General features: G+C 41.5%; 7 protein-coding genes across 8 annotated transcripts; 3 read left to right on the top strand and 4 right to left on the bottom strand.

Annotated features, from left to right (window-relative positions):
• Positions 1-5289: 5289 nt before the first annotated feature.
• On the top strand, positions 5290-10931 carry dmbx1a (diencephalon/mesencephalon homeobox 1a). Its single transcript, XM_061085061.1, has 5 exons — positions 5290-5359; positions 8725-8894; positions 9153-9331; positions 9967-10357; positions 10492-10931. The coding sequence occupies exons 2-5, from the start codon at positions 8741-8743 to the stop codon at positions 10929-10931; spliced, it is 1164 nt and encodes a 387-aa protein (XP_060941044.1). The 5' UTR covers positions 5290-5359; positions 8725-8740.
• A 6696-nt stretch (positions 10932-17627) lies between these two features.
• nsun4 (NOP2/Sun RNA methyltransferase 4) lies at positions 17628-22114 on the bottom strand. Its single transcript, XM_061084627.1, has 8 exons — positions 22022-22114; positions 21544-21763; positions 20944-21115; positions 20502-20656; positions 20238-20395; positions 20010-20134; positions 19767-19899; positions 17628-19308 (listed from the first exon to the last, which is right to left on the bottom strand). Exons 1-8 carry the CDS (start codon positions 22112-22114, stop codon positions 19165-19167), a joined length of 1200 nt encoding a protein of 399 aa, XP_060940610.1. The 3' UTR covers positions 17628-19164.
• Positions 22115-22312: 198 nt separating this feature from the next.
• LOC133018045 (cytochrome b-c1 complex subunit 6, mitochondrial-like) lies at positions 22313-23976 on the top strand. Its single transcript, XM_061084328.1, has 4 exons — positions 22313-22439; positions 22871-22927; positions 23306-23467; positions 23601-23976. Exons 1-4 carry the CDS (start codon positions 22392-22394, stop codon positions 23631-23633), a joined length of 300 nt encoding a protein of 99 aa, XP_060940311.1. The 5' UTR covers positions 22313-22391; the 3' UTR covers positions 23634-23976.
• Positions 23977-27926: 3950 nt separating this feature from the next.
• Positions 27927-41194, bottom strand: pif1 (PIF1 5'-to-3' DNA helicase homolog (S. cerevisiae)). The gene is made up of 12 exons (XM_061085157.1): positions 40649-41194; positions 40114-40237; positions 39768-39893; positions 33665-33818; positions 33057-33171; positions 32453-32559; positions 32082-32221; positions 31364-31470; positions 31137-31224; positions 30099-30244; positions 28343-28534; positions 27927-28154 (listed from the first exon to the last, which is right to left on the bottom strand). Exons 1-12 carry the CDS (start codon positions 41192-41194, stop codon positions 28107-28109), a joined length of 1893 nt encoding a protein of 630 aa, XP_060941140.1. The 3' UTR covers positions 27927-28106.
• An 18618-nt stretch (positions 41195-59812) lies between these two features.
• ptger4c (prostaglandin E receptor 4 (subtype EP4) c) lies at positions 59813-61398 on the top strand. The gene is made up of 2 exons (XM_061084761.1): positions 59813-60679; positions 60802-61398. Exons 1-2 carry the CDS (start codon positions 59825-59827, stop codon positions 61396-61398), a joined length of 1452 nt encoding a protein of 483 aa, XP_060940744.1. The 5' UTR covers positions 59813-59824.
• A 2468-nt stretch (positions 61399-63866) lies between these two features.
• On the bottom strand, positions 63867-77844 carry LOC133017523 (glial cell line-derived neurotrophic factor-like). The gene is made up of 4 exons (XM_061083630.1): positions 77681-77844; positions 76274-76448; positions 64908-65121; positions 63867-64369 (listed from the first exon to the last, which is right to left on the bottom strand). The coding sequence occupies exons 1-4, from the start codon at positions 77842-77844 to the stop codon at positions 63867-63869; spliced, it is 1056 nt and encodes a 351-aa protein (XP_060939613.1).
• An 8538-nt stretch (positions 77845-86382) lies between these two features.
• Positions 86383-136660, bottom strand: st3gal3b (ST3 beta-galactoside alpha-2,3-sialyltransferase 3b). Of its 2 annotated transcripts, XM_061085063.1 has the most exons (14): positions 136620-136660; positions 136271-136334; positions 124070-124217; positions 118379-118441; positions 117845-117886; positions 116578-116620; positions 114319-114411; positions 110871-110965; positions 105375-105438; positions 105156-105251; positions 104794-104980; positions 92964-93110; positions 91400-91546; positions 86383-89269 (listed from the first exon to the last, which is right to left on the bottom strand). In XM_061085063.1, exons 3-14 carry the CDS (start codon positions 124176-124178, stop codon positions 89180-89182), a joined length of 1176 nt encoding a protein of 391 aa, XP_060941046.1. In that variant the 5' UTR covers positions 124179-124217; positions 136271-136334; positions 136620-136660; the 3' UTR covers positions 86383-89179. The 2 variants fall into 2 exon arrangements, with proteins under 2 accessions (XP_060941046.1, XP_060941047.1); XM_061085064.1 differs by lacking the exons at positions 136271-136334; positions 136620-136660 and adding an exon at positions 127587-127864.
• Positions 136661-140844: the final 4184 nt, after the last annotated feature.

The raw sequence follows: 140844 nt of genomic DNA, 5'->3' as shown, positions 1-140844 counted from the left end.
ACTGCTGATCAGCCTTATAATGGTTTCAAGTATTACCAGTGATACCACCAGAGGGAAAAACTCCTTCAATCCAATCTAAGGCTTTCTGTGCTGACTCCGCACTGCGCTGTTTGGTTTGGGTGGCTGCTCGGTGGATTCCTCCCTGCTCGTCTCCTGGTCTGGAGTTGGATTGCATTGGATTGTCTTAATTGTCTCTAATGACTAAATTGTCCCAACTACTTGCTTCATTACCTGTTTGTTAACTCTATTAGGGAGGAGGAGATGGTAATTGAGGGTGTTAATGGAGGCCTCATGATGAGTGCCACTCTGAAAGCGGTTGAGAGTAAAAGCAAAACTGTGATGCTTCTCGGGGCGAGGAAATGACACATTATACGGAAAATAAGTGGGATTTACAACAAAGCATCAATCAAAGGGAATAATATCATGTTCAACACACAGTACAGTTGGAATTTCTTCAGATAGTCAATATTTACCACTAATGCAGCAGGTATCACTATAGTCTCAGCACCTATCCCTCAGAGCTCTGACTTAAACCCTGTGAGCTCTGTCTGCTAAACCCAGCTCAAGATTAGGCTCTGATTGTCCAAAGTGCAGCAGATAAAGTGGGATTTTCTGTAGTAAAGACAGATGTTTCCGAGGAAGTGAAGGGATTCTGGCTCCGCAGAGGAGCTTTAACTTTGTCATCGCCGTTCAAGATTTGGCCCGCGTGCACTCGTTTCTTACACTGGAATCTGGGCGAAGCCAGGACAAATCCAGAGTCAATATTAGCAGAGGGTCTTAGTGGAGAGACCACACCCGAGTCAAACAACATTTGGCATATAAATACCCTCCGACTGTCTTTATTCAGCAGATGCTATCACAGGTGGAGAGCTGGGGCATTGTTTGGACTCTCATCTGGGAGAAAAGACAAATTAACAGAGTGAAACAAGACAATATGCTAATTAAAAACAAGTAGATTATTCAAATAATAAATGTGTAAAGGCTCAACAGAGACACTAAGTGTATATGGTGTTTGTATGGGAGGGGCTTGTTTTTGTCCTCTGTAACAATAATAAGGTGCTTTAATTCTGCTGTAAAATATTCTAAATAATTTGACCAAATTAGCTGTATATATGGGCAGATTCTGTTTTGTTTAAGCTGAGACACAACAACGCAATTTTTTTTATATATGAAGTTTTGGTAATTTGCATATTTCATCCTCTTACAACATGAAAAATGCGAATAAATTTGATCAAAATAGGAAAAAGTCACATCATACAACAAGTTTTGCTCCAAATACCCAAACATCAGAATGTGCTGTTCAGAGATGGTTAAACAAAGCTGAGCCCATTGTTCCCCTGAGTCATCCTGGTCAACAACAACAGTTATAAATGTTTATCATCCATCATCTGGTCAAGTCATTTGAGTGCATTTCTGCATCAGTTTGCATTTGAACATATTTGTGCATGTGAGACAAAGTTTAATATATTTCATGAAGCTGCTGTCTTCATTTGTTCCTGTCGGTTTGTCTATTTAGCTACACCACTCCTTATTTCTACAATACATTAATACTAGCATGCACAAATATGAGTAAATAAATATGACTTTGGACTTCATAAGAATGAAACTTGGGATGCGTTCCACTTTATGCATCAGTTCCTGTTTAACACACATGACGTTGCAGGTGAAATCGTGGGTCACTCAGCTCTTCCAGGAAACTTTGACCCCGCCTGTATGATCTCTTCAATCCCAGAGTGTGTGAGATTTTTTCCCCTGTTGTTCGCTCTCTCTTCTTTTCTTGCTCATTCTCCTCTTCTCTCCCATTCTCTGCCACTCTCTCCAGTTTTTCCTCCTCTCTTTTTTTTCTCCAACACATAGGTGGATTAAGGCAAAGGGGCTTTTGTTTAGATAAAGCGAAGGATTAAGGAGAGATTTGCCCCCATAAAGTTGTGGGCTTGATGGGCCTTTTATCCCTGCATGTCCCTAAAGCTGTGTTGCCTCTGGATTAGGACTATACAATGGGGCCCCTTGTGCAGAGGGATCCGGGCCAGAGAGAGACAGGAGAGAGAGAGAGAGAGTAAGAGAGAGAGAGAGAGAGAGAGAGAGAGAGAGAGAGAGAGAGAGAGAGAGAGAGAGAGAGAGAGAGAGAGAGAGAGAAGGCATGCAAGGAAAAGAAATGAGACAGAGGGATTGAGACGAGGGAGAAAAAACGCAAGAAGAAAGAGAGAAGGGGATGGATGGAGAGAAATGAGGGGGAATTATACAGCTTTTAGAGGAAACTGACAGGTTGAAAACTTTTAGAGGAGGGATTTGCAGAGGAGATCCTGAGATCTTGTCACCAATAAAGGGGATTTCAGAAGGATTCAGAGGCGTGGTGCTGACAATAAACCAGCACAAAAAAAAATGGTGGCTGTCTCTTTAAATTCATTTATCTAATGTGCTGGAAAATAAATAAATAAATAGGGGGAGCGAGTCTTACTGTGGAAGTGCTGCTAATAACGTGTCTAAGAGGTGGCTCCTGGCAAATTGCTTTGTTATTCTTGTCAAAAAGGTCTCCCGCAAGAAGTCGATTTTAAACTACACATCAAAATGATTAATTGCCGTGGGATGAACAGATGCTGAAATACCCTTGAATGGTGCCGGGGAGGCTGGAGTGCAGACCTAATGTATTCATGAAGTTGCAGAAACATCATTAAGAGTATTAATTAGCTATTAGAGAGCAGAACTTCACTGGATGTAAGGATGCTTTTTGTTGTTCATATGAAAAAAAGACAAGAGGATGAATCTGGTAAATAATAAATAAATAAAATCCTCATTTTCTGCTACAAGAGAAGCTCGGGGTGTGATTAACCAACGGGAAATCAATACAAGGGGAATGAATCAGGCGAATAGAAATACATGATATCCACATTTCCTGCTAAAAGAGAAACTCAAACCTTGAGGAAATCAATACAAGTCCAATTTGACTATGTCAGATATGACTTCACTCACTGTTGGGGGTTAACATCTACCAGAGGAAATCACTGACAGCCCCCATGCCTCTTCCAAATTAATTTATATGTATTTATATTTGGGGTATTTCCTCATTGGAGGTCATTGCTCACCTTGTATTCAGCAGAGCATGGCAGGGCACAGGGGTGAAGGGAGCTGTTTTTCTTTTTTTGGGAGTTTAAGCCCCTCAGATGCGCTGGACAGCTCTAGTCGCTCTAAGGAGCTTTAGGTGGAGAGGCGCTGAGAAGAAACTCTTTCTCGCTTTAATTGCTTTAGAGACGGTCCTCACAAAGAGACAGTGGCCAGATTTACCTCCCGTTTAAGTTCTTATTTCCATTGGTTCACAAGTTAATCCTCTTTCTTTCTCAGACCTCGCGGAGAAACCGAGTGATAGGAGCCTACCAAGGCGACAGAAACCAGGGAGGCACACGAGGTTTCTTTTTCTTTCTGTTTTTTTAATAGACCATGCAGGCGAGAGGGAAGACTCGCAGGAGGAAAAGTTTTGGGAAACAGAGTCATCAATGAAACAGATAATAATAATAATAATAATAATAATAATAATAATAATAATAATAATAATAATAATAATAATAATAATAATAATAATAATACATTTATTATTTATTGCCACATTAAAATTTAAATAATTAAATGTATCAATAAGTGCAGTTAATTGTATTATGTTAAAAAAATAGACTATGTTTGTCCTTAATAAATCGTTTAAGCAAATACAAATGACCAAATATTTATTTCAGATCACGTTACCAGGAGACTGTATATATTAGGTTATTTGATACAATTTGTGATATATATATATAATTGAGTTACCTGCTTTCATCTATTTATCTGAGTGGAATTCTGTGTAGCTATTTCATCAATGTCATAATTTAATAATTTTCCTAATTTACATGTACATCTAAATAAATAGGTAAATGACTTATAACCCACCTCCTTCCTCTTCACTACCTCTCTCACGCACACACATTGACCGATGTAAGCTTGATGATAAATGTCCACATACCGCTGATTGTCGATAAAAAAAAAGTGCAGTTATGTTTGAATGCAGCCTGAACATGAATATTCTCCACTGCATGAAATCTTTTGTCTCCTGTTTCAACTTGTCAGAGTGAGAAACACACAGTCAGAGATAAAACTGCGTTAAAGGCCGAGCACTTTCAGAAAAGAAAAAAATCTCCCAACAAAATATGCGAGCTTTACATTAAAAGGCTACTTTGCGCTGCCCTTAATTCCCTACCTAAACGGTTTTGCTCCGGGAGAAGAAATCTTCTCTATAAACCCTTCAAGAAGAGAAGGGCATTATTGCCCTAATCCTCTTACCCGCAGTCATTTTAAGACAGGGGTTTTTGGAGGCTGAGATGGCGTCTTCTCTCCCCTATCCCATCCCAAATCCTTCCTGGCCGGGGAGAGTGTAAAGGCAGCGCCCTGGCATCTATTAGCCATCTCTCTCCAGAGTCCCCTTCTGCTCCAGTGCAGAACAAGCCGAAAAGCAAACAAACTAAAGGGTGCTGGCTTTTCTTCACCGGACCAGAGGAGAGGCACTGGTTTCATGCAGCAAGCGCGTATGAGAAATGTGAGGAGAAAATTGAACAAAATAGCTTTTACGCACAAGCTTTTCGCTTATTTCCCAGAATTGTAAATGATCTGAGTGTGTTGATAAACTCAACTGTTAAATAAATTAAAATAAAAAGTCATCGTATAGCCATCATTTGGTTTTAATTCTCACTTACATATTGCCTACATTCATTCAAAGTTGTTGGGCAAAGCTGCAAACCCGAGGTCCTATCCTATATGTGCCAAATCACATTTTTAAAAGAATAATAATAAAAGCCCCCTTATGAAGGAATTAATTCCTGCACTTTTGTTTTTGAAAACAAAGCTTAATTCCTCTCCCTTTAGTTTTGTTTATGAAGTTGAGTGGAATAAAAACACCGTGTAGTCAGACACGGGGGGGGATTGGGCGAACAGAATGTGCTTAAATCGATCATATTTGGAAAGAAGTCCAGACGTCACAGGGACCGAAGCCTGCAGCTGGAACATCAACTATCTTATTTACGTGAGTGACGGCGCCGGGCAGCCAATAGGAAGCCGCCGTGGCCCCCGCGAGGCTCCCCCTTAAAGCGCACCAGCAGATGGCGGATTCACACTGCAGCACGAGCAGAGAGAGAGAGAGGATCTGAAGCGAGAGCAACAAGACCAGAGGAGTTTTCCACCGAGCTGAATATTAACTAAACACGAGGAAGAGTGGACAACTAACCAAATCAACAACAACAACCGAAGTGGCTGAGAAGAACCTGAAGAAGTCGAGGAGCTTGGATTCTCTGCGCTTCTGAGAAGGACGCGACAGAAAAGACGAGTGCTTCCACAGGAGGTGAGACAACAAACTTCTTCAACATCAGTTTATTATACTGAATTCGTGATTTGCAATGATTTTTTTTGTATCTGTGTGTTTTTTTTAAATACCCTTCACTGTTCGTGTAGCCTAGACTATTTTTGAAAACTGCAGGTAAAATATGTGCACGTGTTATTACTTGTATTATAAGCTGTAACTAAATTGCATGTGTTTAAAACACGTTATTTGCTGGAGTTAAAAAACAACAACCGGATATGTGATTTTTATAAAATGTTGACAATATTTTGTAAATTAATTTTCTGCACCAATAAGTGAAATTAATTATGGCTACATTATAAATAAGGGGCAAATTTGAACAGAAGGTTTAATAGATAACCTCATGCACTTTATGCAGGAGGTCAACAATCACACATAATAAAATAACTGGTACTCACTCCCGTCATGATCGTGATCTCTTCTCAATTTCAACACTTTGGAGTTTGACTCTGAACCACATTTACAAAAACAGAAGATAATTTCATTTTTTATTAAAATACAATATGTTGTAAACCTGATAAAGTAATTAACTATTCTGGCAGGGACTGTGTCATCCTCAAACAGATTTGATGAAAGCTTCAAGTAACATATCAGGCGCTTAAATCCCTTTAAACCTCCGCCTGACTCCTGCGTATTAAATATCCTTGAAAATAATATAAATCAAACATGCTCCTGGAACTGTGACAGTTGACACTGGTGACACAGCAAAGGGCAGATTGACAGGTCGGTGTCTGCCCCCCGAGGGGCTGTTAGCAAATAACATTTCTCCCCATTTAGTCGGATCACAGAGTTGCACTGTACATGCCAATTTACATAATGACCGTTTGATAATCGAAGCATTGAGCAGGAGCTGCCAGGAGGGCCCTGCGGTGCCCGGAGCACATGGAGGCTTATGAATGACAATAACACGGAGCACCGACGGGCCCAGGAGCCATTGTGCAGGATTGGTTATGGAGAGGAGGAGGATGTGTGCAGGACATGAGCAGAGATGGGGAAGATCCTGAGAGCGCAGGGTTGGAGAATAAAGTTCTTGTACAAAAATACAAGAGGGCAAAAACATGCATCTCTTTGCTGTGTTTTGCACGATAGAAAATGTGAGGTTAAAATTATCGGCAGATGTTTTAGTCCCTCAAACCTTCATCAGTGATCCTAACTCAACTCTGCAGCTTTAAAAACAATGTAAACACGTACTGTTCATATTTACTTCCTTATCAATGTTGTTTAACGGGTTAATCACATTTAATGTGCAGAAACAATAAAAAAAAACAACAGTTCCCTTACTAAAACACGCGAGCGCGCACACGTGCCAGAGCCTCCAGCGCACGCACACGCGCACACAAGGTACCTCCGCAGCGGGCACGCGCACTGTACGTCCGTCCGTGTCAGCGGTGATGATGAATGGAGGGCCTCGCAGTCGAAACCTATTTGCACTTCCATTAGACGGGGAGCCAAATGGGGATCAACATGCATATTTTTACCCGCGGAGGAGCCATACATCTCCGCCAAAACGTTGCCCCGGGGCGATGGGATAAGAGGCCGCCAGAGAGAGGGGGGGGGGGCAGCGGGGGGACGGGGCGGCCGGGTGGGGTGGGGGGGGGGGTGGGGCTCCATTCAACTCAAATACTTGGGGGAGTAAAGTAAATGTTTAGCGAAGCACCTTCTGTCCCGGCGAATTAAACTATTCCCCACTGCCCTCTGATCACATTCATCAGCCGCCGCAGCCACTTAATAGGCTGGGAATGGGCACTGCGGGCACACACGGACGGGCGCGCACACACACACACACACACACACACACACACACACACACACAGGCTCACGGTTCATGCACCGCACTAAAACTGCCTTTTACAAGAAAGACCACCCAGTACTTCTTCTCTCTTAGCCTGTTTAAATTGGTTTAAATGGCCTGCAATAATAATAATAATGATAATAATAATAATAATAATAATTATAATAATAATATGCAGGAACAAATGCTTTTAGTTGACCTCTCAGTTTAATAATCAAGTCTTGATGATCAAAATATGCCAACCTATGATAAGCTGTATATTATATTGTTATATTATTGTATAATAAATAATTGTCCCTGGTAAAATGAACATTAAACAAATGCCAAATTAGCCTTTAACCAATATCTGTACTCAATATCTATATTTATAACATTTCAACCATTTCAAATATATAACTGTGTGACCTTTTTGAATCTAGACTCAATTACTTTTATAAAAACGGACCAAATTAGAAAATAAATAAATGATGGTTAAACAAAAGAGGTAAAATTACAACCTTAAACTTGTGATGCAAATATTTTTTACAAGTTTGTCTGTTTAGGTCCATAACTTGCAGATCCCTGGCTGAGGAGCAGCATGTCACACACAATATTTATATCTCCTCCTCCCTGTGGTCTCTCTGTAATAGTTATAATAAGTGTTTGGGCCGCAGAGATGTCCTGCCCCCCCCCCCCTCCTCTCTGCTAATACATATCTAATCGTGTCCTCCAGCGGTTCATCTATGAAAGTCTCGGCCGTGAAGGAGAACTAGGCTACAAAATGAGAGTTTTGGATATTGCTGCCTTTTAAAAAGACTCGGACATGGATATGTTCCCTCAAAGAAATGAATCTGTGTCGGTGGAAGAATATTACATGTTCAGGTCTCTGTTGGGGTTTATAAAAAGGCCAAAATAAATGTTAAGTCTAAATATCTAAATAGAGTCAATAGAGTTATAATTGAACAGCAGCACATTAAAAAATAATCTATCTGGTTACAGGTTTTGCCACCGAGACCCGGAACAAATCTCCTTGTATCATTTCCCAACACACATTTCATCAAAGCGTTGATCTGTCAAAGCATCGTTTTCTGCGGGGATTTGGCTTCATGCGGGATCACCGCGACACGTGAATAAATTCATGAATAACGCATCCGTCTCGGTTCATTATGGGAGCCACTGATAATTACCCCAATTTAAAGTATTTTGTATAATTAATGGCATGAACACAGTGATAATTGGATGTTAATGGATAACACTTTTGTCTGAGTGTGCACATTAAATCTGTTGGCCCTTGAGCGCATGAACCTGCTGTCATAAAAAGAAAGGAAAGCTGGTGTGTGATTCATATCACTTCATCATAGACTTTACATAAGTGTGTTGTTTTATTTTTGTGTTTTTTATGTCTTAACACAACTGGAGGGAAAGGGAGTGGGTTGGGGATCACCACTGGTCACAGCGTGTCCATGAGCGTCCATCCCTTAAAAGTCAAGATGTCTCTTAAAAAATATGAATCACTGTTTCTTCAGCTCTGAAATCAACATCCCCTTCTCCCCCTCCTCCCCCTTGTCCTCCGCAGGTAGCGACCTCTCACCATGCAGCACTACGGGGTGAACGGCTACTCTCTGCACGCCATGAACTCCCTCAGCGCCATGTACAACCTGCACCAGCAGGCCGCGCAACAGGCGCAGCACGCTCCCGACTACCGGCCGTCCGTGCACGCGCTTACACTGGCCGAGAGACTCGCTGGTAATTGACTGCACACACACGATCACACACGCACGCACACACACGCACACACACGCACACTAGCCACCAAGCCACTGACGCAATTGTGATGATGCATCTGTGTTGTAACCAAACTAAATCAAGTGCTTGTTTAATATTTGGAAACAGTGCAGCAAACATTTATGATGGAAATAAAGTATCAAAGTTTTCACCTCCCCATGTGCCCAGTAAAATAAAACCTGCCGTGTGTTTTCTCTTCCAACGGCTGCGCATTTCAAGACATCATCCTGGAGGCTCGCTACGGCTCCCAGCACCGCAAGCAGCGCCGCAGCCGCACGGCCTTCACCGCGCAGCAGCTGGAGGCACTGGAGAAGACTTTCCAGAAGACCCACTACCCGGATGTGGTGATGCGGGAGCGGCTGGCCATGTGCACCAACCTGCCCGAGGCCCGAGTGCAGGTAGGCCTGTTCTGAAGGAAATGTATCACTGAGTTTAGAGGAGCTTGGCTGTGCGTAAATTTGGCTTTACGCACAGATTTTACACGTGTATACATAGCAGTGTCTTTTATTTATAAAATAGTATAAAATTATTATTGTGGATTTAAATAAGTAACATAATTAATCAAAATAGTAGAAAAGGAAAAGGTAAACTTTCTTTTGCATCAATATAAACCACAGTCATACACAATTAAATTAAAACTAACCTAATAAAATATAAATATTGTATGTTTTTATGTACTTATTCCTTGCTTACATTCAATCAACTTTTTCAATTGTGCCTGCACAAAAGAAAAGGCAAGTTATTTATCTGAATAAACACTTAATTCTAAAATATAGTGTCAATTTAATTTCTGTTCTAATTCTCAAATCTCGATTATGATAATTTGCTTCTAAAGTTCTGTCATAATCAAAACTCCATGTTATCCTGGCATTTACTGACTTTGTGTGCTTTTCTCATGTCACTTAACCATTTGAGAGCCACTGAACTCATATTTATTATCTGTTCAAGTCTCCTCTACAGTTTTTTAAAATTCACTATTGCTGTTTCTTCTTGTTCTGCCTCAAACTCACCCCTTTCTTTTCTCCTTCACAAGGTTTGGTTCAAGAACCGCAGAGCCAAGTTCCGCAAGAAGCAGCGCAGCCTCCAGAAGGAGCAGCTCCAAAAGCAGAAAGAGGCTTCAGGGGAAGGAGGGAGTGAAAAGGAGGACGCACCTCCCTCCACCACCACCCTTCCCGACACCCAGCTGCCTCCTCCATCCTCCTCTTCATCTTCTCTGGAGACAGACGGTCCCGTGGTCCGTCCTGTGCTGCTGGACATGGAGCTGAACGTCACGTCTGCAGAACACTCAGGCAGCGAGTCTGCAACAGAGGATAATGCCACAGATAGAGAGGACGAGAGTAAATCTCAAAGGGAGGAGATCAAACGTGAGAGAGCAGTGACACCTGGAGATGTGTCCCCCTGCAAAAGGCTCAGCCCTAAACAAGGTAAACAACTTTACTTGTTGAGATAATTTTTTTCTTTATCCTTCATAAACTTGTGAATCAGATGACATCCCACATCTGCAACAATCCACACATCCAATGACTAACTTTATCCCCTCTTCTAACCCTCTGTCCAGATTCCCCCCTGGTCTCTCCATCCGTGACCCCCTCCTCTTCCAGCATGGGCCTGGCCAGCAGCAGTCCTCTCCCTCAGAGCCACGCTTACTCTTCCTCCCCTCTCAGCCTGTTTCGTCTACAGGAGCAGTTCCGCCAGCACATGGCCGCCACCAACAACATGGTGCACTACCCTGCTTTCGACCTCGCCGCCCCATCCTCGCTGCCCTACCTGGGAATGAATGTTAACATGCCCCCTGCACCGCTGGGCTCCCTGCCCTGTCAGTCCTACTACCAGTCCCTATCCCATCATGCCCAGCAGGTGTGGAACAGCCCGCTGCTTCAGGCGTCAGCAGCCAGCGGACTCACCAGCCACAACAGCAAGACCACAAGCATTGAAAACCTGCGTATGAGGGCCAAACAGCACGCCGCCTCGCTGGGACTGGACACAATGTCTAACTGAGAATCAGACTGTACGGAGGACAATGTAAACGCGACCTCAGCATCGGCCCACACATCATCACATCCCACTGCGTGTCTCTGTGACTGTGATCGGCCTTGAGGAGCCGCACTGACCCCTACTAAAGCAGATGGACACAGGACATGCAGAGATGTTCCACAATTAAACCAACATGCACTGGACCTACAGAACTGAAACATCTTTCAAAGACAAACCAGACTTTCATGACCTTATCGACTCCTCTCAGCTTCTACTGCAGCTCAAGATCCCAAAGTATCCCACATCCTTTGGAAAAGAAAAACCCAGAAGATACTGAACATTGCATGAATTAGATGCAGCGGATCAAGTGAATGTCCCAAATTCACAGGACAAACCATATTCCTGACTCATGACGACGCTTCCAACAGACGTGCTAAGTTGGACCTTCACAACGCCTGAAATAATATAAAAAAGATAATGTGAACAGCTGACGAAGGATGCACTCAACTTAAAAGACAATGCAAACAATGTTTACAAGAATAATGTGAATGAATGAGGCACTTTTGGAGGAATAATGTTTGTTGGCCAGGAGGAAAAGAAAAAAAGGTATCACTCACGCAGCAAAGAGACCATTTCTGTCAAAAGACCATTGACTTTTCAATTAAGAAACGTGGTTATGTACATAGCATGTACTACATAACAGCACCTACATAAAAATAAACCAGAGCCATGTTGTCCTCAACAGCATAATTAAACGTGACTAATTTACCAGTTTAATGGCCAGTAATATGCCACTTTGCACAGAGGCTGGCTTGATGATGAGAAAATGAAAATGATCAAAGCTTTTAATTACATATTGCCCTGGGCTGAGGGAGCTGGGGCGAATGCAATTATGAACATGCATAGCATTTAAAGCGGCCTTTATAAATTCAAAAGGTCCCCACGTTAAACAGTTAAAGTAGCAACGTGATTGACATCAATTGGAAATCAATTTCCATTGAATTCACAATGATATGCTCAACATATTTGGACGATTAGATAAATGCTGACCGGACTCGTATTTTCTCAGCCGCTATTCTAGCCTTAATATTCTCTTGAGGAAACATGCAGCTTGACTGTTAGCACTTGATGAGGAGAATCCCACGCGTCTCTGATGTTTTCTGTTCATGCGTTCTGGCAAGTTAAGTCTTCATATGAAAAAAAAGCACATTATTTTAATATGTAAAGTACAAAAAAGTTTATCTATTAATGTTTACTGGTAGGGTATAATTGTAAAGTTCCTATTATGTTGTATAGTGGATAATGGACTCAGATAAAACTCATTTAGCTGTCAGATTGTACGATTGTATTTGCTGAGCCCACCGGCAGCAGCGGCCCCTGTTCATGCCTCCTCTCTTGGTTGTCTGTGTACAGATCCTGGGTTGAATTAATATTTTATAGGTGTTCAGTTGTTTTTTTTTCCTCTGGAATTGACTTAAAAGAAGCAGTGGAACAAATCTGGGTCGTTGGAAAACCGCCACCCTCTGCAGTTTGCAATCAATCCAGAGAGAAAAAAGCCTGAAGTCAAAGAAGGTGAAGAGATTTCAGTGAATAATTGACCCGAGTCCTCTGTGTACTGCTGTCTTGACTCTATTTGAGTTCCGTTGTTGCCCTTATTCTAATGCTGTCCCCCCCCACCCCCCCTCGACTGTCTCTGTCAAACTACTCGGTCCAGTGGTAGATAGATTTATGATGGAGGAGAAAGTGATCGGACCATCAGCAGTGTTGTTTCCTTTTTCTCCTCCCTAACGATGTAGACTTGACCTAGTGTTGTTGTAAAATTATCATTAAATAAAAACATTGCTTGGAGATGTTTATATGGAAGAGTTCTCTGTCTGTGCTGGATATTTGGTGGATCGGCAACAAACTGACATGGGTGACGATATGGGCTAAAATAATATCACGATAAAAACTCTCATATCGGTCGATATTGATTATTATTATTATAATAATTATTATTCCTTATAGGCTTTACGACAGATTTTTGAGCCTGAGAGAAGGCTGGGGTTTGAAAGTCTTCTTTATGGGCAGAGAATGACCAACACTTACAAAACAGCAAAACCTTTTACAAATGAAGCATATAAGCATTATATCAGATTGTTCTTTTGTTATATTGTTAATTAATATAATTATGTTTTATTGCCCAGCCCTAGATGCATAGTTAAAATCAATTTAACAGCATGAATGCAACATTTCATGGTATATTTTAGAGTATTAAGCAAAGAAAAGCTATTGATCGAATGTATATGAAGAACTTAGTTTAAACAAATTTTTTACATAAACAAAGTAGATGTAAAACGAAAGTGAAATATAATACAAAGCTATATATTTACAGTGATATCAGTCCAGCTTTTCTTCTGCCTCAAAAAGGAAATAACAGAAGAAAGGGTGACGGGGACGAGGAAATCAAGAACAACTAAAAGGTGGGGAAAAGGTAAAATTAAAAGAAAAATTACAGGAAAAAAATAAACGTGAGTTATTAGGAGCCTAAGAGGGACAGAAAAAGACCAACGTAATCTGAAAAATAAAAAGCTGCGTGGAGACATAAGCCATCCCCAATGAATAAGCAGGCCATTATCCTGAAGAATGACGGCCCGGGGCGGTGATTATGCTGCTATTATATCTTTAACAGCATGGTTTGTCAAAACGCACAGACCCCCACCCAACTGTGCTCCTACACACACACATGCACACACAGACACTGACACAGACACACACACACGCACACTCACACACACACACACACAAACACTTGGACATCTCTTCCATATCCTCCAAAACATGCCCTTGCTCTTCCCGCAGTAAAACTTTACATTCTGTCTGTGTGACTTTGCTCTGCTGCTAATTGAAATGGCCTCTTACATATATTTGCCCCTCGGTGTGTGTAAATAACAAATGCAGCCGGTGCCGGCCGCTGCACTGAGGCACAATCCGACCGTTATGAATGAGCGCTTTCCAAAAATCGGATAGAAGGGGATAATGATCTCACCAGATTAGCAGCGTTAATGTGGATGTAACACCTCACCCTAACCTTGTTGTGTTTTATTACACCACATACATGTGTGTGTGTGTGTGTGTCCTCGGCCAAGGGCATCCCGATTGTATGACTGATAAGATTGTGGTGTTGATATGCAGTCGGAGTGAATGTCCTTGTTATCCAGGGGAGGAATCTGTCCAGCTACACAGCAGGATTTCCTCCCATGGGGCCGAGGAGCAGAGAACATAACACAATATTCTTGTTCTAAATGTTCTCTCTTTTCTCACCACCCATCCCCCAAAACACACACACGCACACACACACCCTGGGGGTTGAACACGGATTGCTATATTGTACTGCTGCAGGGTCAAGTGTGTTGAGCCGTCGGTGCTGGATCAGGTGCTTCCATCTCTAACACTCAGGGCTGTATATTCACCACTGATGCCATAACCACCTATTTATGGACCGCCACTCATCTCCATCTACTTTCCTTTAAGCAAGTGATGACATGTGTGCCTGTGTGTGTGTGTTTGTGTGTACTTATATCTTTGTGAGGACCACTTTAAAGATAGACCCTACAGAGTTTTGACCGACTTTTTTAAATGGGCTGTATGAGGGTTAAGATTTGTTTTTAGGGTTAGAATTAGGTTTAGGGTTAGGCATTTCGTTTGGATAGTTAAGGTTAGGGTAAGGGGCTAGGGAAAGTATTATGTCAATAAGTTTCCTCACTAAGATAGAAGTACAAACATGAGTGTGTGTGAGAGAGCATGTGAATTCTGTGAAAACCGCTGCCTAAGAAAAAGCAAACAACTCCCAGCTATGCAGCCGATACTTTAAAACTCTAGTAGCCCTAACTTCTTAAAAAAACGCATTTTATAAAAGTAACTTGTAAACATGTAAATATTGCAATTTTATGTTGTAAATAAGACTGTAATAGAAATGACAAGTTTTACACGTTCTCAGACAAAACACACACGCACAAACACACGCACACACACACATACACACTTACACACACAGAGCCCCCAGGAGCAAGCCACACCACACAAAAATCACAGTGTACCATTCAATCAGAGCTTTTTCCTCCCTCCTCTCCATGGTTCTCTTAAAGGTTTTAACCATTGCGAGAATGAAAAGTGCCAGCGTTAGAAACCTTGGCCCATTGAGGAGGTGACAGGGTCTGCCAGAATATGATCCTAATCCTGTTTCCAGCATTCTTTTAGCCTACTGGCATTGCCATTTCACTGCATATTCTCGGAGCTGTCAGGCCCAGGGAAATCCCTCTAATAGTGCATTGCCCAGATACACATCAAAGCCCTCCTGGAAACCACCAGCAGGAACTTAAGGCAGAGGGAAGCAAGTATAATCAGGCTCACAGCTGCACATGCACATGCAACAAAGCTGAAACTTGGCTGGACACCATCATTCACGCTGAAATTTAACTCGTACATTATGCTTGAAGATGTCCAAACTTCTCTAAAAAATTGGCATGGCAACAATCCTTGTTCTTTTCCTGGAGGCGTTTTTTAAACTGACTTTTATATATGATATGTTAACTACTTCACAGAGGATGATAGAGAGATGAGATAACTGCAGGAAAAACAAAGAGAGGAGTGATATCAAGAGGCAAACAACAGGTGTCTAAACTGCATATCCTGGGCCACCCTCCTTTAGTTCCACTTCATCTTCCATTTTCTTCTTGTCCTTTTTTTCTTAAACACTCTGACTGCCATCTCGCCCCTCCCCGGGTAATCTTCTTAGAGAGAAGAAAACCCCCATTCTCTGTCTTCTTAATCTGTCTGCAGCCTAAACCTACGGTTGCATTTCCAATGCGGGCCCCACTAAACTGAACGGCAGCGCTCTCAGCCAGTTCACGGAGTAACATGTCTGCTGTAGCAAGCTTTTTGGAATAAATTTTAAAGGGAAGTCTTCAGTTACAAGGGGAAATGCCTCAAGCAATTTGTAGCTACAAAAAAAAGGAGTAGATTTCTCACATTGCACCCAGGGCAGCAGCAGCCAGATGAAAACCACAAAACAGGACAGGACTGTGCTTGGAACTGCATTTAAAACTGTGGGGAAATATTAAGCAGAAGGGATAATCAATCAAACATCGGACAAATCAAAAATCTTCATTATGCAAATGACAGTAGTGTAAAGTAACTAACTACAGATATTCAGGTACATAAGAACAATTTTGAGATACTCCCCCCCTCACACTTTTATGCAACTTAATGCTTTGCCACTACATTTCAGATGTACAGTTTATACTTATCTTGTCTTCATTCATCTGAATGTTGTTACCCTTTCCTTTGTGATTAAGATTTTTCATTTAAACCATTGTTGAGTTTGAAAAATACAATATACTGTTAATGATTCAAACCAATCAGCTTATTAAACATGTTTCAAAAATCGGTGAGATGATGGAATTGATTTCCCCTTTTAAATAACCGATGATTAAATATATGTAATAATCTCATCACCCTTCAGATTTATCTTGTAACCATATTAAGGTGACCAGCCCCTAAGTCAGAAACCATGTGACTACATTTGTATATGAAGAAATCAACATTACCATACATCTTGAACACAAACATTTTATTTGTATTTTTAAAAAAACATGTCAGAAGCCTCCTTTCTGCAAAATGAGTGCTTTTAATTTTGATACTTTAAACATAACTTAATAGTAAAGATTGCAAGACATTTATTTGTAATTTTGAATTGCTTATTTTTACTTAGATTTTTACATAAGATATATTCGTACATCTTTACTGGTTTATACAAAAATCATACAGATCCAGTACACCCAAAGTGAGAACTTGCTGGTTGAGTTGTAACTTAGCACCAAAATGACTTAAAGAGATAAGAGATATTTACTTAGATATATAGTCTGCCCAAACACAGCATGAACAAAGTATCATGAAAAACACAAATGATATCATGACAGATTGTAAACTGGTTTCTAGAGAAGAGTATGAGGTCGAGAGCATGAAACTCTACATGTGAGATTTAAATCTGTGTTAAAACTGAAAAAAAATATTATGGAAAAAAAACCCGGAGAGAATAAAGGGGAAGAGAGGACTTTAACTTACTCATGTCTCCTGCTCTTTATTACTCTGAACTTCTTCAGTCTGTAATGCATCTTTTAGTGAAAATAATACCTGTAAACTTAAATATACATTAGTTTTTGAAAATAGGAACCTCTGTAATCAGGAAAAAAAATCAAACCCCATTTATCATTTTCTGTCTGACCTGTGGCTGAGATGAGCGAGCGCACATCCTGCTGTGCTGAGTCTACACAGAGCTTTTTCTAACAAAGACCCCCCACTAGTGAAATCCTCTCTCCCACCACAGACTGGGACATGATCCTGGGTTTGATGAAAACAGAAGCATCTGGTTTTTATACACAGTATAACTAAGACACCATTTACCTCCAGGTGTGTCCCAATAAAACATAAATTCACCTGAACCACTGAAGACACAAAACTGAAATGTCGACGATCGCAGGTTTTAACCTGCGATCGTCGACATTGAAACATGTAATATAACCCACTAAAGACATTTCCTTAAAAATGTTCCATTCGCTTTCTTCTGTCATTTAATAACCTGCCGTCCCTGTTTCAATATACAGAGCTCATTACTAAAAAGAACAAGATCATTCATTCAGCATCGGAGCTTGTGTTGTATGAGGTGAAAATATATGACTGTGACCGTGCGTTGCATCTTTATTGACAGAAAAAAGGGCAACATTTGTATTTGAAAGCACAACAGTGGCATGGTTGTGCAGTTAAATCCATAATATTCATCTTTCTAATACACAGCATACATCTTCCTAACATAGGCTTACACACGGGGACGCAAATGCACAGCGCTTCATTGGCTAATTCAATAATAAAGCAGGCAGCCAGTCGAGTCTATAGACAGGCAGAAAAGAGAGTAAGTCATCTCAATAGTCTGCCGTCTCCTGAGTGTTAAAACATGTAAATTTATGTAAGAGCCCATAGGAAACACATATTTACAATACGTTTAGGTAATCACAAGATGTGCGAAGAGGCATTCAAGACCCTGGAGACGAAAGCAGTCAATACAAAAATAGTTTTTATGTGTCATTAATTCCCTCTGCATTCCCCGATACATCCCCCTGTTACCACAGTAATACAGTAATCACTCACAATCGCACAGAAAATTATCTGCACTCATCTGTGGAATAAAAAAGCGGAGGGGCAAAACAGGGCGAGACGTCCTATTTTAGCTCTTTGCTGCCTCTTTAATGTTCATCTGGGAGCCGCATGGCTGGCGTCCATCCCTGCACGGGGATGGGAGTCGGCTCCTGCACTTGGAGCAGCTTAATGACGGTGGGATGTGGTTGGTGGACTCATTAGACACACGCACAAACACACACCTTTTTCACGCAACATTGCCTGGGCAGGACAACATAAAGGGTCCTCTGCGGTGCGATGGAGAAAGAGGCACCTCAACGCTCACATTAGGTTGATAAGAGGAAACGTTTCACCTCTGGGTGATGTCGATGCAAAACGGAGTCAATCCAGCAGTAATAATGAAACTTGCACAGATTCAGATGTGAGAAGCCAAATGGTCAAATACGTCATTACCTGTTCATTACGCCCTCCTTCCACACAGCCCAATATTACATTATCAGGCAAAGCCATCAAACCTGATGAATTACCATGGAATGTCATTTTCACTGGAGACTTAAAGAGAGAAGGTAATTCTGACAGAAATGTGAGTTTCACTAATGTGATTCCACAAACTGATACATACACACATGCTGTATGAAGTGGAGTTTCTGGAACCTCTATAGATACGTGTGCTTAGTGCCCTCTAGTGGACAAACAGTGTAGAGGATGCCTTTACTCTTTAGTTACCGTTGCCACCTATGGGGTAAAAATGAAACTGCAAGTAAAATACACCCCACAGAGCTGGTTCCATTCCTCATCATTTTTCTATTGTGTTGAAAATGTTTTTCTATTCAAGGACTCCTAAAGTGAAAGTTGGCATTCCTCTTGGTTTATGAGTCGCCAAAGTGTCCAAAACAAATAGCTCAGAGCTGTCCAGTGTGTCCACAGTCATGTCCATGAACTGGAGACTTTGTTCACTCCGATGTTAGAATAAGTCAGCAGCCAAATGTGCTTCAGTTTGCACGTGTTGAACAGAATAATGGGGCGTCTGTGTCGCTCAGTACTCGAGAAGTCCACAGGCTTTGGGTCAAATCGGTTGCTCAGTTTACGTCAGCCTCCTCAGCTTGCACATGTAGATAGGCCCAAAGTTAGCAGCTAAATGTGGGATGACCATCTCACCCAAGTGGAGGTCAGGGGCGAAGTGAAAGGTTTTCCTAAACATGTACGTGAGGGGTCGCAGATTGACGACCTGGAGGTGGACATGATTGGGAAATGGGGGGAGAGAGGAAAGAAAAAGGTCAAAACAGTCTGTGGGATTTGGAGTTCTATTTTCATTATCAGGAAATGCCTATAGTCACAGCCAGAACAAAGCACATACAAGAGAGAAAGTGCAAAAGGTGAGAGAGAATGCTGAAGACATGGAGCAAAGGAGCGGGTCGGAATCGAACCTGCGGACGCTGCAGAGGAATCAAGCCTTAGTACATATACAATGGGCAGCCCAGATTATAAATATACAATATTAATAACCTTTCATGAGACAGTTGCTGCTGCGGACTGTTTCTAATATGTACAGAGAATATAAAAAAAACTACACATATATACGTGCAAGTGTTTATGAGGAGCCACTTTCCAATTAACAAACTACTCAATGTGGGAGATGCATCTCTTGTTTACAGTTTTTCGATACTGACAGTTTGACTGACTGACCTCAACGCTGATGCCGTGATTCTCTCGCGCCAAGTGAACGGCTTGTTCCACCACACTCAGGTTCTGGATTGGAGAGAGCGTACAGGTGGAGTACATGATCTCCCCACCTGGACATGCGGCTTGGATTCCCGCCCTTCAGGAGAGATGGCAGCATGATTATTAATTTTCTATAAAATAGTCGTTTTCATGTTTCAGCTTCAAGGTAACTGTAATCTCATAATCTGTAGTAACACAGATACTTACAGCAGTAGCTCCAGCTGTAGCTGTGGCAGCCTCCGTCTCTCTCCAATCCTGATCTTATTGAATATATTATTGTCGTCTTCAATTAGTGAATGTCTGTCTGTGGTGCAGGGAACGTCCACAAGGACCTGGACACAGAGGAAAGGATGATGTGGACAAAGTCAGATTATTCAGGTATTGCCTATCTGAAATTTTTCTGAAAAAGGATAAACATGATAATGTGAGTCTTACTCGGTCAAAAGTGTTCCTCTCGATTTCCCCCCACTTGGTTCCATCAAAGGTGGTGATGCGTAGATTATTTTCTATAAAGTGCTTAGGAAGGTAGCTGTGTAGGACCTTTCTCAGTCGTAACGTCCGAGACGGAGTGGAGTCATTCACACACAAAAACCCTTTTCAATAAACACAAACAGGGAAAGGTTAGCAGCAATTCACTGACAGAGCCACAGAACTACGACTGACAGAAACAGAACAGGTAGGAGAGATCGCTCCACTTACTGATAGCCTGTGTTTGAAGTAAAGTGAGGGCCTTGCCTCCTGGAGCAGCACAGAGGTCAAGCACACTGTGACCTTCTTGAACATCCAGTGCAAGACAAGGCAGCACTGACGCTGCGTCCATCAGGTAGTAACCCAGCAACCTCTCCTTGTCTGGCCTTAAGAGAACAAGAAAGAACTGAGAGTCAATCGTAGAAGATTACATGGTTCTCAAATTTTCAATCAGAGAAACCCAGGGCCAATATCAATAATGTTTTCTGATTACTGACAGCGACAGTCGCCTCAAACAACTGAAGCAGCCAGGCCAATTTCTTTGTTTCTGTTCAACAAAACATTTTGTTTTTTAAAGTCTTATATTTTTCCTATCAATCTATTCTGAATTCCCTCTAATGACAAAGCAAGAACTTCAATCAAAATGTTTGGCCAATAAGTTGAATAAGCTCACCTGGCAGGTTTGAATCTGGTGATATCTCCTCTTGGAAACACTGCACACTTGATGTTAGGACTAAGCTTCAGGGGAGACAGCCGTTGATCGTCCACATCAGATTTCTTCACAGGAACATTATTTGATTCCTCCTCCACACAAGTCTCAGATTTCTCCTCCGAGCCTGGCTGAGCTGCAAAAGATCAAGAATATAGAAGTTAAATTTATATAATATAATAATATGACTTAAGTTTCATAGCAGTTCACATTGAGATAATAAGGTTTGGATCATAAATCTGGATACAATTATAGTGTAAAATAACACAAAAGAGATTTAACAATTTGAGACTCCAGGATTTATCCCAGAGCAAGAAATAAAAAGACACATGCATTAAAGAGAACGAGTATTTAATGTGTACTAATGTATGATTAAAGAACACAACAGTAAAATTCATGTAGTGAATTATTACATAAAATTACTTTTGAAGAATTCAACTTAAAGGAATGCTTGATCTGAAAGATTTCTAAGCTCTCAGTAACAAAAACTGAAATCACAACACTTCTTAAAATTCTCTTAAACTAATGCCAGGTTTACTGTGAACTCTGGCAGCACACGCCTACCCTCTGTATCTATGTCATTGATGAAGTCTCTACATCCCCTGGCTTGAAGGTCTGCAAGGACGTCCTCATGGGAGAAATTGTTGAGCAGGGCTCCGTACTTCCTCTGCGACAGCAAGGCCACTCGGACCGAGGGCCACAGCTCCCCCAGACGGGCACTGTAGTTGGCATCAAAGTACTGCAGGGCCAGGGAGGAGGCTGGGCACTTGGCACGTGTAGTAGCCTGTGAACAATTTATTAAACATTGACTTTAAATGTTTTTTAGCTGCAGGAGTCACTGTCATCTGTTTTAACATAGATAATAACTATTTACATTTCAGGGGCAGACATTTTAGTCGAGCTCTCGCTGACCATGGGCACACATCACTGTCAAAAGGACCTTAGGTAGAGATTTACTTCATGTAGCTAAGTGGCTAATAAGAACTAACAGATAAAGAAATATGGTGTTATCGCTGTTTCATCCACTGTGTTAACAACGTACCCATTTCTCTTTCACTCGGTGTCTTCTGGGCGTTAAACTCCTCAAATCCTTCACTTTCCTCAGCAGCAGTCTGGTGTCCATGAGCAGCGCCATTACGCTGTGCGACGGTTAACTGGGTCCGACTCCGCTTCGACAGCCCAAAACAAAAGTTCCCCCACGCGTGAACTATCACGAGGGGGTGGGCCTTAGACGAAAAGCAGGTTCATGATTGGACTACAGCCACGTCAGTAACCTTTTTCCACCAATGGGAGGGTACTTCCGGTGTCCCTGCTCGCCGTTTCCTCTGTGTGACCGACGCTCCGACCTCACGTCCTCACCCAGCAGCAGCAGCTCAGCTCCCGTCCTCTGCGGGGATTCCACAGCAGCAATCATGGTGTTCGAGAGGAAGATGATCACGTACGACGACCCCGACGAAGAGGTAATGAAAACACCGCTTCATGTCCCTTAAATCACCATTTTACTCTGTGTATTAAGCGAAGTTACACAACCGCAGTAGCGTCAGCCCGACTCCGGGTCAGTTCTGTCGGTTCAGTGTCATCTCTGTGGGAGAAGCTCAGTAAAATGTGAAGAGGCACATGTTGACGATCGAGGAAAGAATCAAATCAGCTTCTAGTTTCAGTCACCAGATGTAGTGGGCTCGTTTTTATGATGACTGCTCGAGAGCGCCCCCCTCTGTTACACATATATCACGTCAGCGATGGTTCCTGTTACTATGTTGGTTTTGAATATCTAGTCAACAACAGTTCAACCCATGAGTTGTATTATGAATGTAATTTTAGCTGCATCATTTATTTTTCCATTTCACATCCAACCAACTAAACATCTTTTTATTCTGTTGCCACTGAACAGGAGGAAGATGCACCTGAAGAGGAGGAGGAAGAAGAGGAGGAAGAGGAAGACATGGTGGTAAGTTTGTTTTCCGTGTAATTCATTAACCTTCATTGGGAGTTAAAATGAACTCCTCTATCTTCATACACACAAAGCTCCCTAAGCAGAAACTATGAAAGTATGAACTTCAGTAGACACATACACAGTTGCAGTGCCTTATGTATAACATTTTTTTATTTTTAACACATGGTGGTTTGGCACTAGTTCACTCAGGTTAAATGAATATCTGCATACTATCATGGGACTAAATAGAATTTGTACTTGATCCATTGTACTTGTTAAATTCCTGAATCACCTTCGCAATCAGCAGCTCAAACTAAGAGCTGGGTTGAAGTCGTGGCCTAATTTCCCCCGATATAAATAATATCCAGCACATTTCTCTCTTGTCCGTCTCAGGACCCTTTAGAAACGATACGAGCCAAGTGCGAGCAGACGGAGCACTGTGTGCACCTCAAGGAGCGGCTGGAGGTCTGCGAAGCGCGGGTCGGCTCCAAGTCCAACACGACGGAGGAATGCACAGAAGAGCTCTTTGACTTCCTGCATGCACGGGACCATTGTGTAAGTGAGGGTGGACACGAAGAGACACTCTTTATTTAGATTATAAAAAGACCGGAGTGCAGATTACTTGTTTTGTGAAGAGCACAATCAATGCCGCACTGATAATGTGAACTGTTCTGCTTTCTCACTACAGGTATCACACAAGCTGTTCCACGTTGTGAAATGACCGGCCTGCCCACTTCCCACCATCTGCAGGAAACTATTTATCTGGTCAAATTGTAAAATAATCCAGACAGCTCTAAATACTATTGTTCTCCTGTTTATTAATGTAAAGTTTGCTTGGGTCCCTGCAATAAAATCATGTCACATTTTCTATACATCTTGCAGATTTCCAGACAGTGTCAGAAACTGTTAGAAATCCATGAATTGCTGCTTGTATGGATGATGGACTCATTCGTGTTGCTTCATATGCAAAAGTAAATTTGCTGCTCCGGCAATGGAGTTTACCTCATGTTTGGTCATAATTCAAAATTCTGACTAGTAAATAAAAAGGTGTTTGTTGGTTTCAAGTTTGTCCGAGGTGCTCTTCTTCATAATTTTCCCATACACCTGTGGTGAAGAGGTGATTGACTGTAATTTCAGTTTACAGAGCTACTAAAGAAATTAAGGCTTCATTTCACAAAATCGCTAGGGTGATAGATCAAATTATCAGAATAATCACAGCGATACATGTTATGGTTTTAAAACAATACTCCAATCTCATGAATTTGGGGTCAAGTTTATTGAACAAACTTAACTATAGTACTTCTAAATGAGAATTACCTTGAAATGATGTGAGGATTGAAAAACTATTCACATTTTCCCCCCAGCACTGTTGAGAGACTTGTTTCAAATTTATGGCTCACTTCAGATAAAGCTTTTCACATGACCAAAATAACCTCTACATAATATAAAAGCCACAAAACTGTGTATAAGCACCTTAACCACATCAGCTGCGGCACCAAAAAGGCCCTCTCACTCTCGTGCTCCTGGGGCTTATACTGAATTTCTAACAGAATTCCCTGAGTTTTTATCAAACCTAGTCCTAAAGACTGATAAAATTATTATTGTTGGTGACTAATATTCATGTTGACAATAATAAAGATAGCCTGAGCGCAGCATTTATTTCAATACTAGACTCAATTGGTTTTAGTCAGTGTGTACATCAACCTACTCATTGTTGTAACCACACACTTGACCTTGTATTATCATAGGGTGTCAAAATTGAACATTTAACAGTACTTCCGCGCAATCCAGTACTATCAGACCACAATTTAATAACCTTTGATTTTTCATTATCTGAATATATGCCCCTAATAAAAAACTAATTTTCTAGATGTCTACCTGATAGTCCTATAGCTAAATTTAAGGAAATAATTCCGATTACATTTAAACCCGTATTATCCGTCGACATAAACAACAAATTCTTTAAAAACCCGAGCTCTATTGAGATTGACCACCTCGTAGATAGCTCTGCAGACTCGTTACGATTAACATTAGACTCAATAGCGCCTCTAAAAAAGAAATGTGTAAAACATAGTCAACGAGCTCCGTGGTATAATTCCAGGACACATGAGTTGAAACAAATATCAAGAAAATTAGAAAGGAAGTGGCGCTCCAGCAACAGTGTTGAAAATCTCCTAGACTCGAAGAGTAGTGTTAAAGAATATAAAAAGGCTCTCCACAAAGCAAGAGCTGCCTATTATTCAAAACTAATAGAAGAGAATTATAAACAACCCAAGGTTTCTCTTCAGCCCTGTAGCCAGGCTGACAGAGAGTCACACCTCCACAGAACCCAGTATTCCTCGATCCCTAAATAGCAATATCTTTATGATCTTTTTTAATGATAAAATTCTAACTATTAGAAATAAAATCAACCATCTCCTGCCCTCAATTGGCACTAATACCCTCCCAACAACAGAGATCTCAGAAACGGCTGAGAATCCTTCCCATTACTTAGACAGCTTCTCTCTGATCACCCGTGATCAGTTTACCAAAATAATCTCAGGTTCTAAACCAACAACCTGTATCTTAGATCCGATTCCAACTAAATTACTTAAAGAAATTCTGCCCCTAATAGATAATTCGGTACTTAACACAATAAATCTGTCATTATCATCAGGTTATGTACCACAGTCTTTTAAAATAGCTGTAATCAAACCCCTACTCAAAAAACCCACCCTAGACCCAGAGGTTTTAGCAAATTACAGGCCAATATCCAATCTCCCCTTCCTCTCTAAAATCTTAGAAAAAGTTGTAGCCAATCAGCTGTGTGAGTTTCTCCAGGAAAATAATATATATATGAAGACTTTCAGTCTGGGTTTAGAACCAATCACAGCACAGAGACAGCCCTGGCAAAAGTCACTAATGACCTTCTAATAGCTTCAGATCAGGGACTTGTGTCAGTCCTTGTTCTGTTAGATCTCAGTGCAGCATTCTACACAATTGACCATCAAATTTTATTACAAAGACTAAAACAGTTAATTAACATTAAAGGAACGGCCCTAAACTGGTTTAAATCATATTTTTCTGATCGCTCCCAATTCGTACAAATTAATGATGAGTCATCTGTGCGCACCAAAGTTAACCATGGTGTTCCACAGGGGTCTGTGCTCGGCCCAATTTTATTCTCATTATATATGCTTCCACTAGGAAACATTATCAGGACACACTCGGTAAATTTTCACTGTTATGCGGATGACACAGCAGTTATATTTGTCAATAAAACCTGATCAAAGTAATCAATTAACTAAACTTCGAGCAAGTCTCAAGGACATAAAAACCTGGATGACCCGCAATTTTCTCTTATTAAACTCAGATAAAACTGAGGTTATAATACTCGGCCCTAAACACCTTAGAGAAACATTATCTAATGATATAGCTGCGCTAGATGACATTGCCCTTGCTTCCAATGAAACAGTCAGGAACTTGGGAGTGATCTTCGATCCTGATTTGTCCTTTAATAGTCACTTAAAACAAATTTCTAGGACCGCCTTTTTCCACTTCTGTAATATCTCAAAAATCCGACATGTCCTTTCGCAAAAAGATGCAGAAAAACTAGTCCATGCCTTTGTTACATCGAGACTGGACTCCTGTAATTCACTATTATCAGTCTCCAGCAGTAAGTCGTTAATGACTCTGCAGCTGGTCCAAAATGCCGCAGCACGTGTCCTGACAAGAACTAAGAAAAGAGAACACATTTCCCCAGTATTAGCATCGCTACACTGGCTTCCTGTTAAATCAAGAATAGAATTTAAAATTCTCCTCCTCACCTTCAAGGCCCTTAATGATATGGCACCTTTTTACCTTAAAGAGATGATAATACCATATCAACCTACTAGAGCACTCCGATCCAAGAATTCAGGTTTACTTGTCGTCCCTAAAGTCTCTAAAAGTAGAGTAGGAGCCAGAGCTTTTAGCCATCAAGCCCCACTGCTGTGGAATAATCTCTCACTTTCAGTTAGGGAAGCAGACACGCTCTGTTCGTTTAAAAGTAGACTCAAAACCTTCCTTTTTGATAAAGCTTATAGTTAGAGCTAATTAGTGGAATTTATGACACAAGACACACGGAGCTTCTCTTTCCTGCTTCTCCTTCCTTTTCTCCATCCCTAACACATCAAAGTAATTCTTATCTCATCAGTACATGTTACTAACTTGACCCCTTTCCCGGAGTTTCTGTGCCTTAGCGCCCGCTGATGCAGGGCCACAGCTGTGGCCGCACCATGGATATGATTGTGGATCCCGCGTCAGAGGTCGCAATGGTGGATCCAGTTCGGTGGATTCCGTATCGTGCCTGCTGATCGTAGTGGTAATGGAGGATCCTTTGTCGCGCTGGCATCGGCTGATGGTGGACCACGACCGAGGCGGCAGCTGATAATGGATTCTAACTGGCGGCAGTGGACAATAACTGTGGACAATAGTGGATCCCATCCTGATGCTGGATTGTGATCTTGCTGCTGACCAGAGACTATGATTGCAGCAGGACTGCTTCACATATAGCATTGAAAAAATGTTTACCCTCATCGATGCTGCTAAAAACTTTAATCCTGATGATGTTTTCTTAACACTTGACATCTATTGCACTTCTGTCCGTCCTGGGAGAGGGATCCCTCACATGTGGCTCTCTCTGAAGTTTCTACATATTTTTACCTGTTAAAAAGGTTTTTAGTAGTTTTTCCTTACTCTTGTTGAGGGTTAAGGACAGAGGATGTCACACCATGTTAAAGCCCTATGAGACAAATTGTGATTTGTGAATATGGGCTATACAAATAAACTTGATTGATTGATGTGTGTTCCCTTTACTTGATGACCATTTACGGAAGGAATACATTTTACTTTCCAACTCCTGCAAAGCCAAGAATAAAATTAATATTTTGTTCTTGTCAATTAACCCAACCCAGAGGCAATGATAAAATAAATGCAGTTCTGTTGATAAAAGTTTTATTTGTTTCCGAAAATCATAAATTAAAAATCAAGGCAATATAAAAATAAGTTCTTTAAAAACAAAAAAGTATCAGTACTGAACACATGGTGGCAGTGTGACTTCAAGTTAAAACAAGCATTGAGGTACATGGTGAATGAAAAGCATGATATCACCAGTAGATGGACAAAGCTCATGCACACAGTGCACAATATTAGAGACGATGAGGAGTTCTCCTTTTTACCAAGAGTTTTCTTTGTTGTTGTCAACAAAATCATCCATGGAGGCCTGTAGACAAAGAAGACAGTAATTTTATAAGATATAGAACAAGTTATAGTCCTCCCATGTAATGTTCTACTACAATTTCAAAATAAGGTTATTTCCCAAATGCTTTGTGTTAAATTTGACACTTTAAAGTTATTGTCTTTTTAAAAATATAGTAGAGTTTAGGTAAAAATGTGAGCAACTGTACCAACCTGCATGAGCAGCCTCTCCTTCCTTAGTTTCTTGTAGAAGACGAGAACATCTGGATCCGCACGCACCACACGGGGGTCAAAGTCCATGACCCTCAGGCCCTCCAGGCTCCGAGCGCGGGACAATGCCACGTACGCCTGGCCGCTCTCAAACACGCGTGCCAGAGAGATCTCCACACAGTCCAGTGTCATTCCCTGAAAAGACAGGAGACTTGTTCACAAACCAGAACAATAAACGAACACGGAAAATTATTTAAAAACAAAGAATTTGATGGATAATTCAGCATTTAACCAGGAACCCTTGACTCGAAGATTTATTCATATCTCATTCGTATATAAAAATACGTAGCATATATATGAATTTTTAGTTAAAAACATGTCACCTTCATCTACATCAACCAAAGACAGAGCTTTTTGCAGGCCCATTTATTTTTACCAAGAGATAAGAAGTAATCATTGCTCAGTGTCTGACATTTGAGAATTTACCAACAGCCCAGTGTCCAAAAATGTTGCCACGTGGACCACATCTCTCCCCCTGGTATTTTCCTGTATTCTTCATGTGCACTCATTAACTCTGAAAGGACCCAAATGTGGGATTTCTGTGTAGTGTCCCTGTGCATCTGCTCCTCTGCTGCAGACAAAACACTTGAGACACATTTGCTGCGATCAATGACCTCAGTTACCCACAGGGACCCCTATACTCTCCTCTCTAATCAATTTCCGAGTGTGAGGCCAGGATATCGGAGTCTGCTGTGATATCAGAGTGGGAGGTACTGGTGTGACTGGCGATGACGCAGTTGCAGCTCATGTAAGGGGAACAGTAGTGCTGGGTTAGTGATCAGGGACTCTGTCCTTCAACACAAAGCATTGTTACTCCTAAACTGCTTTCAGAAATGCACCGAAGTCGGGACATTTTCCTGACATTTTCTGGTGGGTTTGTACGTGAGATCTTAAACGCCCAAGTCAGTTGCTTTGGACATTTTCCAGAGCTTTGCTTGCCAGCCCCTGGTGATATGTACACGATGGGTGAGACACAGACGGAGAAGTTGACTTAAAGACTGATTCAGAGCTTTCGGTGATAAAGGGCTCTCGATGTGCATTCTCTACCCAGACGCCACCACTTGTCCGAATGTTTTGGACATTTTCCTGTTGTGAACACTTCGGACACAGAGTTCATGTCCAAAAACAGCTCTAGACTCATCTAGCCGGAGTTTCTGTAATCATGTTACAGACTGATGAAAGATATTACAACTCACCTTTTGGGAAACATGAACGTCTGTTCCAAAGTGTCTAAAGACGCAGTGACCTAATGCTTGTGGGTTTCCGGTTCCTACTACTCTGCTGCCATTAGAAATGAGTTATTGAAAACAGACTATAACGACATTTGTCAGGAGAAGATCAGATTATCTTTATCTGATCACAGTCTACATTTTTGACCTCTCATTTCCCGTTCACTGTTGATCTGAACCGTGCATGACAATCAAAATCTGAACATGACTGATCGTGCTCAGACACAGCAATCAAACCGTCTGCCATTAAGCCGCCTGGTCGTGATTACAAACACTGTACAAAAGAATCATAAATTTGTTTCAGGCCAATTCATTTAAAAAAGAAATCCATCAAGTGAGTCATTCTTTCAATATAATCACACCACCCAACCTGGGTCCTCCATGGCAAGCTCCTCCCCAAAAGCACAGTCAGGTTGTCATAGTGATGAGCAGTTTCTTCTCTGTAGGAGCGGTACTAAACCGGTACTCACCTGGCTCTTGTGGATGGAGATGGCCCAGGCAAGTTTGAGTGGCAGCTGCTGTCGACTCAGGTGGATCCCACCGCCGGACTTAAACACCCAGCGCTCTCGTTTAAGCACCTCTGTAACGCCGCACAGGAAACGCACACGTGGGAGTCCTGTTGAAAAAGGAGTGAGTCAGTCGACGACACTAAAAGCAGTACAAATTATTTTCTATTCTGTTCATCCCGAACGGACAATCCACATAAGACATTGAACTATGAAGCAATTAACAATCTTCCAGTGACGTTTTTTGTGTGAATGGAAGGAGACAGGGACGAGGCAGCTCTAAATTGTTGGTGTCAAAATTAGCATTTAGACAGATGGTTATATTTTGTGGTGGGGGCTTAAGCACGACCGTGGAGTGGACACGATCATGATTAACAGATAAGACTGTTCACACAACAACTCTGGTAGGAGGGAAAATGGCTGTTGGGGTGGAGTCTATCTCTAATCCCCCACACAAAATGACAACAAAAATAAAATGGTGGCACAGAAAAACAAAATCAGAAGAGACAAAAAAATAATATGGAGCTGCCCTGGGGACACTGGTAGAAAAAGTATAATTGCATGGCCAACAGTTAATAATGGAACCATATTTATATATAAAACGTTCCACAAATGTCACCAGGTGGCTCCATGGTCAAGAAAAATACACATTGACATTTCAAGGGGAAATATTCTTGCAGTTGGATCAGTTTGAGGACTGTGTCCACTCCTGTGTTTGCACATTACATATGAAGCTTGAGCCAGGAGACAGTTAGCTTAGCATAAAGACTGAAAACACAGGGGAAACGGCTAGCCTGGTTCTGTCACACGTTTTTTAAAGCCAGTTACTGATTGAGCATATGGATTAAACAAATTATATAATTTTTAAAGTCAGAATCTAGAAGGTAGCAATATGAACCTCAGAATGTTAAATCATTCCTTTAAGTAATCCTCTGTGAGTCTCTCGCCATTCTAGACATGATTTCTTGCAGAGTTAAATACGTTTATCAGGTAATTACTGACCATGTTTTCCAGACTCAAAAGCCAGAACCACCCCTCTGGCTCCGTTCACCAGACCTCGAGAGACATCCAAGTTCTTTGTCAGCATGACCTAAAAAGAAATTTTTTTTTAAAGCATCTCGTTGCTCAAACAGAACAAAATGTATGATACATCAAACAAGTGCAGGATTGTATATGGCAAGTTGGCAACTAGTGGGTACAGAGATTTTTTTTATGGATTGTGGTCAAACCTGAGCTCCCACTTTGATTTGGATGAGTCTGTTTACTGGGCTGTGGACGTCTATAGTCTTCACCAGGTTTGGATCACTGTCGAGTGCCTCAAAAACATGCACTGAACCTGAGAGATGGATAGAAATTCATTAAACAGGCAGGTGGTGACAATTTAGTGAATATAGACCGTTTCATATACATAACATCATGGGATACAGACAAATATTCATATAAAGAACCTACCCACATTTTCTTTGGTTTGGATTAATTGACCAAAAAACTGTCAAAAAATGAGAATTGCTGACACCCTGGGCCACACATATTGCCCAGAGTTCCCTGATACAATTCTAAAGTTATTATAAACATTATTTAAAGTCAGAGTAAAATAGAAAGACTCTCAGAGGAGCACTTATCTCCACACTGGCCCAGCAGTCTCCTCATAAAATTTAGACTAATTACATCTGGATTTTTATTTGAATCTTCAAACAAATTACACTCACTCATAAACACACAGAAATAAAAAAAATACCTCCATTGCGGAGGTAACCAGAACAGGAAACTGGAGTCAGAGAATAAATTGCATCCAGCAGAGACTGAAGAACAGGAAACAGTTACCACACATGGTTCAAGCCCTGGAATCACGTTTAGACCATTTGCACCTGGTACCAAGCCATGTGAAGTAACAGCTATTTCCAGATGAAAAACAAATTTAAAATGATTGGATGGAACAATTCAGACCTGGCAGCTGCTGGAGTTTGTTCTCATTCGTGAGCTCCACGTCATCCTTGTGTGTGCACAGCCTGGTGGCTAGAATACCGTCCCTCTCGATGTTATGATAGGCGCTTTTTAACAGCTTTGCAGTGACTTCCTCCGTCACCCTGTACGGTGTAAGATTAAGACACAACGCAAAAGTTATCTTGGGCTAAACAAAAACGAAAAAAACGAATGTTCCATTAAAAGCTTTAAATGCATCGACCATTTATATATAAAATGTACAACACATCATTCTGCACATTTGACATTAATCTATTAAAAATAATTGGTGTCTGCTGGCCACATTAGCTGGAAAATGGACAGTGATTATTGTATCATTATTTGTATTATGTCACCTGCCCACTCTCACTGCCTGCAGCAGGGAGATGAAGGTCTGGTCCGTTTGCCTCCGCACTTCTGTAAGCTCCATGTTGACCTGGATGACCTTACGCCAGCTCCTGGCCTGAGAGTTCACAGGTGAGAAGCTCTTTTTCAAAAACAGCCATGAACGCTCTTTAAGGCAATAACCAGTCTGTAGAATAGGTCCTAACTCAAGGCAACTGCCAAGACATCATTGAAAGTCTGAATGATTCACTGACTTCAAGTGATGTTTTCACTAGTATGTTTCTTCTAAATTGAAGGAATTGTTGGTTTCTTTACCCTAGAATGGACCATTTACATTTAAACACCTTATATGCATGTCTGGAACAGGTCCTTTTACGTTTCTATGACAACCCAAGGCTACCAAAAGTTATCTTTCATGTAAGGTGAGAGGCATTCAGCTGCAATATGCAACTTCACCACTAGATGTCACTAAACTCTACTCAATTAACCTTTAAGAAATAAACTAGATCTATTTCAGGGCACTTCATCACACATCATCGTATTTATCCTTGATGCATAATGCACGTAACAATATGACAAAAACATAGAAAGCGCCAAGTTCCATGACGGTCTGACCTGAAAGCAGAAGCTGGCTTTCTCCTTTCCTTTAGAAACAGGAGGAAGCTGAAGGAAGTCACCGCATATGATCAGCTGGATTCCTCCGAACGGCTCAGTCGACCTCTTCACTGACCTAAAGGAGAACAGTGAAGAGTTGTAAATCACGAAAGATGAATACAAGGATTTATAACCCGAATATGTAAAATGTAATATCACACAAAACATAAACGTTGAGTATCGTGTCAACAGTTATTAGTTATCAAGTTCTGTGGAGGGTCAATTGAGATTGACACCGTTTCCTGTACATGATGAAATAATATCAGGAAAGCTTTACATAAACTGGAATTTAAATGTCATTATGAATGATCAAGATCTTTTTAGATTTTGTATGATTTAAAGCTATTAGTTCTCTTCTTGTGTAAGTATGATAATTAAATTAAACAGCTAGAGCCACCTCTGCAGCAAATCTCTGTCCTTTAGCCACAATACAAGAAAAAGACAGATGAAAAGCTCAAACACAAAAGCAGGAGTTTGTATTAAAGTGTCTAATATAGTAACATTGAAATGTGTTAATTTACACTGCAGCCAGATGTAGTATCAACGTTCAGCCTTGAATCTCGTCTCACCTGGCAACTGACTCGAGCTTGTCGAAGAACTGAGCCTGCACCATGGAGACCTCGTCGATGATGAGGTGTCGACAGGTGGTCCAGTGCGGCAGGACCCCGGGCCGCTGAGCCAGCTCGATACACTGCTCCAGAGGGGCCGAGCCCGAGCCGATACCTGGACGGATGGCCAGAGGGGACACAAACTACACTGTAAAAAAAGAAAAGTTGACTCAACTTAAAAAAGTAAAGCAACCAGCTGCAACGCTTTTTTGAGTTGACCTAACTTAAGGGCTTGTGAGTTGTGTCAACTTAAATAATTAAGTTCACTCAAAATGTTATATAGAGTAGCTCTGAATGGTGATGTTCTGTTAGACTAACTTAACATCTCCATTCAGAGCTACTCAAATCTACAAGTTAGGAATACTAGATTATATGCATGCTAATGATTTGAAAACATACATCAACAGAACTGGATAGTTTCAGTCGAGAGAACTTAAACTTAAAATGCTTAGTTAACTCAACTTTGCTGCCCATCAGTTGAGCTAACTCAAGTTTACTCTATTCATACTGTTGTGGAAATTCAATAATAACAGCAAAATTCTATAAAGAATCTGTTTATTAAGAACACAGGGGTTAACATTATATACATCCAATAACTACAAAAAAGGCAACATTGAAATTGCAGCAGCAGGGATGCTTAAGTGAACTTGGTAACATTATACAATTATTTTCAAAGATAGAATATGTAAACACATAACAAAGTGCAGAACCAGCTCTCAATACTTTAGCTATAATATAGAAAACAGTATGATTGACACTATGAATCACAAAACATGTGTTAGTCAGATACTTGAGGAAACCACTGGCCAAACCCAGCAGTGAAGAAAGTGCATCCATAAAAAACATGTAACAAGACACAAACGTGTTCAGTTGCAGAGATAACCAAATCCAGCACTTAGTAAACACTAACTTCCAATGGGAACATGGGATTCGTAGCAACACTACACAAACTTGTGTAGCTACTACTGAACTTGAAAACATATTTTGAGGAATAAAGTGACATGTCTATAGAAAGTGCATCCATAAAAACGTGTAACAAGACACAAACGTGTTTAGTTTCAGAGACAAACAAATCCAGCAGTTAGTAAACACTAACTTCAAATGGGAACATGGGATTTGTGTAGCTACTACTGAACTTAAAAACATTTTGAGGAATAAAGTGACATGTCAATGTGTGCAAATATGTGCATTGAACACATGTCTATGTGTCATGGTATCGGGCTACTTTAACAAGTTGTTTTTCAGAGCCTGAACACGGGCAGAACACTCTGTGCCAAGGTTCATAAAAATCTTTTGAAGGGCCTCAAAAGTGTACCTCAACCCTTTGGGGTAGTCCAGGTTGAGGTTGTAGATGCATCCAAAGAGAAGGACAATGGCTGTACTGATGTCAGAGATGTCCTCCACAACAACCTTTTCCTCGATGACAAGGGCAATGTTGATTGTTCTGGGCATTGAGTGAGCTCTCCCAACATCATCTTCAACAATGGTGACTATGCCAAGTTGAACACCTGCAACGGACGTTTCCTCCGAGTCTGTATCATAGAGAAAACAAACAGACATTACTTAAATTTTTAATGTTTTCATCACCACATTTATAAATAAATGATATACCCCTGCCCATGAGTAAAGTGACATGCACCTTTATGAGTTAAACTTTGAGTGCAAGTGACCACTTGCAAGTGAAGGGCGGCTGTGGCTGAGGGGTAGAGTGGTCGGCCTCCAACCTGAAGGTCGGCGGTTCGATCCCCAGTCTGAACCATCTGCATGCCGAAGTGTCCTTAGGCAAGATGCTGAACCCTCAATAGCCCCCCATAGAATAACAAAGTGCTGCAAGTAGATGCACTGTATGAATGTGTGTGTGAATGGGTGAATGTGAAACTGTACTGTAAAGCGCTTTGAGTGGTCTTCATCAGACTAGAAAAGCGCTATATAAATACAAATCCATTTACCATTTACCACTGTTCAAAATATGAAGAAATTTCCTAACGACAAATTTAAGATACATTAAAAAATACAATTTGTAAGGCCACCAGATAAATTTTGACCACCCAGATGTCATCAATTAATCCATGTGAAGGGATAATTTGTGCATTTCTGGCATTTTTTTTCTAAAGGTGCTCTTAAAATTCAGCTGGTGTGCAGTTTAAAAGGTGTGGGATAATCCTTTGATTCCATTAGTGTTAACAATCCAAAAAGGATGGACAATATCTCACCCTGACAGTGCATATAAAATCGGCCACAATCCAAACACTAAAACTTGCAGCAAAATTTACTGATTTAAGGGTTTTTTTAGGTCAACCCTCATAGATTACCTCTTGATAATGTGTTTTTACTTTTATTGTTAAAGATTTCAGCCTTAATTAGGGATAACTACTTATATTACATTAAAGGGAATATAAATAAGTGGTTTTATTGCATATTCCTATCAAATGAATGCGTTTGCTCCCTAATCAGAGATGTACTGGCCCCTTGTATATTTATATTGGCCCAGCTATTAAAAAAATGGAAGAAAAAAACTTCAATGGTATAAACCGAAGTATTCTTACCAGACATGTCTTCAGGACGTTGCCTGGATTCTCCCTCAAATAGAGAGGTAGACCTCGGAGAGCTGTGGCCTTCCTTTGTGCAAGAACATTGGTTGTCTGAAAGACACAAATAAAGTTAAAAAAAATATACCATGGCCTGAAAATAAAATCACACCACACCTATTCACAATTTATGTTAATGTCTGTTTGCAATGTGAAAATGCACTCTCAGAAAACCTTAATTTATCTCCTACTTGCATTACCTGTTCATCAAGGTTGTCAAGGAGGGCCTTTAAGTCCTTTCCTAGTGTCCCGCTACGTGTTCTGTAAAGCTTTATCAGGTTTGAGGCGTGTGCATCCAAAGATGTGAAGAATGTCTTCTTTAGATCCACTTGAGTGATTCAAAAAAACTCAGCATATATCTAAGAGAGGAGAAATAACAGTATTAGTGTTAATACAGACTCCAATTACAGAAGGTGCCCACATTGTACAGTTATAAACTAAAAAGGTTTGCTACATCCGGAAGCTGAGCAGAATGGTGGAATTGGTAGAGCATTTAGGACATTACACATTATATAAAAAAAAAATCTTACCAACAGTAAACAGTAAACAATAAACAGTCACATGCTGCCTCAAATGAGTCCTTAGATGGGCTATGTATTTCTTTGGGGCACAGATGTCTTTAAAGTCACACAATTGACAAAAAAAGGTGACTTCTACTTCAGTTTTTCTGGACTTTGTGTGTACTCTTGAAAGGTGGCATTTTAACCCACCGCTTGTTTTGAAAGTGCAGCAGCAGTCAGTGTACAGGCACGGCAGTGGCCAGAAGCGTCCCCGGTAGTGGCAAAGTCGGTAATGCTTGAGGAGAATATCCTGATTAGGGTGCGAGAACTTGCACTCCTTACACTGGATCCAAATCCTGTGAAACAAGGAAAACACATTTAGTTTGAGTTTAACACCACCCAAATGAACAAACTCAATTTGGCTGAGGCAGAGGTAGGCAACCTTTACATCAAAAGAACCATTTTGCCCACTCTTCGCCCAAATAAAATTTGTCTGGAGCTGAGAAACATACTTGATAAGAAAGCTTATAAAGTTGCATTTATGAAATTATAGAACAATAAAGAACTGTTGACTTTTATAGCTATTTTTACCTGTTACAAAGGAAAACACCAAACTCTTATGAAGAGAAGAAAAATACAGAGGCAAGTGTAGGTGTACTTTGAAATAAATTAAACACAGAACTATGTAGGGCTATTTGAGTTACATTTCCCCATATTTGTGGGAAATGTATGAAATAAGAAGTAGTTATTTTGAAATAAATAACACGTGAACGAGCTCTGTATGAAAGCTTAATTGTTAAATTCACCGTTATGCTAAGATTCAAACAGAAAAGACACCAACAGACGACACATACCCCAGTATACACAAGGGGAAGATCATCAAAATGTACCATTATTTTATTGATAACTCAACTTAACACGTTGGTAGTTTATAAACGTAGCACGGTGGTTTGGGTGGGGTTGGTCTACAGATAACTTAAAGTAAGCAAACACGTGGCTTTCACATGTAGCTGAAAGTTAGCAAACACGTGGCTTTCACGGGTAGCTAACAGGTAGATTTTATGGATAGCTTACACATGTAGTTTTGTAAACGTTGTGAATCATTGCATTCGAAAGACAACGGGTCGCAGAATAACCAGTAAAATAGCGGCGGGAGTCTTACCTAGTTAGTGCTGGAAGAAAGTGAGGAGGACACGCAGCCGTAGGACATGCGGTCGGAGGACATCAGTCGATAAAACTTGCCGTCGGGCGATATCAGGCGGCGGAACTTGCGATAGAAGGACGTGCATCTGATCAACTACACCCCAACATGTCCGGACAAGCCCACTCTACCTGAGAGCGCTGGGCTGGCGTCTCAAAACACGAGTGCGCATTGACGCTGACTACGTCATGACGTCGCTTTCCGGACGCGGAAGCCACGCTGAAGCTCCGTGCAGCGCTTGCTCCAACATTAACCAACATTGTCCCATCATTAATCTTTTTTTTTACTGCACTTCTCCACTTCAATTATTAATTTAATGTCATCCATGTTGAAGAAGTTCTCCACTGTTTGCTCCGTTAAATGTCGGCTGTCGAGGGTAAATTACGTATTCTCCACTCAAGCATGTGTGGAGAATACGTAGCCCCACTCTCACTTTTTATCTTTATCACTGCTTGTGTGGCTGCAGTGGATGGGCAGAGGGGGACATTTAATAATGTGGTTGGTAAAAGTGGTAAAATTAAAACTCTAAGACGACAGAAGGTGAATACAAAGTAAGGGGTAAAAAGAAATCTGAACATGCTATATATATATATATTTTATATGTGTGTGTAAATGTGTATAATAATAATACAAGACATAAATATATATGTTCACATATGTATATATGTTTGTTTGTGTGTGTGTGTTTATATATACATATCTAAGTAGATATATTCCATATATAAATGCATTCATATCATTCAATCTGAACTTATATTTGCATCCCGGAGCTGGCTAAGCAATATTTGAAGTTTCCTCAACTTAAAATGTTCAGTTGACTGCACTACTTATTTGTAAACTTGAAACTTTGGGTTTGCTCAACATTTAAAAAAAAAATTTGCTCACTCAACTTTTAAAAATAAGTTGGACCAATGATTTTGAAGTTGGGCTTTTTACAGTGTAATAACACCATTGAGATACATAATTCACACCCTCTACTCTGTATATTTAGATTGAATCCAAAACATCTGTTAACGTGGACAGACAGTCAACAGCAGCCCAGCAATAATATTAAAGAGTCTTAATCTAAAGTACACCCACACACATTGTTACATGAAGCTCATGAGTCAAATTAAAAAAATCACATTGAATGGGCGTGGAATGGATTAGTTAAATGTAGGTATTTATATTTATTCTGATTGGTTCAACGTGTTATTCCTGTATGATGCGACAGAGGTATGTCTCTCACATTAACCACAAAGCTTATTGTTTAAGGGAACTATGGATTTTCTCATTAGAATTTCATTCACTGGGATTTGCTATGACTGTTTGTTTAATTTTATCTCGATTTTGGAAATCGAAAAACTATGAAAATGAAAAACAGCCAGCTGATCGGCCCAAATGAAAGCACAAAATAAATAGCTGTGTGAAGGTTTTAGCTCATCAACATAAAGTTACTTACGGTTTTGTATCATTGAAAAGTAAATATATTTGGGTTTTGGACAAATAAAACAAAACCCGAAGGTTAAAAGATTGACCCTGAAAATAAGAATTGAATTATAGATAAAGAAATTGTAAGCTGCTGCAGCTCTATTGATGAAGATGCTGACTAATAGTTTTCTTTTTTAGAACAGCAAAAAAAAAGAGAAAAGGACACAGAGGATTGCTCATCCTAATTGAGTTTTTGTGACATGCCCTTGTAGAAACCAGCAAATATAACAATTATCTGGACAAGCGTTATTACATCTAAACAGATACACCTCTATTTAATTTCTATTGAGTCTACAATAACAAACCTGCAAAGTTGTGCAGCGTTGTTCCTCCAATGTGTGCTGCAGCCACTCCTGTACTGGCTGTGGCGAAGGTGCTCTTTGGAGGAAGAGATCCCATGATCCTCTTTAACAAGAACGACTTCCCTGTGCCTGAAAAACACATAAAGTCAAACTAGCTCAGAACTTACGATTACTCAAAAGGACATATACACTTACACCTGGTGGTAAAACACCATAAATGTGTCTTGGAAGCAGATTTACACCAGGTTTGGTGAGATGTTGACATACATTAAAGAAAACATTGTGACCACATGACACCAGGGAACGATTTTGTTGACATACAATTCATGCGATGAAAATGTCACATTACCAGCACTTCCAGTAAAGAAGACGTTCTTTCCACTGAGCACTGCACTGAGAACAGCTGCCTGCTCTTTATTCAGTTTACGTGATGGCAGAGACAGGATGGGCTTCTTACTTGGATTAGTCTTCACCTGAAAGAGTCCACTTTAAGTTAGTGACGCATCATCTTCAAGGACAAGTCATGAAAAGTGCTGCATTCAAAGTTGACATTGAAGGCTTGTGTATTAATACAACGTTGAATTCACTTTAAATGTTTATGTCAAGCACAAAACAAAACATTGATTCAAAAAATCTGAAACCTCAGAGAGCCTGATGTGAAGTATTGCTCTGCTAATATGTTGCGTGTAGCAGATCATGTCAACAAAATAAAAGCATCGACAACACTGATGAGAGTGTCTACATTAATGGAGATGTGTATTAATACAAAAAGAGTTATTGCTAATAAAACCTATATATGTAAAGGGTTCAATAACACATTAAAACCAGTTAAATTATCCAGATTTTAAAAGGGATCAGATCCAGTGAGCGTGTGTACAACTCACAGGACTGAAGTTGCTGTCAGGCCTTGACCTCTTGACCTGGCGTCCAGCTGCAGTCCCCTTGTTGGTGCGCTCCGTGAGGCCTGTGGGAGCCTCTTTGCTCCTCATCTCGTTGACCTTCTGGATGTCCTTCTGCTGCAGGGGGCTGATGGACTCGAAGCTGCGGGGCCGACCCGCCTGCAGCTTCTCCCTCTGGCTCAGAGGCCTGCTGCTCTGCCAGGCCTGGTGCTTGATGCTCAGGGTCTTGAGGAAGAGGCAGAGCCGGTCGGGGGGGCAGTTGGAGATGAGCAGCTGGATGTTCTCCTGCAGCAGCTTCACGGTGCACTTGCCCTCTCTGGCGAACTTGGTGAAGAGCTTGAAGTCCTTCAGGTGGAAGCTCTGCGGGACTTTGCCGTCGTGCAGCCGCAGGAGGATCTCCTGGAACTCGTTGCGGCCCAGGGTGACGGAGGCCTTGCGGAGAAGCTGCCTGCGGGAGACCTGCCCGGAGGAGGTGAGCTGCTCCACGGTCACACAGCACTGCAGCTGGGCTCCGTCCTCTCCGGCCGACATGGCTGCGGCTCGCTGACGATCCGACTGGGAACGATCACAAACACACGTTATTCTGATGGTGCGAGAGAAATGTTTGTATGAGACAGGAATCAGTGTTTTGTTTCCTCAGACTGAACTGAATAAACGTAACGCTACAACAGCTGCGCCCCATTCAAACAACACCAACATCACACATGTGGTCAGAAACAACATTTCAATTTTAATCCGTGAATCTGAAAACTTCTCCAGTTCAACTCCCACCACTTACCTTTGTGTTTTTAAAGTAAACTCAGCCCGGATCTTTGTATCGCTCCTTCCTCTTGTCTTCGCTCAGCTGCTCTGGAAGAGAAGCCACCGATTTTCAAATTGTCGGTTCATGAGATCAGCCAATGGCAGCGCGATGCTCCCGGCCAATCAGAGGGAGGATATTTAACAAAGCGCCCAATGAGCGACAAGCAGGGACGCCCCCGCATCCTCCTGACCAATAGAATAGATAATGACTGGGGGCGTCATATCTGTGATAGGAAACACATGGCTATCCTGAAATGGAAACGGCAACAGTGCTACTCCCATAGATTTATATATAAAGGCCTTTATATATAAATCTATGGCTACTCCAGCCTTAGATAACGGCTGAATTTATTATGATGTGAATTATGATTAAAAGTCTCAAGTAAATTGTCCGTAAGAAGAAAATAAGTGAGCAAAGCAAATATCATGATCAACCGCAAATTATTATACATTTAAAATATTATCATTACCTTATTATTCATTCGTTTAAGTGGAACCTCTTGTCAAGAAAATTGTGTCTTAACGTACTGATCACAAGTAAAGATGCCCTTAACGGTTTAGGTCTTCAAGTGTAATTTCCTCATTAGTCTCCACATCCTGAGTCTGTCACAGGGGTTGACTAGAAGATAGTGCAACAGCAAGAGAGAGAAATAGAAAATGTTTTCATCTTTACTGCTGCTCTTTCTGAAATATCATTCCCACCTTCACACATTTTATTACTTTGCACTATACAAAATAAAGTGCAAAATATAAATATTATTCACATTTAAATATAGCAATACTTTATATTTCAAATAGTAAATTTGAAATTCATTTTTATATGAGACATATGTATTTTAAATGTAACCACACACATACACACACACACACACACCCACATACACATATGTATATATATATATTTCCGCAGGTTTTTAATTATAAAGATTCTAGAATAAAAAACATATAGTAAGGATATAAGCACAATGTATTGTGTTATATTCATTGTGATGTGTGGATACATTTTTTAAAAATATTTTAAACTTATCCGTCAGTTTTTCTTCCAAAGTCCATGACTGGTTATGTTTTCACCATTCAGGAGGCAGACACGTTTTCTCATTAAGAGCTCGATTCAAATGCCATTTAAAAGCGGTCACCTACTTTGTTTCTGTATCTGAAAGCATTAGAAATTCTAATTTCTCAGCGTAGTGTTTGTCATTTATTTCTTATTTCTCATCTTAAACAGTGAATGGTCCTTTCAATCTTTGCAGGACACACTTGTATAAGTGCCAGCACTTCACTGCTCGTCCAAAAACAGGACAAGATGATGACCTGCAGTGCTCGCCATCACCATGATACGGTTAAATCACAATGTGTTGACAAGACCCCTGATGACCCCAGGTCAACGGGGATGACGCAGCCCAGCGCATCCTAGAGAGGTTCAGGTTCTCCTGATCTGTTTGGATGCTGCAGTCAGGTCCTCCAACCAGCAGCCGCATCCAGCTTCACCTCAGAGACAGCCACCGACAATATGGACAAGGACCATCACAATGGGATGCTCAATATTCTATAGCTTCTGTTCTTTTGCATATTTTTCTTTTTATAATAATAATGAATAGCATTGGCCTTAAGCCTCCTTATCAGAAACGTGTGGAGAAAATGTACTTCCAGCTTCACATAACAATGTAAAATAATCGGCTCTAACTTTAATATGTTTCTGAGAGTTTCAATACTGGTGATAGTCCGTGGAGGGGATAGATAATTTCCATTGAAATGACCTCACTGCAGGCAAAATGTTAATCAGTGCTCTTTGAAGGCCGACCTTCAACCTCCATAATAAAAATTCCATTTGATTAAAAAGTGTTTTAAGAATGAGGGGACATTCTTAAAACACTAAAAAGTTTTCCATTTTGTGGATTAATCATGAATGAATCGTTCCTGTTATGAAAAACAACACTCTCTGCGTCAAGTGGATTAAGTCGGTAGGTTACCGGAACCTTGGCTTGTTGTGGATTCAAGCCTGCAGGGTTTAAGGTGACTGTGCTCGCATGAGCTGCAGCCGTGGTACATTTATAGTAAACACCGGGCTCTGACGTGACTGCACATATTCCGGCCAATGCGTTACAAGGATGAGCACAGCAACATCACTCTGTCCAAACCGGTCCAAACCACAGCAACTTTTAATTATTTGTGTTCCAGCTATACAGAAGAGCAACAGTGATTTCCCGACATTATGTGAAAATGGAAAGATACTTCTAATGCGGAAATATTTAAAAGCCCTAAGTGATGAGTGCACAGCCTTCTTTGAGAGGGATTTTGAGCACACAGAGCAAATTATCATCAGCAGTAAGATGCATTAGAGCACATTTTCATTAGCATATGATGGCTCTCATCTTGTAGCCTATTGAAATGGCAGAGAAGGACGCTCTTTGCCACTTACATTCTGACCACAGTCTCATCATTAATAGACAAATGGTGAATACTGGAGGCTCTCAACTCCCACAATCCTCCAGTGACATTATTGGACATGTGATTGTATCAAATTATAAAGGGGATAACTTAACAAATGTGAGTTCTTACACTGCGGCAATAAAAGAGCTGGTTCTGTCATTGTGCTGGTCCATCTATAATAAGCTAATTAAGGTCTGGACACAAGAACACAGAGCAAAGGTGCTTATTTGTTTTTATATGAGGTTTTGGGTTAGCCAATTATCCCTAAATATCCTTGGGGATATTTGCATAATTTATTTCTCAGTAATCTCTGCTCTGCCCCCAGCCTTTATGATGTCTGTCTGTACAGTAAGAGATCTGCCGACGGAGGCAGAGACCTCATCGTATCCTGCCAAAGTAAAGGGCACCACCATTACCATCCCCAGCTCAACAGCCAATTATGTTTAGCTTTTGAATATGAAGTCAAAGGTGGAATAAAGAGCAGCTACAGCTTTGCAAGGCTTCTATTTTAACACCTTTGCCATATGTAGTTTGCATGTGGTTGATTCCTTCAAACCCTTCATGCTGTAATAGGGGGTTGAGAGAAGAAGGGATTTGTTGAGTAAACTGAACCTTTTTGTTGCTTTGCTCTGTTTTGTGTGCGTACGGAAAGGAAGGAGAGAATAATACAAATATTTTAATATAAAGACATCCTTTATGAAAGAGTTAGCTTTACACATCATTCCATTTACCTTTTATCTGCTAGTACTGATTTCAATAAATTATGACCACTTTCACTTCTGTAATAGGGGACATTATGGAATAACCTGGCATATTTTGATAGTAATACTTTTTCACAGGAGTACTTTTACATGGTGGTTTATTTACTTAAACTTAATGGATTTCCATCTGAACTTGTGCCTGAGCATGAGATATATCCAAACGATATTTATGTTATGGGAGTGGAGGTTAAGTGAGAAAACTAAGTTTCTTGTACAAAACTAAAGCCAAATGATACATGTGTTTTACAGCTTGACTTTGCATGTCAATGTTGTGATTAAAACGTAAACACACTTAAAATTTGCATAGCATTATACAAACAGACAAACATTAGCATTTGCATTTTTAAATAAGCAGACAAAGTGATCCAAATCAAAATGAAAATCTGAATCAGGTTTTGCACATTAAATATACCTCACCCTGGATGCCCGCATTACATTTGCATGTAAGATGTTGATGTTTCTACACATAGAGCAGAATCTTTTTCTGCATGCTTTCAAATCCGGCCCACTGCTTTGAGACAAGTAGTACCCTTAAGACTCAGAGCAATATGGCCTATGACTCAACCTGGTGTTTCTAAGAACGCAAACGTAGTCTGTGACAGTGAGTCCAGTACAGCAATAACCCAATCCTTTACTAAGATATCGGGCTGGCTCTGGAAATTGGTCCCTTTGATGAAAAGGAAAATGTCTTGAAAGAGACGGAGGACATACAATAGGATGAATGAGAGGATCCTTCATCATTAAGTACAACAAATACAGGACAGGCAGCAGACTCCAAGTGAAATATATTTATCTGACATTTGCTACATCAACCAAAATGAAGTCCAAACCAGACTGAAACCAACATCAAGCAAGTGAGTTTGTAATAAAGAGCAAATTTCTTCTTCATGTTTTTATTTTTCGATCGTAATGTTTGATCAACCCATTTTTTCTTTTGAAAAAAAAGCTGTAGTGGTGATTAAATTGAAGCTTATCTGAACATGTAGAGACGCTCATCACAGACAATATGAAGATATGATCAATAAGTTAAATACATTAAAATGCACAAAGTTAAAGACATACAATATGTATACATTGGAATGCAATCCCTTTTGAAAGGGGGATAAAAGGGACTCAGTAGAAAACAGTAATAATTGTCAGTGAAGAATTGAATTTTGAATATATATTCCTCAATGGTTTGTTAAAATTCATCGACCCCTGATTTCATCAAGATTGTGTTCGACTCTTCTGTTTTCTTCATTTAATTGCAACCTTGAGTAATCCTATACAATTATCAAGATGTTCTGTCTCCAAGACCGATTTTGAGGAAGCCATGGTGCCATCGCCATGGAAACACATCTAGTGCAATAATAGCTTCCTCCTTTCATTTGGCAATTGTAGAGCTTAAACAAATCTGCAGAGACATAAGATAATATATACATATACAATATAATACTGCTGGTGACTGACAAAAAAATGTAAATGAGTTCATTATAATCTGCTTATTAAACTATGGCTCAAGCAGATAATTAAAGTCTGGGAAATGATCATTTTGAAACCGTGTCTTTATCACATCAGTTTATCTAATATATTCTGTCCTTTCCTCCTCATGCCGTCCTGATGACAGGTGAGACAGTGACTTTGCATGTTCAGCAGACAGTAATAAGTCAGAGGTGCTGGCAGAGAACTGACACTCAGTCTACAGTAATGAGGCTGCTGAGTTGTCACATTTGTGCGGCTGGAAACAACTGTGACACGTTTAAAACAATTACAGGCAAAATGCCCCCCTGCAGATGGCAGAACTCAGCCAAGGCCCAAAGGACCCCTTCGATTCAGCATCAAAGTCAACATGTTTGTTTGATATAGTCCTGAAGCTACAATTGTTTTAGAATGTAGGACAAGATGTTGAATGTCCCTTGTATGTTTGAAGGTCTTCTGCACAATTAACCGACTACCAGTAGATGTTAGCAGGTGTTAGTTGCCACCAGCAGATGTCAAGGACATAACCTCAGTTGTGAGCCTTGACTACATTAAGTGTTTCAGCCTTGTTATCAAGGATACAGGCTGAAGGTGAGAGTACTCTGAGGCTAAAGATAAATCTGATTGGCTACTGGCATGTATGACAGTTCTATGAAAGCCATGTGGCCCCACTCAGTGGATCAGACATGCACTGACTAATATTGTTGGTTGATCAGACCTGGGTGTATGTCGCTAGCCTCTTGGAGCCCAGTTGGGATCTTACCTCCATTTGCTGCAGCGTTCTGCAGTGTGATATGTTTCTTTTATGGTCTGGCACAAGGCTTGTCCGTGGATCCACAGATCTTTGAGCAAACTAATGGTGGATGTTGCATTGAAACCCCTGCAGCCATGCACCACAGGGTCAACTTTTGCTTTCTAGCCACTTTGCCCCAAATGCCATGTCTGAATAATCTCATTTTCCTCTCATTCGCTTCATCACAAGCATCCTGGTAATGTCAATTCTACAAAGTAGACAACATGCAGGGTGCTGGACCAGAGTACCAGGTCTTAGGCTGGTAGTGACTATATGTGATGGGACTGCAAGCCGCTGGACCACGTCCACCAACATATTTCATCAAGATCCAGAAATGATTCCCCGAGGAAATCTGTGAAAAAAATCTGCCCATCTCACAATATCAAAGAAGGTGAAAAAAACAACAACCTGGATCTGCCCATTAGTCTGGATCCACCCCCAAGTTAAACGGGTTATTTTTTTGCCCATGTCGCATCATTCAACTAAGTTTCGTTGAAATCTGTTTTGTAGTTATTGTGTAATCCTGTTAAAAATCCATACAACTAACAAACAGACCAACACACCGATCGACAGAGTTAAAAATATAACTTCCACGGAGGTAATTAACATTCTGTTTGAGGAAAACAAACAGTAAACACCCTCCCATAGAAGAGAGAAGACATCTTCAGCGTCACCTCTCAGTGGTTTGTGTCTCGGATGTCAACGTCTTTCATTAAGTTGAGGTTAGCGGCTCCTCTGTTGGCAGAGATGATGACAACTGATAAAGGACCCATTTTTCTATCAATTAATTACTTTGCCTGTGACTCCATGCTCCGTTTAACAGGTGTCTCAAACTGCTTTTAAATGCCCGTGAAAATGATTTGCCTCATATTCATTCCTTTTAATTAGGTAGTCGATTTATTACCTTTGTGATGTGCGTGCTGTTTTTTTGGCGCAGGAAGGAAACGAGTCCTCCTTGGATCTTTTCAGCAGGGATATAGATATTGTAGTTGGCCAAATACGTCTGTCTCTAAACGTTGTCCTCTGTTTTTTCGGTGTAAATGATGTTCAGAGAGGTTGCAAACATCATAATAATAAAGTATAGATGACAGGAAATGATGGGAAATATAAGCAAATATAGTTAACAGACGTTGAGGTGGAGGCTGTTCACATAAAGAAATGTGTTGTTAAACGACTCGTCTTAAGACCAAAGATCACAGACTCACAAGCTGAAACTGTTTAATAAGTTATTTATTGTGTGTGACTTTTGGTTTGAGGGATGGATTGTTATCACCAGTGTGTTGTCGAAGCACTGTGGAGAGTCAGAGGAGGCAGTGAGGTCACAGCTGAGCAAGTGCAGGTGATGAGACGAGGAAGAGAAAATCCAAACAGGAAATGCCTATGGAGATAGATGTGACAGAATACAGAGGAAAACTGGCCTGGACACCGGAAACTCAGGGTTAGGAATATTCTAAATGACTGAAGGGATTACAGAATAGAGTTTGGTCGTGACTCTGCCAATCTGATGGAGTCTGGAGATTTATCTCTCTCCGTCTCACAAACACACACACACACACGTTCCTTATCCCTTAAAGTTAAGGTTGGTAATCCGGGAAAAGTTTGCTGCCTGATGGAAGCAAACTTTTCTGCTGATTTCAAGATCAGCAGAAAAGTAGAGGATTTCAACAGATGAGATATTAAGTGTCTCAGAAACAACTTAAACCGTAATAAAAGCATAACCTAAAGCCCTTAAAATCTAACCACACACACACACACACACACACACACACACACACACACACACACACACACACACACACACACACACACACACACACACACACACACACACACACACACATATTTTGGCTGGTCTGTACTTTCTGACTTTTTTGCTTGAGTGTAACAGTTGTGGTTAGTTATTCAATTTTGATGGTTAGGGGACAAATTATGTCAGTGAGAGTAAAAGCGAAAACGTGTAAATTGCATTGTTTCATTATAGTGATAATTCAAAAAACACATTATTGTTTTCATTTCACACAATGAAAGACGATGATAAATTTGCTCTATTACAGAGATATGAAACCTGACACTCTTGGGGCAGGTTTCATTAAGCCTCCTGGTTTCTCTGATCTCTCTAGAAATTCTGTGGATAATGTGATATTCATCCTCTCACGGTCTCCTCTTCAGTATTCAGACATGTGGGATTGTGTGACACGGATACTTAAGGGTTCTGTGATGGGAGTAACATCTAGTGTCTCATCATTGGAGATTAAACTGTGGAAGTAGTGGTTGGAGGAGAGATGAGGGGAGACGACTGCTCATAACACAAGTGAGTGTCTCGTTAATAACAGAAGAGTGGGCAGTGGGTGGTCTGCATTGTGTGTGGCTGTGATGCTACAGGTACAAGTCCATTAAAACACTGGCACCACTATCAGATTTTAAAGCTTTTAATAACTAATTCTTAGACATGTATCGTCAGGCTTTTTTTCAAGGTAAAACTAACAACCTGAAAATTAAAAAAAAAAGGAGAATACTTCATGCCAGATGTACAAAAAACCTTTAGTCGATCAGTTATAAATAAATGTATTGTCCTACAAATGACAAACATTCATGGGAATATAAACAGCTATTTTGTTGCCTGAATATTATCACATCATTTTCAAGATCACAGTTTAGACAGACAGGGTGAACAAACTGATGTAGTCAAAAATCTTTTAAACAATGCATGTCATCTTTTCATCCTTCAGTGCGAGTCAGGAGTGGTGCAAACGCTGCAGCCGATGACCTCCGTCGCTTCTCTGTGATCCAATGTGTGTGTGTAAGTCAGGTGCCTGCAGGTCTTTGTCTGAAATGAAAACTTACAACCCACCACTGATACATATGATTACCCATCCTTGATAAAGAGGCATGAATCATTTAAAATGTCTTTACATTAGTACAAAAAGTTAAATAGATTCCAAACGTTACAGAGACGTGGGTGTGCAGTTTTTCTCTCCACACACATGCACATTCAATTTTTAATTAGACTAATTAGTATGCACCGACATGTTGAACATTGGATCTGTTTTTCAGAAAGTTGGTACAGATCTGTTGGCAGTGAGTGTTGTTGTGTTTTGTGTGTGTGTTGGTGAGAATGTGTGTGTGGTTGTATAAGTTGCAGCTCATGATGAAAATGTTCAATATCCTACAGCCATCTGACCCATGAAGTGAAAGCCCATGATGGAGGACCATTAGTACTGATGGCAGCTCTCTGGCTGAACATGGTGAGCCAGTTATCATCTCCAGAGAGAGAGAGGGGGGAGAGAGCAAGAGAGAGAGAGAGAGAGAGAGAGAGAGAGAGAGAGAGAGAGAGAGAGAGAGAGAGAGAGGGGGGGGGGGTCTTCCCTAAGTGACTAACATCGTAACCAGAAGCATTTATTGAACCTCATTTGAGGAGAATCGAGATGTGCGATAAACGTTAACATTTTATTATCCCCCTACTCTGAAAATTGTTTTTCATGCAGGTCCTGACACCTCCTGTCAAATAAGGTCATTCTGATATGTGCAATGTTGCAATTTAGGATGCAAAACCCAGTCAGACATAGAGGTGTTGTAATAGTTCAAGTTGAACATCGTCTGAAAGTGGAGTGGAGCAGGTGGAGGTCTGATCCATTTCACATTTCTCCATCCAGTTCCATCAAGTGTTTTTTACTGTTAAATAACTGATGCTGATGAAAATATAACCTCCGTGTCCGACGTAACGTTTAAACGATTAAGCTGAGGAAACTCAAAGTAGGAGACGATTACTGAAACTATAGGAAAATGAACTGTGGTGTTCGTACTGTGTGAATAGACTGATTGATCTGAAGTGAAGAACCAGGGATTTTATATAATATATAATGAAGGAATGAAGGAGAGATACAGTCTAACTGTGACCACAGCATCTATTAACAAATCTGTGAAGATCACCAAAGCTTTGACAATGAATGAAACAGACCAATGTCAAATGTTATATTATATTGTAAATATTGTACATTAATACCCCTATATCCTCCAAAGGAAAGAATGTTTACCTTGTGACCCTGAGGTTTACCTGCATGATTGTTTATTCCCTCAACCGGAGGCTTGGTCCATCATATCTTATGACCTTGGTTGCCATGGCAACTACAGATGGGCAGTGGACCAGTTGGATTGTTTCCGTTTCTTCCCATTTATCCTTGAAAAAGACAATAAACTATTGCACAGCTTTAAGGACACCCTCTCCAACATCCTGATACAAAAAAAAGCCTAAATAAAATTGTTGAACATAATTGAATTATATAATAATATTTTACCCGTAGAATGCTCCTGGTAAGCAGTTGTGTGGGGCGCCGGGCAAATGAAAGTGTATAGATATCCATAAATCTTTGGGCACCACAGGACCTGAAGCTACTCTTTAATTAAATGTTGCAGGTTTTCCACGGGACACAGCTCTCTGTGACACAGACACTCCCACCTTTATTTACAGCCAGTAGGCATTGAAACGAATGCTATTGGCCGACCCTCGACGGCGTCTCAGGTACATCCGCCGTCACTGAGTTACTACCGCTGCGAGATGACCGGCAAAGATCTGGTGACCGGAGCTTCTCCCGCTCTCGTTATGAGTAACAGGTGGCTGACTGGATGTGGTGTAAGTAAAGCCTTTCATGTCGTCCCCTGTTGTGCTGTTTCAAACGGCATGAAAGCTGCCACAGCCACTTAGACACAATGAGGCTGCACTTTTGCAGCAGGCTAAGCATTGCACAGCAGCTCGAGTGAGGCTACAGGATTGGCACATTGTGTGGTGTGTTGTTTTAGTCTGGCTTCAGTTTGTTTCCCCCCCCAACAAAAAATAAATAAACTGCACCCCCCGAAAACATTCTAGCACCAGCCGCCACTGCTCACTGATATCTCTAAAATCCCAAATACACCTCCACAGACAGTTTTTAAGTTGACGTCTGATGTATTTCCGTTCATTCTATGTGCAGCTTAATGTCAGAGCTGTCTATCAGCAATATTGGTGCCAATTTATTCAGTTTAAAACAACTCAAATACCTTTAAACACATTTTGCGAAGTGGCAGGGTCAATGAATTTACCACTTACACTGCACATAGCTCCAGGCTGAGGAGCAGAGACGAGATGGACGGAGATGTGTGGGATGCACACACATGCACTGCATATATACAAACGGACGGCTGACCTACACTGACATGTAGCAGGACATGTGTGGGATGTTAGCATTCAGAAGTACATGAGAAAACAAATGTCAAGTGATTGTGTCTTTGTGTATGTGTGTGTGTGTGCGTTTGTGTATGTGTATGTGGGAGGAACAGATATCCAGTGCTCCTGGGGTATCACACCAGTAGTGTTTAATGGACCCCAGAGCAGGCCTACGAAAACAGATGTTATTCATTTGTAACGTACCAGCTGGAAAAATAAATAACAGCCTTATAAACAAGCTGATAACACTAAACATAATTTTAAAAAAGAGAAGAGAGAAAATTAAGTCATACATTAAATGGAAGGACAAGAGACAAAAGAGAGAAGCCCAAGGAGGAAAAAGGAAAGATTGAAGGCGAGGGTAGAGGGTCTAAATGAGCTTTAGCCTCCCCAGTGTATTGAGCTTGGCAGCCTGCAGCAGGAGCTGTGTGATTGGAGGAAACAGTGGTGGAAGTAGAAAGATCATTTAGAGCTGGATGATGACATCGGAGAGACGCAATAACCCCCCGCCACTGAGCAGCGTGACGACATAAAGACAGTAGCATCACCATCACCATCGAATAACAGCGGGGACGCAGACGTCATTGCCGCATATCATTCAGTCACTCTACCCAGGAAGGAAACTCTACGTCAATATGTTACTCCCTCAGGAGTGTGTGTGTGACTGAATGATGGGAGTGTAACTACTATAAATACTGTGGGGAGGTTGAATGCTTCCACCCATTCAACTGCAATGTAGATCCCTGTCTGTCCAAGCACAATGAAATGAAGACTTTGAAAGATGTTTTCAATGGGAGAAGAGATGTAGGAATGTAGCCGTAATTTGAACTGAGGGGTGGAAACTTCAAAACATAATGCTTCTGGTCACAGCTCTCACAGTAAGACATAAAAACACCAAACACTTAAATAAAGTCTCTCCCGGTGTACCTTACTCTCTTTTGGTCTGCTGCTCTGTTCTTGTGATTCTATACTTGGGCTTCCTAACAAGCTCTTAATCCTTCAGGCGCTCACATACTTCAGAGGAGAATCAACAGTTTATATGCAGGCTGAGAGAAGTCCAAGCTTTTTGAAAACACGTGATGTTCTACTGGGAGTTTCTGCTGTGACTAACTGCAGGTCTGGTAAAACAGCGGTGATGCAAAGCGTGGGCGTCCAGGAGGAGGGTTTCAGTCTTCAGGCACATCCAACCATGTGAACCTTCCCCAATGTGAAGCCAAAGAATCTCGTTCGTCTCACAGCAGCAGTGTACATCCAATATCTCACTTCCGCCATGTAAATGGATGGTAAACCTAATTTTTTTTTGTTCAAGGGCTAATATTTTCTGGTAGGTTTGGTCATAATTCTAATCAAACTCTTGGCACAAAAGCAAATAATTGTAATTCCCAAAAACGTTTAAACCATCGCCATAACGCCTGTGTAAATACTAGACAAAAAACATGTTGCTGTATGGGTTTGGGATAAGCTTTGCAAACACGTTTCTTTAATTTGAACTGTGAAAGTCATCGCTGGGATCATTTTCATTCAGATCACTTGATATCTAATTATCATGAAGCAAAATAATTGTTTTAATTGCGTGTCAGCAGTCAGGCCGGTATAATAATGCTTGTGACCTGATTACCTGCTGATCAATACCTAACTTATATTCATTTCAAGACAGAAAAATCAATAAATGGTGTTTTGTACATAATAAGCAGTGAGAATCTTGCAAAGCTCCTGTTCCAACCACAGCTAAGGAGGAACTTATATAGCAGAATGAGACTTATGGCTCAGGCCATTAAATTTGACTCTGGATCCAGTTAAAAGGTCACATCCTGGGATTTCTTACCACTTTCTTTGACATTGCATTACCAAGCCATTTGACCTTTTTCGTAATTTCTCAAGAAAAATGTGTGGATTATAATATATAAATATATTTAAGGTGTTAAGAAATGTGACTCTGTACAATTGCTGCAGATGTAGGATTGTATGGAGACTAACTAAAAGTGTGTATATCAGCACACATCAGTATTTCTCCTGACACCACATTCCTACAAGGACACTTGATTAAAGGCTCCAAGAAAAGTCCTGTTATATGAATGGAGAGTCCCTAAAGATCACATCGCACTATGTAGGTGAGAAGACCAATTCCAGTCACACACACACACGAGAAATCCACATTTAACCCCCTTTGTATTAGTATGTGGGTGGCCTTTCAAGAGACAGAGAGAGAGAGAGAGAGAGGAAGATAGGTGTAGTGCAGCTAATAATAATGCTGTCGGGACCACAATCTTACCACAAGTTTACATTATGGGGCCTTGTCCTCCTTAAGAAAAATACAAGTCCTCATCTTAAAACAACGATTTGGATTTAGGTTTAGTTAAGAATTTAGGTTTAGGCTCAGGATTAAGTTCAGTTTACAGTTTTTCTCAGTTGTTAACACACAAAAAGCAAAAATTCGGCACAATTTGCACAACATTCACTTCATGTACCAATAGCTTGACCCAATTTGGCACTACTTCACACTCCCTTATCTCATTAGACTCTGACTTTCCTTCTTTACACTCTGATGTAAATTACACAACACCTTGTTGTCAAAACACTACACACAATGTTCAGTTGTTGCACACACTTCTCAAGTAAAATATCAAAGCATCAACCTACAACACACAAATCCTCAAATCTCTAAACATTCAGGTCTGTTGAGCAATTTGCAATCAGGACTGCAGCATAAAAGTGCCTTGAGCCTCTGTTTTGTTTGATGAACAATGGAATACAATAGAATACAGTGTGCTCACAGTATTTATATTTTGCAGGATTGAAAGAGAAAAACACCGTGGAGGAAGAACACTCATTTTCACAGCCGAACAGGAGACTGAAATTGTAGATATGGTTCATGAGAACAACGCTATCACACTCAGACAAATAAAAACTAGGATCCTGGCTGACCATGCTCCATTTAGAAACGTCCAGACCACCATCCTCTCTACATTAGACCGTATTCTTCATAGGAATGCCATGCGGATGAAACAAGTGTACAGGGTCCCATTCGAACGGAACACAGACGCATCAAGGAGTTACGGAGAGAGTTTATGCTTGTTAGTACCAAACATTCAGCACTGACACATGCATGTATTGTACCTGTAATCCAATATTGTTCCTTTTCTACAGTGTCTCACTGTAGCCCACTGTGTTGAACTTTAATTCTCATGCTGTCTGTCAGTACTGTACTGTTCTCTGTGTGTACCGAAATATACCTTTTTTTGCTGCATATTTGTGTGCTGTTTTATTTTTGACTATGAAAAAAGTAGGCCTACACTGATACAGTTTACAAAAGGAGAAATGGCTAATTCTCCAGAGTCATTGTCATTCATATGATATGTTCCAGTTCGATGATTGTGTTTTCAATTTTGCACTTCAGTGTGCTGTAAATGCTTGGAAGTGTGCAAGCAAATGCTTAGTTGTGTGTACTCAATAAATGGTATGTGTGTGTCATTTGAAAATATGGCTGTGTGTACCAAATGAAAACACGAGTTCTATTTTGTGAACAGTGAAGAGATTTGATGGCAAAGAGCCATCTTGCAAAGGGAGTGTCAGGTTTAGCATTTTGTGTGTGAGGTTTTGAGTTTTCTGTGTGCATTTTTGAGAAAGCCGTTATTGTTTTGAAAATCGTGTGTTAACAATTGTGAAAAACTGTAAGGACTAGGTAAGAATGAGTAAAGTAGTAGTTATAAAAAAGCTAGAGTAAGTCTCCAGGAGATGAATGTAAGTCAACGTAATGTCTTCTGAAGTCATTAAGACACTACTATGTGTGTGTGTGTGTGTGTGTGTGTGTGTGTGTGTGTGTGTGTGTGTGTGTGTGTGGGGGTGTGGGGAGAGAGAGAGAGAGAGAGAGAGAGAGAGAGAGAGGGAGAGAGAGAGAGAGAGAGAGAGAGAGAGAGAGAGAGAGAGAGAGAGAGAGAGAGAATGTATTGCTATGTGTGGGCATCAGAGCCACTGACGTCTGAGAGCTTATTGTGTTACAGTGCGTTGGGCAGACTGAGCTGCAAACACACACGTACCCATGAGGCATCAGTCCACGAGAGGAGGAGAGGAATCTACTTACACAGACAGAGACGGAGAACCCCAGCCTCCCACACACAGTATACAATTAGACAGAGCTTTCCCCCTAAGGTTATGATGAATTCTTTCATTTTCACCTTACTAGATTATGTTGCTGCTGCTGTGTGTGTGTGTGTTTGTGTGTGTGTGTGTGTGTGTGTGTGTGTGTGTGTGTGTGTGTGTGTGTGTGTGTGTGTGTGTGTGTGTGTGTGTGTGTGTGTGTGTGTGTGTGTGTGTGTGTGTGTGTGTGTGTGTGTGTGTGTGTGTCTGTGTCTGTGTGTGTGTGTGTGTAGTATAGTAGTGTACTGTACAGTTAAGATATTTATTGGCACACCTGTGGCCTATATGAAGACGCCACACTATATTGTAGTTTATATTCAAATTCAAATGAATGCATTGTTCATTTGTGTGAAACCATCAGTTCTACACATATCACAACACTACAACAGACAACATGGAACATACTACCACCTGATAGAAATCAACTGTGGGAAGCGTAGCTCACAACTATACAGGTAATAAAGCTACATAAGATATAATAAAAACATGTATCTCTGAGATATCCATTTTATGCTACTTCATACCTTTCATGAGATGTATTGTTTTTAACTTAATTTATAGTTAACAGGCTATTAGGTTTGTTTTGGATGTATAAGACTTGCACAGAAATAGGCCTACGTGAAAAGGTTTAACATTATGTTAGTATTTATTAATATCTAATCAACAATAATATTTATTATTACCGTAAAATGTTGATTCAACATTAATGCATTTGTAATAATGATCTAAGTAAACATGTGAATTGTCACAGGCGACTTTTTACAGTGTATTGTTACTTTGAATTGAGTAGCTAAAAGGCTCATCTTCCACCGTACACCATTAACAGCTGTAACACATGCTGTGGGTTATACTCTAAATAAATCCCCCAGGAGAATTTCAACAGGACACTTTATTGTTCATTCCGTGACTCATCTTCACAATACACCGAGAACAAATCGATGCTGTTAGGACACCTGAGGCGCAGGCAGCAGATACAGGTATGATGTTATTTATTTTTTATTTCATCTGCGCTTTCAGTTTGTGCGTAATCAGCACCACCTTAACTCAGTTGGCACAGACTCTGTCAGAGATTAAAGTGGAGCTTAAACAATCTTCAAAACAAAATCATGCCTCCATTAAATTTCTTCTAAGAATTCCTGAATTATTGATAAGAATACTCATTAAATTATAATCAGCTTCATGGACCGGAAGACACATGAATGTGATTTATTAAAGGAACTCTAGTGGAAATAAAAAAAATAAATAGAATGGCATCATGAGAACCACAGAGGTGTAGGGCTTATGAAAAATATATATATGAGGTGAGAGAAAAGTATGAATGAAGCAGTAGAGGTGCAGATGGTTATGATGAGGCTAATTTCACACTTCATGGAAGTTAGACTTCAAATCACACAAAAAGAACACTCCCAGTTTGTTTAAATATCTTTCTATTAATTTGTTTTCATACAAACTTCTTGGACATTAACTTATCAATTCCTGTTTTGCTCCACTGCTCCACTGCAACAGTCACTTATGGATGACAGTTAAATGGAGGGTTTATAGCAGCAGTGTCCACTGCCTCTGTTCCTGGTGCTGATTGTGGTGAAGGCGTTGACCTTGGTGCTGAAGTTGTGACACGATTTGTGACATCAATCCTATGGTTTTGCTTTTAATGCTGTGTCACATAAGGGTCCGGAAACTGATTTTATTTCTATCTGATCAACTTTTCCATGTTATGATTAGGGTTGGGTACCGAGAACCGGTTCCAATATGGAACCGGTTCCAATACAACCGGTACCTACCCGGACCGAAATGCAACGGAGATTCCGGTGCCTCATTTCGGTGCCTGAGCCAATCGAAGCCTGAGGTCTCCGCTCGTCCCGCCTCCTCACACTTCCGCTCCTTCCTTCACGGGAAGCGGCGGCTCCCGCCGGGCCCCCCCCCCCGCGGACCCCACGGCCGCCGGTGGACAGACTCTTGTTTCCGCGCACCTCTCCCCGGTGCTGGCTGCCCCCCCCCCGCCCCCCCCCGGGCGCATTTCCTCCGTGGCGGTGTGCCGCGACCGGCTCCGGGTCGGCTTGGAAAGGCTCGGGGCGGGAGGAACGAAGACCACGCCGAGAAATGTTTCATAACAGCGACCGCATTTTAGGGGGACGAAGGCGGGGGGCCGAAGCCTGCCTGCGAGCCCCAGCCGCGGAGGTACGGGGGTCTCTGAGTGACGGGAAAGCGACCCTCAGTCTTCATTTGGCTCAGGCACCGAAGTCAGAGTCACGAGTCAGAGTGTGTGTGTTTTGTCTTTATTTTTATTTATTTAAGTATAGTGTAAAATTTTTTTTACAGTTCGTATGTTATTCATAGTTTTAAGTTAAAAAGGGTTTTGTATTTATTTATATTTATAATCTGCTTTAAACAGTTAATATATTTGGCAATATAAAAAGCCTTTCTTAGTCAAGCATCGTTTTGTGCACTTTTTTGAAAAAAGTATCGGTTCAGGCACCGTTTAGGCACCGGTATCGTTTTAAAAGTATCGGTTAGGAACCGGTATCGGATAAAAACCAAACGATACCCATCCCTAGTTATGATCCAGTTAGGATAAGTTAACTTGTCTTAATCACCTCTGCCAGTGAAGCTATGTTTTCATCTGCACTTTTTTTTTGTTAGTTAGCTGGATTACCCAAAAGCTTCTGTACAGATTACCGTGACACTTGGAGAAAGGGTGCATTAAGCGACAGAGAAGAAGCCATTTTTCTCTGGTGTTAACATGCGTACAGATATGGATAATAATCCAGCTTTTGTGAATCAAACAAGTATATTTGGGGGCTCATCTTTATTCAGTAACTGTATGGTAACAAATATCTATTTCATTTCTATCAGAGAATGATTATTTCACTGATTTTAATCTAAGAAGTTAACAGATCATTACAGTGTAAATGGTATATGTATCTAATCTGATACTTATGGCAATATTGTGATAAAGTGGCCAAATAGCCTTGGTGGAGGAGTGTCCTTCCTTAGTTCTTATAAGACATCTCTCCTCTCAGTTGTTAATATGCACTCTTCATATAACTCTATCAATCCAGAATACACTTTGTGGTTATTCATTATGGAAATGCAATGTTGGGCAAATCCAAAGCAACTCTGGGCTCATTAGCTTTTGGGGGCTTTGTGCTTAATGATCCCAGATGGTGGAGTTGGGATCTTTGGGTTTTATTGAGCTGTTGGTATTTTACCCCCGAGGCTGCGACGTGGCGTGCATGCAGTGAGAAGTGTGGAGCATTGACACTAACATACGTGATCCTGGGAAACCTCGGTGACCGCGCTCACAGCCCGCACGTCACCACCCTGACATCAGCACGCCGCTTAAAAACCCCGCAGCACCGTGCGGTGTAAACACAAGCTGCAGACACACCTTCATGTGGGCGCATCGAGGCACAGAGACGCTTCTGGCAACAGGACAAGGACAAGCTTCACTCCGGTGTGGTGCACTTTAGGTTTGTTTTCACTGTGGTTGAGTTTGTGTCACTGGGCATTTTTCTACAACGCGTTTGCTTTCCTGGTAAAGTTCTTGCACTTTCACCCATTGCGCGTTGTTGGTTGTAATAATGATCAACGACTCTCTCGCGTTTGGAGAACTGGACGCGAACGTTTCTGAGCCGCTGCAGCCTTCTCTGTGTCTCAGCCACAACCACAGTGCGCTCCGGCTCGAGTCCAAGTCTTTGGTCACTTCAGCCACGATGTTCTCCGTGGGGGTGCTGGGGAACCTCATCGCCATAGCCGTGCTGTGCATCTCCAAAAAGGAACAGAAGGAAACCACTTTCTACACCCTGGTCTGCGGGATGGCCATCACGGACCTGCTGGGCACCTGCTTCACCAGCCCAGTGGTGATCGCCACGTACGTCGCCAACCGCTGGCCTGGAGGCGCGCTGCTCTGCCACTTCTTCTCCTTCTCCATGCTCTTCTTCGGCTCAGCCGGGATGTCCATCCTGTGCGCCATGGCCGTGGAGCGCTACCTGGCCATAAACCATGCGTACTTCTACTCCAAGCACATAGACCGGACGATGGCGCGTTTTGTGCTCCTGGTCGTTTACCTCGCTAACATCGTGTTGTGCATTATGCCCAGTTTTGGCTTCGGGCAGCATGTCAGACACTTCCCCGGGACTTGGTGCTTTCTGAACTGGAGGGCGATGGATCCACTGGCAGCCTGCTACTCCTTCCTGTACGGCGGCGTGATGCTGGTGCTGATCGCAGTGACAGTGTTTTGCAACTTGGCGGTGTGCAGGTCGCTGGTGGGGATGAACCAGAGGACGGGGATAGTCCGGACGGAGTCGTGTGATCAGGGAGGTTCACGTCGCCTCTTCCCCCGGCTGCCGTCGGTCACCTCGGCGGCGGAGATCCAGATGTTCGGGCTGCTGATCCTCATGACCATCGTTTTCTTGGTCTGCTCCATCCCTTTAGTGGTGAGAACTATAATCCAACTGTCTTTACGCACGACGTATGTGCCAAACAAGTTTAATTATTCTTTCATTTGATATTATAACATAATCTTTGACTTTCTCTTTCCTCATGTTTTACCTGACAGGTGCGAATCTTCGTCAACCAGCTGTTTGACCCTGCCTATATCTCTGCTGGGGGGAAGCCTGACTACCGAAGCGACTTGTTGGCGATCCGCTTCGCTTCATTCAACCCCATATTAGACCCCTGGGTTTACATTCTGTGCCGGAAAAACCTGCTGCTGAAGGGCTGCGAGGGGCTGAAGAGGACGGTGGCGCACGTCAGGGATGGTCGCAGAAGCAACATGGGCTGGGTCGAAGGTCAACACTCCCCTCCTACTTTAAACAGCAACGACACCAGTTACGCGTCATTACGCACGGCCAGCTACAGGAACGACTTGGAGCACCAGGCGTCCATCAAGAATCAAACCTTCACAGACTTCGCAATGAGACAAGCGTGGGAGTACGACACCGCCCGGGTCAACTTTCACCCGTTCAGCGTGGAGTCGACCACCATCCTCGGGTCTGAGGAGGAAAAAGAGGCTGATCCTGGACAGGAGGTGGCGGCCGAGTCTTCTCCAGGACGCAGCTCGACACAGCCGCTCTCTGGGCAAGTCATGAGAGTGGACATTGTCACATGCACGTTCAGCACACCGAGCTCCTGTCAGTCACAGAAGTGTCTCTGATGGACATTTGTCAACACATGTTTAGAAATATTTAAAAGTCTGGCAGCTTTCTGTCTCCACAGCAAGGTGGATATATTCATTTAACTGAGAAATATCAATGCTGTACGTGATAAACTCTAAACTACACATCTATTGTATGATTTAATGCTGCAGAAAGGTTTGTGCATTTACTTTGAATGTTTTAAAGGAACATTTAACTCAGCTGATTGTGCAGGATGACACATCTAGTTTTTATATTTCCAGAAACGTGTGTTTGTTCACATGAGGCTCAGGAAACCGCAGGATTCTGCCTCAACCTCAAATCATTATGTTCACAGTTCACTTAGAAGATATCAAAAGTTGCACAGTATCACTGGTAGTTTTAGAAAGATCCGATTTCTAACTTCTACTGAAAGTCCACAGTCACCATTAGATGAAGCCTGTGGTGACCATTTCCAACCATGGAAATGTATGCTCAGTAATATCATCATACCCTGTGGGTACAAATGTGTGACTCTACTAAGAGTTTGATAAACTGTATGAATTCACATGTGCCATTTGGAAAACACGTTTTTTCCTGATGTGTGGTCGTTACACTGAATCTCATACTTTTTTTTAAAAATGCTGCTAATTTTCTCGATGCCATTCCACAGTGTTTCATGATGCAGGGACAACTGAATGTAGACCTCCTGAAATCATTTTTAATTTTGATTTATATTGCACTGCATTGCATTTCCATATGATGTTTTGATATGTGCTCTTGTAAACAGCCAAATTAAACACATCAGTTTTTTTTAAATAACAAAAATATGTATACATACATATATATATTTATTGTTGGTTTAAGTGGTGGTGTTCAGGTGATTGCTGGATTTGTTGGTGGGTCTGTGCAGAGAATAAAGTGACACTAAAGACATTACCTGCTCTGTTGGTTGGAGATGAATGATCTGTTTTGAACCTGTTTGACAGACAGGTGGCAGGAGAGTCACACTCACTTCACTTGAAACTGGTGACCACAGGAGCAAATTTTACGTATTACGCCAAAAGGTGGCGCTATAACACAAAATGTCTCATGCGAGTTGACCGGGGAAAAGAAAAGTAGAGTTGTTACCACAAAAGTCATAGTAGAGGTCAGCTGGAGACTTGGAGAAAACACTTTGAATCTTCAATGGGTAAAGTAGCAGTGATAACAAGATGTTTATATAAAAAACTTTATTCCCTTGAGGATAATGCCATACAAAAATAAAGGAAACTTCATATAATAATAATAATAATAATAATAATAATAATAATAATAATAATAATAATAATAATAATAATAATAATAACAACAATAATAATAATAATAATAATGTGACACAACTGTAAAATGAGAAAGGTTGAGGTACTGTAGTATACATGTTTGACTTGTTTGCTGTACATACATTCGAGATGTAAAGCTGATTTTCTTTTCTATTTCTCTGTGGGAAAAACTATGTTATTATCCAGAAGTAACAACAAAACCTGAGATCTGCTCTCACGTATGTGAGATGGTCTCGAGGGGAAATATTCCTTGAGTTTACCACATCGTTTCAATGCAGGTCAATTTGTTTCTGATGTCATATTGTCATATTAGACAATATCTGCAGTTTTGCATACTTTTACCAGAAACGTAAAGTGTATCCAATCATTAGAATCTAGAATCAGCCATTCAGCCTGGTCTTGAGCGGTTTTTAACAAATGTGAAAATCAGCATCTTTAACAGATATGCACGTACTGTCTGTGAGCAGAAGTAACGGTTGACATGAAAATCTGAGGCAATAAATAGATATTTATCTACAATATAGAGTTCATAAAAACAGCTCACATATGAAGCTATAATAAATAAATAATTTATCAGAAATAAATATATTTTACTTTTATACAGTAATACATGAAGATGCATGGCATCCATTTGGCTGAGTTCACCTGAACATAGAACTGGCCCAACGTAATGTCCCCGTCTTTGTGTGGGAAGAAAAAAGATAATGAACTTCTGGCGTCACTGTGAGTTATTGTGAACATCACATCAGTCTTTTCAGTTTATATACACAGTGTCAGTCCATTAACTGCGTCATTTATCTGTGTCTCTTGAGCTTTGTCTCGCCCATGTTACATCAAAACATGTTCCCATAAAGCGTCTCCTCTCTGAGTAATGACTGGTCTGCTGCATCCTGCCAGAACCAGTAACAATTATTCTTTGATGAGACGACTGTAAATCCAGCCTGTGATTCTCTGCTGACCTCCCCCTCAATCTCTGACCTTCGCCCTCTATCATGCAGCTGCACCCACTCCTCATATCCTCATCTGGAAATGCACCACAGGAAGCCATAGAGCAGCCATCAGTATTTCCTCTGGTCTGTGAATAGGACAGTGCGCCCCTCATGCTGCTTCCTACACCCAGGTCTCGACACCTCTCCCGTCAGGATGGATGACACCGGCTCTCATCAGCCTCTCCCTCCTTCGTGTCTTCAGCCCATACACATGCAGCTGGCGGCAGATAAAGACTGGATGGTCCTCCACGTGGTCTGGGCGTCCATGAAGGAAACTGACTCGTACCGGTCGGGCCGGCAGCAGGGGTGGCTGCTGACTTTGCGCCGGGGCACCGACCCGTTTTCCAGCAGTGCCTTCAGGGCCAGGTCGTAATTTGTTCTTGAGGACTGACAGGAGCCCACACAGAACTTGAAGAGGACAATCTCATCCGAGTCAAACCCGAGGCCCAGGTCCCGAACCTTCATCTCTCTCTTTTCCACCCGGCAGTCCCTGCTGCTCTGCTTTGGCCGCCTTTTTTTACCTCTGCCCTTTTTATCTCTTTTCCCCGTCTCTTCCACTTCCTCCTTGTCTTTCCTTTTCCTCTTCTTCTTTTTCTTCTGTGATCCTGTGGGTTTAGGCTCTGTGGGGTCAGAGGAGCGTGGAGAACGCCCCGCCCAACGACTACTGGGATGGTCATCCACCTCATCTATTACAAATGGGTCTGGAACAGAGAGGAAATAGAAGCGGTTAACAGAGAGTTGGCATGAAAGCATTTATTCAAAAATAATTACAAGCAATGAGACTCAATTTCTCCTACACTTTACCTTAAAGGGTTAGTTTGCTGAAAAATTTAAATTCACTCGTAATATATAAAGACACAGTGTCAAAGACACAGTTTTGAGGAGCAGGATGGAGTTATTTATATGTATTTTTCTGTTGTTTTTTTTGTGTTTGAAGTATTGGTAACCATTTACTTCAATTGTATTGGATTTGGCTGCAACGTTGTTTAGCCCTGAAACTCCAAAAGTGTTTTGTGGATTCAAGCACTTCACCCACCCTCCATCGGCATAGTGATGAGGAGATAATGAGTGAATTTTCATCGTTCATTTTAATCCCTTAACAGCTTAAATAACTGGTCACCTTTTAACTCACATACATATTTAGATAACTGAGATATAGAGCAGATCTCCAGCCACATGCAAATACTGCAAAGTGAAGCAGACGTGCTGTAAATGTCTCCTTCAGAAGAGCTTCAGTACCATATAGAGCGTGCCAAGTAGAGTAAGGGTCACTGTCGTCTTCCTGCTCCTCGTCCTCCACCACCTCTGGTAACGTCACAGGAGGCTGTCGCTCCTCCTGCCCCCCCAACAGGCCCACAGCGTGGCCCGAGTCCGATACCACACTGGCAGCACCAGCTTTCATATGAGCTCCTTCCACTAGAGGCAGCAAAGAGAGGAGCACCCAGAGCAGCACCTACAGGACACAGATGAGAGCGTTTATTTATCTGACTTTCTTCTATGTCAATGTTGGCGTAATAAATGAATAAAATAGCGAGTGATTCTTAAAAGAAAAAAGATTATTTCATGCCACTAGGGCATGGAAAGCAGAGCAGCACCGATTGATTTCTACATTTTGGGCCAAATGTTTGTGGGCGGAGGAACATTGTCAGCTATCGTTTTGTAAAGTTGTTAAGATGGACCTGTTGCCCATGTCGAGCAGATAAAGATCACATTGTATATTTGGTATTTTTCTGAGCTTTTTTTAATCATACCTCTGTTCACCTGGTGAAAGAAGGTCCAACGTTCATTTTTGTTTTATCTCTGTTTTAGTCTCCCTGTTGAACCAGCTGCGCTAGTTAGCTGGTAACCTTGTGTGTTTGCTAACTGTTGCTGAGCTGGTAGTGTACCTGAAAACAACTGCTTACTGTGGCTGATAAATCTATGAGGCAAACAGTTAACACAATGTAGAGTTTTGTGCAACTTCATATAGCAAAATTATTTAAGACTATTCTGTCCCTGTGCATCGTTTAGCAGAGCCAGGCTAACTTTTTCCCCCCTGTTTTCAGTGTTTATGCTAAGCTAAGCTAACCAGCTGCTGTCTGTAGCTTCATATTTAGTAGAGAGATACGACGATGGTATCAAGCTTCTCAACTAACACTCAGCAACACTAGAGTTTTGTTGATAATCTGTATTTAATTACTCGATTACTAGAGGTAAAAAGCATTTAAAATAGTAGCAATCATGGTAATAAAATACAAAATTTGACAAAGAGCTTTATAGATAAAGACAATGAGATTACACTTATTAAAAGCACATAAAAAACAATATCTCCGTCTTAGGCCTATTTCATCAAAAGTGATCTCACTTACACTTCAGCAGTACTTGAGTCAAATAACTCTGCACCGACATGGTTTTATGGAAAGCTCAAGTCTGATCCTTGTGAGGATGGGTTTCATTAACAATTCAGACTCACACATAACTCACCACCTGGTTTAAAGAGGTCTGTACAGTGGAAATGAAAAATGAGCAGGCTGGCGGTTATTTGCAGAGATGGTGAAATGGATGGCAAATAGGAAGAGTGGTGAAAAAAGATGTCTAGAGAGTAGAAGAAGCAACAGAAGATAAGACGAAGAAAAATGCGGAGGAAGAGGAGAGTTTCACCGATCTCTTTTGGCATTAAGGTGTGTTTCTGACAAACCTTGGCCTTAGCTGACATTACAGAGGTAACCTCCTGTCTATCTTTCCTCCGAGCCCTGCATCTGGTCCCACCTGGAGAGAGAGAGAGAGAGAGAGAGAGAGAGAGAGACAGAGAGAGAGAGAGAGAGAGAGAGAGAGAGAGAGAGAGAGAGAACAAGCGAGAGAGAGAGAGAACAAGCGAGAGAGGAATGTAAGAACAAGAACAAGCCTTCACTGTGTCAACCTTCTTCCTCCCAGAACTTTGAAAGGACTAACATAAACTAAAAGACACAACATGCGGGCGAAATGAAGTCTATACATACACAATTGTCCAGATACTGTAAAACAAAAACAAAAAAAACAGCGCCGCGGGCCCCTGAGCACACTGACGGGTCACATAAATCACGTCTTCTATGCCCGAGGACTGTGTTTGTTGCTGCTCCAGTCAAAGACCAGTGTTTTCTGCCAGCCAGTGTGGCCAGTGGTGGCTTGTCGACTCATACGACCATGCAAACAGCCGCAGACCAGCAACAAAAGCCAGCGCCTGCGATAGCCTCGTCAAAGGCATTCTTCCAGGTTATTGCAGTGGCTCACGTACAAGCAGGCACAGCGGGAGCACTTCGCGGAGGTCCCAGACAAAAACCACAGAGATGCAGGACAGGTGATAAGAAGTGTCATGGATGCAGATGTTTATATATGGTACGTGCAGGGTGGAGGATTGTGCCGGCTGCCGAGAGCCCACAACGTGAGGTAATCCGGTTCTTTTGTGGCTTCGTTAATGTGAGAATGAGCAATGAGTAGAGCATCAAAAACATAAGAACCTCATGTCCTGTTCCTCATATGACCTGCATCAAGTCATTAGTCATCAAGTCATCCTCCGGGTACTAAGAACATTTCAATGAAATAAATCCAGTGGTTGAGATATTTCAGTGTAGACTGCAGTAGTGAAACAACCAACCAATAGAACGACAGGGACCTGCACAAAGATATGCTACTCGTGTAGCTAAAGATACAAAAACATAGGTTAGGATTTAGGACCCCTCTCCATTTATTGGTTGATTGTTTTGATTACATAAAAACTACTGGATGTATTATGACAACCCTCGGTGGAAGGATGTGCTATGAGTCAGGAAAGAACCCATCACATTTGGTGTGGATCCAAATCAGAGGGTGGATCCACTCTTTGTTTTCAACATTTCCTTTGATTTCACAGAGAATTATTCATGAATCTTGATGAAAATAATCAGACATGTTGAGAGGACTGATATAAATTAGTGTGTATATTTTGGTTCGGATCCAAATAAAACGTTGACCATACAGAACTAACCAATTTAGCTTTGTTTAACTTTTGAGGTCTGCCTTGGTAAAACAAAAAAATTCACCTGAAAAAAGACAAGAATTTCGTGAAAAATTCGCATAGATTTGTGGGCCCAATTTCTCAGGGCCCAGTAGATCATATTCAAAAACTGCTCATGAAAGTGAGAATGACTGCTAATTGTTTACCTTGGAAACAGCAGTTAAAGAAACAGGAGTTAAAGAAAAAGCAGTTGAAGAAAAAGCGCCACGGCTCATTAGCATCTGTTCTGGAGATGTTGATCATATCAGAGAATCCTCTGCAGCGGGGACAGTTGCTACGTCAACATGGATTTAAAGGTGCTCAAAAAGGTTCTACTAGCCGTTTAAGGACATCTTGTCTTTAGATTGTGTTACATTCATATATTAACATTGTACATCATTCTAAATTTTATATAAATGATTTAAAATAGAGTAGGATGGTGGTAAAACTCCAGACTTGAAAACTTTCTGATGGTTGAATAGTTCAAGTTAAAAACTGTTACTTTGGAGCAGCCTCCTGCAAAGTCTCACATCAGCCAAATTAGTCAGAAAATTCCACTTTCCTCTTGTGTTTCTTTTGGAACTTTAACTGTCAGGTTTGTGTTCTGTCTTTTTCTGCCCTTTTTTAATTCCCCTCTTTACTTTTCTCTCTCTTGTAAAATACTTTTCACCCAGCTTAGTCAAAGGTTAGTCGGGGGGAACAACCGTCTGATACCTCCAGCACCTTTGAAACCACATCTGCCATCTCTAAGAAGCTTTGTACAACCTCTGCAGTGAACTACAGCGATGCTGAGCGCACATAGCAGCGTCTTTGAGCATGTGCCGTTCCTAGATCTCACTGATATGTAGTGTACTATGTTTATTTAACAGTCAAAGCAGCTCTGTCTGCGCTGCGAGATGGAAGATTGACAAAAAGTTCAGGATCACAGGTCGTGATAAGACCTGTTGATTCATTTATGCAATACTGCATGTTCCAGCTGTGGTGATCCAGACACAGAGGGGTGGGAGAGGGAACAAGAGGACAGGGAGAGACAGACTGAGCGTAATTCAGACAGACAGACGGAGTGCAAGCCAGCCCTGCAACCTAAAATCAAACTGTGTTGACTTCTCGCTCCCTCTGACTCGGAGCTGATTTAAGACCTGGTGTGAGGTGGGACGCAGGGCTACAGATCCTCGCCCGCTCTCAGGAGAGGTGCCATTCTGAGTCACTAATACCACAGCTGGGAGTGTTTAGCCCCACTTAGATTAGCCAGCCGGGAGTCTACATATAGGCCCGTCTGCTGGTTCATTTCACCTCAGTACTCTGGAGCCGTTTACATCCCGATGCCTGCAGCCTTTTCAGGGGATGAGGTGCTTTGGGGAGCTGAGGTGTGGAGAGAGGATTACAAGAAGGAGGGGGACACTGGTCCTGAGGAGCACCAGACCGACCCAAGCTCACTGGTGGTGTGTGTGCGTACAGTTTCAGATCCAATGCCGCATATGTGCGCATTTCCAATGCGTGTGTTTAGAAAGGCGAGGCATGAGATCCTTCCTTGTTTGGCTGATTAAAGCCTTTGATTTGTCCATCAGTCTGCACGTCTGCAGCAGAGAGAAGCAGAGGTCTGTCACCTTCCATTTGCATTGTTGGTCCTCTGCGCTCCAGTGGCTCACATTTAGCTAAGTGAGTAAACCCTCCTGAAGCAGGTTCAGCCCATAGAGCCCAGAGTCAGCCACTATTTCCTTCGGCTTATTCTGCTGCTATAAGCTGTTGCTAATATGTCTTTTATGAGGTAAAGAAACAGAGGCTGCCACTACAGAAGTCAGGTCACTGAATGTTACATGCATTGAGCATGCTTGTGCCTTAAAGCAGGGACAATATGAGAGTTTTTATTCATTATTGTCGGTACTTTACAATGAAAATATGACATATCACTGCATTATAAGACCACCATGAAGCCAGAACAGAGTAAATACATATTTGTTCAAATTGCCTGTTATCAAAAAGACATTCTGAAGTGACATCTCAGCCATTGAGTTTTTAAAGCACATGCATCTGATCATAAAATAAAAAGTTCTGTTGTTAATTAATCTTGACTCTAGTGGAATTTACATGACTTCATGTGGTTAAGCTACATTTGTTTTTCATTAAAAGATTAGATGTTAAACCGCCTCAGCTGCTTTGAACAGACGAGAGCAAGAACATTGTAGATAACTATACATCCGTCCATCCATCCATCCATCCATCCATCCATCCATCCATCCATCCATCCATCCATCCATCCATCCATCCATCCAACCATCCATCCATCCATACATCCATACGAGCCTTCAAATTTTACTCTCAAGCTCTTAACGTCAGCATCATTACACCACCTTGGCTTCGTAAGGCCACATAAATAATACAATAATTCTCTGTGTATTACTTTAAAAGACGTTATTATTGTTATTTTCTTAAAGCAGACACAAAAAACAACCAGGGCAACATGAATGTGTTTCTGATTAGTGATCTACGTGCCTACTGTATACTATTACACCCTCAGACCTGAGCTGTGCCCGCAGAGCCTCCATAAACCTCTCAACATGTTAAAAAAAAAAAAATCTCCTGTTGTTTCACCTCCCTCTAAAAGCCAAACCTCTCTGATAATGACCACCTATTAGAGACGCACTCTGCTCTCTGCTGTAAGCGCGTGCGCGAAATGTTCTGACCTGGAGCTTTAACCTGTCACTAAGGCGGTGCCTGATTGCAGCGGCGAGGAGGAAACCAGGAGTACAGTAAATCACGGCTGGCTCAATAAAAGACACCTGTGGTGTAAGGGGAGATGCAGGGGAGAGAGGCAGAACACCAGGAGAGCCGTCTGATCACTACCAGACACTCAGAGATCGGTGGAGGTCCCACAAAAAGCCGAGGCATGATGAGGATATCTGCTGTACATGCATGTGCCCCAGAGCTCTGCATATATTCATCCAGAGCGGTGTGAAAACGGGTTTTGTAACTTTGCTTTAATCTTGCTTGTGGTGTTGACAGAGTTTAATATCTTTTCATGATGTCAATGAAGGGGCTTTAGGGTGTAACACCGAGTGCTCACATTCTGACTGGATGACTGTTTTTAATCTTAAACAGGAGTCTAAGAAAAAGGATAAAAATGTGATCTAGAGCTATAAACTGAAAAAGGGAAATAGTTGGAGCAACTTCAGAAAAATACTTCAATTGGCTACACACAGACCAAATATATTTTTTCAAATTAAAGTAACAATTGTGAATTTCATCTCATGTCAATTTCATGTTTAATAAACATTAAAGTCTTCTTCTCTAAACCAGCTATTCTCCCCTTTTCCTCTCAACCAATTTCACTCTTCAGCAGTTAACGTCTTAACTAGGCGGGGCAGCCGCAAAGTCAAAGGATGAAAAAGCCGGAGGAGGAGCGGTGGAGGGAATGAGATGTGAAAGAATCACATGATAAGAGTTACGGAGAATTAAAAACCTGAGAGTGGGTTATTGTCCGGGGACAAATGAGAAAAAGATAATTGAGCAACCGAATGGAGGGGAAAAGGTCTGTGACAGGGGAGAGACAAGTTGGACACAGGGAAGAGAGGGAGAGTGCAGACAGAGAGCGAGAGAAAGAGAGAGAGAGAAAGAGAGAGAGAGAGAGAGAGAGAGAGCGAGAAAGAGAGAGAGAGAGAGAGAGAGAGAGAGAGAGAGAGAGAGAGAGAGAGAGAGAGAGAGAGAGAGAGAGAGAGAGAGAGAGAGAGAGCAGACTGAAGCCCGGTCAGCCTGTAATCCCATAATCCCTGGCAGGCAGGCAGGATGTAATTGCTCGTTAGTGCCAGTTTCCACTCTGAGTCCTGTCACTGCTGGAAAACCACAGAGCGCCGCCGAAAATGAGAAACAGATAGCAGGTCCCATGCCTCAGTTCAGATAGGTAGGTAGCCCCCCCCCCCCAACCCCTCAATTTAAACCCCCAGAAAGCACACACATATGTGCACACACACTGGAGCACACAGCCATTCTCTCTGCTGCTCTGAACTCTCATTTACCACTTTCTGCCACAAAGACACAGAGGTATTCACACATATGTTAGCATACGCACACACACACACACACGTGCACACACTGGGGAAGTCAGAAGTGAAGACACCACGGAGCCTGGAGGAGGATGGTCAGGAGATGAGTGAATCTGTATGACCTCAGCCAACAGGAGGTTTAATCAAGCGACGGACAACAACATGTGAGCCTGTAGGTGTCTGAGATTCTTTCTGGCCAGTATCAGCCTGCAAAGCATGAGAGAGAAAAAAAAAACGTGGTGCTCAGAGAACTGATCAGTCAGGAGCAGAATGACTGAGTGTGAATAACATGAGCTGCAGGGCCGGGCACCACCCGGACGACGGAGACAGGTGATACTCACTGACTGTTTAATGCTGAGACAAATAGTTGATTGATCGACCACCGAAAACCAGTCCACAAATTAGATAATCAGATATTTAAGATCAATATATTGCTTCTAAGAAAGAGAGAATATCCACGTCATAGTAGATCATAAACATCCATAGAAAAATCATGTACAAAATACATAATCCTGCATAGTAATAATGTGACATCAATAGAAAGATAGCTATAACCATCATAAATATATGGCTAGTTATATGGTAAAATTGTTCTTGAGTTGTTTATCAAGTGTTTGTTATTCAACGACAAGTTCAAAAAACCACAACCTTCACTCAGGAGCAGAAATCCGTCCTTAAACTATAAATAAATAATAATCCTGTTAATTATCGAAATTGACTGGTATGGTATTTTAATCTATCTATCATTTTTAGCCATATTAAGTTCTGTATTGCTGATATGTTGAAACTAACTGGCCCTGGAGTTGAGGAATGAGAGGTAGTTTTTCACTTCTTCACCGTTAGTTTGAGGAATTAATCAATAATTGAACAATATAACTTCTTCATATCGAAGCCAGGGGTTTTGAATAATTATAATAATAGATTCAACTGATACTAATATTTAAAGCTGCTCAAAGTATATATTTTTCTATAAACAACTGCTTAAATTATATTTCAAGGCTTAAGAATTATCAACTGTTTCTGCAGTTCCTCTCAGGTCCTCAGAGCATTGGAGCATTCTCTGCTCATGTTTTCGGTTTCAATGCTACTTAAATGTTTTAGTTTAGTCCCATCATTCCCATTGGACTTCAGTCGACACCTATTTTTATTATTAAACACACTGCACACAACTTGCTCAGTAAAGTTAAGTGTCTATTGAATATATTGGATTACTAAGCAGCTAAGGAGACAAATACTTCCCTCCAAAAAAAGGTGAAGACCAAAAACAGAACAAAAAGGGGAGGAAATATTAAACTTGTGTTCATCAGGTGCAAAGAAACACAACTCTAGGTTGGTTTTGTGTTCAGGCGACTGTCTGCTAACATGTTATCATAAAATCCACTTAATAAGATGATGATAGGCCAATGATTCTGAAAAAAAAGTAATAGATGCAGCTTTGAGATTCATGTTGAAGATAATGCTGAATATTTTGAATATCATCAGCATGTGCAGGGTTAACTCTTACAGACAACAGTACCTCTTTAAAGCCTTTCCTGTATGGTCAGACATTACAACCTGGTCCATATTAAAAGAACCCATTAGAGGAAAAACTTATTGGTTTGTTGATGACAAACCTGAGTGATTAGTGATTTACCTCACTGGCCCTGCAGCCTTCCCTCCACACCAAAGAGAAGAACTGCACAGGAACGTGTCTAATGGTGCTTTAGTGGGATAAACGAAACACATTCAGCAGGGAGCTTTTTGTTTGAAGAGCAACAGTTCTGGATTAACAACGTCACACGTGCGGGTTCAAATTGCCAGAGGTGCTGCAGAGGGTTAGCGCGGGTCATCAAAGTGCCGGGATCAGCGGGTCACAACAAGCACGGCAAAACGCACATTTCCATGGGATGTAAAAGTGTCATCCATGACCAGCACATTAACCCCGAGCTGCAGCCCTGATGGCTTTACTACGACAGACAGAGAAGAAGAAGGAGCTGCTGGGATCATCTTAACCACCGGAGCCAACGGACTCCACAAAAGGAAACATACTCTCACTGTGAAGAGTTTCTAACCTGATCATGTGTACAGGAATAACTGGAGCCATCTCTGTCCTGAAACTGCTGATTTATCTGCTCAGATGTTCAGACTCTCCCTTGAGGCATCCAGGCTGCAGGTTTCACATATGCCAATCAAATTTTTCCTTTTGTGGTTACATGTGTTTGTTCTACTTGCCAGACTGCGTCTTTGGTAAAATTGGTATTTAATAGCTGCCAATGTTCTGACAGGATCTCTGGCTTCCTTCTATACTCACGTCACTGTTTTCATCTGTCTGTCAATAACATTAACAACCTGAAATAATTCCTCAGTACGTGATAATTAGATTTGCAAGTTTCCTGACGCCAGTTGGGAGATAAATACAATAATGGAATAAAATAATCCACTAAGAGTAAGTGGATAATTTGCTCACAGCTCTATATATTTAAAAAGTGAACTATTAAATGGATAACTGGATGTATTACAGTATAAACCACAATTACTCCGCTCTCAGAGGTAAATGCAGATATCTGAAAACCCAGGGACATTACTGAAAAACAAACGATCACATAGGTTTTACCAACTCAACAATTAACCCAGATTATTTAATCCATCTCCGTAGGTGAAGGCAAAACTGTAAAACTTCTAAACATCTGATTGATGAATAGTTTAGTTTAAATTTAGCATTAAGATTTGGGAATTGGTTAAAAGTAATTAATAATAAACTAATTAATAATTTTATGTTAGTTTAAACGACTTGCTGGAACATTTTAGCATATTTGATTGAACTGTTTTGTTTTTGAGACTCAAAATCTTACTGTTTTATTTAAATGTCAACGTACATAAGGATTTATGACCAATACTGCAGCCAGCCACCAGGTGGTGACTGAGACACTTTGGCTTCACTTTTGGGGAGCTGTCATGTCGTCCATCATTCTATACAGTCTATGTAAAAATCACAATTGAAAGAAGGCAAATGTGTAGGCCAGAGCTTTTTTTTTATATGTTTGTAATGGTCATTGTTTACTGTTTGTTCTGCTGCCCCCAGGTGGCCAAACAAATCAAGTAGTGCAGCTTTAAAAAAGATGGGTGTTGGGTGACTGCTTGTGTTTGCTGAACTTCTTCTAAGTAATGTTGACATGTTCCCAGGTCTAAGCAATTAAACTGATGAATACAGGGTTATTATTAGAAACTGGAATGGTGGCCAATAAGAAGTTGTAATCAAGCATAATTACCCGTTAACACATCATCATCATCAGCAGTTTCAGTTACTGTAAAGTTGGGAGAGAGAAGAGCTTTTACTAAAGTAAAGAAATACAAAACCTGCTGCAAGATTTTCCACATCAGCTGTAACTTCCATGTTGTACAAAGGCTTCTACAAGATTAAGTGTGCAGGGTCACTGGAAAGTTTAGTTGTTAGCACTAATTTCCCACAATGCAACAGACTTATATGCATCTTCTAACCCCATCGGTAATTTGGTTGGGACACCATCATCTCCGGGCCTATTTTTCCCATGAGCTCTGAGATAGAGACAGCCTCCATGATGTGACACATCTGTGTCCTCACCTTCTCGCTCTCTTTCTCTTTGTTTCTCAGTCAGGCAACTTCCCAGTGTCCCTGACCCTAGTAACCCAAATTCCTGCCTGATTAAGTTGGTTTTAAAAGGAAGCCACACAGAGAGCGGTTGGGTGAGCCTCACCTTAAATGGGAACACATTTTAGCAGCAGTGTCGGAACGATGATCAGGGGGCTAGCTTTCACTTTCCGTTGTTTGTGAGGACGACGGTAAAAAAAGGGTCCGTGAGAAGGACAAAGGAGAAAAGAATGGAGAAGGATAAAGAGGAACAGAGGAACTGAAAACACACACACACATTCAGTTATCTGCAAACAAGACCCATCACCTTTCATAGAAAGCCACACACACACTTTTAAAAATCCCCTTTATCGCTCCCTCAGCCCCCACCTCCACCCTCACGACCTTTTCTTGCTCCCATCTCATGTTGTTATTTCTCCAAATTAAGCCCACGCTGAGCCTGAGAGTAACATTGTGAAAACTGGCCATCAGTTACACACACACAAACACACACACACACACACACAAACACAACCTTGTACTTGTATCTTAGTGAGGACACTCATTGGCATAATGCATTCTCTTGCCCGTTACCCTAACCTTAACCATCACAACTAATTGCCTAACCCTAACATCAATTCTACATCCTCAAACTAGCTTTTCAGTCGGGCCAAAAAGTCCTCTCTCTGTAGGGTCAAGTCTCAAAATGGTTGTCACAAAGATATCTGTACAAGTACTCACATACGCAAATACACACACAGTCACACTGACTTACATTGATTTACTGGAGCATTACCCTTACCTTAACCATGGTTACTACTTGCGTTAACCTATCCACAACCTAAGCCAGTCTTAACCTAAACCGAACCTCGACCTAACTTTACGAACTTTGTTACGGGGACTTGCTTTTTTGTCCCAGTAACGAAGACAAGTTCCCATAATGCCACTTTGTAAACAGATTTAGGTTCCCACAACATAATAGTTATACCTGGACCGCCTCAACACACACACTGGTCATTAATAGTGTGTCCCGGGTCTGGGTGAACCAGCGCTCTCCAAAGTGTTTCCGTGTCGCCCGCTCCCGCGCCCCAGACAGGCTGGGTTTAATGACCTGGCCTGATAGTTCAAAGCGGCGCTCAGACGCTATGATTAATGAATGTGACCTGCTAATTTCAGAAGAATACAGCTTATTGTATCAAAAAACTCTCCCACAAACACTAGTTAACATTCTTCTGTATTTTTGAAAAAGAGAAAGTTGTTTCAAGGAGGGAGATTTGGCGATAAGGACAGGAGTTAGCTTCACGTTTCATCAGTGGCTCCGAACGTATTAACTGCTGCTTTGTTCTGAATAATCTCAGCTGTTTGAACTGGAAGAAGCCAAAGTGCTCGACAACAACAACAAAACATTTCAACATCAGACAGAAATCATTCCCCCAGCGCACTCACATTTCCACGAGAGAACGTGTGATGAAAGAACCCATCCAACAAATTGAAACTTCTTTCTGTCAGATCATGCCTCCTTCAATTTGCCCCGGAGGAATCACTGTGGGTCGCTGCGTACTTTAAGCACTTCCAGATTGAAGTTGCCCTGTGGCACTCCAGGTTGCATAATCAATCTCTCTCTCTCTCTTTCGCTCTCTCTCTGCACTCTCTCCATTAGCGGCGGGACAAAACAAGCAGAGTAACGTTACACACTGAGGCGGGGACACGTCTGAAGACAGCGCTCACTGCACACAGCACACATCCATCTTTCTCTGACAGATTTCCACTAATCTGAAAAGACTGTGCTCTGCTTTAATTTCCCTGCCTCGATGCAAAGAGAAAAAACGTTGAGAAGCTGCCACTGCTTGATGATGGTTTTGATAGTTTTAGGCCTTTAGAGCAGTTTGCAAATTCCACTTTTTGAGTTCTAAAGAAAAAGGCTATATTAATTAGTCTTAAGCGTTGTTTTTCAAAGCTTTCATAATATTTATTGAGCTCCAGAAGTGAATGAATCTGTTCTTTGAAACCAGATGTTGTCAGGTGAATCAGTCCTTATATGTTTCTCGATAAATCTGAGGAGAAAAAAATCCTTCATAGAATAACATTTTCTTAAATTTATGGATTTTCTGGTCCTCAAATTTATCTCAGATTGTTGAATTAAATAAATAAAACAGGATATTTAAAACATCAGGCTCTGGATTTGAAGGACATTCTGTTGATTCTGATTCTTCCATAAATCAGTGGTGATGATAATTAATATATGAGCATATAATGTAACTTGTTTTGTTGTTGTAATGCTGTGTGTTTAAGTGGAGTCTCAGTGAGCTTGAGGAGGAGCAAGAAAGAGTTAAACCCATAACACCAACAAACTGCACGCTAGCTCTCGTAAAGCTGCATGCTAGTTAAAACAAACCAGACCACACAACAGGAGGCTCCTGGTGAAGGGAACGCGCCGGGCCACAGTGCCTGACCCTCGGTGGAGCCGCTGACCTTGTGACCTTTGACTGGAGGAAGTGAAAGGCATGGCAGCGTGACGGGGGAGTGTGAGATGCCTGAAGCAGAGAGCGACGCTCTCATGTTCGGCCTGAGAACAAACCGGAGATTTCAAAAGACGCGCGCGAAGAAAAACAAGGTTGTTTCACGACCTGTTTACGTGTTCACATTTTACTGGCATGTCGTGGGGGATGTGCGACATGTGTCAGGCGATGCCAACGCCTGAGCACAACAGCTTAGAAAAGCAATGAGGAGACAAGAAAACACCAAAGTAAGATCCCAGAGCAGCTGTGGCCTGCTGTCCTCCAACTGAGCCCCATCTATGTGCATGCGTGACATTGTATGTACTTGACTGTGTGAGTCAGTGGGTCACTGAGTCAGGGAGTAAGTATGAAAGATCATCTCTGGATGCATGAGTCAGTGATGCATCACGTTGTTTCTTCTGCATCTCTGAATGGACAATTCCGGATCATTTGCACAATGAGGGAACAAATCAACCACAAGCTGAAACTCCGAGTGTGTGATGAAGAAAAGAAACCGCATCACAGAGGTGAGCGACACAGTTTGATCTGAAGCTGAACAGGAACATGTTTGACTTCCAGCAAGTCAAAACACCTGAAGGTGGACTTCATCTGCCTCTGATCCGCTCAGAGGAGGGAAATGGATACAGCTCTCTGTGTGTTTGTGTGTGTGTGTGTGTGTGTGTGTGTGTGTGTGTGTGTGTGTGTGTGTGTGAGACCAGTACTTTGATATTATAGATTTGCAGCCCATCACAGTGAGGGTCTCACTAGAAGACTTCCTGGCTGCCACTGTTTCCTCCTCAGCCACACACACACACACACAGTCATTTGATTTAAATTGGTCCACCGCTCAGCGTCACCTCCTCACACCTTGTAAACACTAAATCATAAAACTTCTACTTCATAAAACGCAGAGAACCAAACGGCTCAACCATTCTCCTCCATGCTTACATTTCCCAGACACTCCCAATAAACACTACATTAAAGCACCTCAGTGGATCCAGGCCCCAGCGGTGACCCTGGGAGTCAGAGGGACCTGCAGCGGTTGGCAGGTGCGTGCAGGGGAATCGAACATCAAACAGTGTGGTTCAGAGCAAACAGGAGGGACAAGAGCGCAGGTCCACAGTGAATCTTCTACAGGACCCAGATATTGTTTTTAAAAACCACTACAGAGGGAACCTGAGCTGCGCCTTACCAGCTGTCCTGTGCGCGGTGCTCCGCTCCAAGTGCGCACCGGGGAGGGGGGGAGAGACGCTTCTTCCGAGCTGCGGGCAACCCATGTCTGTGGAAATCCATCCGCCGCCGCGGTGCGTCATGTCTCACACCTCAGTGTCCCAGCAGGTCGCGGGTGTCCAGGGCAGGCCGACTCCTCTGGGGAAGAAGCGAGCACGAAGGATCCATCTATACGCGCGGGTCCGCTTCAGCACAAGAGGCGCCTCCTTCTCCCTTTTTTCTCCTTTTACGCGGCCAAAAAAATCCCCCTTTCTCTCCGGCCGGTGTCCTGTCCGGGCTCAGCACCTCTGCACAAGAGGAGGAGGAGAGGGAGGAGAGACAGTTAACGTGGGAGCCGGAGTCACAACATCTGAGAATCTCCAGAGGTATTAATGATGGAAAGTTAGATTTGACCTTTGGGTGAAATACCCCCAACTTTCATTTATCAATCTTTCTGAAGTAAATGTTCTACAAAAGCTGCTGCTGCACTCTCATGGCTCATTTTCTTTTTACGCACCAGTCACCTCCTGCTTATGTCTTGTTTCTAGTAAAGGAAAATCGTCTCTGGGGATAGGTGAAATGATCCCAAACGTTAGTGGTTTATATTGCAGGCGGAACAGCTAGAAGGGAAAATAAACTTTACAGCTGACTGGTTTCGCGCAATGCAAAGCCTATAGAAAATATAATTATGTAGGAGTTTGTTTGGGGCGACACAAACACTCAAGCAAGAGAGAGACAGACAGAGAGAGAGAGAGAGGCACAGAGGGAGAGAGACATAGGAGGACAGTCCAACAGACAGAAGTGTAAAAACTAATTGTCCTCAATTTGCTCTATACTCGTGCGGTCTCCCTGCTGACTCACGACCAACCATGAACCCTAATGAAATGAAGCCAGTTTTTCAGGCATGGCTCTCCTCTCCTTACCTCCAGTAACCTGTTCAGTCTTGCCTCCAAACAGCTCTTATAGTTAATGAGCAAACAACACCGCGGGAAATCTCTCACAAAATGTTCTGCGCCTCTTTGGAAGAGTCAAGGTCGACACGGGATCGAGAGGACGTCCGCGGGCATCTTCTTCTTCCACGCGTCAATTGATCTTAAAAGTTGGCTTGGAATGCGAAGTTCAAGTGGAAGAAAAAAACAACAAAAAAAACTCCGCTGTCTCGGTTGTAATATCTTTCTTAAATATTACAAGTCCGTGCGTCACGCCATTTACACGGCGACAGTCCGCGCGTCCCTCAAGCGAGCGCTTCTCCTGTTTTCTGTTCAGACCTCGCTCTCAGTGTGGACTCAGGTATCCAGGCTATCACAGGCTGTAGCCGCTCCGGTGTCTTCTCAGGAGTCTACTACACAGCGACCACACAATGTGCACAATGCCCCGCAGGACTGGAGGCTGTGCGTAAAACCAGCGCGCCCCGCTCCTCCGCCTGTCACTGGCTCTGTGAAACCGGAGCGCGGTGGCCTGCTGTACAAGTGCTGTGATTTTTTTTTTCTTCCCCATCCACATAGCTCAGATGTCTTTTTGTTCCTGCGCTGGGAGGAGAGAGGGAGGGAGGCAGCCAGGGAGGGAGGGAGGGGGGGAGGGAGGAAAGGGGGGAGTGATTGTCACAGAGGACGGTCATGGAGCGTTCCTGGAAAACCATGCTCCAGTGGAAGAAGGAGATGTGACTTGTGTCCTCAAGTGTTTACACAGAGTGTGTCACTATGTTCCACTTGGACTCGGACACACACGGACAGAGAAAGCATGGAGAGACTCAGATGCATGGATCGTGAGGCATCGCACCCCCGGGCACAGACGTGTAAAAGCACCGTCCCTTTGAGAACACGATACCCATACTGGAAGGTTATTTGCATCTCACTTTGGATACCATGCATCTTTTCGTAGTTGTTTTGACTCTCTTTGTGGTCTTTTTCCTTTTCTTTGTTTTGGATTGGTTGAGGTTCCAACAAGAAATATTAACAGTCCTGTCAGACTTGGCCTCCTGACCCCTGATCCTCTGGGTCTGTGCCCAGTGGGCCAGTTAAGAAATCCTTCCTTCCACACATGCATGGCTGACTGTGAACACCTGTAGGCCTTCTCTCTGTACACACATACACACACTTGGGGCGTGTTTGCTTCTCTACTTGGCGTGTTTGCTCAGTCAGTCGTTCCCTGGCCTCTTCAGTGTCGCCCGCTGTCGCCAACCTGAACCAGGGCCACGCCGGAGCTCCAGCTCGCTGCACCCCAAACACACGCTCCACTTATGGAGCCTCCAGATCTGGCAGGATTGTCCCGTTCTGTCCTGCCACCCCACTCCACTCACCCACCCACCCACCCTCCGACACACAGAAGGGCCCTCCAGCTGGGGCACTCCCTGCAGGGCAAACACTGAGGCCTGACGAGCACAAAGGCTGGGTAAACAGCTCCTTACCTTTCCTCTCCGGGCCCACTCTCTGTGCCGAGGCAGAGACAAATGCAGGGAGGATCCTGGTTTCTGCCACGTCGCTATTTATAGTAGCAACCAACAAGGCATCAATGCAAACAGCCGAGGTGCATGACATGTAGGAATGTACCGGGAGATAATAAAGATGAGCTCAATAAGGGCCGGAGGGAAGGGAACATCTGCTGGGATCATATAAATTGAATATTTGTGATCAGGATTATAGCAACTGTAGTCTCCTACTCCTCAACACACACTTGAAAGATTAACACACAATTCCCGCTGCATCTGCTGCCAAGGCATGACACTTTTCTTCATAAAAAGATGAGATAAAAACCTCCAGAGGGAAATAAGATCCTCCATAAAAACGAACCACTGTGCAAACTTAGAGTCAACAACCCTTTTTCAGCAGAGGGCTCCGCAACTTCAAGAAGTGTGTGTCTGTTTCAGAAGTGTGTATTCGTCATCCATCACAGTGTGCGCTGGTGATTAACCTGTTCAGCTTTGTGAGAGGGATTTGCACCATGACAGTGTTTGTACACCCACAGTTAAACCCCATACAAGCACAACAAACATATCACCAGCACACACACACACACACACACACACACACACACACACACACACACACACACACACACACACACACACACACACACACACACACACACACACACACACACACACACACACACACACACACACACACACACACACACACACACACACACACACACACACACACACACACACACACACAGGCACACACGCACGCAAGCACGCATATGTCTTTAGCGAGCCACAGGAACATGATGTTGGCATTTTTAACTTCCCTGCAAGAATATAAAACTTTTTTTTTTTTTTCAAACATGACAATATGACTTAAAAAAAAAAGTCAACTCTCTATTCTCCAAAACATACTGGTGTCCCTTTGGGATGGGCTGTAGTTGCCATGGATATAAGTCGTGGGTCTGGGTCCTTATTGTCCAAGTCCAGAGGGACTGGGAAGAGGGTGGGTGGTTTGGGTTTTGGGTGGTGATGCTGAAGGGAAACCGAGAAGAATAAAGGAGAGCGACTGTTCCAGATGTTAAAGACAGTTAAACTTTTTATACATCTTTTATTCCCAGTTTCTCTGGTTACTCCTCAGGGCAAAGGTCACCGCCATCCCCACTTGACCTTTCCCTCCGTCTCTTTGTGCTCTCTCTTTACCCCAAAGGTGACTTTCTTTTCTTGGGCCTCCTCCAGGTTTTGAAGTTTGTTTTTACGTGTTCAAGTGGGAACTCCCCTCATCCAGCACACTGTCCAAAGCCCCCCCCCTCACCACACCACACCCCCAGCCAAATGTGTGGGACAGAGTCGGACTGTAGCAGGAGGAGCAAACTGCATAACTGTGTGTTTCCACATTAGCTCAACAAGTGAATGTAGCACAAATAAATCTGCAGTAATTTATAATTCATCAGAGCATTTCAAAGCTGCGTTTCAAAACTGCATTCCTGCAGGCGTCCTCCAGGTTTGTTCTATCACTGAGCATACAAACAAATCCAACAGCATGGTGTCGGCACATGGGTCTATGATTAGAAGACTGATTCTGTGGACAGATGAAGAGAAGGCACACACCGTGGGAGCTGCAGAGGGCAGCAGTGCTGGAGTTTCACAGAGGCCCACTGGTCTGAAATGATCAAAAATCAAACAGAGACAATTCCGATAGTCTTCTTCTTTTTAGGCAACAAGAATAAGAGATTTCAACCAAGCTAACAGCTCTGTGAGGCGGTAGCAACAGCATTGCTTTAAGCTAAATGCTACTGGTAGCATTGTAACAAGCAGCAGATATAATGTTAACCATGCTCACTTTTCTAAGAATAGATGTTAGCATGCCTATGTTTTCCAACTAGCGCTTTAATTTATAGCTCAGGCTAATTGGAATGTCATCTGACTTCCATGGAGTCGGTAGTGAGGTCCTGTTGATACATGCTGGTGAGTCACTCTCAGCTGTCAATCATGATATTTCACTCATTTTTATAGCATCAAAAACGGAAATGAGCACTTGAGTTCTGTGTGATAAGAACGTCAGACACATTCAAAAATAATTTCACATGTATTTTGACATTTTATTGCAGCAGGCCACCAGGGGGTGACTGAGACACTTTGGGGAGCGGTCATGTTGTCCATCTTTATTTACAGCCAATGGTTAGACCAGATAAAGGTGTAAACTGATAATGGTGCAAGAAAAGTGAAGGCATTTCCAAACTTATTACCTCCGGCTGTGGTACGGGCCAGGGAAAAACCACTAAACATTTGGAGTGGTTTCAATAAAGGACTTTTCTCCCACTTTATGGCGCTTGCCTTGGCGGAGACGCACTCATACTCTGCACTTCTAGTTGAAATTCAAAACTCAAAACTGTCAGTGGATCAACAAATTCATTATTCACAATTCGCAAAACAAGACTTGACAAAATAAAATGTCAAATCCAAGTCAGACGGACCAACGTAACTCTTAAAAATAACAGTCTTTTTTTTTGTTGAGTCTTCATCAGCAGATGGAGGATGGATGCCTAGAGCTTCACATTTTTCATTCACGTTGGCTTTAAATAGATTTTTAAACTTGACTCTTGAGCTTGGAAGCAGTAGCTGCAAACAATCCCACCGCAGGGTCAGTTTAGTAGCAAACTTCATCCGCCGTTGAAGATCATGTGACACGATTGAACGCTCCAGAGACGGCCACCCCCCAGATGAAGAAGTGATTTGAATCTCAACCTTCAACATCACCGACAAGAAGTCATTAAAGTGAACAGCTACGGTTTCATAACAATGAAACTCCATCTGCTCATAAAGACGATGGGATATGACTGAAAACTCCTGAACAGCTGCACAGCAGAGCTTAATGTGATATTATTTGGTCAAGCAAATTTTCCGGGGGTTTTAGACTTTGTCCCCTGAGAGATTTCAATGGACACTTCCTTATTATTTTTTGATATTTTGCAGACTAAACTATCAATCAAATTTATTGGCTAATCAACAAAATAAAGGACAGATGAATGAAAAATATGAAACAGCTGTTGGAGCTAGAAATTCCTCTGTTATGTGGCTGAAAATTCAGGGAGTATTGACATTAATGAGCAGAATATTGTCATCTCCAGACAAGACTCCAACTATGAGTAAGGTGTAGCAACATGCACCATATGTCAAAGTTGTTTGAAATGCATTTGCACCGTCTCCCTGTACTTCACTCTCAAGACCCCAAAGTTGACTGAGTTGTGTATTATTTATTTTTTGGACGTACAGATGTTTGAACTCACAGATGTTTTCGATTTTCTTCTCGTGTCCGGGCGCTTTTTTGTAACGACCAGAAACTTCGAACACAGGGACTTGCTGTCCCTTAAAATTAAAAGCAAATGTTTGAAATGTTTCTGAAACCATCTTTGTCACTAATGAGCCAGAAATGATCATTGCTACACTACAAGTTCAGAGTGTGACAGGAGAAGCAGCAACACTCTACAGTGATTCAGGTACATGACAGCCTGTAGGTGTGTCCCATCCACACACACACACACAAAGGCAGATTGACAGAATGTGGGACACGGTGCGGAGAAGGGAATGTTGTTTTCCCTGATCTCAGCTGACCCGGCATTAAGTAAACACAGAAAAAAATGGCTGTCTGAATGGGTGTTTTCTCTCCACGTTCAAACTCTTTTTACGAGGAGTTTAGATTTCAGGCCCGGAGGTCGTGGCCTCTCCGTTCCAACCCTACTGAGAGGAGGTGGGGCGGGGAACCTGTCGCCAAGAATAAAAGGCCCATCGGCTGAAGAGGTGCAGGCATGCTCATACCCCTGTCCGCCGGACAAACAGGACCGACCGCCTCCAGCAGGCCAGCTGCCTCGGGGGGAGATCCCCAGTGGCAAATATTGTCCTGCTGAGGGGAGTGAGCACTCGATCCCACCCTGCGGAGGTCAGGAAATCTGTCGAGTCAGAGCAGCCAGAGCTTGGTGGTTTTGGCCACCAGTGAGGCGTGACTAGTGGGGCCTGAAAGGGTTTCTGGCAGCCCATCAGCAGCAGGATGGGACCGTCCAGCGGTGTTTGAAGGCATCAGGGTTTTGTCCTCTCTCACCTCACACCAGCAGTGACCTACAGCAGCTGGACGGCCAGCTCTCCCTGGCTCTCAGCAGAGCTCCTCTGGTTTAATGGTGATGTTGCGGTCTGTCAAAGTGAGTGAGAGTTTCACGGCTGCAGCTGAGTCGTCTGTGTTTTGTGTGTCTGTGTGTGTGTGTGCGCACGTGCACAACAGGTTCTGAATAGGTCCCTGTGGGCTTCAACAATGAAACAAGATCCAGTTCAGAGTTGAGCAGGTGAAGAGAAAAAAATGTGTGGTACAGAGATGGGAACAGACGGCAGAATAGAGAGAAACGAGGGAAGGATAGAAGAGGAGTGGGCGAGGGGTGAAAGGCAAGAGTCAGAGAGGGACACCAAGCGAGACGGACATAAACACACAGGAGAGAAGGAGATTACATTAGAGAGGAAGTCCAGTGGATGGAGGATTGAAAAATGATTTCATCTGGCTCTGCAGGTAGGAGATACAGAGTACAGAGCACCAGAGGAAATCCCCTTCTCTCCCACACTCCTCCGCTCCATCCCTCCTTCATCTTTACTGTGCGCTTCCTGCAGTTCTTCACCTCTGAATGTGACTGGAGAACATCTGATGCACTCTGGATTAACGCGAGGGCCCGTGACCCTGAGGGACACACATCATTCAGCAAAGATCTTCAGGTGACTCACATTATGACAAGTGTGAAAAGGAACGCCCGTCAGATGAGATAAAAACAAAGTCGTTTCAATACATCAAAAAATATTTACTATATAAACTGAAAATTCACAGTGTACAGAAAAATGTTTATACAACAAGACAGAAATCTCAGTTGAGCTGTCCATATATCCAAATATATCCAAGAATCGAAAGATGCAAACATGCACAGGCAAATATCCATTACAAACGTATTTATTGAGTTGAAGATGCAGAAAGCCATATATATATATATATTTGTTTATATATATAAAAACAAACAGTAATACTTTTGATCACTGACTTTCCCCACTGATGATGGTGAAATGTAAAATGATATTAAGAACAATCAAAAGTATATAAATACGATGCGCTAATACATTCTGCTTTATTACGAACAGATTAGAAGAGGCGATTCGAGTCCAATCTATTTGAACTCCTCCAGCATTCATTTAAAATTTAAAAACCTACTGCAAGAATAATGAAAAAAAATAAAGGGTTCACTTCAACCAAGGATCTGCTTAGTCTCAAAGTTTCAAAGAGCATACAGGTGGCTTGGTTCCTGTATGCTTCGATTAGGGGCTTAAACACACAGAACCACCAGTATTAATATAGTAGATATGAAATGGACTGGTCCCACATGAGAGATATGAGAAGTGACCCGCCCTGACCTGGAGCTGATCCTACATACCCTATCAGCTGCGGTTACTTTTCCTGCCTCGGACTCGCTACAGTTTCCAGGTGATGAGGTGTAAGGCACTGAGAGCGCCTCGTGATAGTGCAATGGTCAGCTGTTACGCTGCCGCTCCAAAACACACACACAGAAAAGAAAAATCCCAAACCGGGTCTAGTTTTCCAAAAATAATGATCCATTCCTTCAAACTGTTGGAACTGTGGAACTGTTCTGCAGGGACTGGGTCGGACACGCGACTCCACGGTCCCAGCAGTGTTTGTGGAAACGTAATCAAGAAAAGGAAGACGTGATGGAGCTATGTAACAGATGGACCAACAGCAGCTTTCTGATTGACAGTATTGGAAGCGAACCTGTGTGAGTACGATGTACAGTCAATATGCACTTCCAAAGACAAAGAAGAAACAGAACAAAAAAACAGAGCCAAACCCTCTTTGACCCGACATTTGACCAGATTGAAAAAATGCAACATCACGAAGTAAAGCTGATTTTCTCATTCATCTGATAAACAGCGATTCTCACACTTTTTGAAGGAAATAAGAAAAAAATAACTAAATGTTTGTTTAATACTGAATGTGGTCTGTGTGTAAATGCAGTTAATAAATACTGAAAAGCCTGATCAGGACATGATGTAGTTTGCGTTCAAGCTCGGCTATTATGACCTCATTCATGAAAATGTAAAGAATAATATTAACGTGAGCTGAACGTCAGACAGACAGAAAGAGCTGTCGACATTTAACACTAAACCAATTAAAAAACTGAAATCTGTAGATCTAATCAAAACACTGCTTTTGCCATAAAACCTTTAAGATACAGTCTGAGGAAGCACATGGTGGTGAAATCAAAAACACAAACTCAAACCTCTTGTGTTATTTCTGAACAAAATCAATGGAAAGCAGGCCTGCCTGTGACCAACACACATTGGGACTTTGTAACAAAATAAATTATTAAAATTAACCCTAAAAACAAAAAATATACATAATTTTTATATTCTAAAATCCAAGATTTGACCATTTACTGAAGAACAAAAAAAGTCTGCAGCAACAGGAGGTTTGGGAGAGGGCTCCTCCTTGACCGGGACAAAATGTACGTTACAATGCTGCACGTTTCCGCTGAGGCCCGAAGGCTCGCAGCTGATGAAGTGATGGAGACAGTACCGTGGCGTTAATGAACAGAAAGAGGAGGAGAAGAGAGATGTAGTGTCCAAATTCATGGCTCACCTGCCAGAGCTGGCTGACTTTAAATAATTATGAGTAAAATAATTAAAATATGCATTAGTCCTAATGTGCTTCCAATCCATTGTAGTGAAAAACACTATACAATTCAAATCTAAATAAAGATGAGGACATTTTTTTATTAATTGAACACTTTCAAGTTATATACCTCCGTTATTCCTAATTTTAACCTTACATCTAAACCAAGCAGCCACATGAGACCTCAGGGAACCACACAGAGCGGCTCTGTGCGGAGTCAAGTGAACAAGCACCTGGTTATTGAGTCACGAACACAATCTCTCTACAGAAAAGACTTCAGGAACTCAAGTCTGTACATTAATTTAACACTATGTCAATGAGTCAAAGTGACACCAGTCTGTGTGGCAGGTGCCCCTCACTGATTTATCTGCTGTTGGCAAGAAGGTGAATGAATGAATGGTTGAATGGACAAATGGCAGATGTGGGGCGGGGGGCTGCTGCAGCTCATTAAAAAGCACAGTAAAAATCTTTGATATTTACACTGAGGAAAGTGAATACATTCAGGCGGCAAAAAGGAGAGTAGAACGACCTCTCCCCTGTACGAGGTACATTTGGCACTGCTAATACTCAGCCCATCTCCGTCACAGTCCTCTTTTTCATTCCTTTCTCCTCGGTCCCTTCGTCAAGTTAGCCAGTAAGTCAAGCTGAACTTCTGACATCTGCTTTGTCAACATGTCACCTCCGCTCTAACTAGTGAATTAAGTGATGTGAAGTGGTAAACGTTGGAGCGCGGGGGCCGGTGGAGCTTTTCTGCGGCTGTCTTATGGTGAGAGAGGAACAAGGCAGATCCAGTCCTCCCTGGGACCCCTCACCCCCCCGCTTCAATCAGCAGGAGTCTTTGGTTCAGAAGGCACATGTGTGCAACTCTCCACAGAAACCCTCCTGTATCTTTTGATTTTCTAATATTCTCCTTTGATATAAAAACCCCGGCAGTGTGCAGGCCACCCAAATACGGGTTGTTTTTTCTCTCTCCCTGGGTTGATCCTTTTCCCAGCTTCCTGATCTGAAAGTCCTTTGGGAAAGGCCGACGGAGACTGTAGGTGGGTTGTAAACTCAGATACCATTGGTCAGGTCTGTGATGACGTTGGCCTTAACCAGTTTGCGAAGGAAGTCCTTCTCCTTGGATATGTTGTGTGTCCATGACTGTGGGAGAACCAGAGGAGAAGAGAAAGAATGAGTCGTACAACATCACAGCAGAAGTAGAAAGACAACTATAAAGACCACGTTAAGCAGCATAACAAATGCATTGTTATATGCACTGAGACACAAGCGTGTGTTAGTGTGGATTTTTCATATTCCCAGTATCTATATGTGTAGGTGTACATTTGAAAGTGTAAAGCCCTTTTTCCCTCCCTGCTGTGCTATGAGGACTCTGTCCAGTGGGTCAACATGTAACCTAAGCTCCTGGTTCCTGTGTGGTGCTTTGGGAGTGAAGTTTGAAGAACAACAGAGAGCAAATGAAGGAGGTAAATGGTAGAGGAAGAAATATACAGGAGGGAATAAGAGAGAGAAAAAAAAAAAAGAAACTTCAGAAAGCTAGGCTGGGCCCTGCAAGAGTCAGACCCAGTCTAAGGCTCTTCTACCGGCTCAGTCAAACCTCCAACCACATCTCTGTGTGATGGGTCACACACGGAACAATGAGCCAGTGTGATTTAAAATTAGCATCAGAAACATGATTTCAATGTTTTCTACTTAAATCAGCCTTTTTTCAGACACATTGAATTACAAATGTATATCTTCTTAATTTTTTGAGGTCAGGAAAAATGTGTTTGGAAATCTATCTGCAAAATGCTTCTTTAGCCTTTAGCTTCTCTATGCAAGCAGGCCAAATCAAGGACAGAGGTGAAATGTTAATAAGTGTTAAAAAACTGAGAGCTGGCACTATTTAGCATTTACATTAGGGCTGGAAGTTGTAGAATGTAAAACCAAGTAAATAAGTGTCAAGATGGCAAGAACTACGGGAATTATCAAGATTTGGAATAAGGTGATTTTGTCATTTGATCCATTATTAATATAAACGATAATAATGATAGCTGCTTTATAAAATAAATTCAAAGCTCGTTTAGCTGTGAGATAACAGAACTAAAGATATACCACAGCAGGTGTTACAGGATTTCTGTTTCTCCATCCAGATAGGAAACACGCTCTTTCTCAAAGTAGTGGAATAAAAGTGGAGGATTTCACTGTTCAGCGGCCGCATGGTCCCAGAAAATTAAACAACCCCAGGCACTGGCAGCGGTTAAAGTGTTCCCCTTAATTAGCCATGTGTGGCTGATGATGACAATGTTGATGATGAAGATGATAATAAATACCAAAGGTTCAGGGGGAGTTTAGACAAAGGTTATCATCATACTGAGCTCATGGTTTACACACGTCAGTTCACGGGTGACATCTTTGATTCCACTGGGTTTTAGTGTAAACACAGAGAGGAACTTGACTGATGGAGCAGAGAGGGGTCCGTAATGAGAGCGTTTAGAAAATGCTCGGTCAGACCGTGCGCTAACAGTGAAGCATCTTAATAAAGTGAGAAGAAAAGAGTAGTAGTGCTTCAATCCAGGGATATTAGTTTACATTTTCCTGAATGTATTTACCTCTTATAATCCCATTTAGTTTTTATAGTGTTAAAGGTTCAGTGTGTAGAATTTAGTGACATCTAGTGGTGAAGTTTCATGTTGCAGCTGAATACTAATAATTTAAATGTAAATGTCCCATTTTAACACACACTAGGTAAAACTTCATTAGGATTTTTTTTAATTCAATTTCTGTCAATAGATCCCTTTCACCTAAATCTAACACACTGAACCTTTAACAGTTGAAGTTGTTATTACATGGGATATATGTTTTAAGTGACAAAGAAAAAGAATAAAGCAAACTTTAAGAATGTTTAATTTATCATTTTGTGCTTCATTTAAACATAAGAAATGTGACTAAGCAGGCTGCACAGAGGCAATGTTGCAAACACTGAAATATCTTTGCAAAAGCAGAGATTAATTGAAATCATGCACCACCATTCTTGGACCAATATTACAATCAGCCATAATAGAACGTGAGTGAACTTTGGCTGTACGCCTTTTCAATTCCCCCTCAACCTCCACAGGACTGGTGGTCCATCTTCAACAAAGATTAGTTGTTTGTTTCTTCACATATTCTTCATTAAGCACACACGTTGTTCTCATTAGAATGTCGCACCACATTATATCGACAACTCATGACAATTTAAGAACACGCTGAATATCTGAAATAAGTTCTGGTTTCAGATGTTCAGACACTCACCTCTTTAATGGCAGACATCTTGACAGTCTCATAGTAGTGGAGAGGTGCATGGGGCGTGTTCATGTCATAGCCGAAACCTGCCACGGCCACCTCATCACAGTTATGCAGTGCCATCGTGATAGCCACTGTTCCTAGAGTTGGAATGTTCTATAGTAAAAGCAGAGACACAGTCTGTCAGATCATTAAAATACCGACGCACACGGAGCATTACAACTAAGTTTTATTTTAACTAACACAGGCACATCAATATGGACTAAACTAAATGCAGTATTAACATGTCCAGCTAATTCTGAGACAGATGTCCTCTCCTGCTAGTGTATCTGCTTCCCTTCCTCATTTATGCCTCTGTCTTTGTTCTGCTGCATCGCTGCTAACTGACTTTGAGCACTTGGTGATTAACTATTACCTTTAAGACACGACCCCTACAGACCCCTGCTACGACAGTGATCTACAGGGTTGAACTGTGCTTCCTAACTGCCCTGGGCTGCCAGAGATCTGGGGGGTATAGTGGATGTGTGTGTGTGTGTGTGTGTGTGTGTGTGTGTGTGTGTGTGTGTGTGTGTGTAATTATGTGTGTGGATGTTGGAGAAGGGGAGAGAGAAAAAATGAGTGTGTTGGAAGAAAAAAAGTGGGTCCAGAAGAAAGAGTGGAGGGAGGCCCCATTTAAAACCATTACCCTGATTTGCAGCCCTCAGGGTAGGTGGAGCTGAACTAGCAGCTGGCCAGCCCCCTACTGCGTGTTCTAATACAGATTAATTTACACACACACTCACATTCACACTTGTGATAAACACTTATATGATAAATAGAACTCCTCATTCATTTTCATGTACATAAACATACCCTCTGATGGTCGTAAGAAAGACAGGAGGGTGTTGTATTGAAAGAACGCTCCAAATCATACAACTCTGCAGCTTGTATTGTATGAGACAGCGCTGCACCCAGTCACAAACACACACATGCACACACACACACACACTCCAGATGCCCACATGCTGAACACATGTTGCAGGGGGGAGTTCATGCAGGGGTGTTCTGGTGGCCCCAGAGGGCAGAGCTGCAGTGATACACTCATTTCTCTAATAATATTTCCTCCCTACCTCCCAACAGATCACAGCACTCTGTGGTGTTGAGTTTGTATTTTTCTGCTGTCTGCCTTGGTTGGTGGCCACAGACTGAAACTTCTATATCCAAATGTTCTTGTGCGTCTCAGGTCCGTACAAACACAACTCATGAGCAAAATGCATAGATCAACTTCTAACAATGTATTAAAACAACTTAAATGCTTGGTGGTGCTAATCATCCTCCTGCCAGGGCCACAGACACCGACTTTTGTTTTTGTATTTATTGATGGCTATTGAGATGTGAAGAGGATTTCAACAAATAAGATATAAAGTGTTTCAGAAAGAACTTATCAACCCTAACTTTAAATGACTCCAGAAAAACCGTTATATTCTTCCTGCCATTAATTACTGAAAAGAGGCTACTGATCCATTCACGGTGCTGTCGCCATCTAACAATGTAGTACTGATATTCGTGTAGAATATTATGGCTGGTGTCTTACCCCTTTGCCCATGATGCCATTGTTGAAGGGCAGGCCAATGAACTGGAATGCAGCTTCCTGGATGAAGTAGGGGTTCAGGATTCGAATCTCGGTCGGCTCCCGAGGTACATAGTGAGCCACCGACTTCCAGAAACCCTCCGTGCCCCTCTGAGGAAACACAAAGACAATCAGAAAAAATGTACATAAGTCGAAAGCACTGGACTGTTTTTTCCCACTATAAGATCAAAGTCATGTACATAAAACACATTCACACGTTTACATGATGACACCTCCACAATTTACCAAGTCAACATCAAAGTGAGATTATCCTCTGTAACACTGACATAAAACACAGGAGCCAACCAGAAGCCAGACCCCTTCTAGCACTGATTAGGGAAATGGCTTTTGGGTCTCTTAATGGATGAAGTCAGGGTGAGGGGCTCGCAGGACAGCGATAATTACGACCCCTAGGAGGGGGCGTCTAGCAGTGGGTGAGGGGTGCAGCCGGCCTGGAGTGCTCACAAGATTCGGCTTTGCAGTCCCTCTTTTCCCCAAATTACATGTGTGCAGAGAAAGAGGTTTCTGAGGTAAAATCTTCAAAAAGCATCTTGTGTATTATTCTTCTCAATCACTTTCATTCAGTTTAACTTATATTTCAACATAACATCATTTTTTGTTACAACTGTACATGTTATTGTCCTAGTGATCTAGTAAATCAGTCAGAAAACTAAGTAATATCAAGGTGACAATACCAATGATGATGTTGGCGATCGAGTTTTAGAAAGTTCATTATAAATATCCTGATACTCTGTCAGAACCTGCTGCATTTTCAGTTTTACAGAGTGCAAAAGTTGCACATGGCATTAATGATTAGGCTTGATGGAGGATATATCAGTGAATTGCATGATTTTAAAGTAAACCCTGATTTGTTGTTAGACTTGCAGTTGGGAAATCAAAACCCCCAAAACGGTTTTGCCAGCCAACATCCAAGGTTAAATGTGGCATTTGACAGGAAATGGTCCAAATCGCACCGTGACCCGAGGGTGTTCTGCGAGACCTCAGGACTTTTTACAAAAAGGCAATCATCATCAGTCGCTAGGGCAACCTGTCAGACAGGCCCACGTCTCCAGCTGAATAGAATTGTGTAACTCTAATGAAACACACTTGCTCAACTCAGTCACACCAGAACAGGACTTGAGTCATATTCTGTCATATATATTTATTTATAATTACAAAAAAGAAAAATTTGGAACAAAATCTAATCCTAATGACACGTCTATCAAGTCAGGCAGCTTTGAAGCATTACTTCAAATGATAAACAACATTATAGTGTAACAAACTAGCAGTGCGTGATTGACTTGACCGACCGTGTGAGTTCCTAAAAGGCATGAATCCACAGGGTCAGCAGATGTGAAGAGGAATCACCTGTTCAAATAGTGAATCACCCGCTCGGTCGCCTTTAATACAGCAATGCATGACCGTGTGTGTGCGTTTGTGCGTGTGTGAGTGTGCGTGCGTATGTGTGTGTGTGCGTGTTGGCAGAGGCAGTAGCAACAAGTCTGCTGGCTTTGTGGCTTCAACAGTGGCGGCTCTTTTTGAACGCGGGCCCAGCTCTGTGCCTTCGGCAAGCTGCAACAGGAACAGCAGCTCATCTCTCCTGTCAACACAGCTTGTGTTTGCCAGGAATCTATTTAGCAGCGCTGTTTGGATGTGTGCGCGGCTGTGTACGCTGAATAGAGAAAGTAATGCATTTTTTTCTTTATTTCTAGGAAGAGGAGAAGCTAATGACACACAACACACACCCCTCGCTTTACACAGCTTATGACCCGACCTGTACATAGACACGCATGTGATGGGGTGGGGTGGGGATCTCTTTCAAGATATTTCAGACAAGTACAGGTGGCTTTGACAAATGTTAAGAGCAATTAGTATGTAAGGATTCAGGTCTGCAGAGAGGGAGGGGCTGGAGGCGGCTGTTATGAGTTTAGGAATGTAAAACGTTGCTTACATTCAAACATCTCTACCTCAGACCACTTGTTGTTGCAATGGTCAGGGAGAGTTAATGATAAAACTCAACCCTCCTTAGACGGCCCATTTGGATCTCAAGCCACAGGAAGGAAGACTGTTGGTGGCTACTGGGTACGAATATTCAAATATGCACCATGGCAAGTTTCAATAAGTCAAGCCTCATCTGGGTAAACTAGAATTACTGCTTTGTGGTTTAAATCTTTGCCAACAATTTGAAGTGCAGTTTACAACCATGTCCGTCAAGACTCCGACAATAAATGTAGTCGAGAATCTGATGTCATCACATTGAGAAAAGCATACAACAGTCAAATTCCTTGTACATGTTCACATTTGACAAATAAAACTGATTCTGATAGAGTTGTACAGTTGCAGCCGCTACAACAGACAATGCTTCAAACATGCATGTTGCTGCAGAGAAGCAACTTATTATCAGTCTTCAACAAGGCAGTTTAGAAGTTCTATACAACCAGTTTTTAAAAAGGTGGGCTCAAAGGTTGATGTCACCAATTCAGAATCCGACCCAAAGTGAACTATCTCCTCTTCTGTTCCTGAGTTAGGCTGTTGAATAATCACTTGAAAAGTGTTTGGCAGAACATCATGATGTCACAGTGGAGTCGACCTTTCACGTTCTGGATATAATATTTCATAAGTTCATCCTATGAGACATTGTGAAACAGAATTTTGACATAATTACGGTACAAATTATTGAGATATGGCCAAAAACATGTTCTGTGTTAAGTTGTTCCCAACAGATTATGTACAGACAACCTGGAAAAATAATGCCTGGATCATAATCTATTAACGTATCTCGAGAATTGTTCATCGTATCAGCTTCACACTTGGCTTGATAATTGTTGCAAACCTAATGAAATGCACTATTGAATTTGGTGCAATTTGAAAGCTGGATACAGTCAATATTAATACACTCTGCTACAGACGACAGGCGCTCTGTAGCAGCAGTGGCTGGGACTCATCAACGAAAGTGACATTGTTGATCACGACAACAGCAAAGACACTGATTTTCCAGTTCCGGTTGAGTAATAGTTTAAAGCAAGGCAAGACTGTGCAAAGCTTTGGCAAATAACCTCCAGGGAACAGGATGTTGCTTCCACTGTGGACTAGTTTGTTTGCCCTAGTTTAGAGAAACAGCAATAAGTTGGAAAATTTGAACATGGACTGAACAGGAAGCCGCAGAGTGGTAGACCTCTTACTCACCAGGCCCTGACACACACATGCTCAAAGGTGAACAGAAGTGTGCAGCTTGAATGGTTGGCAGTGGTCAGAGAGGAAATGGCTGTTTCCCTTCTCCTGCACCAGCTTTATGGTTAAATTGGTCTGGATTATTAGATTTAAGTGTGTGCACAAGGCTGTGTGCTCCAATAAGGCACCTGTGAAAACAACCTTGGAGACTTAATTGTTTGCAAAGCAATGAGATGGACGGTAGAGGGGTCGGCTTCACATAACCAGAAGATAAAGTAGGGCAAACCAATTCTCCTTGTATCGACATTAGTAACGTTTGCATCAAAATTTAGAGCAAATTTTTGACATTAATAAAAGACAAATTATAAAATAAGAAAATGGTAACTTAGGCAAGTTTAAATCAAGATACAGAGAATCAGATGGTGGCACAAATTTGATAATTAATTGCATAGGACGAGGAGGCAATAAGATGATGCATTGAGAACGCCGGCAAAACTTTAAATGAAGAGAAACAATACGAAAAACATGTTAAACGAGTGTTTGACAACGTTTTCTTTGTAGTAGGCATCGTGATTCACGAGTATTCAGGAGCCATGAATAAAGGGTTATATGCGTATAAGGCACAAAATATTTTTAGTGTAAAACATTATGCATTATCATGACAATCTATTGTAGCCTAATTTAAACCGGCTATTGGAATCATTGTTAATCTATGAGTCTAATGTGTGCTAAACTGAGAATTCATACTTTAACCCCCTCCAGAAGATTAATCTTCACACTGCACACTACTGGACCAAGTGGGGTTTAAGAGTTGGTCTGGAGATGAGTCTGTCGCCATAATCGCAGAGGCGCCCTTAGTAAAAGCCTGGTGTTGTCAGGCTACTGACAGATCTTGGCAGTGCTTTCGAGATTATGAGTCAATGAGGAGGAAAAATAGTTCTGATGAATGACACGGCACAAGAAAAGAACTGTCACAACCCTTTGCTTCACATGATGTTTCACAGAACCAGGTACGCAACAGTGACAACTTGTGAAAACTTGTATCTGGATGTGACTGTTGTCCAAGAAAAGGTCCCACACCTCTGAATCATCAGAGCATACAAATCTGACAGCTTGAGAACAAATCCAGACACAGAGATCCTGGTTGAGTGGAATCAAAGTGGACAGTGGAAAATGGATGGGAAGACAAATTTGTACAATTAATCCTAACTTCACTTAATGCCTGAGTGACTGGTTGCTGCCGCATTAGAATACATCAGCTACAGCAGTAACTGAAACATTTGATCCCCTAGGATGGTGGGTTCTATATTTGCGCTTGTGCATGAGTGTAATGTATGAACAGCTCTTCAGCACTGATTTGTCAATAGATGGGAGGTTAAGACGGTACTTCAAATGTATCAGACAATTACCTTAAAAGCACTGCCTCTTAATGTCACGTGTGTAAAACATGCCCACGGCTTTACAAAGGTTAAGTGTATTTGTCTTGTAATTTTGCACCTGTAGGAGAATTCCAGCTACACACAGACCAACACCAAAGTAGCTAAACACCGGATTAGAAGGACAATGTCAGCAGGTGAGGACATGAGCTACTCTAGGCCGAGAGAAGTGACGGATCAAACGGAAGGAAAAAGGGAGAGATTAAGATTCTTCAGAACAACGACCAGTGCCAAAATGGAAAAAGCACGACATATTTAAAATATGTGAAAATGACTACCCAACGCTGTTCCTACGCAACTGTTTTCAAAACACGCAGGCACAACAAAGATGAAAATATACCCCAAGTTGCCATTCATTACACGAAAGTCAAAAAAGCCCAATTAAGAAACGGCGTGGTTTAAAGCCTTTCGTTTATAGTTTTCTGTCAGTTTATGGCTCCTGAGGGACTGAGTGAAATGTGGAGCACTGTGTAGGAGAGCACTAAGAGGGGAAAGAGGAGAATAACTCCAAACCATCTCGTTACAAGATACAGAACATATCTGAAATCAAAATGACCTGCTGTTGAGTGTTGCCCACAACAATCTCATGGCTGGAATGATGCATCCCGGCTTCCTTGATAAGCAGCCATCATATAAATTTGACTATATCTGGGCTCTTCAGTCCCGTAAGTAGCTGTGTGAGGATGTGGTTTGTGCGTTTGATGTTTATAGAGAGGACGACTCGAGGTGGACTGGATTCCGGAAGGTAGACTTTAAGCAATTTAAAAACAAAAACGGCAGCCCCCAAACTGCTAACAATCACAATTAAGTTTGTCTGGAGGTCGTTAGCACTGTGTACATGTCGGACCTTTGAGTTTACAAGTTGCAGTGTCTCACCACATAAGTGCTCCACTGAGGAGGAACCGTTTCGGAAAAAATGTTTGACGGGAAGAGAGGTAGTAGGTGGTAAATGGCTAGGAGCACAGTGGAGGGGATTACGACTATTTTTATATCCACAGAGGTAATATTCCTGACAGCTTTGGTTCATTTTTTCACTTTCAAATCGGAATCCGAACCATTCCCCAGTTTGCTTGTGCTTTGGCTTTTCTTAACGCATACCACGACCTCTGCCCTCAGTCAGCGCTTTCTGTTTTACCCTGAGGTTATCCGCTGTGTGAAACTCTCGTCTCCACAGTCCCATGACGACAAAGGTAGAAACGGTGCCAACCCTTGACGACACTGTGACCCTGAGGACTTACATGTGCAGCCTTGTCTCTGGCTACCAACAGGTGACATGTTGGAAGATCACAGCCATTCCTGCTGGCAGGACCTGCTGGTATCAGACTGTAAAAGAAACAAATTAGTCTTTCTTTTGACAAGTCAGAGTCCTCCTTGAACTTGAATAAATACCGAGTTGCCGAACATCCATCACACGACAACACACTACCAGAGGATCCCCGTGCAGGTCTGAGTGTTAATCATTGCAGGCTCGGTAGTTGACTCATTTTCGAAACACAACACTCATGGTAATCAGTGACATCCGGACACTATGTTAGTCACTTGGTTCATGTTCGGAATCTATGTTTACAGGTATGTAAATGTTTATGAATGCATGTATGCATGCTACTTTGGGCTTCTGCACAGATGTTGGGACTTTAAAAAAAGGACCCATATAGTGGTTACTTCTGTCCAATAGAGCATCTGTGATGGTTACACTAAAGCTTTCTGTCTAAAAAGACATGTCTATAAAGCGATTAAACTCGGTGTACAGAGTTAAACAAAAAGAGGGGTTTCCTAACAATATTCCAGCCAGAAGCTGATTTTAAAATCTCTCAGTGATATGAATCAACAGGCTATATTAGAAGTACCTCGCAGACTTGATTGTTTGGCAAGATGTTTTCAAAAAGATTGGCTTTATAACAATATTTTGAAACTTCTACATAAGAACCCCTGGGTGTATTTCTCTTAAAGAAGGAAAAACTATTTTCTCAAGTTGTCTCCATCCATCATTTATCTCTCTGGCCTCTAGAGAGGTAGGGAAAGCTCCTGTAAACAAACAGAAGAGATAGAACACCGACACTCCACCTTCGAACTCTGTGTTTACCACCGGCTGTATATCCTTCACTGGCTCTGTTTGAAAATATCCCTGCATATACAAACAACTGCGGCTGTGTGTGCATGAACCGCGAATGTGCACTGTGCATCGCGGCAAAAATCGAAACTGGTGTCATAGGAAAAAAGGAAATATCGACAATCGTGGAAATCATGTTTGAGCACATTTGTAAACAGCATGTAATCAGCCAGGCTGCTGCATACGTGGGGTCAGACTTTAAAGAGTGTCTAAGCCAAGTTGTAATCACGTATACCTGCGGTAATGAGGGATTAGGGAAGTTGGAAGTCCTGTGATGCTGCAGCACTCTAATTGCAGATGTAGCAGCGGGCCACACTGATCTAAAATGTGAAACACATTCAGAGAAAGAGGTGTCTGCAAGCTGAGGACGTGATCAAGGTCAAAGTTTCCAATCTGGACTCTGCATGTGAGAGTGAGTGGGAGGCTGTGTGTGTTTGTGAGAGTGTACAAAACACTAAATAACAGATTGGGAAATTGCCTCGCTAATTTGTATTCGCTTCAGCCGTCCAAGACTGTGCTGGAGGCATCTGAAAAGCCAAAATAGCGCAGGACATTGAAGCAGACCACAGAGTCACCAGCGGCTGGACTACAACTGCGTACCACCCACTACCCTTTTCAAGAAGAAGGCAAAGAAAGACACCCGCTTTCATAACCGCAGAAGGATAGTGAAAGGGGTTTTGCATCCCTTGCAGCTGTGAGTGTGCAGGTTGCACAAAGAAATCCGCTGCTCGACCAACAGATATAAAAGCTCCAGCAGGACAGTCGTTCAAAGTTACATTATGTCTCAGTCGGGGACAGACTGAATGGATGGAGCAGAGAGAGGGAAGCTTGCTGCTACTTCCTCTCCCGACAGTATGCAGCTCCACTCTGTGAACCAGTCAGCAGCATTTTATTGATACACAAAATAGTTTTTCGGTTACTAAAGGAGACATTTGTAAAAAACAACAAAAAAAACCTTTATGACTCAAGGTTTTGGGGAACTGTGTCCCCGAGTTCACAGAAGGCACATGTACATACAAACATAAACACCTATTCATGTTTATGTTTCCACTGCATAGGCCAATGTGGGTGGATGTCAGATACAATGAAGCTACGATAACAGTCTTTTAACAGGACTTCAGTTCCTTTCATGTTGTTGCCAAGACTAACGACCCTCTAGTAAACATATCTTTCTCTGGAAACACGAGGCGTCACGGTATGTTACAATAGACATGCAACTTATTTTACTGAGAAAAAGTTTACCTGGGAAGTTTGTGAGTTCTCCTGAAGTGATCTTTTTCAGTAGGTGGGAAGGCAAAATGGCTAAAGAGACTGACGTGCAAAATCACAACCACATTAATGCTTCTGTATCTATCCAGGGGAGTTCAAACTTCCAAATAACACTGAGGAGATATAGAGTAGGTCAAGATCCTCTCAAATGTTTACAGAATTCAACTCTGGCAAATGTCTGGAACATTGGGAAGGACATTTTCCGATGTTTGCCATATTTCAGGTGCAAGGGATTGTCCAGGTTGTATTCGTTCACAACAACAGGACTGCCGCCTGTACAGAGTACGCAGAAGGCTAGAATTAAATGTGTTTTTTTGTTTATCAACACTACCGTTGGCATCTTCAGCCAAAGCTCTCAAATTTATCTTTCAGCGAATGTTTGGCACCTCTTTATCATCTTGAGATAATCTTCCAGTTTTGTGTCCGCTGCATGGTAGGAACGTCTTCAACATGCTTACTCGCTTGCTGTGAGAATTTTCCTTCTGTATTCTCACATGAGCCCACTCGGACATTATCCGAACATTTTACAAGGGCAGCTAGCACGAAACGTTCCAGGAAATGTACTGAGCAACTGACTCCAGACATTTGTGTTCTCACATACAGGCCTTAAGAAGCTCTAGATAAACACAACGGCTAACAACACCAAAATTCTGCACAACCGTGGATGCCAACAAGCCCGGACAAGTAAGGCTGAAATCGATTTTGGGTCTTTTGGAAACTTAGTCCATGCTACTTGAGACCGAGTCAACTTCAGTGCCATAAACTATTAAACTGGAATAAATTGGCACGGACACATTTATATAGGGTGAAATACAGTATTTATATGGTAGTAAATCAACCTCTGAAAATGTATAAAACCAGAGTAAAAACCAAGGACCTTCCAGAGGTCAAACATGGGTCTCTGCACATCTGTCAGTTCTCTTCTTCCATATTACCATCAAGGCTTTAACCAAAAGACAATGGTTTTTTTTTCTTTTTTATCCCTGATTTTTAACCCATGGGAAACATTCTTCCTTCCTCAGCAGATCAAAGAGGGCTGAGTCAGATGCCAGGGGCCAGATCAATTATCCCAGGCAGCCATTTCCACTGTCCTCTCTCTTTGACACACCAGAAAAACCTGGGCCCTATCAAAGGCTGAAGGGGCCATCAGCCAGCCAAGCAAACTATTTTCCTCATTTGACTTTACCTTCCACTGCTCATTTTCTTTTCCTCCGCTATTATCCCTTTACTCTATTTAACTTTATCCTTTCCCATCTATCTTCCCTCTAATCTATCATCCTATAATCCAGCTTCACACCACTACTTCATTCAGCTTGCCCTTTCCATCCCCTACCATAAATGTATCATCCTCTCCGCTTTATTTTTTTATCTGTGTGTTTTCTCACTCCTTTTTATTTTTATTTTTTTTTGGATAAACCTCCACTGCCCTCTGAAAGGCAGACATCTGTGGAGGAAAATAAGCTTTTAGCTCTGAGGTACTTGAAAAGAGGAAAACTTTTTTTTTTTAAAGGGAGTTTAGGTTATCAGCCTGTGTATGCAAGGTTTAGTCCATTTCTACAATCAATGTACAGTATCTCGAATATAACCAACAACATTTTTAAGTATACAATGTTATTTTACAAGGGATTGGAGTACTGTTTAAAAACACAAAAGCTGAATTCCTGAGCGTGTGAAACCTATTTAAAATTCAGATTCTAAAGGCTCTTATATACTTCTACGTATCCGTTTCTCGGAGAGGTCTCAGCGGGGGACAAAGAGTCTTTTTGATTTTTACTTCTCCGACGACTATCCGTCTAAAAACAATTCCCCGCCAAACCCATAGGTGGCGCAACGGAAGACGAGCTCAGAGAAGCCTACCCCATTTGGGAAGAAGAAGTCCACGTGTCTCTGTTGACATGTTAGCTTGCGTCCCACACACTGAACCATGGCAACTAACAGAACTAAATAAAGTGACACCCAGCGTGTCAAGATGCTGATGTAATCGTTTCTTAGCGCAGCGGTTCCCCGGTCTTGTTTCCGAACTGTGTTGCTGATTCCACAGCTTGAGGCTAAATGTAGCTAGAAGCTACCCGGACCTAGCTCCTCTCCAGCTTCCACACACAGTCAGCAGGGACTCCCGACACTAACAACTACTATCCAGTGTTTGCTTCTAACCTGACGGTATTATAGAAACAGTGTCATGATAGAAGTGGAATTAAAGTCGTGACGGCGGGTTCTTGCACTGTTACCACCGTAGTTAGCATGGTGGCTAGCCCGCTAGCTAGCCTAGCCTGCTAGCGCCGTTTTGAAAGCTCGTTATAACCGTCTGTGACCGTGCACACATGCCCTCAGTGCTCTAACGAGCCACCGTCAGCCAGACAACTCCGCTGGCTTAACACACACGTCACATTAATCGTAGAATCATAGTTGTGTTCGTGTTTGTTGCTACATGTAAACAGGAAGTTTGAGGTCCGGAAATACGGAAATGACGTCATACGGAAATGATGTCGTTCGCGGACCAATCACAGCCAAGAGCGGTCCGTCGGGTCTCCAACATGAAGACGGATAGTTAGAAAAATCAGACGTGTACGAAAAGCTGTCGGAGGCGCTCGGAGAGGACGTTTCACGACGGATAGGGTGGTCTTATCTGTCCGTAATAGAAATAACGGAGAGGCATAAATTGGCCTTAAGGCTTTCATTAGAATGACCATATTCTGATATAGTATGTCCAAAGTGATGTATCAAATTAAAATAAGTTAAATATCCTACTGTATTTATTTTGTACATCACATTTTGTATACTATTTACGCTTTATATTTCCTTGTTTATATCTTGCATGTTTACGTGATAATTTTACTGATGTCTCTATTTTGACTGTCCTCTCTGCTGCTGTAACCGTGAATTTCCCCGTTCTGGGAGTATTACAGGATTAACTTATCTCTTCCATTTTATCTTTAATACGCAGTTATTTGCAAGTGCTAAGCAAAGATATAACAATGGTCTGGTCCTTTGAATAGCACTACCTTTCTTTCGAATGACTCTGATGATCTCTTACTTAGCGTCTCATTGTCCTGCAGTTGAATTGACTCCAAAAAAATTCTCAAACTGATACAAGAGACTGAAGTGAATGAAAGTGCTTATGAGAGCAATTTCTATGACAAAGGTTTTAATATGGAGGAACAGGGGGTATTCAAAATTAATACCTTCTGTAATACTTAAAACAGATAAGGGACAACCTGCTCCTGTCATTCAGTTTGACCCCTGTGATTAAGAGGCCAGGTCACATCCTGTCATTTCACTGTTCCAATCATAACATTTCAAAGGACACCCAAAAGATTTGCTAAGTGGAAAATTAATTAATAATTATAAGTGCGGCTAAATCCAAATGTGAATGAACAGGTTAACAGGAGAGCAGCTTACCTTCAGGGAAAATGGCAATGTAGCATTAATGAGAAATCTCTGATCCCGAAACAGAGGAAATAAGTTGTCTAATGGTGTTTGGTTTTTCTCAACTGTCCTTTCCACATTAAGCATTTTAACCATCTGAAACATCCACATTATAAAGTAGAGATTCGTGGTGTCCTCATCAATTTTACTAGAAAGGCTCACATTTCCACAGAAAGGAATGTAGAAAATGTGATCACAGGTTAACCTGAAACTAAAAATAACCCATAACTCAGATATTCAGCCACATTCCAACACTCTGAAGTGAGAAATTCTACTTGCAAGTCTAATTTTGTTGTGCACCAGACTTCTGCTGTGAGTTGCCATCCGGTTATCTTTCAGTGTATTAAATATGTTAAAGGCCTTGATTTTAATATGTTCTTACCAGTTTCTCCTTGAAGACCATCTGTCTGAGCCACTTGAAGTCCAGTGGTTTGAAAGCAGAAAAAACAAAAAGTGAGTCTTTTTCATAGTTTTCAGGTTTCTGGATGGCTCCCTCGGGATAGGTAATCCTGACGGTGGTTTTGGTTCCAACGTCTTTGCCGTAACCACTAACTGGGGCCTCATTCAACCTGCCGACACAAAAAGGACTCAGTGAATGGAATTCATGCCTCAAAGATTCTTTCAGGTTCATGACGCAGAGATTAAAGTATTCAAGATCATACAATTTACACTTAAACACCTATGAATTTAAAAGTTCATCAAGTCATAATCATGGTGTCTTTTGTCTAAAAGGAGTTATCTCACCTCACTACGACATCATAGTCATCGATACGGGAGCCCAAAGACTTGTTGGACAGGATGCCTCCATTACCCACAATGATGCATCTTTTACAGCTGAGACTGGAAGGCAGGAAGGTCATGGGTTAGTAATAAAAATCAATATAATATGTTAAATAATTAATTTCAAGAAAAGATGTTACAAAACAGGACTTCATGCTGATGTAGGTGAGTAGCAGTAATTACCTGTCTAGCTCCTCTCCAAGTCCATAATTTTTCGTGATAGTTAAAATGCTGTCTATGATTCTCTCTGCATCGGAAAAAACAAAGAACCATCATGAGGAGGACATTTAAAAACGTACAATAATTTGTCACTTACACTGCAGTTAAAAAACAGATCGGCACCCAGGACTGCATACCTCCCCAAATGCCCCGTATAAAAGCATATTTGAATTCACTAGATCTGCATTTTTATCTGGATCTGCACCATGTTGTCACAATGTTAAAGTGGAAAAAATAAATCTTGGATCATGCCCTTTGTCCAAATCTGCATAAAAATGGATTGCGTTCTTCCCTGACCCAAAACCCAACGAACAGACAAACCCCAACATCTGATGCTGGCCACTAACACCTGCTTACATCTACTGGTAGTTGGCAACTTGAAATTGTGCAGAAGACCCCCAAATGTAGGGATATTCACTATCCTGACCTATATTTTAAAACGTATGTGAGCGTTTTATGAAGGTTTTTTTTCCTTTACCTGAGCAGTTTGTGTAATACATCTTTGGATAATTGTTTTCCTAACACTGAAAGTAGACGAGTGTCAAATTCTCTCCATTTAAAATACCACATGAGATAATGCGATAATCTGGCAGGAGGTCATTAGTCCGGAAAGCGCTCACTCTTTATGGAACAGAAGTTAAACATCACAGATTAGATGTTCTTTTATAGGGAAAAAGACTTGAGAACTGAGGGAACCGCTCCTTAAGATGATATATAAGCTGCTGAAAGCTCCGACATACCATGAGAGATACGGCAATCTAGGTGGTCTCATGGACAGTTGGAGGAGAGAACACCTCTCTCCGTTTATTCAGCCATAGATAAGGAGTGACCAATCAGCCCTCAGGAGCAGCGGTGATGGGATGAAACGGAGAGGAGTGAATCTTGGAGAAACAGACATACAGGGTTCCGGATGGTATGTGTGTGTATGTAGAAACTCTCCCATAAAAGCACTCAGAGAGGAATGCTGTTTTCAAACAAGCACATTCTCCTGGTTAAGTGGGCGATGTTGAGCTCGTCTCCCTGCGTGGCCAGCACCCCTCGGATCGCAGGGCGAGAAATGTGGATGTTTAGCCATAGCGCACATTCCTGCCATGTTCTACAGGGCATTCTGGTGGAGTCATGCTTCCATTGTTAGATATTACATATATTTCCTCAATCCTCTTGACCATTTTTAGGCCTCTCATACTTGGAATTCACCCATCATAACATCCCAAATGAACAAGATTCCATTTCCGTTGCTACTATCTATGATTAGAGTTACAATTGTAGTAATGCAGGCGCACCACAGAGGGTAAACATGGATAACAGTACTATGCTACCAAGTCTACCTTTCTGGTAATTGTTTCCCACATGAAAACAAAAACAAAAAAAAACAGTCAACCTGCTGTTTAACATGATATAATCACCATATAGCACATAGGCAAAAAAGTAGGGGCAAGAGCAACACCAAGGTAAAAGCGAGAGTAAGGGGAAGAGTGAGAAGAGGAGAGTTTAGACTGGGGCCTCAAAGCTGTTTGTAAGACATATTACAGCCTCATTCACCAGACTAACGACCCTAATGATTAACCCGCTGAGGAGAGGCGAGCAGAGGAACGGCCCATTGTTTGGATGTGGTGTCGATGTCTGGCGTCAAGCATCACCCCGAGCAGCATAAACACAAGAGAGCGGACCACACCTGGATCCAAGCGGGTGAAAAGTGAAAAATCACAATGCGCAGGACTCTCTTGCAGAGGATGACATGGAAGCTAATTGTTGTAAGTACCCGGGGTAAACATTTTAGCAAACTATGTCTCGTGGCAGAGCCGGAGACAAATGGCTCTAGGCAGAGACGTTAGTCCGACGTGTAACCCTTGAAATGACAAAAATCTTAGTGGCAACAAAGACGAACGACGGAAGCGTCGCATAATATGTAAACACAGACACATTGTTGGGAAGAGTGTAGCCTAAACAACATAAAAGATCATGTGATAACAGAGGTATTTGTTGGGCCAGCATTTAAAATTGTCTGCCAGGGTGAAAAACTAATAACTTGAGTGTAATATGAAAACGTGTTCAAGGTTATTGGTCTGCTCTGGGTTCAAATGTTCAAGTTCAATAAGTCTCTGGATGAATCCTGTTTCTTCCAGCCTGTGTAAAGTTGCATAACTGTCTGAGTGCCCTCATTAACTGAGCATGCTGAGAATGAAGCGAGTGATGATTTAATTTATTCGCTTATTAAACTTATACCTCATTCCAACAAATATTTGTCTTAACTTGGGTCAATAAAGGCAAAAGGCGCGAACGGATTTATTATATAAATGTGCATCGGTACTTGTGTATACTTGAAAAGAAGATGAAGCAGGAAATTACCTGTCTAATTTATATGCACATTATAAGTGTGATCACATGATCTCTGGATATGTGAATGAGAGTATATTACTATACAAAGTAAATAAAACACCAGCAGAGTCTGCAATCAGCTAAATTAAAAGTTGAATCAAATCACATAATACAATATATTTTATTATCTTGATTTTATTAGGAATTGGTTTATTATTAGATTATATTTATATTATTTTCAACTTTTGTTGATATGTAATTCACGTTAAATTCAATCAGAAGACTTAAAGACAGACCATGGCAAACATGGGGACGTATTAAAGAAGGCAGAGGGAACTCATGTCTTTTAGCATCATCAAGTCTATTCTTAGTTTCCTTATCTAAAGATAAAATCTCTCAAAATGTGCCAGAGGACTGAGTGAGAATTAGGAAAAAAAGGAAAACAACAACATGCGGACGACGTCAGTAAGTTCACTTTGGACTGCAGAGAAGAGAGAATTTCATTTACAGTGTAGAATTTACCAATTAATACAAAAAAACTAGAAACACATGTTGACCGTTAAGTAGCTGACTGGCATCCAGACAAGAGGCTTTTCTCTGAGACCGAATCAACACAGCTTTACTGTTCTCAGGCCACGGTTCATGTGTTCCAGTAGATACCTCCTGGAAGAATGAAAAAGTAAAAATAAAACTCCCGCCCACCACCACCACCACTCTATGTTCCCAAATTGGAATCCTTTGTGTCGTTCTATTCAAGATACACACGTATCATCTCTCCACATGGGTACCACTAAAAGGGAAACCGTGCAGCCTTCGCAGTCCGTGGAGAAAACAGAAACCAGGTGTAACACTCACAGAGGGAGTGTTCTTTTGATAGCAGCTGAGTCACGGTGTGTATGTATGTGTGTTAGTATGACAGCAGAGAACTTGCCAGGACACAAAGGTAAAACTCAGTGGACCGTCAGCCTCTGGGTCCTGGAAAATATGTGACAGGATGTCACTGAAGGCAGGTTAATGTTATCTCTTCACTTCCCATGCTATTATGTGCTGGTTTGATATCTGAAGGGTGTTAAGGTCAGATAACAAGCAGAGTGGGTGAAGCCTTACAGTTGGAATGTGTGCAGACATGAGTTTCCTGGTCCCAAGACAGAACTCATAAAGCATGTTGGGACAAACTCAGAAGTCAATATATGGATTGTAAATAAATAAATATAAAATATTCTGATTTATAGGCATTTAATGAAAGAGTTTCAGGAGCTAATGATGACGACAGATGTCAAATGTCTTGTTGGTTCCTTGGCTGGGACAAAGTTTGGATTTAGAGAAACAAGTTCTGCCATATATAGTATGTTATTTTCACTGCATTTTGCCAAAATATAAACTTTGAAGATTGCCAATTTTTGGATAGCAGGAATTATATGCGATTACACATGCACCTCCAAATCTTCCTTTCTGAAATATTCTGCGGGAATGATAATGTGTTATTGATGTTCAGGAAGCTGGTGTCAAAGAGCATTGTGAGCTATGAATAAAACTAAATGACCAAGCGTGGACGGTGTAAGATGAGATTAATTAATTGCTTGCATTAAAATAGCAGATGTTTGGGAACTTTGCCAGATGTACTGCTGCACAGTCCATGAATAAACTAGTTGCTATAGTTTTCAAAAACACACCTATCACCTACATATGAGCCAACTGATACCTGTTGATAAGAGTTGGCAGCCCTTCCTTGTAATTTCATCATCTGTATGTAGTGTAATGTTAGCAACGCGGAACAAAACCATGAAAACAAAAACAACCGGCGCAATCAGATGGTTTATTACTTTGAGATACCAGGCTGTGCCTTCAAAAAGTACTCAACCATGTAGCCACTGTCCTGCCTCGACACAGCATCAGAACCCCATAACAATCACTGCACTGAGAACACAGGGTCGTTACTGGCGTTAAAAAGGGACCCTCCACAGATATTACACATAAAGCTTAGTAATCACAACACTACAACACATGAGAAAACAGGAGAATGTCTTCTGTGTCTCTGGATGAAGCTTTGTAATAGGTTATTACCTCCACCAAGGAGGTTGTATTTTCATCCGTCTTTGTTTATTCAACAATAAACCAAACTTATTGAAAGAATATGGCATAGTTCAGGGAAGAACCCATTTCATTTTGGTGCAGATCCAGATCAGGGGAAGATGCTGCCCCCCCCCCCCCCCCCATTTCTTTAATATTGTGATATAGGGTGATTTGAAATTTTCACAGAACTATCCATGCAAATTCCATGGTGGTGCAGTGGTTCACTATGGTCTCACATCAAGACAGTTATGGCATTACATCTTTCTGTGTGGAGTTTGCATGTTCCCCCCGTGTATCTCACCTAGAATCGGCTCTAGCCCCCCCATTAACCTTAAAGGATAAGCCATATAGATAATGGGTGAATGGAGTTTATAACCAACCCAGTTGTCATTTTCCAGCTGTCATGTGCTCTGCTTGTTACACAGAGCTGATCTGCTAGTGCATAACATGAAACGGTTTCTGAGAAGTGTTCTGTCTTGCCACCTGGCAAATCCACCATTATAATAGAAATCTGCCAAGATGCAAGCACACCTGGCTTTTAAAAAGAATGGAAGATGCCACTCTAACTGTTATATTACACATAGCACCCAAGGCACACCCATGATTAAGAGAGTAAGTACAACCTTTTAAAACATGTGCCCGGTGTAGCAACCTTTTTTCCTCTCCCACTAAACTAGCTAAATTAGATTTGGACACACCACACAAGGACTTGTGCCAGGCACTTTAGACCATGCACTTAGATCATTTAAATAGAGCCCAAGGTGTGGAATTGGAGTAAAATAGGTAGTTTGGAGGCAGGAGGTCTAAGAAAAGATACAAGGGAATTGTATTAAGGGAAATGTAGTAATCAGTGGCCCTGGAGCTTCATCTATATTTAGCACCAAAAGTCAGGGCATCTGTGCTCCTGCTGATGAATTAAACCTTTTTTTGTGGCTTGTTGTGAATCCTCTGTATAAACGGTTGGCACACTCCTTTAATGCAAGCATGTATACTCAATCAAAAAGTTGTAATCAAAGCTGTTGTGTTTTTATAGACAAAAGGGTAAGTGACATAATGAGTATTTCTTACCTTGCGTTTTAAAGCCAAATGGGGGTAAGTAACTGCCGACTTTTGCAAGACGTTTGAAGTTCCGATCAAGAAACATGGGCGCTGATTTCATGAACCTGCAAGGGAGAGAACAGAAGGAAAGAAGGTGAGGTAGAGAAAAGGTTCATCAGCAGGGAAAGAACATCATATTGTAATATTAACTTTCCATTATAGATTGGTCATTAAGAACTATTCATCTTTTTGTGATTTCCCCCACCACACCTTTTGTCCTCTTCACAAACTCTTTGTATTCCCGTAAAATCTTCTCCACTTGTGACTACAGTGTTAATGTCCTGGGCAAGATTTAAGCCACAAAGAGATAAGAACAAAATTCACTTGTTCCGCTGTCATTATTCTAATAGCTTTCAAAGCTCCTGTGCCCCCGGAGAGTTTCCCAAAACAAGCACATTGGCATGGTAGATAAAAACTAAGAAGGCAATACAAGCTGAGAGGCAGGGAGAGACACAACAGGCAGCTGCAGTGTATAACCCCATCGACACAAACTCTCCAGCACAGTCTAAATCACAGCTGACACACAGTTTGGATAGAGACAACATACTCCTGCCAGAATGCTACTCCTCAAACGATCTTCGGCAAGACTGTTTCTAGAAACTAAATGAGGAGGAAGAAGAACTGTCTCAGAGGCTTGAGCCTGAAATACAAAAGGTCAGAATTCGCCCAAGATGGAGAACACAGCTTCAAATTAAATCAAGCGAGAAGCCAGTCATCCTGCAATATTAAAACAAATTTAGCCCTATCTTCAAAATACACCTGTGATCAATGATTGAAATGCCCCATGAACTGCTGCTTCTAGCATCACCTCTTCCTCATCCTGTGTCTGTACCAGTGTGTGTGCGTGCTCTTTGATTAATTGCTGCACTAAAATCAAAAGAAGCCATTTCCTCTTGGTCACGCCTGCGACCCGAGTGCTGGGCTACGTGTCACCTCTGCGAGTGTGGCTGCAGGATGGATGTGTGTTTTCATGACCCGCTGTCAGGCCTGGGAGTGGAAGGCATTGTCTCTTTTCTGACTTAGACATTCATAGATCATCTTTGATATACTTCTACAACTTGGATGAAAGAACTAAATGAACTTTCAGGACAGAAAAAACAATGATAGGCAGGGATCGATAGAAATGGTGTGTCTTATTGTGCTTGTACGGTTGCATTTACTGGAACGAACCCAAATGAGAACAAGACTAGTTCATCTTGCTGAAGGGCTGATGGTTGGCTGCACAAAACACATCAATGGTTTTTCATTCTCATCAACCTTGAAGTATGTCTGCGACACCATGTACTCGTGAGAAAAAGAGATTTTAAATTCTGGATTCAACGTACCGCTGCCGTTGGTTCACAAGGACTATGTGGAGATTTGAGGCACAGTGACCAAACATGGATGACATTATTGTGAGGCCCTCCGGACAACCTCTTCCAAGCACCCTAATAAGTCTTTGATCCCCTCATTATCCCCCCAGCTTTACAGCAGCAGAGCAGAGACTCAAGCGGAGAAGTATGTATGGCTCTCTGGTCTCCTCATATCACCTGACACACACACACACACACACACACACGCACACACTCACCCAAACACACATCAATCCTGCCAAAACAAATGGAGATTCATTAAAGCCAAGACTGAGGCTGTGAGGGGCTATAAATAACACAGGATCACTGAACCCTGACCGACAGTCAGTCACTGACATCCTGATAAAGTAGAGAGACAGGGGGCTGCTTGTTGTTAAATAAAAAGTGAGGGCTCCCAAAACAGCCAACAGGCAGGGATGCATTGTGCTCGCTTCCTTTGCCGGACCCATCTCTCACTGGCAATATTTTTATAACCGTGCTGCTTCAAGTTCACTGTCAAGACGTGATTTAGGGCTCCAATGCAAACAGTTTTGGGTAAAGCAGAGGGGAGGTGTGGAAAATAAATTGGACTCCAAGGGGGCAGGGGGCTTCGGAGAAGGCGAACACGGAGGAAGCAGGAGATGATTAGAGGGGGGGGGGGCTACAGGACCTCACTGCGAGAGGTTAAGTAGGTTTTCTCTAACAGCTGAACTGTAGACCACTCCTATTTAGATAAACTGCTAACAGGAACATTTCCACAGATTTGTGTTTGCCTAGTAAAAATAAAAAGTGGGTTGAGATGACAAAAAACAAGTTGTTAATTGTTTGACTCCTCGCAAATAGGACACAATTAATCACAATTTGGCCATTCTGCATGGCTGTGTACATTTTAACACACACTCGTGCATACAAATACATACATGTGCACGACGTGGAGCAGTGTGCGGCATTAATTGTCCTCATTGACCTGCGCGTGACTGAGTTGAAGGTGGTAGTAATCACAAGGATCCCATTGGGGGTTCGGTGTTGTACAGAACTTTGATCCGACACGTGCGGCTGATTAGAGGAAGTTGTTATGAGGGAGGACATTGTTAACATGTAGCCTCTCAGATATAGGGAGAGGGCAGTTCTACGAAATGCTGCTTTGTCTGTCTCTTTATGCAGCGCTGCAATTTACCGCCAAAAGTGCTGCTTATGTTTGTGTGTAGGAAAACATGCACAATCAAGTCCTTCCATACTGTGCATCACATATGGGTGTTGAGGTGAACATTATAATTTATGTGAAACTTTGTTCTCATCAAATGCTTCGGACTGCATCTTAAGTCAAGAGATAAATCAGGTTCAATATTGGAAATTGTAATTTCCCAAGTAACTAGGTCAAGAGCTGCATTGAAGTCCAAGTGGCTATTGTTCAGCAATGCGGGAAATTGCCCCTCTATTAGCTTAGCTCCAAGAGTGCTAATGGGACAATGTCCTATAGATGCAGAAATGGGCCGCAAATGGAGGCATGGAGGAAAATCAAAAGAGTCGATGACATCAGAGAGGGCCGTGGAGGACTGTGTTAATTGTGTGGGCCGGGTACGAGAAAACTCATGATGAGTCAGGACAGGAAGTTGGTCGGTGCTGTTCATAGAGGACGCCTCTTGCGCTCTAGGATATGACAGAGGAAAGATGTGAGACCTTGTACTCAAGCGACAAAGGTTCCTTTGTGAGATGGGGGGGGGGGGGATCACAAGGACACAGTTGAGTTTTTGTAGTGGAGGAGAAGATGATAGAAACATGACGGAAACTGGGAAAGATTGTACAGGAATGTGGGGGCTTCTCGGCTTCTGACTCAAAACCCCTGAAGGCCCAGTTGGCTTGAGAAATGACATCAGGCATCTTGGTATGAGTAAAAGTTTCAGCTTTTCTCGTCCTGACATGCAAATAAAATGATTTGTTTGTGCAGGTCCTGGTTGTGTATGTGAAGTTCTTATATTTCAAAAAGGAGTCTAGGTTTAGCGAATGTACACTTGTGGACAATCAATGCATTTCCACCCCATTTATCTGAGATGTGAGAGTGTGAAAGAGCAGGCGATCCTCCTTACTTAGGATAGATGGTGGTCATCTTGGCTGCTGCGTATCCTGGCTTGCACACTCCTTCGCTGAGGTTACCAAACTTGTACGTCAAATCCAGGGGCCTGCACAGAACAGCACAGAGAGAGAGAGAAATTAATCAGATGCATCATGATTAACTGATTATCAATCAAACTGACATATTTCAAAGCCACAAACGCTGAGTTTGTCAAACAATCCGCTTATGGAGATAGGGAAACGGGTTGCTGAGGAAGTTGGAGAACTCAGCAACAGCTCAGAATATCACCTGTGTGTGGCGAGACAAAGCAGAGAGGCCTTGTTCAAATAATCACACTGGCAGTGCTTTAACTCGAACCTCCCGATTACTAGTGTGATCATTAATAACCTGCTGAATGCCATGGATCTAGTTCAAATAAACAGGGAGAAGGGAGAGAGGCCCTGTCTTTGCACTATGTGAGGCCCAAAACCAAAGATGGCACATGAACAAGCTTGACTGGGGCCTACTCGTGCACAGTTTGAAGTGGTACATGGCCTGCATTGATGTTGCTCCTCGACCAATATAAGCTCTTCAAACTGCAGGTCACAGTCATACAGCACTTCACTAAAGCCGTTTTCAGACATGAACCCTGGAAAACGTGACTGGATTCTTCTCTACAGGTTGCCTTCCACATATGAAGAACATCAGATGCCTTTACAAATGCAGCAAATTCTCGTGAGTGTACAGGCGAGTGGTGGCACAGAATGCAGGAGGCAGGATGCAATATATAAATTCTGCTGGAGGGATCCCGTGCTTGTGCTTCCAACACATCAACACCGTCTTTGGCCCGTATCACCAAAACCTGTCAAATCGCGTTTTAACATGGTGGCAATTTCTTCTGCATCTTCTATTTGTAAGACAACTCTGTTTTATCCCAAGACAATTGTATTCTTTGTGTCTTTTTTTTATCCGTTGCATTAGAAACATAATCAACATGCCCCCTGGCTCACAAAAAAATCCTCCAAGGAATTTCCTGGTGTGTTCTCACACGCGCTCAATTAGAAATTAACTGGACATTTACCAAGTTTTTACTTGGGGGGGGGGGGGGGGGGGGCTGACAGGAGAATGTCGGGAGCAACTGACTCAGAAAGCAGCTTAACGCACACAAACACACTTGTACTTTTATCTTAGTGAGGAAACTCATTAGCAGATTGCTATCCCTAGCCCCTAACCTTAACCCTCACAACTAAATCCCTCACCCTTACTTAAAACTAATTCTAACCATAATACTTAAAGTAAGTTGAAAGTGGGTCAGAAAGTGAGAACCGCCCCAAAATGTCCTCACTCCGTAGGTTATAAGCTCAAAATGGTCCTCACAAAGATATCTGTACAAGTACACACACACATGGGCCAGTTTGCTGTTCCTATGCTAATTGGAGGAGCTGGGAATGGAACTATGACCTCTTGATGAGTGAACCACCCTCTGTACCTCCTCTCCCATAGCCACATTTCAATCCTGCCAATGGTTTTCTGGTTTCAAGGTGGTAAACAGTTTGGTGAGAAAGAAATATATGGGGCCCATTTATATCAGTCAGTCACAAAACGAATTACTGGATTTAAGATGAATTGTATGCATGTGCAGTAATGGTGTAATTAATGACACTGTAGACCTGTAAGGAGCTCTATTAGATAAACTCAACCCATGTGAAAACCACCATAAGTGTGTAGTGACATAGTGCTTACAGTGTGTGTGCAGAGTGTGGACAGACATGCCCTCCGAGAGCCGGGGCGGTGATGGCAGCGTATGATTATTAAGAGTGTCAAACCAATTCAGGGAATTATACACATATCAAGAGACACGCTTACACAATGACGGCTACACAATGACTCAAGGTAGCATGTCCTTACTCTGATAAACAACAGCCGCTCTGGGAAAGAACTACACCAACTAAATCACAATTCAAACTAATTTCGACATATATTACTCAGACCACCAATCGCATTTGAGCATTTGTCACCCGGCTATGGTTAGGACTCCAATGAGATGCTGCATGTGTTTATCAAAAAAAACACTGAAGGTTTACATTTTCATATTTCATGTTTTCCCATTGATCAACCTGAAATTGTATAAAATAAGTGTTTAGCTGTAAAACATATGTTAACTAATGGGAGTTCAACTGGGGATTCAGCTGGTCAATATATAACAAGTATCCCACACAGTACAGGACCGAGAATCGCAAAATGTTTTAAATTAAGCAGAAGATGTGTTTACTAGAAAATAATATATACTCACAATTTTGTGTCCAGCTGCAGCAGAAAGCCCTGCTTATCATACACTGGAGAAGAAAGCAGACACAGAAACACACAGTTAACACACACGTCTAAAAAGGAAGTACGTCGAGAAACAAATGGCACCTTTAGGGTGGAACACTTGATGTAGTTCATGAGCACGGGTCATCCAGGCTACGCAACTATCAGCTCATTGGCTGTAGTTAACAAATCTGTGCATCTTTCACAGAGAAAACAATGTCAAAAGTAAAAGCATTAGAAGTTATGACAAACAAGACGAGCGGAGGTTAGGGAGAAGCCAGCCAAAACAATCTGTTGAGTTTAAAATAAAGTTAGAAAAGAAGTTAAAGAGATCACCTATGGTCAACCAAAGGGGCAGCCAATAGGTGCCTGGTGAAGCACTGAGGTACAAGACAGAGAAGCACAGAAAACTAGGAGATAAATATTGAAATGTTCAATTACATAATTTAAGCATCTGCAGCAGTCTTTACAATGATGCATACATTGTCAAAAAAAAACGCTTAACAAGTACTATTATATTAATTTCCGTCTATAAACTGCTGTAATAGCATTAGTATGACTAGGTTTAACATGAGTATTAGTTGAAAGTAGGAATAGACCCGGTATTACTCCTGTGGTTGCGGATCTCGTCTTCACAGATAAGCTGGAGGAGAAAGATAAAGAAAAAAGGACAATGGGAATGCATGAAGGCTGGTTAGGGAGGGATCCAAGCACTGCCCTGGATGACGGGGACTTTGCCATAGCAGCCAAGATGAGCGAGTGGGTGACTGCGTGTGTGCATGCGAGTGTGTGTGTGCATTATGTGTCTGTTGAGAAGCATAAGGCAGCCAGAGGGGGGCTGAATCAAGGAAAACAGCGTAGGAAAAATTAAAGGGGCTGCGGTCCTTACAGTAAGAAAGATTTCGGCCTTTGGAACCTTACAGAATTATCGCATCAAAACTCCTGCAAACTGCTTCACGTGCCAAAGATTTGTTACTGAGCTGAGACAACAGAGGGCAGTGGTGCATCACACACTGCAGCATCAAAAGGAGGACGATGACTGAGCAAAAGATCGACCCCTCACTCGTTGTCATATTCAGCATTTGATGAATTTACTCAGCTTTCCATGTTAGAAAAGTATGAGAATGCCACCCCATTCCAAATGTGGCAGCTGAAGTAGTGCAGGGTTTTAAAACACTGTAATTTTCTTTCGAATGGCAGAGGGACAACAAAGATGAGAAAGAGTTAGGTTGGTGGGGCTGCCGATGTACCTGAGCCTACTATTCGTCCCACGCTGATGTCTGGTTCCACCTCTGCAACACAAAAGCGCCAGTTAGCACGGTTTGAGGTCCGTCTGTTATGGCAGCACCAGTCGAGTTGAGAATTAAGCCAACCGCAAATGTGAGATATTACGGAGCAAGAAGAGGACGAGGAGGTGCAGAGGTTAGTAGCTTAATCCTAGTAGGTTGAATTATAATGCTGCCACCCAATCTTTATTCAAAGATGAAAAGCCCAATGAAGTGGAAAATTAACTGCAGAAAGCCCCCGTTGTGATTTTGCGATTATTATGGTGGTCCACCGAGTGACCCACAAGGATTAAATGAGTGACTGAGCACAAACATTTTGTAAAATTAAACAAAGATACAAATGATGATAGGCAGGTGAAAGTGGAAAAATGGGAAAGCGTTCATTGTTGAGTTAGCAGGGATTGTAATTCCATAGGACAAAATATCTCAGCAGCCCAGTTTAAATCACCCTCTTCAAAGAAGTCAACCAGTGCATGAAGGCAGTCTCATTGCCTCTACCTGTAATTCTTTTCACTTCAGCCCCTTTAGTCAGGGCTACAGTTGTCTCTTCTGCATCATAGTCTGTAAACAAAAGGGGGTTAAGACACTGAAGTAAGATTGTCATCAGTATAGAAGATTGGAAGCCACTATTAATGATAACCATACAACTATTAAACAACACCAAGTACTCAGAATATAACAAATTCAATAAACGTTTTCAACATAGCTTCAGCAAAACACAGACAGTGGCTGTGCACAAAAACAGATGCATACAAACAGCAGGCGCACACACAAACAAAAAAAGCCAAAAGTAACGATATATCATATCAGAATATGATTAGAGTTGTGTTTGTTATGCTCAGACATTAAACTGCTGTCCATTCCCTTTTCAATTATTATAATTTATTTGCCTAAAAAGATATGACAAAGGACCTTCAATTAATGTTTTTCGCTTCAAACAATAAACTAAATAGATTTGAATAGAATTCTATCGGTCCCATCACAATAAATCAGAGGACAGCTGCACTGTCACTTCCCAAATACCAACAAATGTGTATGACGAAACCACTGAGCCCTCTTCAAAACAGATCAAGGATGAAAAGTTCTCTTAAAAAATTTTTTAAATAAAGATTCCATTAATGCGAACACAGTCTCTCCATGTGAGGGTTTCAGGCAGATCCTAATTCCCCAGTCACAGTAAACCTGCCTCAGGTAATTCTGTGAAGACGCATATCTACAGTTCAAAGACAAGGGAAAGCAATGACAAATTCTTAAACCAAGCAGAAGATATTCACAGTAGCACACTCTCCTTGAGCCCTTGCTGACTTTACTGCTAAAGAAGAACTGAAAATGACAGGAGGAAGGATTATACATCCTTATAGATTGTTTTGATCATAAGTATTAAAAACAATTCCCATGAAGCTATTTTGTAAAAATTACATACTCAGAATCGGTGACTACTTTTACATGGACACCAATATTCATTGACCTTGTTCTTTGTTCTGAATGAAACACATGTTAACTTGAGTTTCAAATGCAATATTTCTTTCCTATGCCAGTTTACATGTTAAAGTCTGATTATGACTCACATCAGCATTGTGTACTTGTTGTTTACGACTGAACCCATGAGCATGCATCATCAAGTAGTCGGTAACTGATGTGTGTCAATGCCACAAAATGTTGAGAAAACTCATACAGATGTCTAAGTAATGCGATTAAGGTCAGAACCTACACATGTCTTAATTTGATTATTACTTATTCTGAGTGTGATATTATTCAGACTATGGATCGATCAATCAGGCTAACATCAGAATATTGGTGTCCATGTATATACACATCTCTTCTTAGTAAACAGGATTTATCATTTACTCATAATAAAAATATGTCATGAACCACTTCATGAAAAAAAGCTATAAGCAGCTTGGGTTGTGACACACATTCTGTTATCAACCAGTAGGTGTTCATTTCAAGTGTTATTTAACACGCTGAGGTGGTGGTGTTCCTGTTACGAGCACCAGAGTTAATTATAAAAGGGCTATGCTAATGTATGGCCACCTGTTATCAAGTGACAGTAAATTAGAATATCCCAATCTATAAGTAAAATCCATTTGCTGATGAGACCATGAATTGTAGTTATAAGTTCTAATAAGTGAACCTTTTAAATTTGTTTTATTTTGGAGCCATTCCTGTTGTCTTGACTCTTTATCACTAACAAACATCAGATTATTATTATTAGTTATTTCTACTAATGTGTTCTTCTGATTTCTGTTAAGACAATTAAACAGTTATAAAATAGAGATTTGATTGCATCCCATAAATGCTTCAATTATTCCTGCCCTGCTGCACTGGGAAAAGTCGATGAAATCAGATCAAAAGTTTTACTCCAAAAAAAAAAATACAGCTCAATAGCTGTATTGGAATTGAATACATTGAAACTAAAAGGGATGATATAAAGTTTGCTTCATCAATAACCAGATCGTGTTTGTCATTTTTTTTTTTTAGAATTGAAGGAGACTTAAAAAAAAGAAGAAATAAAAACAATAATACAACCAGAGAAGTGGCAGGTAATCGCATTAACTGAGAACTCTACTGGAGTTCTCTACAACTTTAAAAACATAAAAGGTGGAAAAAAGAAGACCGTTGAAAGAACCCGAGCCCCTCATCACTCGAGCCCTACAAGGTTCAAATATCCACTCCAGCTGACAAAAGAACGACAACTGTCACATGAAACTGCTGTGAAACTGACACTCAGGGTGGCAAGGCAGTGTCAAACACCAAGTGTGACACAGATGGCCACAGGACAGCCTCTGGTTAAACAACAGACAAAAAAAAACACAAATTAAAAGACAAGCTGGGGCAGCGAATTCAGCCCTGATCAGATCAAGACTTCAGGCGTTGTACCATAGGGGTTTTCTCTGTCACAGAAAGAGGCTTCTTCCACCTACAACAAATCCAGTAACTTGCTATCAGAAAGTGACGAGACAGATTGCATCTATGGGTAAAGGCTTCTTGCCAAAATCTAACCCAATCATAGGCAGGGTAGGCCCAGGCCTTCAAACACCTCGTTGAGAAAACAAAATATAACTCCAGAAAACCACTGAGGCTCTAACCCTGACCAATGCAGAAGGGGGGCAGGGTTTGATCTAAACTGGTAAGAGGGGAAAAAATGATAGAGGCTGTCACACCGAGGCTAGTTAGCATGCTAACTTGCGAAGAAGAATAGAAAATGTGACACGGAAACAAGACCACAGATCACATTGATGTTCATCTTGTTTGGTAAAAAAAATAAAAAATAAAGTGTTATGCTTAACTCATGATCAGGAAACGGGTCTTAATGCCAACATTGGCGTATCACAAAAACGTAAATACAGCCACTTTAAACCAGTCTGAATTAATCATAGGACTGGAGTTAAAGAAGAACTTGTGGTGACCAGCTGGTGGATACAGCAGCTGGTTAAACCCAGCTCCCGTCACATCCCATGTTTACAAGCACAACACACACATTTTCCACAGGTCAGCTTATCATGACAAGGGCTCGTTGACAACACCATTAACACGTGATTAAAGACTCTGTCCTAATATGGCTCATCATTCAACCAGTAGGAAGATAATTCCACCAACAGAACTACAGGCGTACTCATGATGATGTATATGGTGAGCAGGGTGTAAGCCTCTATATGATCCATTGAGCAGTGACTTATTCTCGAGCACTATAAATCAAGAATGAGGAAAAGAGATTATCCAGATTTGATCCCATCACAGAAACGGCGTAGTTTAGCTGACCAGGGGCGGAGGGCAGGAGAGACTGTCCACATGCTCATCTTTCCACTTTGACCCTCTTAAAGCCAAACATCTGGCACCACTGTACTGCAGAAAGCCAATATTTCTCACTGCAATCAAAGCTGCTCTCCTTTCTGCGCCGCTGAACCGTGGGCTGGCCGGGGAGAAAACACGGCACATTCTTTTGGCTCTCTTCACATCAAAGGGTATCATGCGGTTATTAAAATAAACTGATAGCAAAGCATTTCAATCCGATGACAGTACAATGTTGAAAGCATTTCACCCCCCTTCTTTAGAAATGTGAGCACGAACGCTGACTTTAGAGAAGTATTGCAACAGAAACACTCTTGTCATAAACTGCTGTGTCATGGAACACAGCCAAGGTCTTTTTGTTGATCAGGGGTTCTGTCAGTTAAAAACACAAAAAGGGGACTTTCTTTTGAAGAAAACCATTTCCCAGTAATGGAGGGGACACCAGAAAATTAAGTAAGTCACATACAGTATTCAAACTGTGTACTCTAATATTTCTGTTTTGGGGCAGTTTGTTACAGACATTAAAATTGGACAGTATTATGAATAGTTTGTCACACAATGTGCATGGCCGAACAAAGTCAAGTACAATACAGACAGTTTGAAACACTTAAGTTGACAGAGATTTATGAACACTGACTCAGAGCCTACATGTCAAGAGACCACAAACAGGCATGGGTGGGTTAAAAGTATGGAGGTCATGTGTAGGAATTAGGTTGTAGTGCTTGGAGAAGCTGGAAATAAATAAGTATTAGTTGACACTGGACATGGTTCATCACATACATGTAAAGGTTTTTCTTTTCTGGATGATCAGCCCTGTCCTTATGTCGCAGAAGTTTACACTGGTCAGTCATGAATTGTGTTATTTTGCTGTACACTGTTTTTCGCCATGACTTACACAGGGGTGAGGTAGATGTCTGAATGGAGTTTACAACCAACATTCGTGGTAACCCAGCCGAAGCACTGTCAGTTGTTGATGTGAGGTACTTGGTGTGAAGTGGTGGAACAACACCTGGCCTCAACCAGCTATTTAAAATCAATACATTGCCTACACAGACAATTAATCCCAGCAAATAATTTCTAATAGACATGACTGTTTTGAAGTAGGGTGAACTTGACAGAAATAGCTGCATTACACATTCAGAGCAAGACTATTCCAAACAGGACAGGTGGACTTTGATTAAAAGGTTTCATAGGCTATTTTCTTTACAGCAAAGCCAGAGTGAGGATATATATCAAAGACACAGCACAAAGAGGCTGTGATGGGGAGAATGCCCCTTGATGTTGGTTGCCACCCGGCAATAAACCCAACAAAGAAGAGGAAGATAAACGTTTTCCCCCAGCTTCACCCTTACGACACAGTGTTGTTCCTCTCAGTCTTGTTCTAAACAGTAACATTTGCGTTTTCTGTGCCAAATACTGCCCCCTGAGATTTTTCATAGAAAATAAAGAAGGCAGGCGCAAAAAAAGGTTCACAAATCTTCCAGCCCCCTCTGCTGGACTTTAAAAGCTATTTTTTTTCCAGGGTGCCCACAAAGTATGACATAACCCCCCAGCACACACACATAATCAGTTTGTAGACAATGACTATGATCATCCGTTTTTTATATAATAAGTCCAACTGAGCCAAATAGCAAAAATATATAAACATCCAGGTCCCATATAACTACCTTTCTAAATATGGGATAAAAAGCTCAGGATATTCAACGTTAATTGGAACATTGAGTCATGTCCTTCATCGGAACATACAATTCATGTTTTAGGTTAGAAAGTGCAGGACGTGCATGCTCGTGTTATAAAGGGCCTCGTGAAACTGCATTTCCAGTTTAGTCCATTTGGTTTCATTTTGTGGGTGAAGAAATTTCACAATACCATTTCCTCCCATCTACAAAAGCAGATGAGAGAATAAGTATGATGTAAAGATTGAGTAAGAAAAGGCTTTAGTCTAATTGGTTATCTCCGTTCTATGGTTATCACATTGGTTTGGTTCATTAAATTTAAACTGTCGGATTTCTCTGTCAGGCAACATGCACAAGTATATCCCCTCATTTAATGTGGCGGAGATGGAGTAACTAATGTTGGGTGCACAACGGAATCAGATTAGGCTCTCCACACAACATCCGGTGGTCTGGTGAAGTGGAAGCAAAACTCATTAAATATCGGACGCAAGCAGGTTTTGCGGCATCAACACAGACTGATATCCTAACAGTTTAGCAGAGCGGCTACAAATGCTCTAAATAAAAACACTGAAATAGATGGACGGGTGACAGGCAGTCAGCACGGAGAGGCAGACGGCAAAACGGAGACAAACAGACATGCACAAAACAAACAGATAAAACGGTCTACTATGACAGCTGGATGATCAGGTGATGAATGAATCAGACTGGTGAGGTCACTTACGAGGCTTCTGGCCCCACACGTGCAGATGTAGCTTCCCAGAAGAGTAGTAAATAAAGCCCAGGACCAGCATGGGGCACAGGATGAACAGCACCTTGTGTGTGGGCTTCATGGTCTTCAGTCATTCACATCGCACCATCCAGGTCATCACCTGAAACGAGGAGAGCAGGACGTCGCATTAGCACATCCCCAAAGATAAATCCATCTGTCAACAGCACAAATCTACCCAAATCATTGGTGCAATGATAGAGAGAAACATTAGGAAACAGGTACGAGGGGAAAAGGTGGAGTCAGAAGTGAAGACAGCTTGTGGATAAAGGGATTACTAGTGTAGTAAGAGGAAAATATGATGCGTGTAAACCACGAGGACTGAAAGGCAGTGTTAAGAATTGTGGTCGGACTCCATCATGGTTGAATTTGACCACTCTTCCTTTAGCTAGATGGTCTCGCCTTGAGGAATAGGTTGAGTTTGGAGAATAGACTCCAAAGACGGTTTAAAAGTACAACAATAAAACAAATATGAGCAGTCTTCTTCACATTTTTGTGCGAAATGTTGATAAACTTCTAAAGCAGGAGAGGCAGAAAGAAAGACTCCATGTCGGTGGTTATTTTGTTCAAACAGTGGACGGTTCACGCAGTGGAGATAAGTGCTGCACATATATCAGTAGTGGGAGTTGTGTCTGTTGCACAAGTCTCAAAAAACAGTAATGTTCTGACTAGGTTACAGGAAACCACGCCCTCACTGCTTCCAAAAACATGACATGACAACATCATAGCATGTGCAACACCCGGCCTTATTTTAATCCAAACATGATCTGCAGCTTCAACAGGGCCGGTTAAAAAACAGCATGCTTTGAAGAATTTCCTCAGATGAAAAAATATGAACCGTATTCCAACTGGGCCATCTTTCTTTTATCCTGAGGACTGCAAGGAGGGACTGTAAAAGCTTCTGCAAAGGGAGGTGTCTGAGCTGGCTGCAAACCCATGCATATTTAAAAAGCTACAGAGGATTGATCCTCTCAGATGAACTGCAAATTGTTGATGATACTCTACTCTGTATGCAATCAAACATCAACTTAAAAGACAGTAAATTGTTAATACTGTATAACCAATTCTTTTTCTGGAAGGGGAGGCCTGACTGCCTTTTTATTTTATTTTGTTTCATTCTATTTATTTTATACACGCTATTCCCTTGCCTGTCTCCTGTCATCCTGCTAATTGTGTATGTATGTTTGTTTGTGTATACATGGATGTTTATGTGTATGTATAATATATATATATGTAAGGATACATATTGCAGTGCTCACTGTTAGTTTGGGGTGGGACTTTTGTTTTGAGTGTTTTGTTGTCTGTTTTGTTTTTCTAATGTTTGTACTCATAACGGTAAAAAAACAATAAAAAGAGTATTAAAAAAAATACTGGATAAGTTACCTGCTAAACAGTAAGGCATTAATACTGATCAATCTAGACTGGACTATTGAAATATTGTCCCCCTATTGCACGTCTCTCTTCCTCTCCACGCTCCAGTCACCCAAACCAGTTGAGGCAGGTGACCAACGAGTCTGGTTCTGCTTGAGGCTTTTTCTCTCCACAGTCGCCAAGGGTTTGGTCACTTGGGGGAAACTGTTGGGTTCCTTCATAGTATTGTAAGGCCTCCACCATAGGATGTGCCTCGAGTAAATGTGTATTGCCATATGGCATGATACAAATCAATTTATATTTAGTTAGGACTGAGGGTGGTACGGCCAAAAATGATCAGGATAAAATTGTTTATGGTTTTGTTTATACATGTTGCTACTTGCTATCAATAATATCACAATAAATGTCACGCTATTCTAAATTTAAAGTTTAAACACAGATTTCTGTGAGGATGGTTGTGGTTTTAAACTCTTCATTATTGTCAGTAAATGGCAAGCACTTCTTAAACAAAAAAAAAACGCTTTACAAAACTGATGTAGACTTGGTATGCGTTATACATCTTCACTGTGCTTACACATTACATTAAATGTCATTTGGCAGACGCTTTTATCCAAAGCGACTTACAATTAGTGCATTCAACATCTATGAGGGGCCTTTTTAGGGGGTCAGTATCTTGCCCAAGGACACTTCGGCATGCAAAGGGGAAGAGTGAGGATTAAACCGCCAACCTTCTTGTTGGACGACCACTTTACCCCCTAGGCCACACTGCCCCTACACAATGCATATGAGATATCTGCATGCATTTCGATGCATTATTCATCCCTTATTTTGTATTTATATCGCAGTATTTTAAAGTTAGTACTGTGACAGACGGAGCCAAAGTCCCGATCTGAGGCCTGGACTGATACAAACCACTCTCTTGTGACTCCAGTAGCAGTGATCGCAATAAGCTGCAGCTTACAGATCGATTTTTGGAGAGAGTCCTGTAAACACAGCAGTCAAGTCCACAGAAGACAATGAATACATGGCCAAGTTTTTCCAAATCCTCCTGAAATGCCAGTCCTGTAATCCTCGATATGTCCTTTGTAATAGTGTTAATGTGACTGTTAAAGTGAAGGACTACACTATATTTGTATTTGATGCATCGTTCCTTGCATTAGGTATCCCTTATTGTTTTTTAAACCTTCTTTATCTATTTAGAAACATTAAAATCATTGGATCCTTGATATATTTGGGACTTACAGTAATAACTGTTGCTGCTGTTTATCGTTTCAATGTTCAGTAAACAAACTTGAAGCTACAATCAACACATAAACAGTTAACGCGAACGTGACATTAGGTTACTTGTGACATTTTACATTACATTTAATGTCATAATCGAGTTAAAATTACAGATAAAAAATGGATAAGTCGTTAGACTCACCACATCGTTGTGGTTGGAGCAGTCACCTCAACAACAAACCGTTACTCGTGTTCTATTCACGGTGGTTGTGTAGAAAGAGTCGTGTTTGTTTTACATCAGAGAATTGAAAAGTTGAGCGTCTTCTCATCACAACAAACATAACGGAACTTTGCGGTTTCCCAAGTCAACACATACACACAATGGCTACTCGCCGCTAACACCCTGGTTCCTCACTTTCAACCCTTAGAAAAACGCTGCGTTAGAGTTTTTTTGTCACAGCCACACACCGAGCAGAGCTAACGGCTAACCCCGGGCCATTCACCAACGCTGGAGGTTAGCATCGCAGCGTTGACGGCAGATAAACATCAAAACCGTTAGCTTTGTGCTAGCAGGCGCTAGGCTAACAGCTACGTTGGCAGAGCGGAGAGTTCTCCATCGACAGGCCCCCAGCCCCGGAGCCACACCGGGGTCTGTGGAGACATGTTCCCCCTCACACAGGAGCTCATGTGCCGCAGTCAGAGCCGTGAAATGCCTGAACCTGTCCACACATGCACGGGTAATGATGGTGTGGGGGGGCGAATCTGACGAGGTGTTGATTCAGAGGTAACCCCGCGGCTGGTGGACCACCACCTCGCCTCGAAACCAAATTAAAGAAATGGTATAAAACCAGCAGCCGGTGTGCATCATGCTACTCGGTACCTTGTCTTCTCCCCTGAGTCCTCGGGTCAGAGACAGCAGCAGCAGCCTCAGTTCAAACCACGGACTCGTCGATAACACGACCGAGTGCTCCCCACTCTCCAAGCCATCTTGGTTCAGAAAAAAAAAAAAAAAAAAAGGCTCCGTGGAGGTAGCAGAGCCCGAGTGAGTGCGAGTGTCTGCCCCGGCCTCAGCAGCTCCACACACGGCTGGAAGAGCGAGCAGGCAGACCCTCCATCAACACCTCCATCATCACCAGCAGTCACATGAGATATGTCGGTGAGTTACGAGGCCCCCCCCAGACTCCACCACCCCCACTCCCTCCTCCTCCAGCTAAAATGAATGCATCCTTTTTTCTTTTTTTTCTCTCTCTCCTCACCCTCACGTGGTGTTCCTCCTCTCTGCTCGTCAGCTGTTAACATCCCTTCGTATCCGGGGTTTGTATTTATACCCAGCAGACACGTCAGCCCCTCTCCCCCCAACACCAGCGTTTTGGTGTTGATTGGACAATGTACAGTGGAGTTAAAAAAAATCCTTTAAATGACAGATCAGTAGTTGGCCCTATCACTGTCCCTACACACAGGCTATTAGATCTGTTCAGGTCGGGACTGATCACAGGTTTAAATTTTGGTGTCGATTGGACAATGTACAATGCCCTATGACCCTGACTTAATATTGACACATGGAGCTGTTCAAGCCGGGACTCTGATCATGTGACATCATTTTGGGACCGATTTAACAATACCCAGTGGAGTTATGACAACTTCGTCTCCTTTGGCGAAGAATCAACCTTCGCCTTCACCTCAACGTTTACACGGTTTTCAGAAAATAGGTCACAATTCTGACCCTGGTCCTATGACTTGTCTGAGCTCATTTGAGCTGAATGTTGTAAAGCAGCCGGCAGCAGTGCATCAAAGTATAAAACATGTCCCTTATTTTCAGGCGATTTGTAATAATGAGTCAATATAGACATATGGATCTGTTCGGGGGTGAGACTGTTATCGTGTTAAAGAGTTTTGAGGCTGATTGGAAAATGCACAAAAGTGAACGCTGCTTCTCCATGTCTAGGGTCGAATTTGGGGGTCAAGGAGCAGATCTGTGTCTGACGACCTCAGGTGTCTGGATGGTTCATAATGTGGCAGTAGATCACATGTGTATTCTGGCCTTAAACCCTTCAGTGCTTTATGAACCAACAGCACTATTTAAAAGTTAGTTCTTTTGACAGACAGGGAGCCACTCTCTTGGTGTTGGTGAGGACTCCAGCAGCAGCGATCGCAATAAGCTGCAGCTTGGATCGATTGTTGTCGAGAGTCCTGTTAACACAGCAGTCAAGTTTTTCCAAATCCTCCTGAAATATAAGTCCTTTAATCCTTTAGTGTGGCTGTTAAAGTCTGAGTCTGAGTCCATGACTACACCAAGATTTCTGGCTTGGATTTAGCTGTAAGTATTTTACTCTCATTATAGTAGAACAATCTATTTTTTAGTCGTAAAGATCGATGTGCTGAGGTTTGTAAACAATGTAAAATGATTCTGGATGAAATGGACATGGAGAGAAATACGTCCGAGGTCTAGGACTTGGCCAAATGATTGTTTGTAATTTTATCTGTTTTCATGATTATTATTATCGAAAATAAAATATATTTAAAAACTCTCATAGTTTTAGTTTTATACAAAATAAGAACACATAATAAAAAGAAAAGGAGTTGAGAAATTAAAAGAAAAAACAGAATGCAAAAAGAAGGTCTTCATCCACTGAAGCCTTTTCTGCCAAAGACATGAATAATGTTTTTTTTTAAACCGTATATTCAAGAGCAAAGCACTTTTAGTTTAGAAAATTATGGCAGCACGTCTTTAATCCTTTGAGCTCTTCCCGTCCTCTGTATAGACTCTCGTATCAAAAGTCAATATTTGTCCAAATCAATTCAGACCTTGAACAGTGCTGACAGTGATTGGCTGTGTGTAGTCTTTGGAGTGTTTACTGACATGTTTCTAGTGGTCCTCAAGTATTTAGTTATTACCACGTTAATCTGTTTCTTTTGGATACATCACAGGACAATGATGTTTCTCTCTGCAAACCTAAAACGTTTTGGTTAAAGTGATGAACTGGAATCATGGCTGCACACTCACTGTAATGTCCCAAAAAAGAATATGACTTTAACTGGTACTTTAAATAACGATAATGGGAAACCACAGGGTGACACCCATTTAAAGTTTGAATGAGTCAAATGTTCAAAGTGGGATAGTTTGGAATATTCCACCCATGCACATTCAGTACAAACGGCACAGAAAATGTTTCCCTTAAAAGTGGTCAAAAGGACAACGGTGATGTATGAGGTCATTTCCTCAAGATAAATATTTGGAAAGCACCTTACACTTAGATCATTCACCCATTTGGCCGTGGCCTTAAAAAATGTCATGTGGTGCGACTGTCACTTATCTTAAAATTGATTGATTTCCTTAATATGCTTACATTTTTTTAATAATTTCTCAATAATATAAAGTCATAGTTACAAATTAGTTGCATTTCTTTTGAGTTTTTGAAAATAATGATCCCATATTTTTGTTCTATAATGTCACCGTCCCCTTATTAAATGTAGTTAACAGGCTTATTTTTCCGGTAAAGTGAATACAATTTAAACTGAAAAGTACCAACTATAAAATACAATTTCTAAAATTTCAAGGACTGCAAAGCAGCACTGGGCGGGCAATAAAAAAAATGACTGAGGAAATATTGACACATAGAGCTGTTCAGGCTTGGACTCTGATCATGAGACAGAAGTTTGGTGGTGATAGGACAAAGCACAGTGGTGTTATGACAACATTGTCTCCTTTGGCGAAGGATAAACCTTCGCCGTACCTCAATGTTTACAAGGTTTGAGGAAATGTCCCAATTCTGAGAGAGAGAGAGAGAGAGAGAGAGAGAGAGAGAGAGAGAGAGAGAGAGAGAGAGAGAGAGAGAGAGAGAGAGAGAGAGAGAGAGAGAGAGAGAGAGAGAGAGAGAGAGAGAGAGAGAGAGAGAGAGAGAGAGAGAGAGAGAGAGAGAGAGAGAGAGAGAGAGAGAGAGAGAGAGAGACGTCACCTTTGCAAGACATAAAGATTCCTTTGATGTTTGACCACTGTCACTGCAGGAGTGGAGTTGTTTGTTTACGGCTCAGCATCGAAGGATTCATGGTCCATGTTTGTCCGCGATACAGAATATCATGTTTTAATGGCATGTAATCAAACTTTGAAGCCACACCTCGGTCACACCGTGTGACGAAAAATCTATCTTTTTATAACTTTGTATCTCCATCTTGTTGTGATGACACTCATCCCAATTTGAAATTGATCTGATGAAAGCCCTGGTACAAGTACCTCAAAGTAAAAATGTGGAATATGGCCACTAAATGCAAAATAGCAGGCTTCCTGGTGCAGTTTTCCAATTGCACCTAAAGATTTTTGTGAACATCGGTCAACGTGAACATGTTCCGGGGGTCTTGGGGGGGCACCGTTGAGCCATTTTGCGACGCCCATTGAAAATTCCTCCAGAATACGTAATTTTCACGACTTTCTAGCTTTCTGCAAATTTTGGTAAGAATTTGAGCATGTTAAAGCCCTCAAAAAGCCAATTCATTTGCCTGAATAATAATCCTTACAATTTCAATAGGGCCTCACGTCTGTAAGTGCCTGTCAGTGCTCGGGCCCTCATTACTACCATAACCCCTACCCTACGCTAACCTTAGCCTAAACCTAGCCTTGACTTTAGCCTAAACTTAACCCAAACTTTAACCTAACCCAAGTCAAAACTTCAAAGACAAAGCCTAAACTTAAACCTAATTTTATCCTTAGCCTAAACTTAACCCAGGCCTTAACCTAGCCCAAACGTTAACCTAACCTTATCCTAAGCTTAACCCAAACCTTAACATAACCCTTAAAATTAATGGTTTTTAAAATGGGAACTTGCTTTTTGTCCCCGTAATGTGATTGTGTAAATAGATTACAACGTAAGTAATACCTAGACCACACATACACCACACAACTGCAGTATGACATCACTTATATTATTTTAAGGGCAACACTCTGTCAGTCCTCAATAAATACCAGCTGCCAGCTCATGTTCCTGAGCACACATGTACAGTCAAGCTCGGGTCTGGTTGTCTCCGCCTTTTTTAAGCTGCTCCCGTTAATCCTATGTTTCAATCACATTGTGAAATTCAAAGCATTAAAACAAAGAGCAGCCTAAAGCGTGTGAGACACACCGACACCTTGTTTATCAAGCGTCTAAGAGCCGACTTAAGGATTTAAATTGTGATTCTTTACTCCGATGCTAAGTAAACATGTTCTCTGCAGACTATGTCATCCCCGATAGCAATTTGGTTTTTAGCCTATCATGTGTCAGCTCACAGGAGATTGTTATATGGCAGCAGATCCATAGTGCTGTCCTTCACACCTGCTCGTGTTACGTGTTAATTCAGTTTTCCCCTCGTAATACGCATCTTATTTGTTCCTTGACATTCACAAAGTCTCACATCCTCGTAAGCAGTTGTAGGGCTGAGAGCCAAGGTAAGAGAGGGTGTTTGTGTGTGTGTGTGTGTGTGTGTGTGTGTGTGTGTGTGTGTGTGTGTGTGTGTGCGTGTGCGTGTGCGTGTGCGTGTGCGTGTGCGTGTGCGTGTGTGATCCCTGCAAACAGTGTGGCAGAGTAGCATAGAGATCTATTAATATTGAATCAAGCAGGAAACCCCCCCCCCCCCCTTGGTCTGCGGTGCACAGATCACAGGTTTACAACGCTCTTACAAGAGGGAGTGATCGATGGCCAGAGAAAACAATGCAAGAAGCTGGAATGTTCCATTCACTAAACCATTATTTATTTGTCTGCCAGTGAGCAGCCATGTTCCTGAAGGGGAAAGCCTTGTTTGTTTTAAACGTCCACATATTGTTGTGCGGTTGCTTCACTTTACATCCTCAACTGCAGCCAAATCCATCTTCAGCAGAAGTGACACAGTGTGGTTTTCCTGCTTCTGCTTCGTCTTCCCCCAATGCGTTCATTATTTTGGAACTGGCATGGAGTAAGTCACAGATGAGAAAAGTCTTGAGTGACACATCTGTCATGATAATAAAATAAGCCCTCCATTCAAAACAAACTCCTTCAGCCTGGGCTTACTGCTGAATCAGTGCCCCTAGCAGTGATACCATCCTGTCAACCGTTGGAAATTAATATTCTATCTTCTTTGAGTCTAGTCAGACAGTTTCCACTGTGCACAAGCCACCTCCTCCAGGAACTTAAAGGGATGACAGGTCAGTGGGTGCATTACAAAAAACTTCTCTCAGACCTGCACTGTCTTTGGTTATTCATTAGAAGGGAGTCTCGTCTTTCTGGGTATTTATTAAGGGAAGTTCCTCGAGTGCGGCCTCATAGTGAGATAGTTTTGAAAAGGAATTACGAGCCGTTGTTATCCGAATTAATTTATTTATTGTTTTATCTTTGATGGTTTTTTGTAAACGATTTATTTTTATGGAATTCTAAATGATGTATTTATTAATTAAAAGAGATCATTTTATTTTATTTCGACCCTGAAACCCTGAGGCTTATTCTGAGGTTGTTTCTTTTTCTTTTGGGAAGAAGCTCACCAGAGATTGTCAACCTCATGATAAAATCTGTGCTTACCTTAACCTTTAACACTTATTTCCCTTAGGCTGACCTTAATTCAGGTTTTTATTTTTTCAACTCTGCAATAAATCCTCAAACCAATACCAATAAATTGAGTGAGCCATGCCATTAACGGTGTATCTTTTTGTCAATACTTAACAAATATACCAAGTTCGATCACTTCGTCTTTCTGAGTGAAATTCCAAGGTGAGTCGAGCCAATTCCGTGGCATGATGAATAATTGATACTTATATTCTGTTATTCATAGATGAGGTATCTGCTCAGTGGCAAAGCTTTCACTCTAGTGGTCAGGCAACAGGAAATAAACAAGTGATAATGGGAATTTAATAGATCAGAAGCAGACGAGTGTCTCCATCTGAATTAAAAGCGCGTCCACTTCCACATTTACTTTATTTAAAACACTGCCTTATTTAGCAGTTCCTCAAGCAGAAGAAAAAAAACCCACAAACCGTCACGTCTTCAATCAGGAGTTTACTCTTAGTGTTGCAATAATTCTGTTCAGGCCAGTTTGTTGTCAAGTTTGCATTTTCTGTCTATGTCTGTGGTGGTTTTCTCTTGGTTCCCCCCACAGTTCACAGACTGGGGTTAAGTTGATAAAGACTAAATTGACTGCATGTATTGCTAGAGTGTGCTACATATGTCACCAAACATATGCTGTGTAGACAATGAATGGGTAATTCCTAAATTTCCCTAAGTGATCTTCTACACAACATTAATTGAAACTGAATATTTTCACCAGGACTTAACTGTCAATTGAGGTAATTTAGAAAGTTGTCCCCCAAGCTGCTGTGAAGTGCATATTGAATGATACAATATGCATCATTAAGATTTTTTTTTAAACTGTTTCCTCCCATTTCTTTCAATGTACTGTGCTCTATGTGGCTTTCGGTTAGACTCCTTTAGAGATAATATATAAAGAGGAAGTTTTGTAACATTTTGTTTCAGTAATTTCCTCAAGATATAAAATACAAAAATAGTGCTGCCAAATTGACCATTTTGCCTTAAAGACCTTTGGGTAGAAACAGACACTACCTTGTTTTCAGAATGGCTGAATGACTCAACGCTGAAAACACTCATGCACAATATTTCCAAAGGCACTGTAGAGTTTTAACAGTGTTGTCTGCAAACATTTGCTAACCAGTTACAGGACGGGTTGCTAATCTATAGAATGTGTTACACTTCAAAAATTCAGCAAGCTATTCCAACTTATTAAGTTAAGTTTTTATGGCTACCTGGCTGTCCAGTCATTTCATAAAGGGGTCTTTGAATCAGATGCACTGTGGTGGAAAACAAAGAGATAAAAGGACATACAAAGACTTAAGATATTTTGAGGAATTTGGATGCTTGATGCAGTTACTAGCATATGTATCTAAACAGCAGGATTTTTAGAAAAACACAATATTATAAACTATATCGAGGGAATCAACCCTCATATAGCAGAAGACTGTAAAATCCCCAATACAAGTGCATATATAGTATTCACATATTTAATGGTATTTGCACACAATATGTTGGTTATACATTCAGGCAAATATTATTCAAACCGATTTTCAATCTGAGCGACTGAATGTGAAACTCTTTTAAAAACTTTTTTCAGTCAAGCGCTTCAAAAACAAATCAATACACTGACATTTTCACTAGTCATACCACACATTCCGTTACGAGGCGTTTAACTCTTGTAGCAAAAGCATGTGCTGATTTTTAGGACATTTGCATAAAGGCAAATACCTTCACCCAGCTATGACTCCAACACCCACAGAGCACAGAGGCAGACATAAGGTCATGCAGACCACACATTCAACCACAGGTTCCGAATCAGTGAATGAAAACCCCTCGAAACATCAAACGAGATCTTCAGAAATTCCAATTTTGTCTTTTCCTGGGGCGAGAACGGGCACAAGATTGCATGCTGGCAGACACAAGATTGCTTTGACGATTATGGGCTAGATCCGTCATGTGAGATCTCTGGGCCAAAGTAGAGCCTCTGGGAAACCTATAGGCTTAGAACGCTGCAGGCTGCTGCTTAATGAAGTGGCAACGAGGGGAGGTCCCATTAGAGCCGCACAGAGACAGAGCTGTGTGTGACCTCAATAGCAGAGAGACACATTTAATGTATGGTACAGCAAAGGTTTTTGTAGGCAAAGACACAAATATGTGACTCATTAAAGCCAAAAGACTAAGATGAACAAGCAACACAGCAGGACATACTTGGAATATGTTGTGCTTTTTGAAATATGTTCTAGAAAAAAAATTGCAGCGTGAACAGCAAAGTCGACAGGAGCTTGTGAGTCAATGTGGGAAACAGTTACTCTGTCTTTCAGGGTCACACACAGAACTACTCATCTCTCAATGCTTTAATCTACAAACCAACTTGGGCTTTCACATCCTCACACATAGACTTTCTGTCTCTGTCAAACTCATTCAGTTCTTCACACCTGTGTGTTCTCATGCATGTACGTGGTGTCTGATGTCTCTATGCGGTGCAGCCGGGTGCTGCAGGAGATCAGCAGAGCAGCTGAAGAAGTGCTGCAAAGCTTTTGTATGTGTGTGAGGGGGGGGTTTGCAAACAGGAGGAAGTCGAGTGGCTGCAGAGACACAGTTTCAAATAGTGATTAAATATAAAGGCCATTTTCATGGCTCTGTCACCACAAGACATTCAGCTTCACACATGAACTCGATACTTTTTATTTCAGCATGGGGGTTAGGGTTGTCATAATGGTAGGACACAGTCTTGATGGTACTGCAGATGTATTTGAAGATCTTGTGAGGGATAATTGTGCCAAGCAAATCGATTTATTTTGGTCGTCTGCCTCACCTAAAGCAGATTTAGAGATTGCGTGGGCGAGGCGGCATTAGCTCAGCTTTCTAGAAACTCTTCAATTATGCAAGACTGGAATACATTAGAGATAAAATTAGATTTTCCACCCCTGTTTACTTTGAATGGCATTTGCCGTGTGGATTTCTGTCAATGCAGGATTAATAGAATTTGTGACAGACAAAATGCAGACACTGATAAAACATAAGAGTTGCGTTTACTCACTGAGTTTGACGGAAATCTCTGACTGTGATCTCGTAGCTCTGAATCCAGCACAGCAGTCTGCAGCCTGAAATGTTGAAGCATACAAACAACTGTATTCTCCTGTTAAAGGACAAGTGGCTTTTGTACGACCTCCATGAGGGGCTTTGGGTAGAAAAGTCCACTGTCTCTGACACGGTAATGATTAATGTGAGTGCGAGGACTTTTTAAAAGCACAGGCACCAGATCCAAATGCTGAAGGATAATATCAGTGGATTTATAGATTTGAGAGTCAGATTCAGCAGATACAGCAGACAGAAACTGTTGCAGGAAACTACCTAACATCCTACAGTAGTTTGTGAGTTATACCAACCAAAACCACAAGCCTCTGTCGTGGGGCTGCTGTGCCACCGTGATGACGTGTTTCACTAAAAGTGAAAGGGCTTTGCCAGCAAAACATCCCCTGACAGGTCTGTAGTATCGGCTCAAAACCTCTTAGTAGTCTTTAATGTGGTAAAGGGTTTAAACCGATTTAGGAACAAACTATGTGAGCTAATGTGGTTGCTTCCCATTGATCGGAAATGAAAAAGATTTTAAGTTTATGAATGGGCAGAAAATCAATTATTTTCATTAATTTTTCCTAAAACCTTCGACCAAAAGGCTCTCCCTGATAAAGCCTGCTAATTATTATTTTTAATTTATATGTTAGCTAGTTCGTGGCTATATTTAGTTCTAACATTTAGCAGATGTAGTAAACAATAATATATATATATAGAAATATAGATATATATAAAGTGATATGAGTCATGTAGTGAAGGAGAATCGTGATACACACTTTAAACACTATAAGCTTGTTAAAAGCAAAGAAATGCTGGTGACTCCACCAGCTGTAATTGCACTATAAGATATATTGAGTAAGCAAATAATATGTAAGTAAATAATAATACGTTGACTTTACTTAAAAACCCATGGAAACTCATAGCCTTAAAATAGATAAAGTAAACTTAAGATCGTGAGATAGAAATAATTTATTGTTTTTTTAACAATGTAATCACTTAATGGATTTTAATGTGATCAACTTCAATTTAAAATGTATACTATAGGAAAGTGAAACCAGTTTAACTTTCAGTTATATAGCTAGATGAGGGTCTACTGAGGTAATAATAGGACCTGTTTAACATCCCTGGCTCTATTTGTTCTGTCCTTGAACGCACAAGTATGTCGACAGAACAGGACCAAACATGCTCAGAACTTAATAGTGCAAAATTCTCTTTTTCACTCAGGCAACTTTAAACTATTTGGTAGACGATAAGAATAATGGCAATGCACCAAGTAACAAATGTGATGAAACACGTTGCCTCAGAACATTCTAGGAAGCTCAGCCTGAAATTCAGAAAACTCCCTTACTTATTAATGAAACCAGTGTGTGCCTTAACCATACGTGTACACAGGGTGTACACAAGTAAAATAAATATATAAATAGAATTTAAGTAATTACATTGTTTGCTGTTACAATGTGTGTTTGGGAAACAAGCTCAGTAAATTATTGGTTATTGGATAATCTCTGACATCAACAGCACAAAGTAACCTGAGCTATGTCACTTGACTATCATGTGACTGGCCTCTGAGGCGATGGCAGACAATAATACTCGACTAACAGAGAGACCTGAGGGAGCCACAGCTGCCGGGTCGCAGGGGACGCATGAGAACAAGTGGGAGGGTTTAGTTATGGCGGCATGCTGAGAGAAACTGAGAAAAAACATTATTAACTGAGCCATTTACACCATTCTTATATCAATATGGCTTGTTTTATTACATTCAATTATGAGCATGGTATGATCTAAAGTGAGCTTCTGTACAGGCCAAACTGAAAAGGCTGTGTCGAGGAAAGGATCGAATTCTCCGTGGGATTCACATGGTTCCTGGTGTGTTTGGTCATGATTCATCACCCTTTAAAAATCCCTTCGTTCCTTGTAATGATCCACTTCAGCGCATCACATTGGTTGAGTAGCGCTTAACCACACAGTGGCTCTTTTATTTAATTTGAACTCTCACAGACTCGTTCAACACACCCACTGCTGCAGAAAACATTACAACAACAAACCAAGATACAGCAGCTGATCAAATATTCCAACATTCGGCCTTGAGTCTTGGGTTTCTGCACTGTACCACAAATAGTAAACCAATGACACAGAATTTTTTTTTTATCTAAATGATGAAAACAGTATGTCTGTGCTAAGCACCTCTTTTCTATCTAGCAAAGCAAATCCTCATTAAGCATGTAACATCCTGACTATAATGACCTGCCCATATGTGAGGAAAGTGGAGTGGCTGCATGTTCTTTTTATAGCTTTTACTACTTTGTACACGTAACCACTGACTTCTAAGCACTTGGCAGGAGCTCAGGGGCGAACAAAGCAGCTCCAGCTGCCACATCTGTCAGCAGATGCAGCCAGCGGCAGGATTGGCTCCAGGCAGATGTCGTAATCCTGTGTGGATGTGAAACAGGGGAGGGAGAGGACACACATCAAGCAGGCGTCTGCTGCAGGTGGCTTACTGACAGGCTTTGTTATTTATGTTTTAAAGTGGTAGCTTCGCACCCGGCTTTCTCTCACCACACAGAGGTTTCTGCTTTCGTGCCACCTATCTGTCAAGTGACGGGTCTTTTTCACTGACGTCAATTTAGTTCGGTATGAAAGCTCATTTCTAACGGGAAATAATTTTTCAAATAATGAAAAGATCACTTTTTCTCGTCATAAGGAGGAAGTGAGATTGAGGGCAACATTAAAGCACAAAGGTAAAGCTGGCAGGATGTTAGTTTAGTGATTTCTTACAACCTGCCCACATGTGAAGGACCACACTCAAATTTTTTTATTGAAATCAAGCCGACTTTCAAGTAATTTAAGGGGAACTGAAATGGCACTAGGGGCATTTTCTTATTCTAAAAGTGCCCTTGAGTCATTTCCCTAAAGTTGAACAGTCACAACTGCATCTTGATTCCTTTCAATACAAATTTCAGAGAAATGTTTACGTTCTCAGGGGAAACGAAAGCAAACCCACAACCCTTATACCCACTGTTCCTGCGTGATGCCTCCATGCTTACCTGTAAAATGGACCGAATTGTTGAAAATGTTTTCAACCTTAATGTTTGGAATCAAGCCTGAAATTAAAATATAAAAAAAATAATGTTTATAAACCAAAAATTGGTTGTTACTCCGCGAATATGTAGATGGGAATTTGGGATATTAAGTCAATTTAACTAATTTAACTTATTTAGAATTTATGTTCTTTAACTTTAAGATATGTCTTTGGATTTATTATCATCATCATTGCTATATGTCAGAAACTTGTGACTCCTCCTGTGAAATTGCTGTAATAGAAAGGGAGTGATAAACAATAAAACACAGGTGTGACCATATATTAGGACAAAATATGACCTTTATAAATTGTCATTTTATTTGAATAAGTTCTCAGCAAATCTATAAATAGTGTTTACTGTTTTCAACGTGAAAGCCCTACCAACCTCAACGTGTCTTCACTAGGTTTTGAACACTTTTATAAACCTTTATTACACACTCCGGTAAATTTTTTAAACATCTGTATAAAACTGTTACAAAACGTTGTATAAGCTGAATTAATAAATAGTTTGTGTGTATCATAAAATTTTATTACAGCTATATTATTTCTTCTTATCAAATAATTATTTGCCAGTTATTGCTGATAACTGGTTGATATGGTTTCAGAGAAAAAATGGACAAAAACATGAAAACTTCTTTATCTGTTTACAAATGTGTTATAATGTGTTGTATGTTCCACAGTGTATGCTCTGCTTTGCAGTTATATCACATATCTTTTGGCAGTTCCATTTATCTAGTGTCATCCACAGCAGAGATTACATACCAGTGGTTTTATCCTGTGACTTTAGTGCTTCCCGTCCATGTGATCTGATATAAACTCAGGAAATAGGACTGAAGCTAAAATGCTTTTCTATGTGGGAGTTACAATTATTTTATAATTATTACATGAGCTCAGTTATCTCATGTGACTGGAAAGTCTGAAATTTCACTTCTGTTAATTTTTTCCAAGAACTAGATTCCCCTCCTTGTGATGTTTTTGCACAAATGTGATACTTCGTTTTTTGTGTTTACTAAACTACTTTATATACGGTTTAGATAAATGGCCTCCTAAGCTATGCTTAGCGGTCAACCATTGTTTAATATGGTATGCCTTTATACATTTTTATACAACTTTGTGAAATTTTACAAAGATTTGTATGAAATGTTTTATATTCAAATGCAAGAAATGATGTGTATCACTTCATATTATTACAGATATCTTATCTTATTCATCTCAAGAATAAGAGTTCTCCCTATGACTTCGCAAAGACGTGATATTTAATCAACTCAAGCTTAAGTGTATTTGTAAGGCTGGTAGTTTTGATAAATCATGAAGTGATTATTATGACACAGTGCGGTTCACAGGTTGTACAGTGTGCAGAGTTGCGAAGAACCATCCATCTTATCAAATTCCAGCAGTGGCCCCCGCAAGACTTATCCTTCCCCACAGCTGCAGCCCCTCTGGCTCACACATCCAACATC

Source organism: Limanda limanda, chromosome 13 (genome assembly GCF_963576545.1).
Source record: "Limanda limanda chromosome 13, fLimLim1.1, whole genome shotgun sequence".
In the NCBI taxonomy this organism is placed as follows: Eukaryota; Metazoa; Chordata; class Actinopteri; order Pleuronectiformes; family Pleuronectidae; genus Limanda; species Limanda limanda.
This window is presented reverse-complemented; position numbering and strand designations above follow the sequence as displayed.

What these genes read in the sequence shown, in the direction of transcription:
- LOC133017523 (XM_061083630.1), bottom strand. Translation starts at nt 77,844, where the DNA reads ATGAGAGCGTCGCTCTCTGCTTCAGGCATCTCACACTCCCCCGTCACG. An exon ending in TGTGTGTTGAGGCGGTCCAG is followed by an intron (nt 65,122 to 76,273) that starts GTATAACTATTA and finishes TGTGTCCTGTAG; the next exon opens with GTGCTGCTCTGGGTGCTCCT. An exon ending in TACTTGGCACGCTCTATATG is followed by an intron (nt 64,370 to 64,907) that starts GTACTGAAGCTC and finishes TCTCTGTTCCAG; the next exon opens with ACCCATTTGTAATAGATGAG.
- st3gal3b (XM_061085063.1), bottom strand. Translation starts at nt 124,178, where the DNA reads ATGAAGCCCACACACAAGGTGCTGTTCATCCTGTGCCCCATGCTGGTC. An exon ending in GGGACGAATAGTAGGCTCAG is followed by an intron (nt 116,621 to 117,844) that starts GTACATCGGCAG and finishes TTTCTTCTCCAG; the next exon opens with TGTATGATAAGCAGGGCTTT. An exon ending in ATGACCACCATCTATCCTAA is followed by an intron (nt 110,966 to 114,318) that starts GTAAGGAGGATC and finishes TCTCCCTTGCAG; the next exon opens with GTTCATGAAATCAGCGCCCA.
- pif1 (XM_061085157.1), bottom strand. Translation starts at nt 41,194, where the DNA reads ATGTCGGCCGGAGAGGACGGAGCCCAGCTGCAGTGCTGTGTGACCGTG. An exon ending in AAGCCAGCTTCTGCTTTCAG is followed by an intron (nt 32,560 to 33,056) that starts GTCAGACCGTCA and finishes GTGAACTCTCAG; the next exon opens with GCCAGGAGCTGGCGTAAGGT. An exon ending in AAATCAAAGTGGGAGCTCAG is followed by an intron (nt 31,225 to 31,363) that starts GTTTGACCACAA and finishes ATTTCTTTTTAG; the next exon opens with GTCATGCTGACAAAGAACTT.
- dmbx1a (XM_061085061.1), top strand. Translation starts at nt 8,741, where the DNA reads ATGCAGCACTACGGGGTGAACGGCTACTCTCTGCACGCCATGAACTCC. An exon ending in TGCCCGAGGCCCGAGTGCAG is followed by an intron (nt 9,332 to 9,966) that starts GTAGGCCTGTTC and finishes CTCCTTCACAAG; the next exon opens with GTTTGGTTCAAGAACCGCAG. An exon ending in AAGGCTCAGCCCTAAACAAG is followed by an intron (nt 10,358 to 10,491) that starts GTAAACAACTTT and finishes CCCTCTGTCCAG; the next exon opens with ATTCCCCCCTGGTCTCTCCA.
- nsun4 (XM_061084627.1), bottom strand. Translation starts at nt 22,114, where the DNA reads ATGGCGCTGCTCATGGACACCAGACTGCTGCTGAGGAAAGTGAAGGAT. An exon ending in AGAGGAACACTTTTGACCGA is followed by an intron (nt 20,135 to 20,237) that starts GTAAGACTCACA and finishes CTCTGTGTCCAG; the next exon opens with GTCCTTGTGGACGTTCCCTG. An exon ending in ATCACGGCATCAGCGTTGAG is followed by an intron (nt 19,309 to 19,766) that starts GTCAGTCAGTCA and finishes GTCCACCTCCAG; the next exon opens with GTCGTCAATCTGCGACCCCT.
- ptger4c (XM_061084761.1), top strand. Translation starts at nt 59,825, where the DNA reads ATGATCAACGACTCTCTCGCGTTTGGAGAACTGGACGCGAACGTTTCT. An exon ending in TCTGCTCCATCCCTTTAGTG is followed by an intron (nt 60,680 to 60,801) that starts GTGAGAACTATA and finishes TTTACCTGACAG; the next exon opens with GTGCGAATCTTCGTCAACCA.
- LOC133018045 (XM_061084328.1), top strand. Translation starts at nt 22,392, where the DNA reads ATGGTGTTCGAGAGGAAGATGATCACGTACGACGACCCCGACGAAGAG. An exon ending in AGGAAGAGGAAGACATGGTG is followed by an intron (nt 22,928 to 23,305) that starts GTAAGTTTGTTT and finishes TGTCCGTCTCAG; the next exon opens with GACCCTTTAGAAACGATACG. An exon ending in TGCATGCACGGGACCATTGT is followed by an intron (nt 23,468 to 23,600) that starts GTAAGTGAGGGT and finishes TTCTCACTACAG; the next exon opens with GTATCACACAAGCTGTTCCA.